At 42.4% G+C, this 124231-nt stretch overlaps 2 protein-coding genes across 4 annotated transcripts; both read right to left on the reverse strand.

The window, feature by feature from the left end:
• Positions 1-1950: 1950 nt before the first annotated feature.
• On the reverse strand, positions 1951-23453 carry CCDC34 (coiled-coil domain containing 34). The gene is made up of 6 exons (XM_027800992.2): positions 23111-23453; positions 19175-19307; positions 16527-16634; positions 5410-5568; positions 4020-4161; positions 1951-2415 (listed from the first exon to the last, which is right to left on the reverse strand). Exons 1-6 carry the CDS (start codon positions 23440-23442, stop codon positions 2168-2170), a joined length of 1122 nt encoding a protein of 373 aa, XP_027656793.2. The 5' UTR covers positions 23443-23453; the 3' UTR covers positions 1951-2167.
• Positions 23454-30279: 6826 nt separating this feature from the next.
• Positions 30280-112009, reverse strand: LGR4 (leucine rich repeat containing G protein-coupled receptor 4). Of its 3 annotated transcripts, none has more exons than XM_055722287.1 (18): positions 111391-112009; positions 76622-76693; positions 61425-61496; positions 59758-59829; positions 47902-48117; positions 47168-47239; positions 45221-45289; positions 44558-44629; positions 44400-44471; positions 43650-43718; positions 43149-43220; positions 41522-41587; positions 40386-40457; positions 39338-39409; positions 38887-39012; positions 37373-37494; positions 36615-36689; positions 30280-33548 (listed from the first exon to the last, which is right to left on the reverse strand). In XM_055722287.1, the coding sequence occupies exons 1-18, from the start codon at positions 111573-111575 to the stop codon at positions 32272-32274; spliced, it is 2853 nt and encodes a 950-aa protein (XP_055578262.1). In that variant the 5' UTR covers positions 111576-112009; the 3' UTR covers positions 30280-32271. The 3 variants fall into 3 exon arrangements, with proteins under 3 accessions (XP_055578262.1, XP_055578264.1, XP_055578263.1); XM_055722289.1 differs by lacking the exon at positions 111391-112009 and adding an exon at positions 108268-108317; XM_055722288.1 differs by lacking the exon at positions 111391-112009 and adding an exon at positions 99628-99868.
• Positions 112010-124231: the final 12222 nt, after the last annotated feature.

The raw sequence follows: 124231 nt of genomic DNA on the forward strand, positions 1-124231 counted from the left end.
CAATATGCATGAACATGTTTGGCACCTGATTTACACCCTGTTACAGAAGTAACAAGAACAGACCTGTCACTGACACTATGGAGCCTAGATAACTTAGTGACAGCATAAGTGAAATGCATCAGATCAGCCTGTGCACCCACCATATGTGAATATACTTGTACTAGCTGTTCTCTTTTTGGTCAGCTTAAACGATAGATCTTCAAATAGTAAAACAGGCTTCCGTTTGTATTTAAAACTGTAGTATACAGCAGTCCTGATTTCAGTTATTTTTAGCCACTATTATAATAAAATGACAGAACTGACTTGAAGAAGAAGAATAGATTGCTCTTCAAAGCATTTTTGCTTTCTTTTCATTCTGATGAATAGTTTTATGTTCATGACTTCACAATGTAAAATGAAAAATTAAACTCAATTGCATAATGTCCTTTGCACTGCTTTAATAGGTGAATGTGAAGTACTTTGTGAAAGTCTAAGTATGTGAGGCTTCACACTAATTCATATCATAAACTACTGACAAATATAAACCAAATAAACTATTAAGATTAACTACTGAGAGATGTTGCAGTCTTGTTAGCATTTGGTATTATCTAGAAAGAACAATCATAGGCATATTGTATAAACTGAATCACTCCGAGTAAGGGCACAAGGAATGTTTTAAGTATAAATTTGACACAAGGTAGTTCAGTATTTTTCACTATTTGCCGTGAAGAAATTAAAACCGATTAGGATTAGAAGCAGAATTGATATATTAGAAAACTTACATGCCAAAATGTGGCACGTGGCAGTGACCCCGCATTTCTCCCGATTTCCCTTTTGCAAATGATATGCCTACAGAAGACCTTCTTGTTGCTTTTCACATCCCCCACTGGTTTCAGATCTAGATAGGCTTTGGCTTTCCTGTTCCCATCCCAGCACACTTGGACAGCGTTCCTATATTCCATCAGGGTCACCTGTTCCTGCTGTCCCCTTCTGTATGCTTTCTTTTTGTATTTACATTTAGTCTGGAGTTCATTGTCCATCTACACAAGCTTTTTTGCCACTCTTCCTTGACCTTCTGTTCCTTGGGATAGACCATCCTCGAGCTTGGAGGAAGCAAACCTTGAAAATCACCAGCTTTCCTGGACTCTTCTTCTCTCCCTGACCATACTCTATGGGATTTTTGCAAGCAGGATCCTGAACAGAACAAAATCTGCTCTTCTCTCTCCAGTTCAGGGTTGTGATCCTGCTACTTGTTCCAAGATCCTGAATCCACCATCCAACGGTCATTATAGCAAGGCTGCCCCCAACCTTCACGTCCCGGGCCAGTTCTCCCATGTTTGTACATCATATCAAGCTCTGTGAAGAGCCTCCCCTTGTCAGCTCCTCTACCAGCTACGTCAGGAAGTTCAGGAAGGTACCAATGCTCTCCAGAAACTCCCTTTGACTGCTTGCGCCCTGCTGTGTTGCCTTTCCAGCAGATTTCAGGGTGGTTCAAGTCTCCCTGAAACTCTGGGATAGAAGCCTAAGGCTTTTTCCAACTGCCTGAATCATGTCACACACTTCTTCCTGATCAGGTGGTCTGTAGCAGATGCTCAGTCCAACATTGGTCTCCCTTTGTAATCTTAATTCATTAGGTTTCAGTTGGCTAATGATCGGTCCTCAGGCAACACTTCATGCGTTCTTCCTGGTCTCCCTCCTCCTCACTGTGCCAGCCTGTGCTTCCTCAAAGAGCCTGCAACCATCCATTGCAGCACTCCAGTGATGTAAGCTATCCCACTATATCCCTGCAATATGAATGACATTACAGCCCTGCAACTGCATGCAGGCCTTGAATCCCTTCCACATTAAGAATTGTTTTAAAGTCTGTTATAAGTTAGCATCTTTAAAATAACCAAGTAATACTTTGCCCAAAAGAATAATCACATACACAAAAAAACTCCTTCACCAACAAAAGAGGAGGAAAGGAAGAAATAATCTTGTGCGTTTTATTAGTATTGAGATACAGTCCCATTACGATTGGCTAAATATGCCTTTTTTTTTTTACTAAAATGCAACATATTAAAAAACCATATAAAAAAGCTGATCAGTCAGTTAGCTGTAAACACAAAACCTGTTCACAGAAATAATAAGAAGAAAGCAGCCTGTTTTGGACATATAATTGCATATAACTTCACATTTATGGCATAGTTCACTCAAGATCATAATAGTTTTGTTTGCTGTACTGTAACTGCTTTCTGCACAAGGATCCAACACAAGGGTTGCTCTTGTGCTTATAAATTACCATAGGCGAAGATGCATGTGACTGACATGATACAGGTCTCTTACTCTTCTTCACTGTAAGAACTCTGTCTTCCTTTGGAGAAGGCACATGTACAGGTTTCCAAGGAATGGGGTTACAATATGTTGGAGCTGGATATGAGTTTCCATCAGCACACCCTAAAACATTTAGAAATTACACATAATTAAAAAGGAATACTTACACTACAAGCTTCACAATGCAAGCAGTTATAATTATCTGGACTAACAAAGATACATCATCTTGAGAGGAAGACAGCATAGGCACATCACAATTTAAATGATTCAAAGTAATAAATCTTCCACTTTTTTTTTTTTTAAACCAACAACTCACATATTCTTCACCTCTATTTAAAACAAGCAGCAGGTTGAATGCTGTGTAACATACAGAATGCTCAGTCCTTTCTATACTTAAAAGCTGTAAATGTCTACAAATTGGCTAGTTAGCATTATTTCAAAGCATTTATTAATAAAATTTCCTGTCACTGCATAGTCAAAGCTCACATTTTTCCATCTTTGCTTAATCGTTATTCTTCATTTTATCAAGGAGAACAATACACCAATTATGCACATACATTAATAATCTGCAGTTAAAAACCTAGGGCCCATAAAGCAATATCAGAAAGCCTAAAATGCAACAGAAGGCACATGCTGCCCTATCAGTCATTTGTCTGTAGTGACATTTCAGTGAATACATTACATGGTTGAGTAAAACAAAGTCTGTAATATATTCCATTGCACTAACACAAATGAGTAAAGAAATATTTTTCAAAAATCACTTAAAGAAGTGATTGCAGCTGTGGGGAAGCAATGGAGGTCTAAAACAAAAGGCAAAGTGTATTACCGTCTATAAACAGCTGTAAGCAAAAGAGCAAAGGTTGTTCACCCGCTTTACGCATTTTTCCTTAAACATTCAGAGCCTGGAATTTAGGTCCCAAAATATTTTCTGTTGCTAATTCAAGTAACAATGATTTTAGTTTGATGAAAATATATATATTTATATATATTTGAAGAAAATTTAATTAAGCACTCAAATGTAAAATGCAATACTATTTCTTACTGCTCTCCTGATTTTGTACCATGGGGGATGACAAAAAGAAACCCCAAAATAAAGTGAGACTCACAAAAGACCACACTATCAACGGCATTCCCTTTAACACTTCCCTTTGAAACAAAAAAGGAATAGGATTACAGAAGCCAAGAAGGTGTGATGCAGGTGTATAGTTAAATAAAAAGGAAATCTCAGCTCAGAACACAGGTTGATTCCCACATCTCCTTTTTCAGACAGGACTTCTGTCAGCCTCTTCAAATCTCTGCATCTCAAAAACCCACCTCTTTTCTAAGGAGGATTCAGGTGCGGTAAGGTGGCACACACCTTCTGTAACACAAACACTAACTTTACAGGGATGCTAACGTAACTGATTTCCTTCACAGGAACCAGTAATTTGCCCTAGTCATTCCTATGCCCGAGAAGGAAAATGAGATCAAAATCAGTTATAATTTGGCATGCCACATTACTCTCTCAAATATAATTTTCGTCCCAAATAACACAAAGGCCTACAAAAAATGCACAAAGGGTCTGAGAGTAAAAGCTTCTCTTGACTTGTATCATACGAGATACTCATTCCAATGTGCCAAAATCAGACACTGGATGAAAACCTTAAACAGGCTTCATTTTACATTAAAAGATTAGAGGGAAGGAACCACAGACTGAGTCACTACATACGTGTAGTAGAAGTACAAACCTGCAGACTCCCCATATGGGAAGCCATAACCATTTAAAGCAGGGCGTGGTTTATTTCTAGCATTTTGTAGCCATTCCTTAAAGATCTTCTCTGATCTTGCTTTCTTCTCCTGTAGCTCAGCTTCCCTTTCTTTTTCTTTTTCCTAAGAATACAACAAAAATTAAAAATCTAAGACACTTACAGACAAATCTCTGTACAATATACACAAAATGCTAAATAAATCTTTTGTAGATTCCCAGACTACTGGATGTATTTAAAATATGTTTACAAAAGCAAATACATTTTCCTGCCAATAGAAAAGTTGCACATTTTTTCTTTAAGTCTAAAAAAAAAAGAAAATAATCAACCTCCACATTAATCCAGTGTTTCTCTGAGAAAAAAGCTCTCAGAAATCTTTTGGAAGGCTACACGTAGAAGATATTCTGAACGTAATGGGCAGGTGACCAGAACCCACCGTGCTGCAGTTTAGCCTAAAGAGGCTATTGCATCTGGGACAGCTGTCCACTCTTCTCATTTATCCATATTCATCCAGCCCTCTATCAGCCATGACTGGGTGGCCTCCAAGCCTGCCAGCAGGCTTGGGGAACCATTAATCAGAAGTAAACCAGTATGTTTAGGCATGGCATTTGGATTTCAACTAAGTTGAATCAATACTGTGAGCATAGCTTATAAGAACCTGCATAATGAAGATGTGACTAAAAGAATGCATGTGGTTAAAATCTGCCTGATAACTTTCATTTTCTTGGCTTCCAAAGTCCTCGTGCTGTGTTTTTTAGAGGCTCGGAGGACTTTCAGAGAAATTCTGGACAACTCCTGCAAGTGCTGCCTTGTTAGGCCATTTGTTCTAGTGAACTAGAGGACCTCAAAGCCCATACTTTTGGCAGCTTACAGTAAGAGGTCTTCTGAAGCTCACTATAAAAATACATAGGTGATTGATTAATATGAAATAACATTTATATTAGAACTCCCAGCATCAGATTGGTATAGCCAGAGATGAAGAAAAATGTGTTTAATTAGAAATATGTACAAGTTTAATAAGAATATAATGGTGGTGCTGGGAGAAAAAAGCACTTAACGCCACATGCTGTCTCTGTGTGTCACCCTGCCACGGACCGACTAATAAAGGTGCACCGTGTGGTTTGTGTTTCTCTTTCTCCGACCATATCACAATTGCAGTGGGTTTGCAAAGACTTACCAAAAATGCATTAATATCCATCTTGCTTTGCTGACCATACATCGATGTCTGCAATGCACTAACATTAAAAATTTTGAAATTTTTTGTCAAGTACAACACTGTCATTTGACAAATTCTAATTGATTTACCCAATATATTTAACATCAGTTGCAGATTAGGTAACCTCATCCAAATAAATGACTACTTGATCAATACCTTTTCTCTCTTCTTCTTTTCTGCCTCTTCAGCTCTCTTCTTTTTTAACCACTCTTTATATTTTACTTCAGCCTTTTCTTGTAACTGCATTTTTTCTAGTTCCCTTGTGGCTTTTTCTGCCATTTCTTTGCTCAGCTTTCGTTCCCTTTCCCTTCTTTCCTACATGAAACAGATCAAAAAGACAGAGTAGAAACGCTTCAGTGTATTTCAATGGGAAATTCTTTTGCAGAATACAGTTAATTTTGTCATGCAATTACAAATAAAGTTATCGTAACCCCGAAAAATAAAATCATATTGTAAGCTTTTTGAAGACAGAACTATTCATCGCCATCCAGAAAAAATAGTTTTAAACACATAAACCTGTCACAAAACATGATGAAAAAAATTACTTTCAGGACTCCGTATGCTATCGCGTTTGCTACTCCGTTTAATTTATTCAGATGCTTTTACACCACTTCAGACACTTCTCAATATTTCTTAGGACGAAATATATTTTGCATTTCTTGACAATGGTTTTAAAAGTTTAAATTTTCAGTGAATCCAGAGCAAACTACAGTTCCAAAGAGAGGTGAGGCCAACCACCCTCTTTTAAGTGTCATTGAGATGTGCAGATTGATCAGCACTTGAGCACAACTGATACAACAATAAGAAGTTCACATGAGAATCCAGTTCATATTTTGTGGTGTTCTCTACATTTTTTATATTTTTATTTTATTCACACATGGACTTCTATGAATCAATCTATGCATTTCTCCGAAAACACATTCTAAGGCAGACAAAAAGTGGTAACGGAATGCAAAGTGAAATTGCTGCCTGCATAATTTGGAAGATACAATACACAGAGGTGTTGTTCACTTCTACGTCTTTTCAGTGTGTGCGTATCTAAGAGTACAAACACTGTTTTGGGAACCATTCTTTAAGTGAGAAAGCACTACTGATGGCCTTTTCATGATCTGGAGAGGAGGTATTTTCATCTGAAGAATAACACTAGCTCTCACTTCTATTCCCTGTAACATTTATGAAATGTCTGGGATTCTACTGATTCAGTGCCACTTCTGCTTATTTTGCTTAGCTCTGAAGAACATGCATACACACGTAGAATCAAAAATCTTTGCCAGAAAAGCTGTGTGCATGACTTGGAGGACAAGCATTAGACTTGAGATTAGATTTCACTTTATAAAAAAACCACTGTTGAATAAAAACGTTGGTTTTCTTTTGATAAATCTTTTTCTTGTATGCTCCCTCGCATACTCCCCTTGAACAAAGATGTGTAGTTTAGCAGGAAATTATGCTGACTCAGAATCACTAGTTGGCTGTATGGGTGTCAAATGCCTAGAATTACAACTGCAAAGTACAATAAATAAATGGGAAAGAGGAAAAGCACATTTACAAGAACAGGAATATACTTGCCTTTCCATTTTACCTCTTATAAGCACAAAAAGGCAGAAAAATGGACCTATGCCCTGCTCCCCCCATGGGTCCCTCCTCTGCCTTTTCTCCAGATTTATTGCCCTTCTGGAAAATCCAATTATGCATAATGAAGCAGAAGGCATAATACTGGCGCTGACAACCAGCACAATCCTCTCAGCCTGGCCTAAATAGGGTATCTGCTAGTTCAGTCTTTGTCCCCCATAACTACACTTACCCATATACTAATAAAGTAGTACCATACAGAATAAAAACTTCAGCTTATATTGCCCTGCAAAACATTAACTCATTTCTGCCATTTATTGGATGAGATGAGGAGGTGCAAATACAGGGCCATTAAAGAGAAAATACAATGCTTTCACGTTAAAACATTTGGTAATTTTTTGCAAGAAATACTACGGGATAATAAATGCTTTCATGTCTGAATCCTTATCCACGCTACATGACATAGCGATAAAGAAGTCATTCTAAGCATAATCTTAGCTTATGCTTGGCATTCACCTTTTCTGAACATGTCATAATGCTAAACTGCAGACTTCTTATCAGAAGCCAGTTGACAGAACTGCTTGAGTTGGTGTGTCCCATTCTGTGTCAACACTGGAAGCGTTACTACAATTTTAACATCAGCAGCTAAATTATGCATTAATTGTAGCGTTTCCCCCCCCCCCCCCCTCCTTTTACAAGCTATGCCTTATTAACTGTATTTACCATAACCTCCGAGATAAACTTTCTTCATCTAAACCATGACGATACCTTCAGCACCACTGTTTTGGTATACTCTTGGCAAATAGTCTCATCTGATGACAAACAGCTATTTGCGTGCACACTGCACACCATTTCACAAAACAATTAGCTATTAAGTGTATTTTTTCATTGGTTTGGGGTGGGGGGGTGGGGGTGGTTGGTGTGCTTTCCCTTTTTTTTTACTTCTAATATATTCCAGCAAACATCAGCTGAATCTGTTCTGTAGGGAAAAAGGTCAGATATGAATACACTCCATTTCCAAGCATATTCTGGAATGTAAAACTCCACAGAAATACAAAATAATGGATGTCATAAACAATATCATTTCACAACACTGTAAGGCCTGTACAGTTGATACAATTACTATTTACAGTTAAAACCAATGAAAAAAAGAACTTCATTCCAGAAAAAAGAAGTTGAGATTCTGAAATATTTTTGTACTAGTGAAGAATGGAAACAAGATGTTTCCTTACATGAAACAAACCCTTCCATGCTTAAATACATTAAAAAGGAAAAATAATCTATTTTTGGCAAATTATGCAGATCTTAAGTATCACCTGCCTGAAAAACCAATAACCAATTGTCTAAGCTTCTCCTCCTCCTCAGTCTAAAATTCATCCTAATCTCTTCTTCAGAGCTGTTCCTCTGTCCCTTCATTACCAAATATCCCCCACGTGCATCTCTCAACAACTCCTGTTTCAAGACAGTGGTAGTCCGGGGCACATAAAAAGCATTAATTCAGATGAGAAAGAGATGCTAAAACAGTGAGTTAAAACCATTGGCAAAGGTGGCTTACAAAGATTCAGATCTTTTGCTGTTTGCTGGCTTATCTCTGTTGTACATGAAAGCAAGTTACAAAACTAAGGATCTTTCAAAGCTACAGTCCTTAGCTAAGGGTCTTATTACATAACAGGCATGAAAATAAGTATAGGAGAAAACAGGAAAAAATGGGCCCCTTCCATACCTAGGGGAATTGTTCAATAATGGACAACAATTATAAGCAGAAAATAGACTAAAAACCTTTCTAAAGACTGTAGTTAAAAGGCAGTTTCTGAAATTATGTATCTTTAATCACAATACTTCAGACGAGTTCAGCTACTATCTAGGCTGACCCAAAGTTAAATCAAGGTCCTATGTAAACAATAATATGCCATGCACACTACCATGAAAGCCACAACTATTGCTAAGTTTTACTTCCAACGAGACATCCTTGAGACGGAGAGACTCCCCGCAGAATTGCAGACTTTGCAGCTGCCTAGAAATTATTCTGCAGACAAATCAGAAATGCTTCCTCTTTCTCTCACGCACAGAACAGCACTTTCCTTCACAAAGTTAGTGTATACCACATTCCCAGCTGCTTTAATAACCTGTTTCATGTCAAGCTCCTGTCACCCTGGCCTTCCCAGCTTCCCCTCATCCTCATTACTTTCCCTTATGTAAGTCTATCAAAAATGCTAGGAATGTGCATATTAATGTCTATGTTCTTCAATCCTCCTTCCACATATATATGGGGGGAGGGAAATTACATAATTTATTTATGCTTGGTGTTGTCAGATTGGGTTTTAAAAATTCTCTTTGATCCTGTGTTCAAAATAGACATGACCTATTCACTAAACCACTTGCATACTTACATACTTAAAAAAATATGATTACAGGTATTACATAAATTAAGGTATTGATTGTAAAACATCCAATTACTACTCCTGGCAAGAAAGGCTTGCTCTCCCTCCACCCCACCCAAGCACATTATTAAGGAGAAAGGATACAAATCTACCCTGCGGGTTCACTGCTCTGGGATGTGATCCTATCAAGGCTCGGAACCTAATGAAGCCTGGGCTGGGTCAGTTCTTGGAAATCCCCCACCCAAAACATACCCAGCCGTCCCACAAAGCCGTGATGGTGACTCAGTAGGCTGCATGTGTCTCACTGAGTCAGTACCAAACCAATGTCTCATCAACAGGACTACTAACATTTCAAGAAAAATCAGACCTATGTACATGTGGAGAACTGTCAAAGGAATTTGAAATTTGAAGCATCCCACTCTTCCCACTAGAAGGTAGAAATATTAAATAACTGTCCAGACAGAAAAAAGCCCAACTGCCACTGAAACAGAGACACTATATCCAACTGGAAGAAAATTAATAAAATATGTATTTCTGTATTTTTATATCAATGATTAAATGAAAGGCTGGAAAGGGTATAGTGCAGAGCTGCTTTCTGTTCTGCATTTTCTATGTAGATTGTCACTGAATAGAAATATTATGGTTTATATAATAGAATATATGGTTTATGTTTTTAAGATACTTCTCACAGCAATCCTTCCCCTTTTTCTGGTTTGCAGAATGTGACAACATTTTCTTTTCAGAGATAACTGATGGTTCTATTTCACAGCTGTTTGCTTTAACATCTTAGCTACCATATTCCAGCATAATTTTTTGCTGACTGATAGCAAAATATAGGAAAAGTCCACACTGCCAACAGCAGAACATACGTCCAAATTTCCTCATTTATCCTCATAGTAATCCTGAACGTCCATCACATTTAGCTGCCTCAGAAATCTGGGTTGTTTGGCCAATTGTTGTTATCTTTTCAATTTAGCCCTATTTACACAGCTCAGTCACCAAGCCTAGCCCGCCCACAAAAATACTTCTTTAATCTCTCCAGAACCGACATGTAAAAGAACAAGAGCCTAGAAAGGAGGTCAGCGAAACAACATTGGACTGCAGCTGCCTACTGACAGGCAGGTTTATAACTACTGCTGAAGTTCACACAAAGTCAATGCAGACCCCATTGCAGTCTAGTAATTGGAGAATTTTAAGATGGTTGCATACGTGGATCTTTGTCCCTAATTGTGTTCCTTTCATGTGGGTACTCAACGTAAATGACAAGCAGAAAGTCTTCGTGTACTTGTCCCTGAACACTCTCGGGGTCTTCAAAAGCACACAGACTTCATGAACACTGCTGACTTACACCAGCACTCATATTTTAATCATCTGCCACCCTGAATTCCTCCTCCACAAGTCTATCTAAAACTCATTCTAACACTGAGAAATTAGTGCATTCTACTTACAGAAATCTAAGGGTAAGTCTGGAAACAATTAAGATTCAGATACAACCTAAAATTGTAACCATGGTATTGGCTGCGCATGACCTGACAGAAAAGTTTTGTGTAAAGATGTATCAACACTGTGCTAGGAAAAAAAAAAAAAAAGCCTCCTGGTCTAGATGCTGACAAAACCACAACAGACAGAAAAATCCCTTAAGAAATTAAGCCCAGAGTTACAGAAAAAGTTTACATATCTCAAGACAGACTTGGGCGTGTCAACGTAAAATTTGAATTCTGAAACGTAGGTTCTCAAGATTGGAAAGTCTTTATGCCAGATATTTAAGCTTCCCTCACAAATGCATTTCTTAAAAGGGTTCAGTCCTGAAAAAAGTGAACACCTCAGCACCTCTTTCAAGTCTAAACTGTCAGCAAAAACCACAGCACATCAGGCTTTACATAAAACCAGGCAGCAACCACTGCTTTGAGTCAGAACAATAGTTCAGCTGTTAGAACATTAACCTAGGACTGGGAAGATCCGGATTTCATTACCTCTCTGCCCGAGGGGATTCAAACTAACACATATCACTGCGGAGAGAAGACTCCGTCTACCATGCTGCAGGCTGGGATGACAGGATTCTCCACCCGTTCTGCTGAAGCTGTCCCACTCCTCACGAAATAATTAACAGTTCATTGGATGAAGGAAAATGAGCAAGAGCGAGCATAACTTTTTAACTTGAAAGCCATGCTCAAGCTGCTGAACAATTTGTGTCTTAACAGTGATGAGATAAAGTATGCATTGAACAGAAAGTCTTTGGAATAAGTTGGAATCTAGGCCTCTCTTCTGGGAGGAATCACGCCGCACACCAAGAAAGGCAAGTCTGCTCCAAGAACATTGTCTTTCACCATTTTATAGCATGTTGGTTCTAGGGCTTCATATTTCTTACTTTTTTGCTTCTTATAAAGAAAATCAGCCAATAGAAACATCATTGTAAGAACAAAGTTTTCAATTACAAAGCAAACCATAATTTTCCCATCCTGTACCCGTTTCTCTGTTAAAATTGTATTTTTTCAGTATGTAATGGGGACCTAATGAAAGAAAACATGAACAACAAAATAAAAAGTTGAACACCAAGGTTCTATGATTAATGCCTGCTTCGCTCATATTTACTTTTAAGAAAAAAAAAAAAATGCCTTAATATCTATTCAACAATGCAGAAAGTATTAGCAACACCACAGTCAAATTAGGACTGGTATTAGCATAATTCATTTTTCCAATGTAAAATGTGTAACTTTACTACTTGCACTCTTACAGCTTTGCTAGGTATCACATTAACGTAGCATTAAGTATTACATGCAAGTTAAAGACTAAAGGATGCTAAGTAGATGAGTTTCAGAATTACAATTATTTTGGGATGCAAGCATTCTGCTTTTGAGATTTCAGTTATTGTTGCAAATACACGTATTACATACATGTACTGAGTTTTGGCTGGGACGGAGTTCATTTTCTTCATAGCAGCTCCTGCGATGCTATGTTTTGGATCTGCAACCAAAACAGCATTGATAACACAACAGTGGTTTAGTTATTGTTCAGCAGCGCTTACACTGGGTTCAGACAACAGCTTACATATTTTTGAAAACAGAAGAGAAGCTTTTGTCTAGCATCTCCAGAAACTTCCATTAAGTAGAACACAGTAAATTATCAGGCAGTGGAACAAGCGCCTGGTCACACTCTGAAGGACCTTGAAACTGAACCATACTAGAAAAATTCTGAATAGTGGTGGTCTTCAAAGGAAGCACTACAAAACAAAGTATAAATGAACCATCGACTCTGAACATCTACGACCTCACCCATCACCTTTTTTTTCCTTTTTTCTTTTTCCCATAATTTATACCCAGCCAGAGTTTTATCATCACATATTAATCCATCAGAATTTAGATGAGAGAAAAATATCCTTGGCAGGTACCGGAAACGTGATACCCAAATATAGATCTTAAGCAGTACTTTTTCTCTTCCTCCTTAAACTGTAATTTACCCAAGTCTGTAAACAGTCTACATACCACCTACAGCCTGCTAAGCCAAAGAGTCACAAAACTTTTGTTTGTTAAGCAAGAATGCATTTGACAAGACACAAATCACAAAGATGCCACTATGGAGAGAAGACTTTTAAAATGTATCACGTATGTAGGTCCCTCAATTCCAATAACGACAAGACACAGTTTAGGGGGATAAGATGAGAGATCGGTTGGCTGTTCTTTGTTTCTTTAAACTTACTCGGTGGAGAACAATGACCAAAGTTAAGACCTGTTCAGTATCTACAGGGCATCACACAAACATGAAGTGATAGACCTTGAAGGTCTCTTTTTTTTTTTTTTATTTTTTTTATTTTTTTTTAAATGATAAATTCTAGCTATTCTTTACCTTTTGGTTTTATTTTCAATAAAATACTTCATTTCATTAAGAATGGATCCTTTCTTGGTCACACCCCAAAAAAAGAAAACACACACATAAAGTGCCAGAATGAGCAGACATGGAGAAAACCGGCCTTCACAAACAATTTTAACCTAAAGAAATGTGACAGTAGTTAGTTTTCAACACCTATTCAAAGTTTAGTTCTATGATGAGATGGGGATTGAAGACATCAATTCCTTTTCTTTTTAAGCTTCGCGATTCAGCTCTGAGTTATTGACACAGAGCTCCTTACCGAACTGGAGTTTACCAACTCCAACAACACCGGAGTTGAACTGCTTAAGTACAGCAATTAGAAATCAAGCACACATTTCAACATTCCAGAAAGATTAAGACAGATTCTAATGGCTTTGCTGATCTATATCCAGTTCTGCATTCCACTTAAATCAAGACTCATTTAATAATGAGAACAGAACACTAAACACCAGCTTTGCTTGCTCAGCATATATAATCATACCCACCTCATTTTTATCAATAAATTTAACAGTAACTCAGAAATAAAAGTTTTGGTTACATACAAAATCATGTTGTGTTCAAGCAAATTTTCTTCTGAAATCAAAAGCAGCTTTGAAGATATTTTAAAATACTTTGATTGATACTCCTGTGACTTGTTAAAAAATAGAGCTGTATTACACCTAAAACAAGTCAAACAGGCAATTTACTATTTGCCCACAAAATGACTCAACCTTAGGAGAAACTAAAAGCATTTTTCTCCAGCAGAGATCTGGTATGTTAGTGAAAATTGTAAAGGCAGGGGTAGCACCTCACAGTTGATTTTATTAAGCTTTTAATTCCCAGTGAGCTGCAAAATTTTGCCATATTTGGGTAAACCCATTTCACAGCTTAGAATGTTCTTTGACAGCTCATATTTCAAGGTATTACTTCTAGTTCATTTACAACCTTTAAAATCACAAAAGCTATTTATATAGAAGAATAATAAATCATTATGATTCCTTTACTTTGCAAAATAGTTTATGTAAAATGATTGGAAGCATAAACAACCTGCACAGCATATAGTTTTAAACATATATTAAACAACAAAAAAAACACAAACCTGCCAGTGAAGAAAAACAGTACTTGAGCTTTGCTCCCTAACCTGACCCTAAAGGACTGTACTTGAGAGTAAGAACATCACAACTGACACTGTCATGCAACGAAACGCAAGAAAGGTGGCTTGGCATACAAAAAAACAGCAGAATTCTTCTATGCACATACAAACATTCTACTTCTGACAGAAGTGTCTCTCATATTCATGGTATGAAGATTCTTCCAGCAGCGTCTGCTGGTGCTGGATGCTCAAGATGATGGAAAAAGTTTAACGTACACTCAACCATGCTTACGTCCTTCGTCAGTACAGTGTTCAGCAATGGGAAAGGATACAGACTTGTGGAGATCATAGAGTTAACATCCCTGAAAGTACTGCTTCTTGTCAAGTAAAGTATTTTCTGCAGTTTACACACAGGGGCTCAGAATCAGTAAATAGATATGAAAAAGGCGAGTGCTTCACGCACATTTCAGTGAAGAATACTCTGGGTTTTGCCTGAAGGAGCACCTTTTCATGCTTCTAGGAGGAAATGACGTGAGCTTTCCCATGTATGAGATGTATATACGCTCCCCAAGAAAATCACAGCAACAGTAAGTGCTCACGAATCTGACCTTAAACTTCATGTGAAACCTTCACACGATTTTAAACACCTTCTTAGTCACTGGATTGGCATACTTACCCTTCAGTCAGTGTCCAGATCCACAAATAAGCTTGTGGAAACTTGAAGTGGTAAGGTCTGTGCAGCACAAATGTTAATATCCTAAAGGCAGCTAAGCTTTCCAGTTCAGTTTGTTCCTGATTTGAGTGTGGTTTACAGAAAAGACTAGCCAATGAATCATCTGATTTAAATGAAAATCAGATTACTTTTGGTAAAAGCTTGGGACATGGCCTAAGGATGACCTTATCCTTCCAAAATATAATATGATAAAGTCCAGACACAAATATGTTTTCTCCTCTGTCCTCTGGGGTAATATGATTACTATAAAAAAAGACCTATTCCCACTGACAATAGAAAAGAAATTAATCATTAAATCCACAAAGGCAAAGGTCCAAGGAGGACCCAAATAAGTAGAATTTTACAGAAGCTGAAGGTGGGTGCGGGGGGTGTGTGTGTGTGTGTGCGTGTAGGACAGGGAGGGCACAGACCAGGAGTAGAGAGCATGAGAATTTCCACTGTTTTGAACTGTGAACAATTTTATCTGGCAGCCCAAACCCCTTCAAGGCAATGAATAGTTACAGACACCTATAATTTAATTTGTGTTTTAGAAGAGGAAAACTGCATTGTTTGTGCTGAATTAAGTCTTCCACTTTTTGCTGTGTACTTTACTAAGGAAAAATCCTTTCTACATCACAATAAATGCTTAGAGCAGGATTGGTTTTGGGGTGGGTTTATGGCAATCGTCCAGTCAGCACTGAAGCTAAGCATAATTAGGTTAGATCCAAACACAGATTATTCTAGTGCTTCCAGACTGAATCTGAAGGAGGAGTGAAATGGTAAAGACAGATGTGTTAGGTCTGGATATTTAGCCCAACTAGTGCCATTGTGATATTTTTAATCAATTTTAATTTGATTTTTTTCAAACCATAAGTACAGAACGGTAAGTAACTGGTATTGCTACAGACTGTAAGACAATGAACACATATGCCCACGAACTACCAGGGGCTGAACAAGCCCAAGCCTCCCAAACGTTCCCATTTCTGCTTCCCAGGACACATGCTTGTTCCGTGTGACACAGAGCTGTACAGTATGCCCTGCTGAGATCAGGATTCTGTCTGCTTTGGTCTCAAGCATCCCTCTCATGATAACTTAAACAATTTTTGGGTCCCACTCAGAAATGACATTTTGGATGAAGAAATGAATTCCCAGTTGCTAACTGTGGTCTACTGAGAATTTCCTGAATCTGGCCTCACACCTCAATTATCCCTCTAAACTCTACCATACTATTTGCCTGTCCACAATGGTACTTAAGTAAATCCTTCTTCTAGCTCTACTTGGTGTACAAGACACTGCATACAGTCAAGATGTACGCTTCACCCAAAATGCTTGGGCATTGATCCTAGGAAGTCAGAAAGAGTAGGGTATACTGAAGACCAGAACCCCAGCTATAATTGGCAGAAGGCTACTGCACAAGATGCAAGCCAATTGTCAGTTATCTGACTACTCAGAAAACAGAAGAAACCTCTTTATACCTTCGAGAGGGGAAAAAAAAAATATCAGTCTTGGAAAAACGTTTATATGTGTTGGCGTGGTTTTATAATTTTCAATTGAAACCGACATTCATTCAGGAAACTAAAAACACGGTTGTCCGAACAGTCTAAGTAAACTTTACATCGGTTTACTTAAGCGTGGAACGCACTAGAATATTTGTGGCCAAAGCAATATTTACCGCTTCTCTTTTTTTTTGGACCCATTCCTTGTGCTTCTCTTCAGCTATCCTTCTCCTCCTTTCATATTCTTGCTTTTCCTTCATCTTCTCAAGCTGCATACGTATTTCCTAATTGAAGAAAAAGTATACAACTTAAACCTGTGATGACCATCTACACCAATACACTCAATACTGGAAACAGTGCTGCAGTTAAAACAATGTAAGCATTAGATTTTGATATTTTTCCTTCATTAAGATTCTGGAAAAGACTGATGACAGTCAACACAGAAACATTATTTCATGCAATCAATGGAAATGTATCGTTTTTAGAATATGAACTGGAAGCATGTATTTTAATTAGGCTTTGGAAACAATTCAACACAACCAAACACTCCTCAGCTTATCTAAATGCCCTTTCAGTCAGTGCAAGCTTAAATTTGCAGCAGTACTTTTCTACAACACTTACACTTTACATGGTGTCCTGCTCTGCATTCAGGAAGGCATCAAAGGCTAAGTGTAGTATTACTCACTTGTGATTTTTAGTACCAAACTACTGGAACTTCAGGGCTTAACCCAAAGCTTATTAAAAGACAAAATTATTGCAGATTTTAGCAAATCTGGAAACTGGAAATTTATTTTGAAGATGAGAGAAGAAATTCCAACGTATCTTTATAGGACATCCAGTGTTTATGCAACCACTTATACCTCTCCAAGGAAATGAACCGATACAGAAGAAACACGACCAAGACAACAATTTGAGATGTCTGGCTTCTCTAACAGTATCATTAGCACAAAGTGCTGTTTTCCAATGAAAGTTCACGCCTTCAAACATAGATAGATGGAATTATTTCCATGAAACTGACTTTATGGTCCCGACACTGCAGTCAGTTTCAGAGAGAACCCTCTCTTCATATGACAATGAATTTAAATTTAGTAAGACATCAAGAAAAAGCAGGAGCCTACAGACAGCACAAAGAAAACACAATATAGACATAGTTTGAAAATACAGTTGTTGCTATACTGAGGCAAATTTACAGCATCTAACACCTCCTTTCAGTTCTGGGACATCTCTATTGCAGGGATCCTGGTTTCTGCATAAGGTGATGGCACTGTAAGTACCTTAGAACACCCCATCCGCTATCCACTCCAAGCATTTACCCACATTTCTGACATTCAGGGCAGACTTAGTGCTGCTGTGAGCAAAAGACAGTATCAGAGAATAATTTAGGTTAGAAAAGATTTTCAAAGATCTGGGACTTCACAGCTGTTTCTTAGGATATCAGTTTAGCGTACTTTTATATGCAAAGATAGTAATACATTTTAATACCACAATCACATACTTTGTTCTCTTCTGGCATCCTACAAAAAAGGTTGATTGTATTTTTCTCCCTGATATAAGCTATTTTTGTTGCCTACATTGCAGTTTAACGTCTAATATACTCAAAATCCTACGAATTAAAAATAAAACAATTACCTATTTCACTGATTTCTACATGGCTTTAAGTAATGCTTGTCCTTTGACTGCTTTTAATGTATCATTGAGATACAGTACTAAATATAATGTAGAAGTTATGAACACTATTGTGTGATACACAGAAGTAAATTGCTTTGGTTCCTCATCAAGACCACATGAGAAGTCCATATACAAACCACATTTTCTACACGACACCAGAAATTACTTTGGCTCATTTTTCTTATATTTAAGTATCAAAACAGACAGATGATTGCAGAATCAGAATCTAAAGGGGAAGTCATGAAACGTGTGGTGAATATTAACAGAACAAAACATATTCCTCAAGTTCAACAAACTATTTTGGTCTTATGCTGACCTCCAAAAGACTGTTCCAGAACCTTCCAGCAGTGGGTCTTTTATAAACAACATGAGATAGCCCACATAAAACAGCTGTATGTTATGTTCACTTTGCAGATAAAGTGAATCACAGAAAGATTAAGACACTGCTCAAGGTCAAATAGTAAATCGGTAACTAAAGTGAGAAATACTCTAACTTGGATGTGATTATTCTAACCACTACCCAATATTTCCAATTTGATTTTAAACAACAGCTTCATTTAATCAACTGCAACTACAAACACATTAATCAAGAAAACATATAGCGTTCTTACTTAATTCTGCCCAAGCCCCAGTATTCAAGAACTGTTCATTGGCAAGGGGGCAAAAGATAGGAGGGGAAAAAAAGCTGGGACAGGGAAACCTATCCTGGGAAAGGACACCTAACAGTTGCATAATTACACACTAAGAGGGTAACAACACTGTGCCTCATATCTAACCAAGTAGCTTGGCATACTTACGCCCAGCACACACCCTGTCGTGTTTTAATACCTACATGCAGGCCTATGTACCCATGATGAAAATCAAGGTACCAATTATATCAATATGTTTTAATCCTTTAAACTTGAAACATTACCTGACAGTTGGATAAGCAAAATATTATACAGCACCACTTCAATGAAACATAACATTCAGCAAAAGAGAATGCACATACCATGAATCACTTCAGCATGGTCAACCACACACTACGGAGGCCCAAGACACTAAAAGATAGTGGATGAAGCTACTGGTGTTCCCACAACCATTTAAGAAAAAAAAATAATTCCTGCCCTTGCTATCTTTGATTAGACTTAACATCAAGCCTATTAGATGCATTCACCTCTGCAGCTCTAGCTTGTAAGCGGGCACGCAGTTCCTTCTCCTTGCCAATGAACCATTCTTCCCATGGTGAAAGGTTGTCTTTCAAAGGTGACTCTTTTTTTCCCCCTGCTATTTCAGAGTCTTCAGCCTTCCTGAATTAAAAATGAGAAATGTAGATAAACATTTGATGTGATATATTTAATTGAAAAGTTAGGCAGTGCCACTGCCTTGAAAAATTACGTTTCTTTTATGGCAGATTGTGACAATAAGGACATACTTTTATTGCTTGCTTAGTTATCTCCAGAATGGATAAATGGCACTTATAGTGTACCTGTGACCATCCCCTTTACATTCTACTTATTAAATTCTAACTTGTTCATTTCCCCCCCCCCCCCCCCCGACTTCTAAACTGAGGAACAGATTCAAACACTACCTTTTATGAACTAAACAAAAAACATGAAACATCAGTGTCGCCTTCCTTCTCACATATGGAAACTGAGGGAAATCAGAGATTTAACATTAGCATCCTGTCCTTGGTCACAGAGCGGTTCCATGTATCAAGTGGCCTTTAGCATGAGCAAAGGATAATAGAGAATATTTTTTTTCTTCTTTCAAGTCCTACAGAATTGGATTCATGATAGCACGCAACCTCAGCATTAAGAATCCATTCACTCTAACAGGTAGTCTTCCACTCTAAAAAGCTTTCACAGGAAACCTACTTTAGAAATACAGCTTGCATACAGTACTTGCTGATATTATACAAGGTTCTGTTGGGCTTTTAATAGGATACTTGCATAACACACACGTAACTTCTTTACTCATGAATAATGCAGCAATCCTAGCCCCAGGCCAGAAATATCTTTTTAATATTCTATACGTGTACCATCTCAAACGTAAAGCAGTATATTAGGCTCGGCATCAACAAAAATTGAAAACATGCCAATAGATTTCTTTATAATATTTCCTCTCTCTTATAGACTTTTTTTTTTTTCTTAACAACAGGACAATGTAAAACAACAAATTAGACTTCACTTTAGTATTTTATATGGATGTATGGGCTCTGGAAATACCCACCTACTTTACGACAGTGAGTAATTCTATTTGCTGAATTCAAGCTACAGAAGAGGCATCCAACCAAGCCTATTATGTTAATGCTCCTGAAATAAATCTTTTCAGCATAAGATGTCTGGTTTTTATCAATATGGAAGTATTACACATTCACAAGGAAGAGCAACACCCTGTTGCAAAATGGTTTATGTCTCAGAAATCTTTAGAATAGATCTCCGTGATACAAAGCATTTGGGGACAATGTCAGTGCTAGGGAGCCCTACGCTCCTCCGTTGCTGTTACCCACATGTGTGTGCACTGATGTGAGCGTTTGCTGGTCAAGCCATGACACGTCCAAGGGAACAGATTCATGCTGAAACGAACCTGGAAAAGGGTTGGGGTTTTTTCCCCCCCCCACAGCTTCAGCCTGCAACCCTCTTTATACTGTGCTGCCACAGAGACGTAGCACAACAGAACTGACAGGACACCCTGACACACAGGCAATGCGTGGGCAGAAGCAGCACAGGCCAAGCACACCCAAGCCCAGCACTGTCCAACATGTTCTGTGGCACCCTAGGGCTTTTATGGTACAGTGTTAATAAAGACCAAAATGTAAGAGAGAGGTTTTAAACAGGTACATATAATAAGGGATGCAACCTGAGAATGCATAGTAACACATTTTGTTAGAAAACAACTCTCTTAAAGTTTATGAAAGATAAGGATAAAAGTATTACACATTCAAATTCGGGAAACCAACGCAACTTTGTCCAGACTTGACGTTTGGGGCAGAGATACTTCCTCAATACATTCTTTTGCTGTGCACAATTTGCATTATGGCACCTTGTACTAGAATAATGCTGACATATTAGACCAACCTGAGGATAAGTACTAGTAAAAGGAATGAATTAAGAAAAAAATTATTTACTATGTGTTTTCCTATATCAGTACTTGTAAAGTTCAAGCTGTTAACTTCTAAAAAAAATTAATGCACAGTAATAAATTAAAAACTTACTGTATACAAGTAAAAAGTAACAGAAAATTGAGTTTCAACGGAGGAAAACACAAGCTCAATATGAAGAACTGTTGGGAGAAACGTTTCTCCTTTTCTGTAGCAGTGTGCCTGAAGCTCTCAGGTTGCACCAGAGCACAGACTGGAACACAACCCTTCCTAGTGTGCATCCCAGCCACGAGCTGCATTCTCCCTGACACACTTATTACCTATCTTGAGCCACAGAGACCTTGAATTTCATGGGACCATTTTCTGAAATGCTAGCATGTTCACAGCTATGACCTTCCTCAGAATAATTAAAGTAACAGGCTTCTTGAAAGTACCGCATTCTGAAGCACACATTTGTTTTTAAACTAGTAAATCAGATACATCTGGCATTAGAACTGAAGCCTGATTAATAGAAAACAGCGATTATCATTCACCATATATTCACTTACGTCGTGCCATCAAATATAACACTGATCCATAATGAAAGTATGAAAATGCCTATGGCCATTACACAAGGCCTCGTTTTCAGCCTTTCTCTTTTGCAAATATTGCATTTCCCACATTAAATGTCTGCCTCCAGCTGATTTTTGTGCAGTTTTAAGAGGACAACAACAACAAAAAGACTCTTTGAGACAGCATGTGCACATGTGTGTGGGGGTAGTGGCTGTATAAGAAGGTTTTTTATTATTATACTACTGAGATCTTGGCAGTTATACACGGAAGCTGCTGTAAGAACATTTGGTAGACGCTTATTACAACACAGCAACAGCATTATTCAGATGCAATGTCTGCATGAGTGAAGTATGTATTGTGCCTGCAGAGCTTAATGAGATTGTTCCAACTCGGGCCCTAACAGAGGTCGTCTTCAGTTGCATTTTACCGCTGCCAGGGAATACCGCAGCAACAGGCCCAAAAACTGAGCGCTGTTTCAAGTCGCATCTCAAGCTGCAAAGACATGTAGTAGTCAGAAATGAGTGCTTCAAGAACTTCAATGTACACGAACAAAGTTGCTTACTGGGAAGCAGTAAAAGGAGAGATAACAGAAAACCTCAAACAGGAAGAACCATAAACCGGCTAATAGCCTTTTCACTCTGAAGCTTCTATTTCTGACTATATTTGAACACTTTCCCTGGACTTTCAGCACCTTCTTTGTGAAATGCTTCTAAGAAAAGTTCAGTGTGGTCCATATTCCTTCACTGCTCTCCATGGAAGTTTGGGAACCGCACTAGAACCCTGCACCCCTGCGAAGCTCAGCTGTCCCTCCCTTACCCCACTGGCACCTCTGGCTCACTTCAGTCTGGCTAGTTACACCCATCAGTTTCTGCACAGCTCCGTGAAGTTTCCACTGCAAAGGTTGTATTCCAGAATAAGGCAGATGCTGCCTGCTTTTCCCCCTTCCTTTTAAAGGAAGGAATAAGAATCACTTATTCTCCTGTCAGGCAGAGGAGAATCCAAAGGAAAGAAGACACATTAAATTGCATATAACGAAACAGGAATGACATTAAGCCACAGGAAGAAGAACTGTGCAATGCACAAAGGTAAGACTGACTCTGAGTATAGCTATATGCACTAGGCCAAACAGCCCTTTAGTCTCTAAGAACATTTTAGAGATGACAGGAATGGCTGTACCTTTTTAACTTGCAAAGACCTTGAGCCTCAGGTCAACAGCTGAGGTATTTTACGAACCCACAAAAATACCCAACTACCTGTAGAAAAGACTGCTGTAACCTGCAACGTCCCAAAGCATCACAAAAAGGGAACAAGGTGCCTAAAGTGCTTATCTACACAAATAAATCTATTTTTATGTGAAATAACCTCCTGTCCCCAGCAAAGGCCTCACGCGGAGAGAGACAAGGCCAGAGGCCAGCACCCCACACAGGGGCAGCCCCGAGCTCCTGCCCCAGGCGTTACCTATGGCCTCCCCGGCTTCGGGAGCACGCCGCCCCCTCCTCCTCCTCCTCGCCGCTCGGGGAGCTGGGGCGGGCCGCGGGGGACAGCGGGGAGCAGCCGGAAGAACTGAGGGGCTCCTCGCCCTCGGAGCTGGAGGAGGACGGCGGGGAGAGGCGGGCGGCCCTCCTCAACCTCCTCCTCCTGCCGCCGCTGCTCATGGCGGCGGGCGGCACCTGAGGGAGAGGCGGCGGGTAACGGCCGCTCACAGCTACGGCCCCCGGCTGGCGCCACCGGCACGGCGCGGCCCGCGCTCCCGGCGGCCCCCGCGCTCCCCCGGCCCCTCCCGCCGCCATGGCAACCTGGACGCCGCCCGCCCCGCCAGTGGCCGCGGCGCGCCCCGCCTCCCCTCCGCGGCGGCCACCGCCCTCCGCGCCTGCGCGCGCCTCGCCTCAGCTGCCGCCGGCCGAACGCGCGGCCTGCCCCGCGGGGCCCGGCCCGGGCCGCCCGCCCCACGGCCCGCCTGACCTGCCGCCACCGCTCCCCCGCCGTGTCCGCAGCCAGCCGCCTGGGGAGAGACACCGGGAAAGCACGGGGTCAGAACCGGCAGCCGTTGGCCTGTGGGCCGGCAAAGCCCCCCCAGCACATGCTGTCCCGGAGGCGGGGAGCAGCCCGGCCAAGGCAGGCGGCGGGCACTGCAGCTGGGCCCCGGGCAGCCCCATGGCCACCACGGACACTGTGTGTGCGCTGATTTGCATCACTCTTGGCAGTTTTTCTTTCTTTACAGTTTGGCACGTTTACTCATTCAGTAACCTGGAACCAGCAACCCCATCCACAGATGATGATTCCAGTACATCAGAGGGTGGCGTAGCATTTCCCATCAGCAGAGTCAAAGTCTGTAACCTACCGCATCCCATTTTGCAACATCCCACTTCAGTCCCCACAATCAGAAACTTGTTCCTGATTTAAAGTTCTAAAGACTAGGTTTTCATAAACCTCTGCTAGGCTAATGGTTTCCTTTCCTTTTCCTCCTATCAGGTATTTCCCTGTCCTCCCATCAGTTAATTCTCCACTGAGTCTACAACTATTTGTTCTAAGTAAAACATACATAAATATATTTAACATGTTCTTGTCCTTTCTTGCTTGCTAATAGATACTTTGTCAACATTTCTTCCTGGTTCCAAATCCCAAGAGTGCACTCCCCTCCTTCTTTCTTCACTGCCAACGCTAGGCCACCGGCCACTTTTTGAGCTGAATTTTTAAGCAGGATCAGCAATAATCATATGTGTATCACTGAAGCTTTTCATTGCCTTCAAATCTCATCGACCAAGAAGGTAACCACTGACTAGCAGTGGGTAGCTTTTTAGAACTTCATGGAGTTAGTTAGCTGTGACAGACTAAGCAGAAGCCTTGCTGATATTAACATGAGACATAGAAGTTTGAAAATGCTTATAAATTTGGTTGCTGTAATGATATAATTGTTATTGCCAAGATTCTCCAGGTAGGCAAGTTTAACAAGAAATATATTTTTAGTTGGACTGGCAAACTGAAAAATAAGCAACAGTAATAAAAATGCTTTGTCTAAAATGGGAAAGTAATTTGTGACTTTCGAGGCAATTATCTTGCTTATAGCAAATTGAATTTCACTGGCTCAATGATATAAAAAGGCCAAACCTATACAGCCATTAGGTGTGCCTAGACATCATCAAAAGTAAGTGCCATGAGGTGGGAAACATTTCAACAGCATCATTAACAACCCCAAAGAATGCCCAAACGATCATACTTGGGAATTTTAAAATGGGCTACTTGGTGCTTGGGCTGCACATTTATGGGCACTCCAGTCCATCATTTTTCTACCAAAAAAAGGGTCGCATCTCTCCTGACTCTCAGAAGCATGTTCTTCCCCCTCCCTCTTCTCACTGGACCCTTCACCGAGCCCCATTGCCTTACTGATGTAGAAGAAAACCATCCAACTCTTTGACCCCCCATCAGCTTGCGGTCTGAGCAAGTTAAAGCCTGACAAGCGCTGAGGCCCAAACAAGGCGAGTGCCAGGAGTGTGCGGCCACAAAGCGGAAGGAAGGGAGAGTCAGAGGTGAGGTGTGAGTGATTTCCCCCTTCCAGTGGTGGAGCTTCTTAGTTTGGCTTACCATCTCATGGGAACTGCAGTTTTGGCAGCTGGGAGAAATACCACTATGGTTCCTGTAAAGAAAAAACAAATGTTACCCTATTGCTGATAACCAGCTGATCATCTGGAACGGTTTTCCAGCAAGCTGAAAAATAAAAAAAATAAAATAAAAAAAAAAAGCCTGAATGCATCCCTGATCTAAGCAATCCTACAATATTGACTGCATCACTATGCAGCAAATTGATATTCATGATGTAAAAATAACTCTAGCCACTTGTGGTCAATTGTTGAGCTGATCATCATCAAATAAAGGTTCAAGTAGTCCTAGCTAGCGTTTAACAGACAACAAACCACACATGTTAAATTAATTGAAGCTGATGATTTGAGTATTGGAGACATCAGAGTATCACGAGAACCTAAATTTCATACCGACTAAAGTTAGACAAGAAAATTTCAAATCTGACTGAATTCTTAGGATACAAGGTACACAATGCAATGCCTCAGCTCTGCTAAACACAAACTGCCGGTGATTTTACATGAACATTTGCCTATGTGCTGCAAGCAGCTAAGAAGTGAAGTTGTTTACTGCTTGGCTAAACAAGCTCTGTGAGCAAAGCTCCACGTCATGGCCAGCATGAATACTTTTAAGTATTTCAACAGGCTGCAGACCAAAGTAATTTCAAAACATCTTAGGAAGGCTTGAACATCTCCCTCAACCTTAAAGCCCATCTCATGGTGAAGATCAGCAACAGTCTTGGATAGAAAAAAAATTAAAAAAAAAAAAAAAAAGAAACACACAACCCCATCCTGTCTCAGTGATTTGAGGAACTTGGGCGCTTGCTGCATTGGGCATCTCTCACTTCTGATGAAGCCCCACAGCTGCTCATCTGGGATGGCCAGAAACTACGAAATGGATATGTCAAGGCAAGGCAGCAGCCAGCTGTAATCTTGGCAACGACACAAACATTAAGAGTCTTTTCTTCCCTCCCTATATTGTTATACAGCATAAGATAATTCTTTGGGAATTCAAGAACAGGAATTTGTTAAATAGCTTATGTTAACAAACCTTAGTATTGTGAGAAGGTACCACATTTTATGCATCAAGACTTCCTACACAGAGGGAGGCAAAAGCCAGTTCACCTTTTGGGGAATTACGGCTTCGTTACTGGAATGGCAGAAGCATCCAACTTTGAAGGAAAGTGAAAGATAAAATAATACTATTGTTACTTCTCTTTTTACCCTCCTCTGCTAGCTTGTCAAGCCAACCCCACAGCCATTGTGCCCAAATTAATACAGGCAAGTTAAAAGAGCCCAGACAACATAATTTTGTAAAACACTAAGGACTGAAACAACAATCCTGCATGTTCAGGTACACAACTCTATGGCTACGGGCACGCTGACAAGCAGACAAATAGCACATTACAAGGACATGCTTCGTAGCAAAACCTTATTTCTGTGAACTTGGCGCTGTAATAGGAAAGACTGCCTCTAAAAAACACCTGCCCTCGCAGGAATTAAACAGCAGTGCTGCTGAAGTCTACGGGCAAAATGAACCTGACACAATGAAGTACAAAAGTTGCCACAAACCGAACTGAGCGTAGCAAATAAGTACATATATATGCACACCCCTACGGTTGTTACCCATTATGAAAAACCAGCCTAATTTCTCACCAAACAAGTGACAAAACCAAAACTCAGTCTTTCAGTGCAAACTGAACCAACACCATCACAAACTACGGAGCAAGTACTTGAAGCTACCTAGCAACAGGGAGATAATTCAGGGTAAACAGAGCGATATACTCGCAGACCTATACTTTGTCTGTTCAGTCAGCGTGTCTGAACATCCAAATGCTCCTGACAAATTGCTCACAAGTAATCCCTAATTGCCATGAACAGTATTTAAAAAAAACATTTTACATAGAAAATTATGTCAAGAAAGCAATTTCACAGGAAACATAGGAATGAATTAAATTTAGGCATAAATCAACCACCTTGAATCACTAACCACCCTGCCTTGACAATGCTATGAAATACTTGCATTTGCCAACTCTTCTTTATGAAATAGTTGAATTTTAGAAAATTAAACTGTAATCTGATCAGCTCGGTCTCCAAAAGCATATAAGCCATCAGAAGGAAACCTCTCAGTTCAACTTGATTAATACTAGCCAGATTTCATGAAAAGAATCAGGCAAGATTGCTTTCAGATGTAATGTCTAGCTCCACTTGCATTCAGAAACACACAAAAAGCATGAAAACAATCCAGCTGAAAAAACCCTTACTAAATTAAGGCACAAACTAAGGCTTAGGCAACATGCCTTAAGCTTGAAGAAAAGAACGTGTATCTTAATTTTACTTGCAACCTGGGGGAAAAAAAATACTATTTCAACCAAATACAGTAAAATTTAAGAAGTCTTCCCAAGTCTTCAGATTATCCAGCGTGGGGAAAAATGGTCCAGCAGCCACCGAAGCGAGGAAGAAAGCTACTCGGCTCACACTCTGTGTCAGAGCTGAATGAGCGCTGCCTATACTTGTCTACTAGCTATTTTTATGCCTGCATTTGTATTTCTTGATTAGAGGCTGTGAAATCTGAGAGGTCTTGGATTGCTTCAGTTTGCCTTCCCGGTACGGTGTATTCTCATCTTTGCCATACACTGTACCCACTGCTACTCCCCGTCCCGATTCTGCTGGCTGCAGATACGGAGCCATCTGCTTTCAGGGAGCGCAGCCCTGAGATGAGAATTTCTCTCTTGTTTAGGGAAATGTGCAAGAACTCTATGCAACACATTTATATAAAAATCCCATCTTTTTGAATCAATAGCAGGCTTCCGACTCAGTTGTTTTATTAGTTGGAGATCATAGCCACCCTGCTTTTTTAACAGCCTTTGCTTCTTTAGCTACTTTACACTTCTGCACTAAACTTTACTCTCTTTTACAGCGTCTGTTAGTAACCAATTTACCTGCTCAGTTTTGGGCTGAAATTTCCAAGATGCTTACAGGTTATGCTTTTGTTACTGGAAAGCAGCGAGACACCTCATGTTTTGTTACCCTTAAATCTAAATAATTTCCCTATAGCAAATGCCACAGTGACCATTAACTAGTATTTCTTAAGTAAAATCTAAACGGTATTTTACAGTAGTGTACTGCCACAAATACAACATCTGAAATGTGCCTATTTGCCCTCCAAGTTCTTACAGTATACAACAGTAAAGAAAACAGTAATTCGTGATGTATTATCCCCCTTCAGATTTCATTTCCTTACTTACTCAATCATCTTCAACTGAACTCTAGTGCTCAGAGTGGATCAGTCAGACTCTACGATATGTACACAGTAATATTACAAAAATCTCTTGCTAAAAATAAACTTATTATGCTAGCTGTAAAAGATCAAAAGCATCTATGTAATTAAAAATTATTAAATTGAGAGTACATATGAAACGAACTCTGCATTGTGCTTTTAATTAAAAATATTACCCTGTAAATTAAAACTGAAGGCTTAAAAACAGTAATTAAGCTGGAAAGAATTATTGGAGAAAAGGATCTTTGTATAACTTTGAAATCTCTGAGTAAATTTACGATTAAACACAGGAAATTCTACTGGAAAGAAATGAAAAAGGGCAAAAGGGGTCTAGACGAAAGAAGTTGCTAAGTAGACGCATTACTTTTGTAAGAGAATAAAAAGGCGCCATTTCAAATTAAGAGATCTCACCAGCACGCTGCCTCAGAGCAGGCTAATAGCTGTCTGTAAGAAATTACATTTAATAGGGGGGAAAGGCAGGGAATGCTTTAGTAACAACCTGGGCAATTTTGTTTGTGACTCTGTCGCCCTGCAGCAAGCTGCTTCTCATCAACAGAAGGAAAAAACCCAACAACGCTCCTGTTGCCCCAAATTTTCCTTTAAATCAAGTCAACATCGAGTTCTTTTCCTGCTAAATCCAGCATTGGAGCTCAGTACAACAGTTGTTCAGAAGGGTCTGGAAGCAAGGTACGTGACATTGTCACTGTAAGAACAGTTTCAGCTCGCTTTAGGCTCTAGAAAAATCAGAGGATGTATTTCCCATGGACACCCCAGAAGGGTGTAGCTGGTGAGGTTTCAGTCTCCCAACTGACCTTGGTGACCTTGGGAAGCTTTGCCTAGTTGAGAAGGAGACTGCCTGGGTGACAGCGCAGAAAGCCACTTGTATAGAGGTAACAGAAAAAATCACACACACACACCCTACTAACACAGCACAGCTTTAAGGCAATTCGGCCCCATCTATCTGACCCTGCTTTTGGAGTCGGGGGAGAGGGAGCGAGTTCCCAGGGGGGGCTTTCCCACTCAGCTGTGAACATCTGAACATCACGTTACACCCTGGTACCGAGATCAGCTTGCCCAGCAGACACAACAAAGGAGGCACTAAGTACCTGGTGGCTGGATTTCTCTGGGTTCTCCTTACTTCACCGTCCAGAGGTGTCAGGCACATGGCCATGCTGAGACAGGCAGGGTTTGCAGCACTGTTTCTTGACAAGTTGGTTTGAGTAGCTACTGCCTGTATTCTTCCACTCCACCAGCAGATAAAACCCGCACGTGTTGGAAGACACTGGGCTGACTGCATCGAAAGTTAACCGTTAGCATAACCATAAGTCCAAAAACATCATGATGTACAGTGAAATACTAGAACTCCAGATGGATCACATCTAACCATTTTAATAGCATTTCAGCAACGACTCATTTGTACAACAGAAGGAGAAATAAATCCATACTCGAGAACATTGTTTGAAAATACAACGGGCTTTCTGGAAGCTTGATGGCTGGATTTCCTTCCCTACAGATTATGGAAGAGTAGCTGACATGTACTGTCCTTTTTGAGAAGCGTTCTTGTTAGACATATTCTCGTTACCTGCGACTGGTGGGCCAACAGAAGGACTGTGGAATAGACTGGGACTGTTACAAAATTAAGGCTTAAAAAAAAAAACAACAACAAAACAACAAAAAAACCCAACCATAACTCTCAGCACAGCAATAGTATCAAAACCACAATAATAATCCATATGATTTTCCAAGCCATACTAAAAACATTTCAACTCAAACACAGTACATATAACGTCTTTATTAAAGAGATTGTTTTGTATGAGGGCAAACACTTCTCTGAAAGTTTTAACCTTTTGCATGCCAAGAGTCAGCATTAGTCCGAGATCATAAATCCACCTGTAAATTGGCAACTTCCTTATTCTCCGAGCAATTCTTTCCCAAAAATCTCACCTCGTGTAGCAGAGAGCAGATGACACATTATTCATGCTCAGTAATTTTAGATGTGTACTGTTCTCAGCCTCAACTTTTGAAAAACAGAGATAAATAACAATCAATAGTCACGTGCCCTTTATTTACTTTCAGTGTAACATTCCATGCTAATTGCAGATGTAATATTAATGAGTGTAAATATAAGAATTAACAACTCTGGGTTGGTTTTCTTCTCTTTTGTTTTTACATACGAGTATTTTGGCTTACAAAATTAACAGCATACAGTAAATAATCCTCCCATACTTTGTACAAACTACATGATTTTGATATACAAGGATTCTGTTTTTATTACAGTGACAATATACAACCATGTCTATTTACAATGCAAAAAAGTATATAAACCACATTTAAAACATTCTGCTACTGGCAGCCACTATTGTTTAGGAGGTAGCTTTAATTAACAAAATGAACTGAAGCCACATTTCCCATCATGTGTTCTATCAAATAATTTACAATACAAAGATAAAAATTCATTGTATGAACAGTATATACAGTTTAATTCTCAAAACAGCAATCTACCTTTAAATCCTACCGAGAATGTCTCCAGAGTAACTGGGATGGCAGTGGATTTGCTCTTGATTTAGCGTATTGTTCAAGAAACATACATAATTACTTAATCATGCATTCCTAACTTCGTATCGATCAGATTTCAAACTAAATATAGATAAGCAGATCACTGATTGTACTTAGAACATTTGGGTCTCAGGACTCGAATGGTTTAAAATCGTTACACTGATTTACATGAGAATCAGTGACTTTGCACAGTGTACTTCACTCTCAGTAAAATAATTGGAAAAACGCTTTTCTTTATTGCAAGATTGCTTTCTCTTTTCCCTCCATTTGCTAAAATGTCAGTCTATTCATAGCTGTTATTGGGGCGGTGTAACATTCAACAGGCTGCAGGGTATTAGCCAGTCTTTCTGCAAAGACACAAGCCCTACACACTGACAGCACTGCTCACACCCCCAACACATTGATATTCCTTCCGATAGTGTGACCAAACTGCGTAATACTGAAGAAAGTTGCTGTGGTTCACCTGAAGTAACACATCATCACTGGAAAAATGTGTTCAACCCTCTTATTCCTGACAGCTGTCAATATTATCATTTCATAAGTCTACAGGTATTGTGGATTACAAGTGCTTTACTGTAACAAAAACTTTAAAAAATTGAACGTTGGCTTGAAATACAAAACAAACATGATATTCCTATATTGCTGTCACAGTTACGTATGGGAGAATTAATCCCTTTTTTGGCCCTGCAGTAAAATTCATCCTGAGATTCAATGGTGAATACACTATACAAAGCTAGCAAGAGAGGGGTTTTTAGCTTAATTATAGAAAAGTCACATTTAAAAATAATTTCTTTAATATTAAACAGCTGTCCTTTATATTGTGCTTTGGCAGAAAAAGAAAAAAAAAAAGCCAAAAACCAACAGAACTTACCTCGCCAACAGCAGAAGCAAAGTACAACTGGAGTACAACACGGAAACACACCACTAGGTAAAAAACCAAAACTGTATAAAAGAAACCACTGTTGCGTGGAAAGAGTAAAAACATAGGGTAACAAATCTGGTTTACCAATTATTTACAGTCAGGGCAATCAATTTATTTATTTATTTTTAAAATGTATGGCTCAAGAAGTTACTGCCCGCTTCCCTTCTTTACAAACGACACTAAACGATGATTACAAAAGTGCTTCCTGCTCGAAAGGTCAACACAGGCACCAGCACACCAAGCCTTGTACCTCTATGCCAGAACAGCTGATGGCAAAATGCCTTTTTCAGTCTTTAATTCTTGGTATGTTGTAGGCGTAACGCACCAAAGGGAACCCTCGGCTTTGGTAGAAACAGGCACGGCCGCAGGCCTGCACTTGGTCTGAGCTGTCCGACACAAAGGAGTCGTCCTCATCCGCGTAGTCGGAGTGGGCAGACTGGGTGCCGCAGTCCAACCAGTAGCCATCCGGCCGTTGGCAAGGCACCACCGCCAGCGCCGGGCAGCTGTGTGACTTTATTAAATGTTTACAGGGCATGGGCTTGGATAAAAGGAGCGATTCACAACATTCGCACACGGTGATGTTACCCTGCAAGTGGGTGTAGACGCCACAGTCGTAGTAAAAATCCTGCGTCACGCAGCCCCCTTGAGCGTTGACAGCAATCGCTACCGCTCCGTTCTTCCTGGTCAGGTGGCGCCTGAGCAACTTCCAGTCTTCCTTGAACTTTGGGTTGAAGAATACGTACAGCACGGGATTCAGGCAAGCAGGTAATGGGAAAAATATCAAAGTAACAGACTTCATGATTTCAGGGCTGATAGAAATCGCAGTGATCAACGGTGCAAATGAGAAGAATGCAACGGGGCAGAAAAAGATGCAGTTCGTGAAGATTAACCAAGCGACATGCTTAATCATGCTGGACTGTGAGTTTTCAGAGAGGTCCTCTTTTTCCAAGTTGCAATACAGTTTCGTGTAGATAATAGCCATTAGCAAAAATGCTAATGAATTCAGGAGCACTAAAGTTACTGTGAAACCTAACGAAGGCGTTTCTCCAGTGGGGAAGGGCAAGCAAAGGGGTGACGCCGAGTACTCCGCTTTGTAAAAAAGTGGTAAGCATCCTGCTACCACAGCACACAGGAAAGCAAAAACTGCCGCAATCTGAAATTGTTTTTGGTGATTGCTTTTCCCCTTTTTCATGATCTCCTTCGCAGAGAAGCTCCGTTCAACAGCTGCCAACATCAGGAAAAAAATGGCACTTTCTGATGAAAAGACTGCAAGAAACCCAGCAACTCTGCAGCCACTGCCAGTCTCCCACCATATGCCAAATTCAGCAAATCTTCCCCAAGAGACAGCATCCAAGAAAGTTAAAATACCAGTATAGACTCCCATAAATAAGTTAGAGACAGATATCAGGCCTATGAACAGTTTGGCTGATGGCAATGGAGTACAGGATGCAAATATCGTTAACATCACAAGCAGGTTGAAGAACAAAGCAACCAAAAAAATAAACCAGACAGTAAGTCGAATCATCCAGCTCCCCAATAAATATTCACAAGGCTTAAAAGCACCTAGAAGAAAAAAAACAAACAAACAGAAAGACAACCAATTTAGGAAAAAATCATGCCTTAATAAGCAAGATTTTCAAAAGGTATTACAAGAGCACTCCTCATTAATTCATGAATAGAGTACACAGCTGAATTGCTGAATAGGTCAGCTAAAGTAAACGATTCTGCTGAAACTATTTACTAATTAATTATGCTTGAAATAGTAATTACTGCAATGAATGGTCACTTGAGAATACTTCGTATAAACAAACTAGCTAAACAAACTTAATTACCTTTCAGCTACTCAAAATAGCTTTTATTAGTGCCACCTGAATACTTTTTTATTTTCCTTAGATTTCATACTTCATTAAAAAAGCTGGTAACAAAATCAAAGCAAATGTTCACAACCAACTTGTAAGGGGAAAGAATTTTTTAGAAGTAACATATTCTCTCAAAAAAGTATTCACAAACGTGCCCTCTGGAGTAACTTTTGGACACAAGAAAACACCTGTAAACCAGCCCACAAGTTCAATTTAATCAGCTTTAACACGGACAGGAATTCAGTGCAACCCCTCTCCCACAGCCTCGTCACCGAAAGGCACCATGAGCTTGGAAAGTCGTATAGGGAAAACTATTCTTTTTCTTCTTTTGCCACTTAAAAATACTCAAATCATAAAAACAGTCCAACAAGCAAAATGATATCAGGTGAGATAAGGAAAAAAGGTCACTGCTACTGCTTACCCTTCTAATCCTTCTAATTGGTATTTATTCCATAGGGAAATCCTACCGATTTTAAGTAACAATTAGAAGAGTTTAACCTCTCCTACATCCCCATTAGGCATTGCTAATTGTCCGAAGCGCAGCAGCTGGGGATCCCTCCCTGTGACCAGGCACTCCGGGGGCCGAGGGCAGAGCAGCAGGACGCCAGGCTGGGCCCCCACCTCGGGCTGGAGCTTCCACACCGCATCCAGCCCCGCTCGTGCCCTCCCTTGAGGCAGGGGAACGGGCAGTACAAGCCAGCCCTAACGCGGGCTGCAACGGCAGCTGCGCACAACTGTTAAACGCCAGTGCAAGGATCTCCCAAGGCCTAAGGCAACTTCCAGAAATTACTGAACTGACAAGTCAAAAAAGAATCTTTTTGTTTCTTTAAAGAGAGCAAGCTTCGTTCCTGGGCAAGAACTAATGGTGTTAACTGGATTATCAAGCAGTCAATTCAGCAGGAAAATCACTTTTTTTTTTCTTTTTTTTTTCTTTTTTTTTTTTCCCCCCAGGTATTCCCAAGTACAACATCCTCACCAGAGTAATTATTTTTACAGTACATTCCTGTGATGCAACAATACCTACTAATCTCAATCTACATGAAATAGAAACAACTTCCTACTTCGGAAATTTTAAAATGTCTATGCTGCACATCCAAAACCAGCCTGTACTCTGTTTTCTAGTACCTATACAGCGTGATATCCTTCGACAGATAAAACCCACCACACTTTCCTGTCTTTCTCCCAAAGTCTACCTATCCTTCAAGTTAAAAGCTAATATTCCCAGCCCACCGGGGGAAATCCATGCTCAGAAGCGTGAATTTCACGGCTTTCAGTGCTATGCCACTGGAGTGCCACCGTTCAGCGATCCATTCCTGCCATTAGGCAAAGCAGAAAGTGGATCTACGAGATGAGCAATGATTCAGACCTTACACGGTGGGTGGAGTGTCCTACTTATGACCAGACGACAGCACGGCACAGAAAACAAGCTGTTAGTATGGGAGGGACTGGTGAAAAACAAGGCAAATGGTGAACTTGTAAAACAAGCTCTTCCTTGCTTTTAGAGCTGCAGCATCTCTGGCATGGGCAAAAAGAGAGTGCTAAAGGCTTTCAAGATTTAACCCATGTAACACACTACCCGAATTCTCAGTCTGTGATCAGGAGATCAAAAGTAAATAAGCAGCACCGGTCAAATTAATTCTCAGGTCACATACAGTTACATTAATAATATATTTGACTTTCTGACCACCATTTTTTTTTTTGGCCGTGATCAAGAAATCCTTGTGATGTTCTGTATACTAAGACTAGAGCTAGCCCAAAAGATGAAAAACAAACAGATTTCCATAATGGATATAAAATACCCCTTTAGGAGAAGGGAATGAAACAAGACTTGGAAAGCCTTTGCTCATCCAAAAGTAACTTCACTGGAAGCGTGCTGTTCCCCCCATCTACGTGTTCCTGTTTATGCAGACAGGAGGGTACGAGACATGTAGAAGGAATCCTCTGGAGAGCCCATGGCAAAGGCAAGGAAGTCAGAGGCACCACAGCAAGTGCTTTAGGAGCTGCGTGGATCTGTGTGTGGAAATTTTCAGTTTGAGGAAGAAAAGCAGAAGGGCAGCACCGAAGCTGCCTAGAATGCAAGTATTCGTTTGCAAGATCAAAGACTTTCAACACTCCTGGACTGTTCAAGCCTGAATTGGAGTAGTTCTGGTGTGCCAGTAAGACTACTCATCACACAAATATCTGCAGCAGTTTACGATGCTACCGCGTGTTCCAGCTACTTGTAACAGCCTTCTGCTGTCAGTTAATGCGGCTGTAGGAGGGCTGGGGAACACATCACGTGAGCGTTCCTCATCCTCTCTCCTGCAGAGACATCAAGCTTAGTTCAAACCACCAATGAGAGCAGTTTGAGTTAAGCTTTTAAACCACAGGCTGACTTCTCGCTGCAACAGATGAGCATTTGTACAGTCTGCTCCGCAGACATCGCTTTGGCAGGAGTAGCGCAGAATTAGGGGGCAGTACATTAAAGACAGCAGGATCTAAATACAAGCATTACAGTCTCGATTGTTCTGCTTACAGAAACAAACTTCTGTTTTTTTCCTAGCGTAGTTCTCCAATACAGGGCTACGTGTCTAAAGCAGAGCCAAATCTTTGTGACTGCTCATCCAAATCAACACTGAAATCAAATGAAGTTTCACCCAAGCATTGTAGAATTTAATCTTCTGTGTACAGAATGACTACGAGGAATGAAAGATGTAATTCTGCAGACAGCTATTTGCATAACACCATGCCTGAAGTTCACAGTGTGACTAAAGGACATTATAAAATTTACCTGTTGCTGGTGTACAGTGAATAATAGTCTGTCCCAGTTCCTCATTTTCCTCATTTCTCAGAGCATCTGCATCGGCTGTATCCAAGCAAAAATGAAAAACAGGTCAGTTGTAGGAAGGGGGAAAAAACAACCAGTGAAATGCAGTGAAGTGAAGCTGCCTAGGATCGAAGTAGCCCTGTGAAGGATCAAAGACCTAACACTTCACCAGCATTCAAGCCTTTAATGAGTGGAGCTGTCTGGTTTGCCACGTAAGGTTGAATGCCTTGTGCAGAAAAATTGCTGCAGCGGTTTGAGTTAGCGCTGCCTGTCCCAGCTACTCATGATGCTTTATAACAATGCAGCAACATCCTTCATCACCGGGGAAAGATCTATGGGCCCTGAAGCAGAGTGTGGAAGGACAAGCTCTTTCTGAACAGGAAAGTCGGAATACTGAGAACCATAAAATATTTTCTGCTCTGGCAGAAAAAATACCGGCAGTTTAGAACTTTTTAAAAAATGGATTATTTTTTTTTATTACTTTTATTTTTAAAAACAGGCACATCTGACACTGTCAGGATAAGTCCATTTCACCGATTTAGGAGGAACACGGCACTGCCAATCTGTAAGCAACTGTGCTAATCACTTTCAGAGACAGCTTTTGTATCCCAATGAAGATTTACATTTTCCCAGTTTCCTTATCCAAAACCAACATGCACCGTGTTATTTGGTCTAGTCTGGCCCTGAATAATACTGCCGGTTTACCACAACGAGGCACTTACCCTTCTCACGATCCATCGAGGCACCTTGATCTTGGTGACTGGAATCTTCAGCATTAGAGTTTAAATAGGAATCGCAACCCCAAAACGCACAGCACTGGTAAGCATATGGTACTGAGAGTGACCTGCAATACAGGCAGAACAAAGAGTGCTACCCACTGTAAGCAACGTTAAGACTACCGTCTATTATAAATATTTAAGTGGTGCATTCCAGTGCTAAAACTGAACCTTGTTTTTGTCACAGTCGCTAACAAAAGCCTATTTCAAATTGGATCAGTTGTAACCATTTCTGATGAACTTTTGCAGTGAGATAAAGGATAGATGATGCACCCAATTCTTGTCTGCTGCAAGGAGTACAATGAAAATTCTGTGATGTTTAGCTCTCTTTCCTACTCTTTCTACTCCATACACAAACCAAATTCTGATCTGTGGTGTACTACAAATTAAACTGAAAACTACTAAGGCAAATTAAAGAGTAACTGTTTTGTAAGAAAGTTAATCCCCAGATAACCAGAGTGTTAAAAATTACTTCTTTCCTCCTCAATCTTCATTTTGTGGCCCCAAAATAAGATGTTTTGGTTTGGGTTTGGGGTGGTGGTTTTTTTGCTATTTTTTTGTGTGTGTTCGACAGAAATGGTACACACTGTTAATCCTGGTAGAGAAGTATTACAGCTGCATACAGAGTTTTAAGAAGTCCACATAAACAATGAGATAATAGCAGACCAGAAGCTAATTTTTTCTGACTCAAGACTACAGTATCAACTATCTGCAGTATTGTTCCCGAATTCTGTTCTTGTAAATATTGAGAAGGATCGTCAGTCTAAAGGATCCTACAACGGATTAGTTCTGAAGCACAGATCAAAACCTAAAAACCAGGCTGCTGTTTCCACAGGACTGCTGAGGCATGATTCTAAAAGCAACATGGATTCCTTTGCTGGCCTTGGGCAAATTAACAGTATCTTCATCTCCATTTTTTCCGTCGCATAGTACAGGAAATAATTTTTAACTGCTTCTTTTTAATGTGCAGCAAGATCTTTGAAAACGCAAAGCAGTTCATCACTGTCTGATCCACCTCCCACTGAAATCAGTACCAGGTTTCCATTTGAATGATTACTGTCGCTCTTATCATTTGTCTCCAAGAATCAACAGCGTACGTATAAAGCGAGGCGATTACGGAATCAGACACCTGTGCATCTGCTCCCATTTTCCACACTGAAAGACAGATGTGCTCAGTTCAATAACAAATGGAATCCAACCAAACCACTATCGCGAAGTCAGATGGTATCTGCCTGAAAAGTGGTGGAGGGAGAATATAAAAGGTTCCCAGAAAATTATCTGCAAATAGCTTCTGAACCACAAGCGTCAGATGCTCTTTCATATATGCCAACATTAGGGCACTACAGCACTCGGCAAAGGGCCAGATCACAAGTGTTGTGGAAACTGGCTTCATTTAGTGTCACATCCCTCGTTACTATCAAAATAAGCGATGTGCTCTGTGGTGTTATTTACCAACGTACCGGAGCTTTGCAAAGTTCTTCGCTGCCAAAGCTTCTTTCAGCTCAGAATTGCCCGCAAGTTTAAGCTGGTTCAGTCCACTCAACCCATCCGTTGGAACTGAAGTGAGTTCATTGAAACTGAGGTCTCTGAAATGTGAATATTAAAACAGCTTTACAACAAAGTAAGTTTGAAGACCCTAAAGCATACATTTCATTGAAGTAGGAAGGCTTTGCAAAGTCTCACACCGAGGCTGTGGTTTGGCAAACACCTGTCCGTGCAGCAGTATTTTTTTAAATTTAAACTTTAAAGCAGCGTGCCCTGCACCTGTTCAGCTAGCGAGAGGTTTCGAGATTCACAGAGATGAAATGCACGATAGGCACATATCAATTTTAAGCTGACAATATTATTAAATACCTCAGCAGTTGCATGACAGAGAGAGGAGGTCACTGCACAGAATAGCCTACCACTTACAGGTTAACGATAGCTCCAACAGTGGTGAAGGCTTCCTTGTGGATCTGATGGATCCGATTTCTGCTGAGATCGCTGCAATGAAGGCCAAAGGAGATTATTATTTTTGCAGTTTCAGAAACTGCATACCAGCCACTGTACTAAAGAAAAAAGCTAAGGTGACAAATACATTATGCCTCTGTTGGAAAAGCTAAATGACCGACCCTTCCATCTCCCCTGTCCTCAGCCAGCCAGGTGCAGTAGCAGCCAAATCCCTTGATAAGGCAGCTGTATCCCACTTCACCTCGCCCCCACAGCAGAATCCACCTCGCATTCCTGCTCCATTCCCCCCGTCCTTCTTGGCACCAGCAGCCCAGCCTGCGCTGCCAGCAGAGCACCCATTCCCGCGCCGAAGGTGCCAGGACAATCCCTCTGCTGACAGCCGCACCTGCGGCAGGGCTGGGGGAAGATGAGAGAATAACAAGCAGAAGGGCATCTGCTTTGCTGGATTTCAAAATCCAGCTCCCGCTCCTGCTGCGCCACCATGACTTATGATATAAACATTTCAAAATTAAGATTAATAATAATAAATCAAAATGTAAACCACTTGTCAATTGGTGGATTATTTTCTTCCTGATAATTTCAGTGTTCCTAGATCACCTTCATATAGCTAGAGATGTAAGGGGGGGGATAATTCTGCTTACTGGTCTGCTCCTCCTGAGGAAAACAGATAGGATCTGTCCAAAAAATATTATATAACAGAATAATATGGCATAATATAATGCAAAATAGTGGACTACTGAAAAATAATCTCCCTGTTTACCTCCTCATGTATACACACACACATATATATACATGAAAATATCTTTATAGGCTAGAAAAACAGAAATGGAGACTAGAAAAGGATGGGACTGAAACTGGCTGCTGCTAACGTATCTTGTACATGCTCCACCTTAGGATGCAGCATAGCTGGCCTTTTGCATCAATCAGATTTATAACACCACACCCTGACATCAGTTTACACGGGAAACAAAAACATCGTTTTACTCAGTATGCAGCTACGTACACTTACAGGATACGAAGGGAGGACAGTCCTTGGAAGGTATCCTCTGTGATTTCATGGATTTGATTATGCTGTAAAGAACTGCAAAGTGAAGAAGCAGAAACAGAGCTTTATGGGCTGGCTGAGCTGATTTCCAACCAAGGGGTAGCTTGGTGCCTGCTAACACATAGACATAGTTTACCAATGGCTAGATTTTTCTCTTTTCCCCTTGTGAAATGCTTGAACAGTTTGCCTGCATTAGCCACGTTAATATAACCAGAAGCTCTTTCCCAGCACCTCTGCCCAATGCCAGCTCACAACTCAATTTAGAGGACACTTAAGGGTGGACTGAATTATTTCCAAGCTGAAAGTAACACCTTGTGAACTTTGAAGAGTCACACAGATTTAAAACAAACCTGCTCCATTCTGCAGGGAACCTTTAGGCACATTCTAACCCTGGGAACACTTTCATTTCTCTAAATACAGATTTAGGAAAGGAAAATGTTGAGAAACATTTCAGAAGCTAATGGGTAGATTACACTTCCAGTTGACTAGCTCCCTCTACAATGAGCCCTAAGATGCCAATAGTGTAACAGTAAAGGCCTGTGAGAGTCTATTTGCCCCACTCCGTTTAAGGGGAAAGAAGCTTGAATGCAGCAGAGGTAGAAGGAGAAGGAAGAACATTTGCAGGTGGAAAAATTGTGTAGGGTCAGGAAATTAAGCTTAAGAAGCTTTGAAGCAATGAAGTAAGGAAAAGCGAAGGTGGGTTTTTAATGTGTCTTACAGGGGCTAGAGGAAAATACATTTTACACAAGCGTGGGCTGATGGTTAGAGGAAACTGGAGAACAGCAGAAGAGGTAAGAGGCGGGAAGGAAAAGACATAAATGCTCATTCCATTTGCATGTATAGCAGTAATACCATGAAACTCAAGATGATGTCATCTTCCATTCTTTTTTGTGCCATAGGAACATCTAAACCTTAGCTAATTAAGGAAAACACAAGCGGTTGAATTCTCTGTCCAGCACATTCCTCACATGTGATGGTCACGTTATCTCTCTCTGTCCTTAACCTTAGAAACTTATGATCAAACACAAGGCAAAAAAGTTTCTAGAGACTTGGACTCAGCATACTAAGGAGGTAATAAAACAACAGGTACTTCTACTTACATTTCTTCCAAGGAGTGGCAACCCTTAAAACTTGGGAGGTCCTTAATATTGTTATAAGACAAGTCCCTTCAAAAAAGAAAACAGAAGAAAGGTGCTTAGTTGAACTCTTCTACTTGAAACATCTCATCACTTGTAACCACTAAATGGAGTGGCAGAAAAATCTTCCTGTTAGTAACATTCTGCAGAAAAACTAAGGCCATTTTAGAGAAAATCATGAAGGGAATTGCAAGTGCAATCTCTCCACAGTCATCCTAACTAGCCCCGCTATGCACTTTGATTATACATATATACACCCAAAGATGCAGAAAGACTAACTCCTATGTCAAGCTTGCAACAGCCAGCAAATAGCAGAAATAAAGTTGTCTACGTAACTCTGCAAAATGTTGATTCGTTGCCTTACATTCACCATATTCATGTAACCTTTTCAAAAACTGCATTTCTCCCCCCCCCCCCCGTTTTGCCTCTGAGTTCAGTGAACAATTTATTTTTTCACTTCCCAAAATATTCAGCCAGTGATGTAAAGCGAGCATTACAAAAACTTCATCCCAAAACTCTATCTGACAAGCTTTAACAACTGAAACTAGTACTCTGTAATTGAAAAGTAATGGAGGAATAGGGCATGCCTTTGTACTGATTTCCACAGCTCATGAGATCCCCCCCAGCCAGACTTTTGATTCTTTATTCTATTTCTATATTACTGCTTTCAGCCCTGCATCTGGATAAACACATATCCCCAAAACACTCTGTACAAATTCCCTGAAATCCGAGAGTTGTCACCTGAAAATGTTTAATGATAATCCACTTTTTTAGAATACACGGGATGGATGGCATGCAATGCAGAAATTCGGTGAAAGTTTTGTTATAGTGTGCTGGTCCCTCCCTAAACAGAGGTAGGAAAGTTCAGAACTTTCTGTGAAACTGTGCAGCAAAGAAGGGAACTAGGAACTTGAAAACCATCTTCAAATTTCTGTTCAAAAAATAAACTGACATTTGAAAATAAATCCTGCCTCACCGTTCTTTTTTCCCAGTTTTTCTTCTGTAAAATCTTCCTGCGTGTATCCTTTGTAAACAGGGCTTTGCTTCTCCCCTCCCAATGGTTTCATTTACCTGCTTAGGGCTTTCCTGCATTTATTTTAACATATCCTTACTGGTTTTCCTATCTCGCCTTTGCATTACTAACCCCTTCCTAATCCTCACCTCCATTTCTCTTGGACCCTGATGCTCTCTCCTACATTCCCAAACACAAAAAGTCAAAGCACTGTACCTGAACTGTTCCTCAACCTCCGAACATAGATGACTACTGTTGTGTTAAGAATGAATGGTGGCGGAGGGAATCTGAAGGTGCAAAGACCGTTCTGCAGCACCACCTTTCACGTCTTTTATAACACATGAAAGAAATACAGCATATCCCTATAAAGGGGGGCCTGTTTCAGGAATATAAGGCATTATAATTACATCAACTCTGCCATGAGTCTTGAAGAATCAAGAAACCAGAATCACATTTCCAACTTCCAGAGAACTACTTGGATGAGAAACTCCAAGCAATACTGTTGCTTGAAGGTAGATTTACATTGCTTTCGAAACATTTTGATTCGGATGAAAATAGAAGTATAATGTGTATACTTACAAAGTTCGTAGCACCTTTTGCTCTTGGCATAAATTCACAGGAATACTGTTTATCTTGGTCCCTGTTAGAGTTCTGCAGGGAAAAAAAAAAAAAACCAAAAAACCACCATCTATAAATGTTTGCATTGTTGATGGTACATGGCATAACAAGCATATGTAAGAGCAGAATAAGGATGGTGTCTCAGCTATCGGGATGATAGATTCACCCAGCAACACTAGTTTTGGTTTGGCTTTTTGGAAAAGGCCAACCTTTCTGGTTTTGAGTTCTGTGAGGGGTGAGTTTAGTATCAATAGCCTTATCATAGTCTGTTGTCAGCCTACCCTGTTAAAAGAAAAAAGTAAGAGGCACCCAGGTATCACAGAAAGTAGAGCTACATAATTACATTTATTGGCAGAAAGAGAGCATATATCCACTTGCTGGATCCACTAATCATGCTTCGATCACTTCCCAAGAGGCAAAACCAGAAAATTAGTGGAAATTACTTCTGTATAAGATACTTACAAGCTCTCCAGATTAACAGTTCCCGTCAAATTAGGAAACCACTGCACCATGCTGGCACCCCGAATGACCCTAAAAAAATCCCCATGAAAATCAGCTGTAAGCTATTACACAAATGAATTGTGACATCCAATCCTGCTATCATAGATATTTTCACTAAGAAGACTTGCTAACGTTCTTACTGCTTTTGTTGAAATTTTACACTTGAATAGTGTGTAGGAGAATTTTTTTCACTGCTTCTTATACTAGTAATTTGCTTAATAAATTACCCCTCCATTAGCAAACAACTGGAATTCATCAAGCTGGAAAGAGTCCTATCAATGCACATATAAAAAGGGCATAAACTCATAGGTAGTTTGTAGTTCAAAGTTTGAAGTCTCACTCTGTTTCCCTTACTCGTCACCCCCAGATCTGATAACTTTTGAGAGCATGCATGCACCAACCTGCAAAACATTCTCACAATGTACATCCCTGTTCAAAAACCACCGAGGACATATTGCAGTTTAAGTAAGAACCTGAGCATTTGGCCTGAGGTTATGTGTCTTATGCAAGGTAATGAAGATTTTTTTTAAAAAAAGAAGTTGCTAGAGCTTCTTAAGAAACTAGATATTCCCAACACAAACCAATGTTTCTTAAAGCTTACTACAAGAAAACTGTAAGGTAAAAGTCAGTCACAAAATTTAGTTACTCCGAGTTCTTTGCCACAACATTTCACATCCATTTGTTGTACTAAATAGTTGAGAGGATACTTACAGGGAATGCAGATCTGACAGATTCTGAAATGCTGAGTTCCCCACAAAAGACAAAGGATTATCATACAAATGTCTGCAGAATGAAAAACATGTTTCAGTCGTCGTTTTTACAGTCACTGTCTGCTAAAAGCTAAAAATAGATGCATGAAAATTACTTACATCGTTCTTAGAAGGGGGTTTCCTGCAAATGCACCATCAGGAATTATGGAAATGTAGTTACTGTGAAATCCCCTAAAGATATTAGCAAAGAAGAAAACCAACATTCAAAAACGTACTGGCAGTAGATTCAACCAATAGACATTTTCTTCACACCTACTCAATTCCCAATCCTGCCAAAACCAGGATTGTAGTTAAATAGGAGTAAGTCAAACTGTAGGAATAACTTCGAAGGTACAATCTGTCTACTGCACATCAACTAAACCGAAAATACTTCATTAGAAGGAAGCTATTCTGTCCAAAACATGATCTTGTGCTTTCTTCTCCTCTTCATCCTCTCTTAAGGAGGGGACAAGGAAAACATGTGTGATCAGTGAATACTTAATTCTGCTACTGGAGGCCAAAACAAGCTCGTGATTAAGATCTATGCTAATGATTCTCCTGAATAAATTGCGTGCTTATATAACTCCAAAATAATTTTCAATAGGTTCCCTCTCTAGCTGATTATTATATTTTCCTTTAATTATAGCCTCACTTAGCATAACTTAATCTGATTTAAGTTGCTGCATAATGAGACAAGCATTCTTAAACTCAGGAATTTCTTCTCTTTTTATTTATGGAAAGGAAAAAGAGAACTGCTAAAAAGGGAGAACAAGGAATACTCACAACTCCTTTAGACTTGGGAGTGCTTTTATGGCTTCAGGGAACTCCACCATGTTATTATAATTCAAATCCCTGGAAGAAATAAAGCAGGAAAATTATAAAATTCTTAGTAGTGTTCAGCAATTGTCAAAATAGTTTTTGTTTAAGACAATTCCATGATAGTAAAAAGTTCTCAGAACTTCTTTAACTAGACCATAGAATAACTTTTAACTTAGATTCAGTCTTCTGATGTTCTACATGCTTTATAACCAGCTAATAGCTTAGGTAAGATATTAAATATTATGCAGATTATTCATATTAAGTTAAATGGCATTTCCTTACAGCAAAGTTCAGTATTTTTCAACACCTCATAGATCTTTCTTCAACAGAATTTACATGGAAATGAACTAAGATTTCAAAGCTTTTTTTTTAAAAAAAAAAAAAAAAAAAAAAGTAGACACAAATGACTACTCTTTATGAGCTTACAAAGAAAACATTTCTTTCAGGTTTTATGAAATCACTAAGTAATAGCAGACCTTATAGCAAAACCGGTTAAAAATACTGAACAGAAAGAAGCAGAGGGAAATATCACACTGATTCAATCCACATCGGTGATGGGGGATCTGCTGAAATCTTGGTTAACCTGTCACCATTCTAGCCGTAATGCCAGGACCGGCCACAGTCTTTTTTCTGCAAAAGGGACTCCTTATGAGCAGCAAAAACATTTTGAGAGTCTTACATCAGCTGTGTGTATTTACATAGCAACTCGTTATTACTTAATTGAGGTTCTAAGAGAATGACAAGGTAGTCAGAGTAAGCAGCATTCCTGGACTCATCCTCGTGTTAACAGAGGCTGTCACTGGCTTGCCCCTGCCTTCCTTCATTTGCATTATTTATTTAGCATTCTCCTAAGTGTAACAAAGTGTGCCACTGAAGGAGATACCACCTATTAGACATGCACTGAGTGAGCCGAAGGGAAATGGGGAACATAACCCAAGCGGCTGGAAGCCATTCCTCTCCAAGGAGGCACTCTGGATGTTGAGGAGCACCATGGAGCCGCAATGCAGCCACCACGGACACCCAGTTCTGCAAAGAGTTCAAGTTGTCAGTGGGGACCACAGACATGGGGAGAGGGGAAGGTGAAGCTTCTCACCCCCATCCCCTGTTTTCTGTCCAAAGGAACATAAGGCTCACCGTTTCACAGAGTCATGGAGTGGTTTGGGTTGGAAGGGACCTTAAAAATCATTCTGTTCCAAGCCCCCTGCCATGGGCAGGGACACCTTCCACTGGTTTCAGATCAACCAGTTCATCATCTTAGTATGTGTCAGTATTTGGAGTAAGGTCAGGTGAATCTCTTGTATGAGAGGCTGGGAACAAGGAGCTGGGCTGTTTTCTACCAGCTTGCAGAGAACGGGGTCAGGAGGTGTGGGGACACATGAGCGACATTCTCCTTGGCAGGCACTGGAGCACATCCAGGAATGGAGGAACAGCGAAGAAACAGCCCACTGGGACCCTTGGAGAAACCTCCGACTGTCACACTGCAGTTTTAGCTGTCTATCTTAGCATATGCTGAATCCTACAGTAAATCTGAGAAACAAGTATTGGACCCTTATCACTCACAGGACCACTCAAACACTTCTGATACATCCACCTGACTGAGTGGAGTGCTATGTGAAGACACACCAGCTACACCAGGGCTAGGAACATCAGAGCCACTTCATCCAGCCTGACATTTCACCCAGGCTATTACCTACCTGCTTCTCAACATCATTCATTAGTTTTGGTGGAGCACTGCACTGGTACTAGCCTTCAGTTCCAAAACCTGAGATGGACCTAAGTGTTGGTAGTATGTATTGTGTGGTGCACACGTGCATTATTTGCAAAACCTTTACCATACCAGTCAGGTAACCTTAATTAAACTGGGAATGACACAAACACCGAACAACGAACTACTTCAAGAAGCATACTTACAAAGTTTCAAGGTTGTCTAATCCATCAAAACAGTGTTTTCCTATAGTTTTTATTTTATTATTATGAAGATGTCTAAAAAGCAAAAGAGGTACGAAAACAAGTGAATGACTTCATGTAAGTTAACTAAGTAGCAGATATTTCTATGAAATCAAGACAGTTAAATGGTTTAGAAAAAACATTGCATGGGGTGAATTTTGCAGAAGAATGTCTTTCACTTCCAGACAGAAATATTTCATCCTCGCATGGGAACAGCACAGACTGCCTGCAGTCAAGACAAACTATTTTAAACCTTTACTCGCTGTCCAGAAGTGTGATAAAGATATGACTTAAACATATAAATCAAACTAGTTCTTCATATTCAAGCATGGAGATATTTACGACTACACAAGAACAGGTCTGTAACAGATAATATTTTCTTCTTTTAATATCTCTGAAAGCTTTCTCTGACAACGATTGGTTTGATATATTCATCACTAAAACAAGATGTCAGGAAAATATATGCCAATATCACTACCCACAGCCTGTTTAACTTTCCATTTAGGAGTGAGTCTTTAGCAATCCTTCAGCGGGTTGCCCAGTGTACACGGTATCATCTCATGTCGGCAGTGTAGGCTCTCACCAGACAACTGAGCCAAAACACAGCAACGTGCCATTTGCAAAGCCATCCCAAATTAACCACAACGGTAACCAAGGAGAGAATCAGCGACCTACGAAACGCAGTGATGAGTACTCACAGAACAACAAGACTTGAAAGGTTTGTAAATGCATAGTCAGGAATGTGCGTTATTTTGTTGAGCGCCAGCGTCAACGCCTGCAGAGAGGGGAGGTTGCTGAGCGGGTAGATGGGAACTTCTGTCAGACTGTTGTCATCCAACCAAAGGTGACGCAACTGCACCAGACCCTCAAAACTGTCTTCTGGTATGGCGGTAATATGGTTAGCATCTAAACGCCTATATTAAAACAGAAAGAATTCAACAGTCAACTCACAAATTACAGGTAAGTAAAAGTATCAACTGAAGTCCTCTTACTCCTGAGTATTTTTTTAAAGCTTAAATATGCTTTACTGATATAATTTAATTTTGGAAAGGCTGCATGTTTACTCAATGTTGTATGAGCACTTTTTCAAGGAAGAGCCCGTACAAGAAAGCTTCGTAAAAAAATTCTGGTCAGACATTTTTAATAAAATATTTTAACAAATTCATATGCTTATAATCAACTTAAACGGAATTGATAAGTCTACAGACATTGCCCCAGCCAACCCCCAGCTGCTAACAGCGGAACAAGTCTTTAAATTGGCAGTTTGATGGTGTATGCAAGATTGCAGAGGCATTTGAACTGACCATCCCTACAGCTACCTTATGTGTATATATATATACACACACACACACACACACACACAGAGCACATATACTGTTACGTGCTACGTGGTACTGCTATACACCCTAGGTGACTACTTTGGAGAACAAGATTATTAAAAGCAGTTCTTGAACAAAGTCAGAGTTATGAATTATCCTGACAAATAAAATTGTATCAGCAACCGAGAAATTTCTTTCACTCTTGTACCTGATCTTTTCTTACACACTCCACAACAAAACGCAAAATGACATGTTAGCATTGCTGACTACTGTACGTGATTGGATTTGCCATCACACTTTTCCACTGAATGACCTCCTATCGCAAACATTAGTGGTAGTAACACACGTGGAAAGCGATTATACTGTCTTTCATATGGGAAGTCAAACCATGTGCAACAATTAGTTCTGCTACAGTCACTGGCTCACCTACACTGTGGGGTTTCACCACTTCATGTTTCAAAGCAATAAAAAAAACAAAAAAACCCCACACAACCAAAAAAACCCCACTCCACACCTGGAAACCTAAGAGGCTGAAATGCACACCCTCAGCTCCGGCTCCAGATGTGAAGCCCTCACAACAGGAGGTGCAGGTGTTACTGTCAGAGTCTCGCCCAGAATCCTGATCCACGACAGCTGACAAACCTGATACTGCAACTCCTTCTCTGATGGCTTTGGCAGCCACAACAGAAACTCTCAGGCAAAATGACACATGCTTTTTCTTCATGCAATACGCTCTGAACCGATTTGTTTTTTTCATCTTCCTCCACTAGCAGCGCAGTTATTTGACCAGCATCGCTGGCCACCAGGGCAGGCAAAAGACAGACACGGGGACCAGTTCAGGTCTGTCAACACTGCACCACGTAACCAGATGTGTTAGGGACAAAATGGAAGCCCCAGGAATGGGCAGCAGCAAAGGATGACCAGGATTACGCAAAACAGTAACAAAGTGCTGTTCTTCACACGGGGATGAGAGGGCAGGTCAGCAGTGATAGCCAATGAGATGGAAAAAAAATGGATTTTAACTGATGCAAGCCAGCACAGGGCTAAGAGCAACAGGCAGTGTTTGACCATCCTCCGACCTAGAGGCTGTCTTCTCTAGCTCAGTGCACAACTGAACCACGGTGACTTGGCTGCAAACATGGAAGAAAACACCTTGCATAACCGCTTTGAAATGCCTGGTCTACCAGCCACGGTACGTATGCTGCTGTCCAGGCAGCCAAAATACATACACCCTCCTCCATCAGCATCGATGCTCATTACGATACTAATCAGCACAGGTTTTGAGTTACATTAAGCATTCACTGTGCTTCTAAAGCCATGATCAGACATGCTCTTGAAAGTCTAGCTGGGTTACTTTAAGAAGTCATTGCCTCTGGCCATTCGCCCCATCCCTCCCTGGGCTGGCAGAGCCGACCAAGTGACTGTGCTGCATTTGTCCCGGGGAACAGTCAAACAGCTTCATCGGTCATGGAAGTGCTTCTGGACCCCAATACTTGGAAGACATTCTGAATTTAAAGGGAAAAAACAGGCTTGATCAATAATTAATGCACTTAATCTACCTCCATCAAAGTGTTTTGTTGTGATTTACATGGTTTACGTATTTCAAATTATTAGGAAAAAAAGTCAGCAGCCGAATTTCCATGTAATAAAAAGTGAAGAAATCCATCACATTAGGCAGCAAATACACCAATACAAGTGAAAAGTTACAAAACTATCTGCAGTCAGAGGCTCTCTCATAAGATGAGTGAATGCCATGAGCTGCAAATCTATACATCAAAGACCTAATTCCTATGGCTCACATACAGGCATCCCCTTATCATTTGCCCCATGGTCTGACAGGTGTGTACACCATTCTGTTTGAACACTTTTAGGCTGCACTGAGACTGGAACAATTCAGAGAAATTAAACACCTGATAATAGAGGGGGAAAAAAAAAAAGGGGGGGGGGTGTGCGGCGGCGAGGAAAAAAGCCTGCAGCTCTGCTTCAGAAAAAAAAAAAACCAAAACAAAACTAGAAATTACCTGTCTTTCTTCTCTCTCCTAAATTCACACACCTCCCAGAAGATCAAAAGAATTGTTTTCTAGTGGAATAAACATATCCGAGTTTTCTGCAACTCATTTCTCCCTGCTCCCCCCATTTTTATTTTTTTTGTCTTTTTGGCGGGGGGAGGTGGTAGTGGTGGGGGTTTTTTGGTAAAAGCAAGCAGCAGCATACTCCAGAGGCAGGCCTCAGTCCTTGTGACTACTTGCCTATACCTATGTTTGTACTTTCACTGCGCTCCTTGCTCAATCCCATTCTCTCTGGCCGACTCCGTGAAGCAAAACCACAGTGAAGCCTCACGCCCTGCTCCTCCTCTCCCACCCTTAAAGTCGACCATGACCAGGGGAAGAATGGATGCATGCAATGAGGGAGTCAAACTCCCAGCCAGGGAGAACAAAGAAGGTCACGGAGAAGGTGATGGACCCTCCATCCCCAGCTTGCTTTGCCAAGACCTCCATCCCCCAGCGCAGGCGGATTGAGTACCCAAGTAACTCCGCATGTTGAAGCGATGGCTCTCCGCAGCCGTCCAGCCTTGTTGTGTTCATCATCTCCTGCCCACGGCAGCAAAACTGAGGCAGGGGAAGGAGAACACCACCCACCAACTGTCACTGAGCTCGGAGGGCGAAAGAGGGTGCTTTTCTGGCTCTCGTCACTTCTTTGCAAACTTTTGGCATCATCTTAAGAAAGGCTATGTCTGAATAGAGCTGAAAGTAATTTCCAATGCCAAATCATAAAGCTGAAGTCCAGCAGAGAGGACATCATGCTGTGATTACTTGTGTGTCTCCCATTCTGTGTTTACATAGCGACTTCCTGATCTCTGCGGCTGAAGATCTCTGTGCCAGCCCAAGATTTCCCCAGAGGCCAACGAATATATCAATAAAAAAGCTGAAAATAGACGGTTTGCCCAGAGTTTTCATTGACCTGCATTTATAGTTTTAAAGGGAAAACCTGTGATTTACAAATGCTATAGCAACAAGCACAGCATCAACAGAACCAAAGTAACTGTTACTATGATTGCACAAAAATATTTATTGGTGCTGGATTTCTGTTATTAGTTGTCATACCTCAAGACTTATTTCGAACTCATTTGGCCAGTTCCATCTCATCCACATTTTCTTGTGTCCCTCTACACCTCTTGGTGCAAGCCTGCAGGTTGGTAAAGATCAGCTGAATCCTCTATGAGTAATTTGCAGCAAACTTTGTATGATCTCTGACTGGTACCATCTTAAACATCAAAACAGCATCTTCTTGTGTCCCTCTACACCTCTTGGTGCAAGCCTGCAGGTTGGTAAAGATCAGCTGAATCCTCTATGAGTAATTTGCAGCAAACTTTGTATGATCTCTGACTGGTACCATCTTAAACAGCAAAAAGTTACTTTTTCTTACCTCTTCCAAACAGTCACAGGTTATCACAGCTGAAATGCTTCTGTTTAGTGTGAAGCACACAGAGTACTTTGTGAAACAACTGAAATGCAAACCTAAAATATTTAACTACTTCCACGAATTATTATACCTCAGGACCACACCTTGTCTTTGAGATAGGATAAGGGAGTATTCACTAGCTCAAATAACTAGCAAAGTATAAGCAATACTCTTCACTTGGACCGAACTTTTACAAAGACCGTCCTTTTCCATTAAAGTGTTAAAGATAAGACTCTGCTCTTTAGAGCTTGCAGCGCGTACTTAAATTCCTTAATCCTTCAGAAGCTACTCCAATTCCAGCTTCCCTATAGGCATTGGCTTGTGAGAGACCTTTACAATTTAGTCTATAAATTACAGTTCACTTGCAGAGCTGTCATCTTCACTTTTAGTACCTGTCAGGTTCCCTCCTCACATGAACTCCAGCTCCACAAGAAGAAAGAGCATGAGGATGACAGAAACCTATACATTCAACAGCCCTTGTATCAGTATTTGACATCGTTAAAACAAGTAAAGAACACAGCAACTTAAAGGTCTTCAGACAATCAACTCTGCTCAAAGGAAATTGTAAAACCAATATGAACTCCTACCTCAATCCGAGTGAATAAAAGTTCCAAAGTCTAAACACATGCATGTATTGTTGATTTTTAATATTTATTTATATGGTAATAGAAATGCACACAAAAATATCATTCTGACTCCAGCACATTTCAAGTTTTCATAAAGCTTTTCGCTACAAATCCTGGGCTGTGCCTGCCATGCGTAGGCTGGTGTACGGAGAGCAGACAGCTGGCACTGCACAGACCTGGCTCTTGAAATGCATTGCACTGGGGATGGGCAGGGAGAGTCAGGAAAACACATTGCTACGTTTATTCATTTCTGGAGCACTGGGAGCTTAAGAGAAGTGTCAGCGCATCTCCTATGTTTCCCCAGGACCTCCCCGGAGGCAGCCAAGCCCCTCCTGCACCGCACCAAAGCGCAGCAGCAGCCCTGCTCGCCAATGGAGCGGGCACGGCAGCGCCGGTACGGGGTACAGTGCCCACTTATGGGGTTAAGCAAGGCTCAACGGCCAGGTGACCACCCAGGAAAAGATAGTGGTGGCCCCTTTTGGGCTGCCCAGCAGCATGGCTGAGGACAGGTGCCCTACAGCCTGTGTCCCCAGCAGGTAGCACCGGGGAGGCCTCCGGGACCACACTGACACATCTCCTCCAGCTGCCCTGGGCAGCACCGGAGGAACATCTGGTTTATTCTTTCCCCATCCTCCCGAAGGGCCACACAGGCAGGGTCACTGTGCAGCCAGGCTGCCAGATCTGCAGCTCTGTGTGACCCCCGCTGGCCCAGAGGGCTCAGGAAGGCAAGGGGCAGAGCCGGGCACTAAGCTTGTAAGGGGAGAACCAAAAAAAGGTCTTTTGCTCTCATCCTGCCGTCCCTCCAGGCTCTCCTGGGACAAGCCACCATCGCTGTAGAGGCTCCCCAAGGAGCCAGCCATGCACCTCGCCGCAAAACACACCTGGGTGTTGTGGATGCAAGATACATCTCGTAAACGTCACCTTCGTAATAATATTCGTAATGAACGTACTGCCACACACTGTGTTAATGCTCTGTGCCTGGGAAGAGGAGACCGTCGCAGATTTGTTCTCAGCTCCTATGCCAGCCTCACTAGCTCTCACCTGCGACCACGCGCAGCCTTCCAGGCTTCAGCCACTAGGAAATTTTAACAGCCTTGTACTTAGTAGCAGGAGTTTAACATTGGCGTTCATGAAAAGAAAATCACTCCCAACTCATGTTAAACCACTTCGGCTCAATGGCAATCGTTAAACAACTTTGCTCTTTTTAAGTGCTTCTTCAAAAACCACAAAGAAATCACTCAAATAACAGTGGAGTAGATTTTTAGGTTTTGAAGTTGAGTACTGATAAGCCTGGTACCTAGGAAATTCTGCTACAATGCGAGGCAATAAACCCACGGTGTTAACAGAGGTACTTTAAAATACTCGGCACGTTTGCTTGCTTTATCAAGCGGCAGCTCTCTGTACGTTAGGTGTTGAGAACATCAATACAAGGATTTGCTTTATTCAAAGACAAATTTACAGCAGCTCTCAGACACAAATGATACATGCCAGAGCTACTGCAGCCACCGGTACTGACGTGCCAGCCCATTTATTTCTCCAATTTAAATGTTTAAGATGGTACCAGTCAGAGATCATACAAAGTTTGCTGCAAATTACTCATAGAGGATTCAGCTGATCTTTACCAACCTGCTGTGTAACTTGCACTGATTATTCTGTTCCTAAATAATTTCCTGATTTTTATTTAAACATTAGCAATTCCTGAAGCAAGCCCAGACAACTGGAGAGTGCGTGGGGAGAGGGAGCTACAAAAATCCCAGAGATTCCTGATGCTCACAAGAAATGCCCCTACCTCACTTTCAAGAAACCAGAACAGCTTCTAAAAGTGAACATGGCGCAGAAAAATGAGGCTCTTGTCATTCAGCAAGTTCATAAAGTTCATGAAGCAGTATACTTAAAGTGCTGCATATTTAAAGATTTTTCAGCACAATCAATTATGCTTAGGAGAGCTCTTATACATACTTTACTTGAAAATAAAAAATGCAAGGGAGAACAGCATATTCAGCATATTTAAGTTTGCCTTGGTTCTGCAGGTGAAAAGAAAATGTGTGTGAACTTCTTCCTTTCCCATTCTGGTGCCAATAGTTTAATCCTGTAGCTTAAGGCAGACTCACTTGAGGGCTGGTCCGCTTTAACCTTTTAATAACAGCAAAGCACAGAACTAAAAAATCCTCTGAAGACAACCCATTAAAAGTTGGGTTAGTTGAAAAACCACCTGCCACTGTTAAAGCTGCACACTACATGCAAGACCATATAACACTTCTTAACTTCATTTAGCCACTGCTGTTAATTAACATCTGCCACATCTCCCTGACAAGACCATCCTCCCAGATACCCCTGTCTTTCAAAACTCTATAATCCAGAATCACAAAAAAAGTCACAAAACACTCTTAAAAAATTAGCAGAATTGGAAAAGGACTGTGTATTTTTCTGATACAAGACAGCATTTGCACAGTCCTCTTCAAATTCAGGGATCTTCCCTTCTGACACCTTTCAACGTACTTATGGTTTATGCTACTAAAATTGTCACCAAAGTTAATTACCGCCTAGAGCCGTGCAGTTTCATTACGGTACTAGCAGAGTGTTTCTAAATTAGATTTGGGTTTGGGTTTTTTGTTAATAAAAACACATGTAACTTGATCAGTGTAAGAAATCCTTCCTGAAATTAGGAAAAGCTAGAAATGCAAGGCTGTAGCACATATGTGCTACAGCACATATTTTAAATGTCCTGACTGACTGCAATAACCTCCATCCTCTGTCCCCACCCTTCTACTGTACATCTTTACCCTGCAAAGCAAGGTCTTGCTCTCGCTTCTTTCGATCCCACAGCAGGACCACAGTCTTTCCTGCCTGGGCCAAGCCAATTGCCTCTCCCAGAAAATATAATCACATCCCAGTTTAGCATGTTCGTGTCTCCTGCCTCATCCTGCCTCCAGCCTGCTCCAGCCTTCTGAGATAGGAAGGCAGACTGCAAAACTGGTTATGATGCCGCAGCGGCGGCAAGCAGACCAGGCTCGGGAGCCAGAACTGCTACCGGGCACCGCAGAAAATGACTGCTGACCACATGCATGAAGACACTTACCCTGCAGCTCAGGTGAACACCCACACGAAGAGAAAGGCTGGAGCTATCGCTGTTGAGTACCACACTGGCAGCATCCCAATACCCGCAGTTTGGGAATCTGGCATAACAGCGTAGCTGCAGCGCTTTGAACTGCTGCTGCAGAATGCCTTCATATTGTCTGTGTGCGGGCATGTGCGCACATGTGCAGGGACAGTAACTCGGTGATTCCTGAATACAATTAGCATAAATCATCTTCAATAGCTCCGATAGCAGCTATTGACAAGCTTTCAAAAACGACTCCTGGATTTGATGGCAAATGCTTGCTAAAATTAGTGGCAATTAGGGTTTTTTTTTGAATTTAAATGGAATACAACACTCCTTTCCAAAGCATGTAGAAGTCTTTAAGTAACATAGTTCTAGTATTAGTCACACACTGAGGACTGCGCTAGAATATTCTGTGCTACGACTCAGAATTCATAGCTGGGTTTCTGGGTGAATTAGAGCAACCCTAGAAGTTACTGTAGTTTACAGAACCATTTTACAAATCCCCGCATTCTGGGTCAAAGCTCAGAAAGAACAAGCAGCGTTAACGAAGTCAGTCACCACCAGTCAAATACGCTAAGGCACTTAAAGCCGTGACCCTCTGAAAAGGCTTCCTGGTCCTTTCAGGCTCTGCCCAGGCTGCTGGAGCAGCACACCGCTTCCCTACCTCCGGCTCTCCCTGTGACCCTTGGGTCGCCAATAAACTTCACCGACACCACTTCCAAATCTAAAGTACAAAGTACGCCACTTCGTTACCTTGCGATAGCAAAACCTCACCTTCGATGCTTTGCAGGAATTGAAATGCATCAAAGACTACTGTTTATAGTTGCGAAGCTCCTTATTTGTCAGGTTTTGCTGCTACCCAAAGCCAGGGGCACAAGCCAGGCAACCAGTGCCTTCTGCCTCAGTCATGCAGTCCCACAGCCCCAGGTATCACGGCGCCTCACAACGTGAGAATACATCCCATCAGATAAATTTTTCTGGGGTGCTAGACAGTGAGCTTCCACTCCGTAAAACTCATTTTGCTAGATTTCACCTCAATAAAAAAAACCACCTCTATTCCAACTCTCCTTCGGAGGCCAAAGCTGGGAAAATATCCCATGTAAACAGAAAAATAAAGAGCTATCATTTAGTATTCTGAACCAGAGTGGCTACTCGCCAGCTATCATGTAAACATCACAGATCATGAAGCTCCTGTAACCATCTTCTTAATTTCCACCCAGCTATGTTTACGGGGCTTGTTAATACATACAGTGTGGCAACCGTCTTCCTACGCAGCTAGGAATTGGAGCACATTAAGAGAGAAATTGCAGAGTTCTACAGGGGCTGCAAACCAAATGATTATCAATATACTATGAAGTTCTATGAGCAAGTAATTTGTGCCTTCACCAAGAAAAAAAAAAATCCCCCTAAAGATGCTTCAGAGCAAACTGGGAAACTGCCAAGACAGAGTTTGTTAAGTGATGTTTAAACTTGCAGGTTTTGGAAGGAGATTATCTATTAAAAAGGTAGAAGCAGGTTTTCTAACATATATTCTGCAGAGTTGTTGGGTTTAGAAGAAGGTCACAGGAGCTCAGTAGCTTGAAATTCATTTTTGACACAAATTCCTTTGGAGGAAAATAACTAACTCACTGTTTCCTCCTCTTTTTTTTTTTTTTTCTCTCCTTCTTTTGAAATTAATAAAGCAGCATGCTGACACTTAGGTTACCATGCTCACACACAAAATTCAGAGGACCAGCCTGACTTTCCTTTGCCAGAAGGCGCTCCTGACATTAGCAGGGGATATGCATAATTACACTGTAAGTTTATGAGCAAGGCAATAAACTGAGAGTTTTCCTGAATTTTCTTAAAATGACAGAAGTGCATTCTGGTGAAAATTGCATGGGAATTCAAACAAATTGCATGGGAAAAAAGCTTTACCTTTCTCATTATACTTGTCTCAAAACACCAATTTATTCTCAAATTGCTGCCAATTTGAACAAGTTATGGGGATCTTGCAATACAGACAGATATCCTTCTCAGGAACAGAGAGAGGCAAAACGCAAAGCCTGATCCACAGCAGTGGGAGGAGGAAAAAAAAAAAATCTTCCAGAGCTTCCGACACTGATGACTTCCAGTTTGATTTACCCACCGTATTTATAACACCTATTCTGAAATCTCAATTTCGTTTTCCTCAGAGTTGATACAGTTTATCATTTGCCTATGAAAAATGAAGCTCCCAGAAAGGGAAACCTCACCAAGCTTTAAATTGTTACCATTATATTTAAATTACAATAATGTTCTGTCAAGTGCTTATACTGGTTACATTATACAGTATTACACAATCATTCCGTTAATTTTTCCAACAACTGTCTGCTTTTTTTTTTAAATGGCTCTAACATCACCTTCTTTCCAATCATTAAAAAACAAAAAAAAGAACGTAAAAGAGAGTGGTGCTGGTTTAATTTATATACTCATTATTTTTCCCTTATTTTTGTCCCTTCCGCACATAAAATTATCAGCAAACCAGCAACTGGAGATTTACTGTTTTAAACTTTAATTAGGGAACAAACATTACTGTACATAAGTAGAGAAAAGGCAAGTTCATTGAAAACGAAATGGATGATTTGTAGACAACAAAAGTATTTTTTAAAGTAGCTTGTTTTTCTTTTTTTTTGGCATCACATAAGTGCTGGAAGCCAGGAAGGAGTTTTGTTTTTTTAAATAATTACAAAAGGGTTATTTCACATCAAGTAATTTGAAGGATTTTTATTACAATGCACTAGTATTTGCACTAAGCAGACCGCAGTCCTCAAGACCAAGCTACTCCCTCTGCTACACAACGCACTACAGCAAGAGGGAAACGTGGACATTAAATTTGAATGTGGCTGCAAATGGAAACCTGTATCTATCCTACTCTTGAATCGAAAAACCTGGACAAGTCCATGCCAGCTGGTGGCATCCAACCTCACCACTCTCTCCTGCTGCGAGCCGTGACGTGTGGGAGGTCCTGGCTGGTAAGCAGCCCAGCAGAAGTGGGGCCGCGGCTGCGCTGGGGGGTGGCACGTCCCTGCACTGCGCAGGCTCCCGGGATAACCTGCGGCCAATCCTAGCCTGCCGCGTGCTCTGCTTACCCTGCTTTCTTTAGATGGAAAAGGCGGGAATACCTGAGCAACTATGAGAAGAGGCGGCCAACATCCAACTTCAGAGAAGGCAGAAAGCACCTTTACAAAAGCTGTGCAACAGTCTGTGAAGTTATTTTGCAAAACTTTTTTTTTTTTTTCCCCAAAACTATTCCATAATCTGATGCAACACTGAAAGCAACAGGATCTTAGGCCAGGAACCTGAATTTTGGCACCGAGAGAACAGATAATCTGCCCTCTCTCTCTGTAGGCAAGCAGAAAGGAGGAAAAATTTTGAAGCCCTTCCCCGCTCCGCCTCTTCATCACAGTGATAAGCATCTACCACCTAGACAGCTGTAACTAACTATTAAGGTCTGATTAAGATGCTTTATAAAACATAATAAGCCATAAGATAGTATAAGCACATATGAAATATCTTATGAGCAACTAGCAATAATGGCTGAGGTATTCATAACTGTCTGTCTGATTTCAACACCTTCCCATAAAACCAATACTATGCGTGTCTCAAGCAATACTCCTTCCCAGAAACCCCTTTTCCCCGTCCAGATACAAAAGACTTGGGCACGATTCACTTTTGCACAACATTTTAAAATTGCTTAAACACCTCAGGACATGCAAGAAGGATGATAAATGTTTAACTCCACCGCCAGTGCATTTATACAGCAATCTTGTACCTTTGCGTTTGGGTTTTGAAAGAGTTTGGATTTGGGTCACCCCACCAAAGGTGACTAATAAAATTCTTCATGGACTTCAGTTGGGTAAGTTTGCTCCAGTTGAAAGTGCAGTATCAGAAAGTCCAGGTATGGCATTACACATACATGGTTACACTTCAAAACTCTACAGAATGAAGCAAACGGGTACAAAGGGTCTGAAAGTGGAACCTGGAGAAGAATACAAGAACAAAAGCAAAGTAAAAAAAACTTACAGGGACTGTAAACCACTTAATCCTCTGATGGCCTCATTCGGTACAGTCTTCAGCTGGTTGTTCTGTAGTGTTCTGCAAAAAGCCACTGTGTCAGTAAAGCAGAATTTGACAATAATCTTTATCAACAGTAAAGGTGACAGAAGAGCCCATGGTCCTGTTAAGGTTTCACAGACTTCTAGCATACTCAAAAGCACGCAGAATTATCCAGACCAGATACCCAAAGGCAACGATGAAACAAAAAAATGGCCTATTTCAGTTTTATTTACAACTCATTAATTAACAGCATTAATTTGCAGAGAACAAGCCTCTGACATAACACACTGAAATTCCCCTGGGAACTCACTGAAGAGGTTGAACAACTTAACACTAGTACAAATTTGCTACAATGAATGATATTTTATTATTTTCTTGTGAAATCACCCTATACATGCTACAAAATACACAAACCTCTAATTTTTCTTCAAGCCGCATCAATACACAGTGCATTAACAATTAATTTACAAAGTGTGTTCACAACAAAGCACCTCTGGGCACAACATTAAAAAGACACAGAATGAAACTAGAGCCAAGCTGAATTACGTTAGGCTGGGGTTTTGTCTTTTAAGAACTTCTCTTATGGGACAACATATTACTGCATGATGAACTCTTTTTTTATAAAGAGAATGTAAATGACTGAGATCTCGCACATTATAAATCTTACTAGATTTTGGGGCATACTGGTGTAAAATGCAAATGGACAAGTTAACAATTAATATCCAAGTCCCAAATTTTTCAAGAGCTGCTAGAATTTCGGGCATTTCTAGTGCCGAGCATCCTGACGGATGTACCTTCAAGAGCCTTGACATTCTGCATTCAATTTACAAATCATCATAAGTAATATTGCAGATGGGCAGTTTCCTCATCCATACCCCACTTATGCTGTCTCTTTGTGCTTCTTCTGTTACAACTTCTGGGTCCTTTTACACTTTTTTTTTTAACTATCTGTTTAATTAACTATCTGTTACCCTACTAGCAACTGAAAATATTTACATCAGCATAAATGCTACCATTTCTGGAGAAAGGTTTTCAAAATCCCCAACAACAGAAAGCTCTTTTTATCCTTAGCTATGGAAAAACAGTTGAAATTAATATCCTTATCTCAGAAAGGAAAACAAGATATGGGAAACAGGGCACACAATTCTAATCTTTTTTTTTTTTTTTTTTTTTTCCTAATAGTCATTTTCACCTACAGAAGCATCAAATGATAGGACTTATTTCTTATCAGTGGTATGGGATGGTTTAAAGGTCAAACAGTGTTTTAAATCTCTGTAAATACTAGTACTACCTGTTAATGTCTGGGCACCTGTAAGTGTAAGTCATAGTAAGATGAGGGGGTGGAGGAGAAAAAGCTTTACATACACCTTTTAGGATTCTTCTGCTACAAAATATACTTCAGAAGCAAGTAACTGTTCTAATTAAACACAATAACTACAGTTTAGTCAAGTTCACCACTGCTCATCATCACCACTTACAGCAGGCTTTGTAACAACAACAACAACAAAAAAGTAGTGCTGTAATTTGGCGGGGGGAGCCAAGAAAAATTTTCCTCCAGCCTACCAGTAAAGAGGTTGGCTGTGCACTAAGCAAGCATACAGCTAGCTACGAAGCTCTAAAACCCGATTACTTACAGAACTTTGAGTTCTTTCAACCCAGACAAGGCCTTTGGATGGATAAAAGAAAGGTCATTGCCAGCCAGTCGCCTGGAAAAAAATTGCAATAATAATTTCAGTCACAAAATACAGTACTTCTACAACCATCTAACAAGGAAAATCACCAATATATCAAATCTTGCAAGCAACTAGCATTTTGCATTCAGTTATGCCATATTCATGATCTTCCAAGTTTGCAACAGTTATTTTAGCCACTGCACATTTTTCATGACAAGAATGCATTACTCTGCCTCAGGGATACACTTTTGCAAACATCCTAGGAAAAAAAACACAACCCAGAATGATTAAAAAAAAAAAAATCTTCTTATGGTACTAGGTTTTCAAAGTGCATTTACCAACTATTAACGTGATCCTCCGGCTCTGAGCATTGCTCTGCTGAAACACATGCTCTGGTACCCATGTGTTTTTAATTTATAGTTTTTAATCTATAGCAGTTTCTAAAGCAACTATGCAGTTCAGTACAAATGGCTAGATGCTAGCACAAGGCAGGGGAAAGTTTCTATGAGAATCACAAATGTGAAGATGATATTCACATGCAGGCAGTACGTTCACAGTGCTGACAATTGACAGGATGCCTGCTGACAATACCAAGACGTAATCTTGGTAATATTTCATCTTTTTGGTCAGCTATTTGGACAAAGTTTTTCAAGAAAGAAAACTGTTTTGGGGGAGGGAGAAAGGGAACAGGATCCTCAGCCGTGCTCTCTCACGCTCTCTCTCAGGATGTGGCCTGTTTCTAACTTAGACTGCTCAACACAAACACAAAGTAAATTGCGAAAACCCCCACGATATTGAAAGTAATAAATACAGGAGACACTGCAGAACACAAAGCAGAGAGCAGCTAGAACAGCTGCTTTCAGACAACTCATTCCCCCTTCCCCCGCTCTTTTTTTTCCTTCAATCTTTTTACCCTTTCCCTGACCGGCAGACCTTGTGTGGTCCAGCCTTTGTTGAGCGGCTAATAGTTGTGACACAAGGTATTTTTTTAAGGGTAAAAGACAATAATGCAGAACACCTGGCAATCCATAGCTGCCAAAAGATGCCATCGCTTCAGCCAAAGTATCTGCTTTCAGACTTGGTTCCATATCCCAGCTAAGCAAGAGCAATGGTGGAGAAGGTCGTGCAATGAAATCATCTCGTGGAAATGCTCCGTACAATGCAGGAAGTGTTAATAATTAAAAACCAGTCGATGTGCAAAGGTTACAGAATATCAAACCCCACCTCTGCTGCTACAGGGTGCTGTGAAGCAAGCCAGCCACACTAAGGGGAAAATACTATTTCAAAGAGGCAAGTGAAAGAACTAATAAGAGCATCATCTCAAGTACCAGCGTGCCAGAACATAGGAACATTATTACGTTTTTATTTTAGTCCCTATTTCTAACTACCTAAGAGGTTACCCAAAGTATCTGATGCCTACATAAAGGTGCTTGCAACACAGCAAATGACTTAATAACATGCTGCCTGATACAAAGGATGCTAGTTATGTTGATCAAATCTATTTGTCAAAGGTAGATTGCTTTATTTATAAGCCAAGGGAGCAGAGGATGGCTTCTTGTGAACGGGAAGGTGACCACAGCAGCAGATACTATTCCACTTTAGAAAACTGTGTTACTGTTATTTGTTAAAGTAGACCTTGCTAATTAGCCTTTGTATTCTTACGCCCACTCCAATCACTACAGCTATGGCTCCAACATTCCAAGCTTAAATCTCAGCGTCCTCTCCTAAAAAAAAAAAAAAAAGAAAAAAAAAAAAAAAAAGACACCTCCTGACTGCTGAGAAAAAGGTTGTCTGCATGGCTTGTGTATAACCAAACAGCTCTGAAGCCAGAAGAAAAATTAAAAGAATCAATTTATACTTATTCTTGAAATCTCCTGTCTGCAAACAACCTCAGGATTTCAGGGCTGTAACATTTTTCAAATACTTCGAATTTTTAACAGGACAGAAAAATTCTGGATGGCAACTCAACACTCCCCTAAAACCCATTTTGTTGTCAGTAGCTGCCAAAATCAACTGTATTAACTTTATTGGGAGGGATGTGGAGGGAAGTTTGCAGCATTTAATGGCTTTCTTTCCCAAGAAGTTCACTGTAAACAGAAATACTAGTGGCACATGCTGGGTCCCTACACCAGAGCACCACTAATCTAAAAATAAACACTTGTTTTGCAGAAGTGTTCAAAAACATCAAAATAGAAATCCTTAAATCAAGCAAAATTTAACAGAGGGTATAGCACCAAATTATTTTGGCACTCAGACACTACTAGTTGATGTTGATTACCTACCACAGGATTCCAGAAGCAGCAGCTCTGGTAAAGGCTTCAGGCAGCTCTGGCTGCAGCTCTGCCGAGACTCCCCGTTAACTGGGCCGGCGGGTGGCTCGGCAGGCATCTGCTGGAACTTCTCCCTCCCCCCGAAGAGGTGGGGGATTACAATTTGTTTTAAAAGAGCTAAACTAAATCCAGTTGAATGGCCTCCCCCAACCTCACGGAGTGTCACTAACACGAGCTACAGAGCACTGGAAACAAATTACAGCTGAGCCACAGCAAGGCTTGCTTGACTTCAAATGGCAAGACTTTGCCTACCTCAAGGCAACTCCTGTTTATTCAGCCTTTTTGCAACCAACCAACAGAAAAAAAACCCCAACACACAAAACCAACCAACCCTTGCAATCCATTACATTTCCGTTCCTCCTCCATCTGGCAACCTTCCAGGAAACAGGATACAACTAGCCAAGTGTGCAAAGGCTTTACTAATCAGTTTGCCAAATATACATTTATCATTCAGGCCCTAGCCTTGGGGAGCGTGGCTGCTTGTTCCACTGCAGCTCTCCAGCAGGCGAAGCCCAACGCATCACGCGCCGCTCTCAGCGCGCTTCCCTCTGCCGCGGCATGCAGCACCCGAGAGGATGGAAAGATCTCTTTACCTAACCAGGTTTGTTTTACAAGAGAGAAATGAAAAAATATGAGCATGCAATATAGCACACATACAACATGCAAATTAAGACATCACTGAAATCGTCCAGTCAGGTTTTCCACATTACCCCCTTTCAGCATGCCTCAAAAATAGTTGCATTCAGATTTTCAAATATCATGTATAAACCAAGTGTTTTAAAAGGCCCCCTGTTTCTCTCTCTCTCACACACACACACACAGAGTAAACAGGCTAAGGATAATCACAGCTTCACCAAGCCCCAAAGGCCAGCACAACAGAAAAGCAGCAACTTTCCTCGCTGCAAGACTCACTAACCTGCTCAGGACCAGCTCTGGAAACTTCTTCTCTGTGGTGGGACAACTTCATACCACAACGAAGCAGCACCCGAAGGCAGCCCTACATTCATGCAGCAAAAGCGATGTAACCATCCCTCTCTTCATCCCGAGTGGAAACAGGTTCAGAGACCTGGTCCAAAAGTCCATGTACTGTTATTGAGTCCAGGCACATCCCCATTAGTTAGAGCTCCTTCTCCAGAAGGGAGAGGACTGGAAAACAGGTTCACCCACAGAGACACTACAGGCAGCACAGACCACTGTCAAGAGCCCTGCTACGCTACAAAAACTTCATTTGCTGTCTCTTCTCCAGGCATCACCTGAAGTGGGGTGTAAATGGGTATCTCACTGGACAGGAGCTTTCCTGCTACCTCAATCCTGACTCCCCTCATTTGGAAACTCTGCCCAGGAGCACAGGTATCCTGAATTAGTGGATCTGAGTTACACCCTGGAGGTTTCTGCAGCGGAATCACAGCTGTAACCTACAACTACATTCCGTACCTTCCTTCTAGGTCAGCAATCTCCTTGTAAAAGCCTAGTATTGAACACCGTAGTCCTCTACTTTAAAAAACTGAGTGTTCCAATGGGACAAAATTTCTGTGAGTTTGGACAAATTCAAATAGACAGAATCTCTTTCAACACAGCAGGACAACAGAGTAGGACATACAGGGGACAAAATACTTCCGCTATCCCATCATATACAGGTGAGCAATAGCCTCTACTCATTATTTTAAGTGACACGGCCAGTGGTCTCCAGCTGCAGAGGTCACTGTTGTTACTACACAAATCATGATACAGTCTGGCTGGGGCATTATTTTCCACGGTATCTCATTCCCAGAATACGGAGCAAACATAACGTTTTGCACTGAAAGTCTTCTGAAAGCAGCAAAGACTGCCTTCTCTCTTCTGGGAACTTAAAACTTCTGCAACTACGAATCTGGCAACCCGGCTGCATGTTAACCAAGCCAAGTTGATCACTGATGTCACGCCAAAATCAGGGAGGATGTCCCAGGGATACATTTTTGTCTCTAACAATTAAAACCATCACTCTCGTTTTGATAGGATGAAATACAAGCTACCTGGAAACCTCTCTTCTTGTCTTGCATGCCAGATGGCGGTGAACGTCAGGTTACTTGAACAAAGAATTAGGTCTCCTTCTGTCCTTCCGGGTATCTCATGCACATACACAAAGTGGTTTTGCTGTGTTGTTTTTTGGGGTTTTTTTTGGGGGGTTGGGGGTTTTTTTTTTCCCCTCCTGGTGGTATTCTGGGATCCTCCTAACCTTATCTGTCCATCTTGTCTCTGGTAATAATACACTGTCTACTTTTTCCATGGATCAACTGTAATCGTACTTCAATGAAAACTCGTATTAAGGACAGAGATTGCAATCCTGGCGTGTCATAGTAAGTCACCTGATTTATTATTTTTATTTGTACATCAGCTGCTTTCTGGTAAGACCTAAGACTCCTAATTCAAGATCAAGTCAAGGCTGAGCTTTCCACATCCCTTACAGACCATGCACCACTGCCCCTCTGCCCACTCAGGATCTTTTTAGCTCTCCAACTTTTACCTACCTATTTTCATCCCACTGGAAAGTATTTCATTGCTTCTCCACTTGCACTTTTGCGATTTCTCTAGGGTTTTGCTGACTTCAAGCTATTCTGCCATCCTCACATGCCTGTCCCTAACATCACCATTTTCAGGGTTCTTTGTGCTTCCGACACCAACTTGAATTTTACTTCATGCTCTCCTGAAACAAAAGTAACCTTTGAAAATGCCTCAGACACACCGGCTGGGGATCATGGATTCAATTTTCTCAAACTTAAGGAAAGAGCTTCAGGTTCCACCTATTCCAGAAAAGCAGCCACTGCGGAACAGATTTTGGTTTCCTTAAGAGGTGATGCACAGTTAGTTACGTGCCACCATTTATTCATCAAAGATTGAAGCTTTACGTGAGAGGTACGGTCATCTGCAGGAGAAGAGCAGGGGCTCACCGCATCCCCCGAGCCGAGACCCCCTTCCCGGCCAGGGCGCATGCCTGCGCTGACGGCTCCCACCCAAGCTGGGCAGCTGTGCAAGGGGCCGGGCTGGTCAGTGGAAGCCGTTATCATCGGACTAAACTTCGTTTTGCTTATCTGCGATTAGCAAACAGCCCCTTTGGGACTTTTGTCAGCTGCAGCCTGCTACACTGCTGTGAAGCCATCAATAACCTACAGACTACTACTCCCAATTTTTCCACGCCAGTTTAACTAAATGGATACTTTATTCTGCTGCTGCTAATGGAAAATGCATTTGTATCCTTCTCCTTTGCTTGCAGTACTTTCAGTATTATACAACCTCACCCACTATTTATAAAATCATGAGTACAGAAGCCAAGACGCATCAGGACCGAAAAAGAAAGCGATTAACTACAACCAGCACTGAAACTGCACCAACTCCATCCAGCTGAGTAGGCACTTCTCCTCCTGAGCTTTTCCTTTCCAGCATTTACAGCCCTCTCACAGTTATACTGGACTTCAGGGTAATAACTTGTTTTCAAAATGCATTCCTTGTCTAAAAAATTTAAAATGTCTAAGTAAACCGAACTGATAGATTAAAAGCAGTCTAAAGCTTGTCCATAAATTCTACTGTTAAACTGTCAGCAAGTCGCCGGCACCCACTGCAAGACAAAAACATGGCTCTATGATATTGCTTTTCAGGGATTATCAAAGAATATTTATAATTATATTATTTTCTTGTCAACAGGGACATAAATTATGATGGATTTTGAAGAAAGCAAGCATTCCCATCCATGCAAAACATGCTCTATTTTTGAATTTGCAAGTGGTATCTGCATTTGGGCAAGACCTCCTTGAAGCAGAGCCCCCAGGCTACACCACATATGTGCTGAAGGAAATACATATAACCTAAAACAATTATACAATCAGAGCTGTTGAAGCAAGCTGCCTTTGTGGTCCCAGCTAGTATTCTCCAGCAAAAAACCCACATGTTTGTACAAATTTTCTAACAAGGACATGTCTTAAACAATCAACAACACCATGTCTTGAAAATTGGAAGCAACTCATCTACAGCAGTAATGACAAGTTGTTCCAGCAAGCAACTTCGATTTTTCTCACCTCCAAAGCAGAAAGCAAACTACTTTTTTTTTTTTTTATAAAATGTGCCACCATCTCCCTAATTGCCTTTGCACATGTTGCCCTGTGGTAGCCCTTTCCCTCCATAGCTACCTCAAGGCGCTCGGGTGAGCCTCCATATGCTGATGATACAGGTTCTGCCGCTCTGGATTTCCATCTCCCTCTAATTTCTCACTGCACAATCATCAATCATTACAGACATCACCGTGTTTACTCGAGAAAGAGCTAACTGAGACAAACATTCCATGTTTCTCACCATGACGCCCAAACTTAAGCACTTCAGTGGCAGAGTAGGGGGGAGGCGGCTGGTTTTCAGGATTTTATTTCTTCTTCCCATCCCCTCAAAAAGCCATATCCAATATTAAAATTTCTGCTTTTCAGGGTGGATGCTGAGAGATCAGGGGCACTTCACAGTGCTGTAAGAGCAACCTCCACAGCAGTGCGCTGCTGCGAAAGCAGAGGGGAATCTGTAGTGGACAGGTCCAGTTCAGAGGAGTCCGGCACTCAGAGATCTGTGGATTCGACACCAGCCTCATCACGAGCAGCACAGAGGGCAGCACATGAGGGAGACGGGCTCTCTGCTGCCCGTACGGACCAGCAGATGGGCTGCTACACTGCACTGACAGGAGCTCTTCCAGCATCAACACGCTCCTTCCAAATGATAAATAACATTTCACTTACCTAGTCTGTACAGCAGAGACACAGAGATGAAAGCAACCAAGCTCGGTCTTGATCAACTAGGAAAAAAACTGAATCAACTACAGATTTGTGCTTTTAGCAGAGAGTGCTATTTAGATGTTCAGAAGATTTCCAAGATCACGAAATAAGCTGATCGTTAGACACGAGAGTGTGAGAAAATGACCGCTGAGATAGTAAATCCGCAAAGTTGCTCCAATCTTTCCGTACCATCTCTTGCCTTGGTATTTATTGGCTTTCCAGGCATGGGATCTTTTGCACAGCTATGCATCTAGCAAGTGACACTGCAAAATGTGGAAGCGGCTTAAATCTACGTGTATTTGGCAATTAATCCTCTGTTACCAGTTTTCTAACCACTTCAGATACATACTGGGTAAATACAAGCCCCAGGTTTTGTTGACAGCTTCACAATGAATGACCATAAAGAAATGGGAGTAATTTTCAGTATGATTCTTTGTTTCAGACTTAAGTCAATTGTTAACCTTCTCTCAGCTGGGGGGAAAAAAATTAATATCAGAATCATCTAGAATTTTAATATAGAAGGCCAAGAAAAGAACTTTACGTGAGTACTGTTACCACTTCCATGCCAGGACAAGATCTGCCAATGCTAATTAGGCAAGAGTACCTCAGTACTCACAAAAAACTTAACAAAATATAACCACCCAAGAGGAGGGGAGGAAAGAAGGTAAAAACAATTACTTTATTCCTTATCATGCCTTCTTACGGTGACGTACAGTGTTGCACCATGACACTATGATGACAGAATGCACCCAATTACTTTCTCAGAGCACAGGGGCAATGCATTTACCTCCAACATACAGGATTTTTTTTTTCCCCTGCTTTTCCATCTATCTAAGGTTTTTGCGGAGCTACATGTGACTCTTTTTGAGGCCTGAGCCTGGAACCGGCCACCTGCTTGCCTGCACACGTACATCTTTTGTCCCACACTCAAATTCCTGCACCCAAAAGGTGGAGGTAGACTGCATGGGACGAGCACTCTTTGGGGGACCCTACCTGGACAGACGCAGCATGAGAGCTTCTGAGGCTACTGCTCAGCCTCCAGAAGTTTCTTATCTGGTTTATACGTTCTGACAGCCCCAACCTGGCAGCTCAGGCAGCATAATAAATTCAGGCTCGTAAGACAGGTCTTGAAGCATAACACCACCACAAAACTCAGCCTCCAGGCCATTTAGCCAAGCCAGCTCCTGTGTGCATGCGCATGTGCAAATAACGCTGAACACTGAAACTCGAAGACGACAGATAAGGAAAAAGTTTCGATTCCCTCTAAAAGTACTACCAGCGTTGGGAACCTTACACACAACCATGCCAACATTTGAAATTAACATGTAGAAACAGAAACTGGAAAGAAACTTCCTCATCTTCTAAAACCAATGGAATTTACTCAACCTACTAGCATCTGTCCCCACAAACAGGAAAAATATGCAACTGTTAGACACAGTAAGAACCTTCCAAGCTACAGAAATAACATTCTTGTATCAGAAAGATTGAAACTCATCCAGAATCAAACTGATTTAGGACTTGCACGGTAAGAAAACACTAATTAAACACAGGTTGCCCAACATGTTTTTAAACATCATTTAGCATCTAGTGCAGACCAAGTAGGTGAAGTTTAAAAATATCTTAGCTGACTGTGGTTAATTCTACTTGGGAGTCTTTGCCTAAAGGTTTGTCTTGACTAGAATTCGAAGGTGCAAGTTACAACACGCACTTTCTGAAGCTCCGGTGCACACAAGGCAGCAAACATCTCTAATGTATGCTAGCTGGTCAAGTCAAAGCTTAAGCTTTAAACTTGCTACCACACGTGAAACCTACACCTTGCATTTTCTTCATTAAAACGTTACCTCTCGGAATTCAAGCTGAAGTAACTGAGGAAATTACCTCCTCCAGCTGTTCAAATATTCGGAGCTGGCAGATGGATGAAGAGCACTCATCGGCTTCCAACCCAACGTCACCCGGCTATTTTTGAAATATCAACAGAGGACGTCTACGCTGGCTGCCTTTGTAACACAGCAGCTGAAGAGAGCTCTCGTCTCGTTCCTCAGTCTCTGCTAGTGGGGCTGAATAGCCAGATATGCGGTGGTAACGTCTCCAATTGTACCAACTAGTTTCACAGGAGAGTGTTTAACCACAGCCTCAGTTCCCACACATCAGCTAGCTAACACAAGGATCAGGACAACTTTCCTCATGAAGATCCATCATTACCTTTTCTACTCAAAACAAGCCCTTCGTCTCCATTCAGCTTCCAGCGACAAATCCTGAATGACTCGTGTTTATGATAGGGAGAGAAACTGCACCATCTCATCAACATTCACATGCCACCTTCAAGACACTATGCTGAAGGACAGAAAAAAGCCTCCTTCCACCAGACGTTCCAGAGCCGGGTGAGGAAAGACACTGCATCCCAAACTAACAGCTCAGCCTTGGTGGCCTTGGCTTAACTCCAAAACACGTCTTATTCATAAAACCAAAGTAATAAAAAATGACAGACACTCCCCCTCCCTCCCCAAGGATAATACAAGTTGGTGCCGATGCAGGTATTAGAAGGAAGGGGACCATCTAAATTACACACTGAAACAGATACTACAAAAGCAAGCAGCTGTGACATTTCAGCCAGGTGGTCATCTTCAGCTGCAGAGAAGAGGAAAAATAACTCTAGACATTTCCCTTGCAGATATTCCCTGATTACAACCTTATGGCAAAAACACCTCATTTTCACTGCCAGTATGCATTTTAATTAATCCTTAGGTTCTTAAAACATGCTTTGTCAATTAAAAGCTGTGATCAGAGACTCTCGCTGAGGGTGGTGGTGGTGAGGGGGGAAGGTAAGATGTTTAAGCAGGACCTCTTAGTGCTGTAATCAGCATGGATATAATTAAATAGTCAAGCAAATGCTCAATTGCACTATTTCTTTCCCTGAAAAGTCACAGTTGCATGCGTGCGGTCTCTCACTTGCCATTTATTCACCTCTCCAAAAGCAGATTAGCATTGTCTTTCAGAAAAGCGAAAACTTTCTTCCTTTTATCACTTGATTTCCCTAACCATTCTCACCAACCATTAAATAAAGATCTCCATGAAGTTCTTCCCTTGACTGGAAAAAAAAAAAAAAAAAAAAAATGTATCTCTGAAGGTAGCGTCACAGAAGCGAAACTATGAACAAAACCCAGAAACGCAGCAGACCCTGGCATCAGCACACATCTCGAAGGTAACTGAGCACTGCTGCCTCTTGATGCTTTTCAGGAGGGATTATTTTCCTCGCAGTATTACTGGGCACAATACGGTCTTCAAGACCACAACAGTCAGAGAGCATCCTCCCTAACCCTTGCTGGAGAAGGTCACAGCGCTGGCCCAGGACTGACCGGTTGCGGGGTGACCAGGGCTCCCCTTTGGACAACCACGTGCTTCTGTCACGGACACCCCACTGACAGAGAGCAGGACAGCTTGCTGCCCTCTGCCTCCCCACCGCCTCGCACGTGGACCAACAGCCAGACAAGCCAAACCCTCATCATCTAAACCTTCCCCGCCAGCGCATAGCAAGTAATACAACAATATTTTTAAAGGGTTAAGAGTGGAAATCATAACAAGGGTAAAAAGTCATTAACTCAGGGAGACTTTCGCCTTATTCAAGTGGTTCGACTGTCTGAAGCTAGACTGGAAAACTGGCCAAAAATAAAAATAATTTTGATTTGCGTTCCTTGATGGGAGAGTGTCTTTTTAGGGATTATCATAGAGTTCAAATCCTTCGGATTACTTTAGAAAACAATATTAGAAGGAACTGCAACCATTTAGAAGAGCATCAAAACATAACACAGCCTGGCTCTCCTAGTTAAAAATTCACACTGGAAACTGGTTTCTGCTCTCAAAAAAAACCCCATTATCTAACTATATTTCCCTCTTCTAGCTTTCTATAAATACTTTAAGGTGTGGTTAGAAAACTGTGGCCAAGTTCTTCAAGGATTTTTAGTTTCCATATCAAGTTCAGGGCTGCAGCATATTTATGTTAGCATTTTCTGGAGAATACACTTCATTAACTGCTGTGGCAAAACTGTTGGTGGTCTGCTCCTTGCTGACTCTGACCATTGCTGTTTCAATCACTTGCAAATTACTTCCAGATGGGTATCAGTTACACAGAGATGGAGAATTTTTATAACATTTATAAATAGTGCAAGGATCCTACAGACATATGATAAGCGTGCTACACGGTGACACGCACGGCGAGGCTGAGAGCAAGTAGGGCACTTTCTCAAAGGTACAAGAAGTGAGATTATACTGCAAATTTGGTATTTCTCAGGGGAGTCAGTTCCCTAAACATGGCTATTTAGCTCCATTTCAGTTGTCCTCTTCCACCTGGCCCCCAGATTAACCCAGCACATCTAAAAACAGGACAGGATGCGTAAGTCAAAGCGCCCAGGTCGCTCCCCCTTTGGTGACATAGAAGGCACCTTTTAATTGAGCAGCCAGCTTTTACAAGTCTGGTACGCTGCTTCTTTCCTTTTATTTGCTAGTGTTCACTTTAGGATTTGGAAAAGCATCCTCTGAAGTCTCTTCAGACTACCAAATAATTCATTGCATTAAGGAAATGACAAACCCCTTTTTAAATGGCTCCTACTATGATTTTTTAATCCCATCCTCTTTATATGTGCTCTGTGTAAGACTCAGTTGCCTACATAATACATCTAATTGCCTCCCATTTACATTCAATTAAATTCTGCGATACTATTTTGCAATATTAATTAACTAACTCTGCCAGGGACTAACCTCCCGCAGCATTTGACAAACGGCAAGGCTAAAGCACGGAATAAAGGGAAAGGTATCCGGGGCTGTCTTCTGGACAAATCGCTTCTCCAGTCCATAGTGGTGTGGGTACTTAACTGCATTCCCATTAGTTCGTGGGATTTTCATTTGCTTTAGACATGCAATTCTGGGGAAAAGCTCTAGATGGAAAAGTCACTTCTAGCACAGATTTCAACACCACTTTGCGTTAACTATGTCTCTTTTTCTTTGGTGTGGAGACTCACACCCAGGTTTCTGTGCTGAAAAAGCAACTTTTCCTAGTGCCTGGCAGTCAGAATCTGGATCAGTTCAACTATAAATAAAAGCCAGGAAAAAAGTTTGCAATCATCTTTAGAGTGGAGAGGGAAAACTGTGCTTGTACCGTAAGAAGTACGACAGTTTGGGGTTTTCTGTCCACAACCAGCAAAAATAAAGACCCTGAAACTTCCGTGCCCTGTCCCACAGAGAAAAAAAAAATGGGCAGAATATAGCAAAAATGTGTCCGGTACTGGTGAAGGGAAGCTGCTTTTGTTTCAATCTACTTTGTAATATTCCCTCTAGGAAGAACATTAATTGAAGCAAGGGAACCTGCAGTTTACTTGTGCATGGATGACCATAACCAGGTCTTTAAAGAAAAGGAAGAAACCTTCCTCATTTCACTCTTGATGGGCATGGCCAGAGCCTCTGCAAAGAGGCTTCTCATTTAACGCAGGCTGCTGCTGCAAAACGTCACTAACAGCTCACAAGTCTCGGTTACCGGCTTTCAATTGAAAAGTACCACACACAGATACTGGCTACTCACAGCTCTGCTCTCATGGTCACTTTCCTGTCTTTCTGCATCTGTGAGAGCTGTTGAATTGGAGAGTTTTTCTTTTTAATCTTCCTGGAGATTCTCCTACCTCTGCAGCTGCAGCAGCTAACTCGAACATAAAATGAAAACTATATTTTTTTCTTATTGTACTAAGGAATGATCATCAACTCAAGTAAGTCTAAACATTTGGCAAGTATTATTTTTACTGTAGAGTGGTTGGGGTTTTGTTTTAGTTGCTTTAACGTATCAAGTAAGCGTGCTAGAAATGATTTAAAACTTCTGGGTGTTCACAGATAATTCTGAGCTTAATGCTAGCCTGTTTTTTTCACAAACCAAAATACCAGAATTTAGGGGGACAATGAGGTACACGTAGCAAATGGCGCTTAGGCAACAAGCACAATAGGCGATGGCTGAAGGCTCTGCCATTTCTATTTACCTCCTGACACACCCCAGGGTTTATGGAAGTTACACAACATGCACGCTCACCAGTTAGGTTTTATTGCTTAATTACTTATAGGGAAGAAATGAAATCTCCCAGTCATCTGGAGTTGGGAAAACGGAATTCTTTGGGTTTTTCAACTTTCAGTGTAAGCCTAACTATGAAGAACTTGGAAAAAAACTGGACTACAAATGCAGTCTAACAAAACATACAGACATACGGCAGCTTTATAAAGCACGTAGGGAATGCTGGCTAGTGTATATTCTGAGCCAAGCAAGCCTTCCCAGGCTTCCATTTCTTTTTTTTTTTTTTTTTTTTTTCTCAAATTAAGTATTCAAGCCATAGAGCCTTTCTTAAAATTGTGTCCTTTACATACATGCAGCATCTGAAATCCTAGATCTACTTTCTTTCATGAGATATTTTCAACTATATCTCAAGTTTAAATAATACCCAAGACCAGAGGGAATAAACCAGAACCTGTTAAGCATGAAATAAGGTATCACAGACAATTCATCTGACATAAATAAGCTCAACTGCACTTCACAATTGTACTGACCCAAGTCTAAACTACTTAAGAGCCAGGGAAAACACAGTTATTTAAATGAATTAGTAATGGTAGTTGCTACATTATCAGGATACGAGACACCAAAATTGTGAAGGAGAGGTAGCACACCCTACTAGACTAACTAGCATAGCTGGAGTGCAAGGAAGAAAAACAGAGCAGCTTTCAGGAACGCAAGCCTTTCTTCAGGAGCAAGTGATCCATCTCTTACCAATTTCTCAGTATCTTTGTTCCAATGAGGTGCAGTGGTTGTACTGGTTACAGCAAATAATCAGAGTCAAAAGGCTTTATTTGCCATTTTGCTATGGGGTTAATTTATCCTGTTGCCCTCTACAAATGGCTTAATTTCTTTGCTTGAGTTTCCTCACCTGTCAAGTTGGAAGAATGCTTCCCTACTTCCTAAGGGTTTGTCTCTTTAGGGACACGAGCTGTTCCTTCCCTAAGGTGCTTTTATTGAAAGATCTCTCAACACAGCATTCATAGCTCCAGTGTAGCCAAACTCACAAATAAAGACAGCTTTACTTTATATTTTAAATGCCCTTTGATATGAAAAATGCCGACACTGAAAATTCAAGAGAAGCAGAGCAAACTGCAATGGTGATGGCTTATGTCCTGCTTATTACTGGAAGTTCTCAACACTCTCTGGCAAAGGTTGAACCATTACCCTCTCCTCATAGATAAGGAAACTAACGCACACAGAAGTCACTTGTCACATAGTAGTACTTACTGAAGTAATTAAAAGTCAAAGCCTTCTCCCTGTTCACTGACTCTGAAACCCATCTAATTCAGGGCGATGCTCTGAAAGGGTGCTTCACCTCTGCAAAGGCATCTCAGTTACCACTTCAGCAGAACACCAGGCATGTGAGCCTCAGTGCAGCTCAAGGATTCACAAGTCCAAGTATCACCTAAGTAAGATCTTAAAAAAAACCTAAAAACAGAGCAGGACAAGAGGGAGATGGGAACTGGAGAAATAATTTCTGCCAGAGAAGCTGAAAACAAGCAGCCCTGTACCAACAGAGCTTCAATTTCTGACATCGGTCAGGATGGGCTCGCAAGCACTGCAGCTGCAGCCTACGGGGGCAAGGAAAGCAAGCTGTTCAGTAAATGATTGTTTTCTCAGTAAATGTTCAGTAAATTTTATGGAACTTATGCAACAGCTATACTGTAGCTCCTTCGGAAACAATGGTAATTACACACCTCTTGTGTTATCTTTGGATAACACCGTAATTACTATGTGTCATCGCTCTAGCCATGATTAAAATAATTACCGTAAAAAGTCCCTTGTAAGTAGCATTTACTGTTCCGGTTTCCAAACATGTACAGGATTTTCTTTTTTTTTTTTCAAGTATATAATTGCTTTTCTCTGTTCACAGCTCAACTCAACACTATTTCCCCACCCACCTTCCACTTCACGCAGCCATCTGATGTTGCAGCAAAACTCTAACATGTGTGAAATACTTACAGCTCTTCCAAGTAGGGAAAGTTCTTGAAGGCATCCTCTGGTAGCCTTGTGATGTTGTTCATGCTGATATCTCTGGAGAAGAAGAAACATAAATTTATCAAAAAACAGTAAGGGAATTTTACACTCTAGGAAAAGAAGGAGAGAAAAAGAAATCCCAAGCAGAAGGTATAATAGAAAAAAAAATATTCTAGCATCACATGGTAATCTCTCTTTCTAGAAATACGCATGCTCAACTTTCAGAGCACAGTAATTTGAGAATCCAGACGCAACAAAAGACCTACATAATGGGAAGCTGATATAAAAGTTTGCTGACACCTTTAAGCAAAGTAATTCACTGTGAAACTACAGGGTATGCATGTTTGGAAGAGGATCTACAGTACAGTTATCCCCAGCATTATTTTTTACCAACTTACACATGCATACAATTTTAACACAGATTATTAAGACCGCTCTAAAACCACAGCATATGAAAAAATTAAAAAAAGAAAAAAAAAGATTGTGACCACCCACAACACAAATTTCCATCCCACAATGTCTTTAAAAAAAATAACAATAATGCATGCATTGGGTCTTAATAAAGAGCTTCTGGCAACATGGCTTTTGGAGCAACTGACAAGAATAGCAGAAACATGTCCTAGCTCTACCACAGTCATCTTTTTTCTACAAAACCTACAGAAGTCCTCGAGGTAATAGTTTTAAGCAGATTTCACTCAGTCCATGAGCAGAGACAGGCCAGCAGCAAGTGCTTACATGATAGGTATGCAGACCTGTTCAGCCTTTTTTCTTTCCAAAGGAGCAGTAAGTGGCAAAACTTGGTGCCATCACCTCAGCTCACACCTACATAACCATCACAGATAATCTAGTCCTCAAGCAAGTTATTACTCAACGTGAGTAAAAGTAGCAAGAAAACAATTCAGTTTGATAATTAAACTCATAACTGCCTAACAATTCATGACATAACCCAAGTTCTTTCTACTTGGTTACTGGTTTGTTGTTTTTTTTTTTAACATGTTGTTTAACGAGCAATTCAGTGAGACTCCTTAGTACAGCCCTGTGATTCCTTCTGCTTGTCATCTTCCACACATTGTTCTCTAGCATCCACATGCCACCTCCCCACATATTTTGGGTCAAAAGCAAACAAACCAAACCAAACCACCCCTTCCATCTCACTGACTGTCAACCAGTACCACTGAAGAACCTGCATGAACACTTGGAGGGCTGGTGACTGCATGCAGGACAGCAGATTTTGTTTGCCACCTAAAAAGCTCGGCCAGCCCTCATCTACTGCTGGGGCATATGTTCTTCACTCATCCATAGCCACCGCTAGTTTTCAAACATCTGCCTCAACTGGAATTACCACTTCTGATGAGGCAGAGAAAGGTTAATTTAAACTCTTCTCGCTATACCAGAAGGGCACAAATCCTTGAAGAATTCTGTAGCAGCAAGAACAACCCCCCTTGACAAATTAAGGAGTTCACATTCAGGGTACCTTCCACGGCCCCCATCCGTGACAGGACTCGGCACCGACCCTCAGTCAGGCCCTGAAGGGGAGCAAGGAGCACTGGGGTGGTAGGGGTGGTGCTGCTGCTTCTGAGGAGATGGTGTCACAGGACATTTGTGCCTTCTTTCATGCTGTGACAAACCAAATGCCACGTCAGTACCACAGAACCTACCAAAACTGTTGCAGCAGCTGATTAAACCACTTTTTGCAAGGAGTGCCCAGGTTGTTCCTCCAGTTGCCAGACCATAATGTCTAACACAGCTCATTAAAATAGGTTTCCTTATTTACACTAACAACACAAGGCACTGTATTTAAAAAAACCAACATAGTTACTGGGGAAGAAAAAAATAAAAAAAAAATTCCCCCACAGCAGTTCACAATGTCAATGAGGCCAGTGAGTTTGTGTTGAGATTAACCGTAACTAGTAACTGGTCTGCTGCCCCCAGCACAGCAGCACAGGACCCCAGCACCACTGACACGAACGCTGCACTTCTACATTAAACCTAGATGCAGTTGTTTCTTTAAACTTAATGTTTGTTGAAGAGCAGGCCAAAACTTCATTCCTCATACCGCAGTGTAAACCAAGGGAGCCATTCCTCAGCAGCTGTAAAGAGTATACTAGCGTACCGCAAGAGCGGTGGAGATCAAAATAAGGCTGGCTCGGCACATCCAAAACAAACCCACTTGTGAGAGAATACCAAGAAAATCCAGGATGGCACAACAGACAACTTCTCTAAGCTTCAGAAGGACCTGAACTGGAGATGATTTATTACTGAACTCCACAGCCCGCCTGCTTTAAGCGGTGCTTTGTGTCTCAGCAGCAGCTTGGGTACCATGAGATGCTGCAGTTGCTGGGGGGACAGGACATTTTTCTTGTGCAGGAAAGTAAATAAAGGTATCAGATACATGAATCGTCAGCTGTCTGCTCCACGGGAGACTGCAACTTTTATCCTCCCTACCCCTCAACATACATTTTTCAAATTGTCACAAAGATATGCATTTCACACATTCAGGGTAGTCGGCTCCTCTCCGGAGGACCACACATCCTCTTCCCAGTACTAACTGGGAAGAGCTGATGAATAGGGCAGAAGGGTAAGGAGGGAGCAGAGACCCTACGTGAATCCTAAGAAACAGCAACTTGTGCAAGAAAATCACAACTCTCTCAAAAGACTGTCCAGGGGATATAAAACCCTATCATCGTATATATGTATTAAATGGTGGTAGTAAAAATAAGTCAGTGGTATGTGTCATCAGAAAGCACTTTATGAATGGCTGTACATCACTTTGTCAAGGATTTTACTGCAACCACATCTGTTACAGTATGTGATGGCTCTTTAGGACAGAAGAGGAAATCACATCCGTCTGAAACCAATGGTCTTTAAGTTTTTAGAGCTATAAACACCTGATTTTCCAAGCGTCATGTGCAATCCTAAACAAAACGAATGGAAACGATGTAGGTACGCAGCATGGCCGACATCCAAATTCTACGTAATTTCAGCTTTCTCTGGGATCTGAAATTAGCAAAGAATCTTTTTTGCCTGTAGCTCCAAGTGTCAGCATCTACCATTTTAGTATGGTGAATAGACTCTTCAGATATAAGCACGTAACAGAAGACCTTAACAATGAAGATCTGAGAGGCATCATCGATATCCACAGATTCTATTGACATCTATTTTCAGTGAAACTGCGTTTATTACAAGAACAGGCACAAAGACGCTTTGCAATTCTGTCTTTAGCATTATTGTGTGAATCTGCAGGGACTGCTTATCATGATTTCTTGCTAAAAAGCTGCAACTACTACACAGTTTCTGTATTTGCCTTCATTACATGTGATAGTAACTCCTACTCAGTAAATAAGTCAATCTTCATAGCAACAGTTCCCAGACTCGGGGGAACATCCAGCCACCAACTATCAAAGTTTCTTAATGATTGCCATACAAGTTTTAGAATAATTTTTTTGTTTAATTAAAAACATTACGTAAAAGCAGTTTTGCTGCAGAAATGACAAACTGATTGCCAGTGCTTCACCAATCAACAGACTTGGGTAGATCATGCTTTGAAAAACTGCCAAAAAGAACCATTTTAACGTAGTAGAAGATTAGTGTGTTTTCACCTTCTCATATCTCAAGCGCACTTTCAGCAAAAGAAGCAACAGATATAGAAGGGGAAAACCACAAGGAATTGTAGAAGCTGAAATCAGACATTTGGGGTTTTACACAATATCTGCTTGGGGGTTTTTCACACACAAGTTTATTTTCTTTTCATTTCACTCTACAAAATATCCTCAGTCAAAGAATGAGTTCATGGGCACTATTTGCTGGTTATGAAATATTAAGTAGTTCATAAGCTTCAGTGGAAGAATTTACAAACAATATTAGCAAACACCCATGTTACTAAAATTAGATGAATTAACAACTCTCTAAAAAGTTTACTCAGTTAATGTCAAAGATACTTTTAACAAGGCATAATGTATACAATTACAACAAAAATGGACTAGCACCATATATTAAGACAAAATAATGGCAAACGTTCCCCCCAAAACCACTGTCCAAAAAAAATAGTTCTTGCCAATTTTCTACTGCTTTCAGTTTAGAAAATATTTACTATTCCTAAAATTTGAAACAAATCAGTTTATGCAGAATCAAGAAGGCTGTCCATGTAACAAAGATAAAATCTTGGTATAGATCTTGGATATGTCCAAGAAATCTCCACTGAGAAGCTGCCCTACCTACTCCACTGTACCAGAAAGGCTTATGAGCCCAGAGCTCAATTAAGGTCCTAATACATAAAATGAAGATCTATGAATGAACAAAACAAACAGCAAACAGTAGTTTCCCAGCCTCTAGCAGTGTCCACAGGAATAATGCTATCACCCAACCGAGGGATCACATCAGCAGTCGCCTAACGCCCCATTTCAGCAGGACTAAGCTGAAGGAGCCATTCTGGATTGGCTTGTTAAATCCAGGCATAAGTTCCCTAAAAACAGCCCAACACCCACAAGCCTTTTAAATTGCTAACAACAAAACCCCCTAAAAACAACAAATAAAACAAAACACGAGAAAACCCCACATACATCCTAAATTTTAACGGTACGCTGAAGTTCAGACGCAGTATCTGAAAGGCTTATCTTAAATTTCTTTTTCTTTCATCACTTGCAAGCATGATCTGTCAGCCCCAGCAACCTACAGCTCTGTCTTGAAATTAAACTCAGCCCCATGCTTATATTTGGGGCATTTTCCCTGAAAAGCACAGAAATGACACAACAGCTCTAACAGGGAAAAGAAGGCGGCAGCGATGCCATCGTTTTACACCATAGATCTGTCAGGAAAACGAAGGGGAAGCTGGGGTAGACCTGCACCTCCCAGCAGTTAGCCATGAACCAGCCTTATCCGTACTCAGCAGCCAGGCTTCAGCCAAGGCAGAGAGGTGGTAGATGCCCCATCCCTGGAAACATTCAAGGGCATGATCGGGCAACGAGCTGGCATCGGAACTAAAACGATGAGCAGCCAAAGGTGGTAACCTCTTTAGCAAGAAGAGGCTGCATCTTGGGGATCACATGAATCACAGCCTTACGGTTACGCCATTTCAGGCAGAAGAGATGTAACACCAGAATATAGACGCAACCAAGCTCCCTCCCGCAGCACTGTTGCTGCTGTCGCTGCAGTTCTGAATCATAAATAAGGCTCTTGCAGTCAGTCAGAAGTTTTGTCCTTCCAGGAAGGTACTACCAAAAAAAAGAAAAGGCAAAAAAACCCCACAACCAACCACCAAACCCCAACTAAAACAAGTAGCTTGAACAAACCTACTGAAGATGTTATTCAGCATCCCAGGTGACACCATCACCATCTGCAGAGACTGATTTTTACAGGCCAAAGGTGAAACATCAAGCCACAGTACTCCAGCAGTCACTTGCTGTTTTCAGCCTGCTTCAGTAGATTCCTTCAGGTTATTCTGACAACTACTTCAGTCTTTATTTCCAGCTTAGTTTAGCGAGGTCCCCTGCTTCCACCTAACACAGAAACACTTCTAAGTCTTTAAAACTACTTGTATGTATACTAACCAGTAAGGACGCTAAAATCTAGAAGAAACTCTGTCTGTTGAAAATGGGCATCAAATGAGATAAATCAGTTGGGGAGAGGAAAGCACCTTTGGTGGACACAGTAAAAACACTTAGCACCACATCTCCTCTCTGAATAAAGCAGATTTGAACCATCTCTTAAAGCAACCAGCAGCAGAGACTTCAGAAACCTGAACCAGGCAATAGAACGTACTTAAACTTTGTTATTTTACTCCTCCTGTGCAAGAATTCCAGTTCCTGATGGAAAGTTTTGGTTGGGTTATTGGGTTGGGTTTTTTTAAGGATTCTTTATTCTACCACTAACCGAAGTCAAGCTTTCCTAGGCTTCAGGATGAGCAGAAATACTTTGTATCTTGAATGGCAAGTTACTAATTCTCTCACTTTTTAAAATTAGAAACTCTTATTTATCTTTAGAAAGTGGCCTCAGTCACAGCTTTTATCAGTGGTACCACGCAAAAGAAAATTAGATAAAATGCACAGCGTGTCACAGCATCTCCAGCAGGGCACAGATAGCTTTCTGTCTCATTTTATAGTACTGCCTCTACCATAAAGCAGCCTGACCCTTGCTGGATTTATCCTACATGTCTTTCTTACCGATTACCAGAGCAGCATTCTAGCTAGAAAGGACAGTTGACTGGAGATGATGGAAACAGAGGAGGGGGACAATAATTCTTGCACGAGAAGAAAAGCTGCAACAACAAAAAGGGACCACAAAATGGGAAACACAGGCTTCCTGTAGAGGGGTACAGAAAGGACAGGCAAAAATGATAAACAAATTAGCTCAAGATATAGGCAGAGAATGGAAGCTAACGACCCACAGTAACCAATGGGCACTGAAAGGAAAGCGATGCCCGTCTCTTTGGACTGAGGGCCATTTAGCTGCAACAGGGTTTTTTTGGTTTGTTCCCACCCCACCCCCCACCCCAACAATACCTACTGCATCTCCCCAGCCAAAAGGTGTGCACATTTTAGGCACAGAAACCTTCCTCACTACCCAGCTCTGGTGTGCTGGCACATCTACAACTCACAAGAAACGCTGGTGATATGCTTTCTATCCTGCGTTGCAGCCCCAGCTGTTAATGCCTGGATCTGCACTGAACTGGGGGCACACGGACCTTCCCACCGCATTTGTACATGGCATCCTAGTACAGAAGGCACGCTAATGACTTAAAATACTCCACTTTGTAAAAAAGCTGGAAAAACATGAAGTATCTAGTAAAGAGAAGGAAAATTACATCTCAGCCAAACCCAACCGAGATTGGCCATTTCAAAAATAAAATCCAAACACTCCCCTGTGCTTCCCTGCACTTCATTAATAGCTAACTTCTTTCTGGCTCTCCACCTAACCTCTATCTTTTGTGAAATTTAGAAGGGGAGAAGGAGAGGGGGGAGTGTTTGTTGAAGAAAAGAAGATCATGTTTCAACAAGGCACCTTTAAAATCCTATAAAATACTCCCTCTGAGCAAGCTTAACCTGTTTGCTGATAGATAATAGCATGTAATACTGTAGGCTCCATTCAGTCTTTTCCAAGGTCTGGGCCCTCTGCCACCGAGTTATTTAATTATAACACTTACAAAATGATTTAGGCAGAGCTATCTGTATTTGAATAAAGCCCTCCTACCTACTTGTACAAAACCATTAGGTAAAAGGTCTTAATCTCATGTAAAATTCCCCAGGTAGTATAACCCTGATCCAGCTTCAGTAGTACGAAGAAAAGCTGGAGCTGTTAATATTTTTAGAAACTACATTAGATAAGCCAGGTTATTGCAAATGCAAGTCAATGTGACACCAGAAAATGCTGAGGAACAACTAGCCACCCATTACCACTGGGACCATTGATACATAAATCATGTCCTGATTATGTTAGCATCAGTGAAGGTCAACAAGACAAAACAACAGACATTTTCCTTAGTATGCCAGACCAGTAAGTCTTTGCTGCTTATCCAAAATAAAATAAAATTTAAAAAAAGAAAAAAGGGACAGAATTATATGTAGCTCTATGGTAATGCTCAGTGCTTTGAATTTGGTCCAGGTCACCTCTGCCAGGTGTTGTGGCAGCAGGGAGAGGCAGAGTTCCTGAAGAGTGGGCAGCGCGGAGAGGATAAATCAGGGAAGCTCGAGGTTAGACCGATCTAAGATGTACTGCGGTGCTACGGTCTTGAAGAAACACATTCAGTGCAGAACTCCTTGTAGGAACACGCTCACATGTTGAAAAGCAATGTAATTTTCAACCAAATCACACACCTCAGCAGCCAGTCCCAGGGGAGACCACGAGCTGAATTACATCCCTGGGTCAGACCTACTTTCCTATTGAGCCAGTTCCTTCAGGTTGAACATAAAACCACTGAAGGGACGGAGTAAATGAGTTTGCGTTAATACTGTCCTACTTCTTCATCTTACTCTATATGTAATGAAAGCACAGAAAGCCTAGAGGATCAGCAAGGAAATTCTAATTAAACTCATTCAACCAAAAAGAAAAAAAAAAAGCTTGGTTTCTTGTTTGCGTTTTATTTTACTCTATCTTCCTTATAACAAGAAGCAAAGGATTCTTCTCCCAGAAGCACCACCTCACAACTGCTGCTTCGAAGGGTAATCGCCTGCACCGTGAATCCAATGAACACAGCTGAAATCCCAGGAAAACCCAAACAGCAGGCAAACGAGTATCAGGCTAAGGAAAGATGATGTTTAGAGAGGAGCCTACACTCGGAAAGTATTTGAGCTATAAAAGAGTTAGAAGTAATACGCTGAGTAATTAATTTCATACCTTTTATGGACTACCGCCATCTATTACTGCAAGGTTTGGCTACCTCAGCCCATACTATTAGCTAACGTGTATATATTAATAGGACACCGATGCCCCAATTAGCTAGACTGGTGTTGTATTTAAAATTTATGCTCTCCCCGTTGGCGACAAGGCCTGCACAAGTACAGTTGCCCACTTCCCAGAGGGAAGGTCCCAGCCTGAGGGCCCCTCTGGGTATGCCAGTAGCTGGGACTCCGCAGGATTAACCATCCCGTATCTCCAATCCTTACTGCCACGGCCCAACGCATCTCTCCTCTTATTCATCTGCTGTTCCTTTGAACACCGACAACGTTGTTAATGATAAAACAAAATGGAAGATTTAAACCCATTTTTGCATTAATGTGGATTTTTCTCCTTGGAATTCCTTCTCTCCCCAACTATCTGAAGTGTGGTCCTACTACCTCTGACACAGTCACACAGACCTGCAACACTTTAAAATCACAGAAACCTGTTCTGTATTCACAGCCATTTCGCAGTCACGAAAAGCCTTTTTTTCATTTATGAGCATGTTTCCTTGTCCACATCTTCCAGGAAACATTCTTGTAAGAAAGGAAACGTCCAAATACTTAAAGCCTTAGTCAACATGGGCTGTGACTAGCTAAGACACAGGTCAAATTCCCACCCAGCAAATACATTACCATTTCCTAAGTACTCCTGCTATCTCTCTAAGGAGCACAGGTCTTATCATCTCCTGTTTGTATTGCAACAAGAAGCTAAGGGCCCTAGTTCAACATGTCAGCATGATTGGCCTGTACAAATACAGTTGGAGACACTCCTCACCTAGAGGAGTTTGCTGCTTAAAGGGCCAAGACAAACAGCCCAGGAGGGAAAGCAAGCAGGCAGCGGTGCAGTAACCTGCCCAACATCACCAGCAGAGCCTGGAGCCCCCTCCAGCTGCCCCACGTTGGTCCCATTTTCTATGCCCACCTACCAGTCACGTTCTTTTCAAATCAAATTTACAACCTTTATTTCTCCTTTTTGTTAGCAGAAAAACAGGACAGGAGACTGTTCTGACAGTTCCCTGTTCACTAGATATGTAGCTTCGCGCCATTTGGTAGCCAGGAGCTCCAGAAAGGAATGGCGCTCCAAGAGCTCCGCAAGCAGCTGGCATGCAACATCTGAAGCAACTTTTCTGTGGCTCAAACTAACGTTTGTGTGACCGCTCGCTTGGGGATGAAGCACTCAACCTACTTTTTCATGGAAGCAATCAAACTTCAGGCTACCCACCAACCCTGGCTATTAGAGGGGATCGAGATATTCAGAGGTTTTAGGAAATAAGGGTATACAGAGCCCTTTTTCAGTGCAAATGCCAAAAAAAAGCATATAAACCCTGACGATTCCAGTAAGCTTTCAGCATTTTGCTGAAGCAGGACCTACGACATTTTCACTGACAGCCACAGAAAGGCTGAAAAATTTCAGACAGGTCTGTTCCTGCAAGAGAAGTAACATCCCCCTCTTTCTCCCACCATATTTATAAGTTATTTCTCCTGCCTCCTCCTTCCCATGTCACATCAACCTGTTGTGTTTTTTTTCCCTTCCAACATGATGTCTTAGCTTTCTTTCAGACACAGTAACTAGCTCTAATGTACCCTATTCATGTGCCAATCAAGCCATCATCAAGATCTTAGAGAGAACAATACTTGTATGCAAAGACCTATTTTGAACTGGTATTTGAGTCACTGCAGGCCAGCCATTAAGCAATCACACATACTGTTAATGGCCTATGTTGACACATGGTGGGGAATTAACCCAGAACAAAAAATTCCACTGCATTATTATGAAAGAGATTGTATCCCGGAATAGGAATATAGCAGCACAAGTTAACGTGCTCTTCAGTTAATTTTTAAGAGCCACATGTTTGGTGCACATTACAGGCTGAAGGAAGGGCTCGCTGTAAACTGGAGGAAGAAACAAGATGTCTTTCAATGCAAGAGTATTTTTCTTACATAGCTAGAGATTATTTGCAGCAGATATAAAACTATGAATAATGCATAATTTTCCTAATTATTTACTCCCTGGCATACAGTAACACCAGGGAATTGAGTACAAAAATCAGGCTGTGTGACAGGCACGTTACATGGACAATAGCACACTCCAACATCCCCTTTCCCCCTCCCACACCCCAAAGCAGTCCGAGGGCAAGCCTGTACCAAGACACCCGTCCTACACCTGTGAGTATCCATCACAAAAGTGAATAACCAACCTGTGCAAGACCATGAAGAAGTCCACAGACAAAACCGAGTGGGAACTTGGATTATCCACCTCCCTAACCTGTACCCAACCTCACATGTCCTGCTACCATCCAACATCCTGGTAGGGAAGCTCTCGGCATAGTTCCGTCACAACCACCCTCTGCCTTGGAAGTTTTTTAAAATCCTTTATAAGTAGTAACATAGTTATCCAAGACTCCAAGAGTAACTACAAATTAAAATGATAGAGAAGTCATGAAGTATTTGGCAACAATCCCCTCCGATTCATAGCCACTGGAGGTGACACAGACTACAGGGGGACTTCAGGAGAGCAGCAGAGCAGTTAATACCTGTTAAAGGACCAACGTTTTTCGAAGGACCACTGCAAAGCATCTTCGCCTGGCAGACTCATCATGCCCTGCAGTGCTGATGGCATCTTCTGCACTTCTTCCAGCTTGCCTCCTGCCTCCGGACAGCACGGCTCGGGCTAAAGGCAAAGCCATGGCAGTCAAGCCTTTAGGTTGCAAGTGTTCAAAATGCTGTCCTCCTGTTAGGTGATACTCTTGTATTTCACCAACATGCCTTCCAGGTATGGGAAACTGTGAGGAATACTTTCATGTCTTCATGCCATTTAACAGTAGTCCCAGTAAACTGGCCAGAATAACAGCTCTCGAGGTAAGGGGCTTGAACCTGAGATCATCTTCGCCAAAAACATGTGTGTCTAAGCCACCGTTTTTGGTGAGACTGGGGATTATTTGTAAAAACCAGTAAAGGTAAGTAGAAGAGGTTTTTTTGTTGTTTGTTTTTTTTTTTTTTTATAATACATAGGTCTCCACACATAAAGGGGAAAGGAGAAGGCAGCAACAGGTTACATACGTAAGGCTCCAACCTACTACACCCTCCAGGTTGTAGTGGCACCAGGTTTTTTCTTTCTGACAAAGGAAATTGGCTTGTATTTCCATCACTTTCCACCTCCACGGTGGAACAGTTTACAGGCAGCATTCTGTAATCAGATCACTGTAATAACCTGGATTTAAACAAAACCACTTCTGGGTTGTGGCCTGGTTTAAATCAGATGGGGTTAGCAGTCTTCTATACAGCATGGCCTCGGCGAGCGCTGTATCAGCACAGCTCTGGAGCAGCACACTTCCCACGGCAGTAGGAAAGAGGAAAGGTACCGAAGGAGACAATGGGAACTTCACGCTAAAAGAAGACTTAATATGTAGCTACGCCTGCAACGAAACCAACAGCAGATTCCCTCAAGGAGTTTTACAGAAAGTTATTTGTTATGTTTTAAGTAAATGAAATGTAACATTATGTTTGCCACCAAGTTAAAATAGGGCAGCACTGCCAGCTGCAGCAATTGTCCTTACCATCGCAGAGCCATACCGAACCATCAACCACCACTGCGTCAGTTTTAGATGACTCTAACCTGGATTTTTCTTTAATGAGGTAAGTCAGCCCCAGGTCAGACATATCTGGGTTTTAATTTAAAGCACATATTGCTAAACCTGACACAGGCACTTCATGTATAGCCAAGCCAAGGTTTTGTTCGTTACTGCTGAGGAAGTTCTCAAGCATTTTTTCGTTATCGAAAGCTTCTGTGAACAACCATTGCTGAAACGCTAGGAACATCACCCAACTATGTAATCCAACCAGTTTAATGAGATCTGGGTGTCGTCCCCCCTCCAGTCTCAGGTCCCTGCTATGTCACCATGAGCACCTACAAGGCACGTTTCGTTCCATTTAATGGCTTCAAGGGCAATTCCATAAAACTTAAACTGCCTCAGCAGGAGTGCAAAGCGCCATGCTCACCCTTTGGACTCCAGGGACACCACATCTCCCTCCACCTAGCAACACAGTGTTTACTACAACAAACGTTTCACAACGAAAGCTCCCCGTTACAACTCTGGACACAGACCCGACGAAGTTCAGTTCCTTGCCCCCGCAGAGATTCATTTTGTGAGTTTGAACAGGTTGCTGCCCCTTTCCAAACTCCAGGTTCAAAGGAGAATAATCTTTTCTGCATCTTCGCCAGGAAGCGGGAGGATAAAGCTACTAATGTTCCTGAGCTGTCCAGACACAGCCCGGCACTTAAATCTGTTTACACCAATAGAAAAGCATATAAAAGATAGAAATGTGCTACCATTACACACATATATTAAAAAAAATATCTTCTGTTGCATTTCCAGTCTTGTTTTTGCTCTGTTGCAAAAAGAGAACTCCAAGAGCTACAAAACCAATTTCATAAAAATTCCAACTTTAGTAACTCTAAGTACTTTGAATTTTATTTATTTTCTTCTGGTTTATTTTGGTCTCCTGTCCCACCCAATGTTTAGAAAGCAACCTGAGCCTCAAAAGTCCCAGTAAGCCCTACATTTTTAGAAGGCTAAAAGCAAGAAAGCAAAACAAAACTCAGGTATGAACAAAGTCACTGATACAATAAAGCCTGAAGACAAAATGTAAACATCTCAGTCAGCCCAATCCTATACACAACAGCTTTAGCATTTAAGAACCTTTTTTCACGTACATGTAACACGTAACTTGGATGTAACCAAAAATTATTTCTGGCAACAAGAAAAATTTTTTCTGCACTGTGCACTATAATTATCCATACACTGTGGGAAAACTAAGGCCACAGTACAGCTTTCTGGTGTCAAAATAGATTTCATGGCAGCACCTGGAATGACCTTTACAGAACCAAACACGCTTTTACACAGGAATTTTCAAGGCACCTTGAAGTAGCTGAGGAAGCACAAATAGTTTTGATAACATGTAAAACTTCGGTTTTGGGAATTCCTGATGATCAATTATTGCACGGTACTCAAACAGAAGAGTGATTCCCACTTTATGACATTTGAAGGATTAAAGTCTGCCCGAAGTCTTCTGAAATGGCAGCATTCACGTGTGCTAACATACAGCCCTTGCCTTTCACTCGGGAAACGGTACATTCAACAAATGGTAAAGCGAGGCTTGCTGCCTATTGACAAGATGTATAGCTAAACACAAAAATTCAGACAGCTTCACTAGCTTTGTATGAGCTTCCCAATGTTTAGTTATATTCCAGTTTCAGCTACATTCCTCTTTTTGATTTATTGGAGATGGATGGCCAAGTCCCTTACACACACAACGACTTGGGTTGAGCATCCACCTTCCATACCAGTGAACTTACAACAGAAATCAAAATTAGAGCTGCCCAAAGTGTCTGCCAGGACACTTTTAGAGAAGAGCCACAGGTTCAACTTCTACTTCAACGGTACAGAACTGAGTACAGGGTAACAAGGAAGTATTCGCAATCAATTTTATTTCTTCTTGTATAATGAGAGCATCAGGAATTATCTCATTCTTATCTGACTTATCAGAGAGCTAATTATTTCATTTCAAGAAGCAAAATTTCCAGTACGCCTTGCCTTGTGAAAACACACAACTCCTTCCTAGGTGGGCAAAGTTCTGTGGCTTTCATTGCCCGCCCCCCATAACCTGCATTTGTGGTCATGTTAAAGCAACATAATATGCATCAAAGTTCAGGACCTACACTGACAGCAACACCTGTGGTACGCATACACATAATGGTGGGGGTTTTCCCCCAAAACTAACTAGTGTTACAAGCATTTGAGGGAGGAAAAAAAGAGAAAACCCACCAAACCAACCAACCAACCCCAGAAGACAAGTCATTACTCCATTGCTTTCCAAATCTGGCCACCAACTGGTCCTCTCCCCCAGAAGACAGACAGACTAGCTCTACTGCTGCAAGCACCCCTCAGACAAAGCCTTCTCCCCCAGGCTCCCACCAGACCGAGCAGGGTCTCACACCTAGACACCTCTCTTCGGAACATCATACTGTGGGACATGGCTTCCCCAAGAGCTGGGCTGCTCGCTCCCTCCCTCTCAGCAGGGAGCCAGGCCCCTGTGCCCAGGAGACAGTCGCCCTTGTCCCTGACGACGTGCCTGCATGCGCAGCCATCGCTGCCAGCCTTGTGTGGGCAACTTCACAGCATCGCACACACACATATGCATCTCTGCTGTCCTCGGGAACTTGGCAGAGGTAGGGCTCTACCACTGACACCAGTCAACAGATGCCAAGTGCCCACCAAGCTGCCTCCTCTGACGTTTCAAGAGCCTCAAGCCAGGCTGCCTGCAGCATGCCAAGCTCACAGTGAGCACGAGCAACATCAGTCACATGTGTGCAAACTGGCAGGAGCAGTCACAGCTGCAGGTAACAAGTCACCTAGTAAAAAGCAGTCCATAAAGGAAAATAAAAAAATCAGGATGGACAAGGAGAGAACAACAGCACAATAACTCCTCTTTATGTCCCAAGACGCAAAGAAGAACTGCCTCATAGCACTTCCACCTCCAGAGGTCGGAGGATAGCAGGTGGATTCTCTTTTCACCTCCAACAAAAAGCCAAGTAAGATGAGGAATATCGCCTCTCCCCCCCCTTTTTTTATACTACTGTTATAAACTATGCCTAAACATAGGTTTTAGATGGCTATGAAGGAGGCCACCACAAGCAACCTACCACAAGCACTGACAGGCCTCCTGAGCAGCTGACACGCCACCAAGTCTTTTGGCATAACAAGCTATGATGGATCAACTCTGACTGAGACATGGGTTATTACTCAAAATTTGCCCCAAGCGGAGGAAACTTCTCCAGAATCAGAACAGTCAGTGAGTCTTCATGCATTTAAAACTACAACTAGAGGCTCAAACAAAGGAAAACTGGGGAGAAAAGAATAAATTTTGTATTATACAAGCATGAGTTATGGAAAAAGATTTTATGATATACTGGACCCAGCGAGAGAGATGGGGGAGAAGGGGCAGCAAGTTTCAGGCAGAGAGATACTTTCTGAGGTCCCTAATGGCATGCAGACACGAATTTTGCCACTGCAGGACTCACTGCTAACCTGCAGAGGCTGTCCCTCCATCCCTACGGCACACAAAGCAGCCAGCACAGCCTAGGCTAGCAGCCATAAGAGGGTTAATACACACAGCACACCAGTGAGAAAAGCCCTATAGTTAAAATCAACTGTGATTGCAAAGAAAAAAAAAATAGAGGAAAAAAGAAACCCAAAAAACCTCACTCTCTCACACACCCAGAGAAAAAGCTGAGTACACTTAGCATGGGGAATCCAGCCCTTTACACATTCCCATTCCACGCCAGCATATTCACAGTAGTTTTCAACAAACATCTACACAAGTCACTGGAGTGGGAAAAAAAAAATAATGAAAAATCCGTTTTCTTTCATACAATTCCACAAAAATAACTGTCATCACAACCATCCCTGTGGCAGAAAAGTCCATATTTGCCTGCAGTGAAATCCGTCTGCAGCTGCCCTGTGGAAAAGACAGCCAATAATTGGCTTCTTTCACCTCTGTTAACCACGAACAAAAGTGTCATTCAGCTCCCAAATGGACAGAAGGCACCAATGGATGGTCAGCTCGCTGAGCCAATGGGCTGGAATAACAATAACCCTGTAGCATTTTCTTTTTCCTTTTGTTTAGTCTTTCAAAGCCCTTAATTAAGACCCTCACAAAGCACCCCTACAGGCTTCTTTCAATGAGGCATTACACGCCTGTTTTCTTGTATTTAAGGAAGAAAAGTAACAGGGATTTCTGAAACACATTAAGCAGTACACACAATTTCCATGTATTCACTACTGAAATACTGTTACATTTCAGCTTTAAAAAATTATCGTCAATAAAAAGAAGTTCAGGCTTACTGTGCCCGCTCTTTGTCATACATCCTTTGCTATGCCAAGAAAAAAAAAAATTAAGTACGGGCAGTCATAAATCTGGTGTAACTGCAACAGCTCGCCCAAATGCACCGCCAGGCAGCAGCTCCCAAAAGGAAGGCAAGTGGAACAAGGCATGTTGCTGAAACATCCCTGGGCATCCTGGAGCAGACAGCTGAGAAAGGACCGGGCAATGCAGGGAACTAATTTGTTGAGACTGCACATGACGCACTGGCATTGTCTGAACATCAGAGCTCGTGATGGCCAAGGTATATACCCCGCTGGGTTCAGCGGCCTCGCGTAGAATTCAATATCTGCTTGCATTTAAAATACGTGAAGATAATCTGTCCTCCATTATTTACTACCAAACTGATATAATACCAATGGCTGTACATTGAACAGGATGCTTGAGGACTGTCTCTGCTTTTCAGCAGCACCGGCAGCCTCTGCTTAGCAGAAATGCTATAGAAACTTGAAGTATTTGAGCAAACAGCAGCTCTGCTTCCCTGAAGAACCCCTCCCTCGGGAGAGCAGGAATAGGAAACAAAACAGTTGTAAGAAAACACCATTGGAGTATCATCCACGTAGGTGCAGGCTAGTTGGAGGGAACTTAAAGCCCCCGGTCTCACCGCAGCCCAGCCCGAGCAGCAGGCCAGCATGGCTGCTGGGTTCACGGGCCCCCAGTGCACGGGGCGAAGGGTACAGTGCTGGGGGGGGGGGGGGGGGGGGGGGGGGGGGGGGCGGGGAGGAGCACCAGGTACAACCAGCACCTAACAAAGCTGTCACTGGTGGCGAGGGTCTGAGCCCCCGAGCCTGCCCTGCCGCTGGCTCCCTCCATTGTCTTGCAAATGCCCTCACCCTGTGAAAGGTGGCATATGGGCGGCTATATGCAGGCTGCCTGGCAGCAGACCGACCCACCAATGGAAGGTGCAGCCAAAACCTACCAAAATCATTAGCAGGGGGTATTTTTCTCATCAAAACACCATAGACTGAGGGCTCTGGTAATCTCCAAGACACTCGCTCCCCTGCAAGAAAAGGGGAATAGCCTTTTTCTGACTGACAGAAAGCCCACACAACACGAAGAGAGACCAGAACAAAGAAGTTTTTATTACTAACACCAATCTGAGTGAACACAAAAAGCCATGGTTTCAAATCCTCCTGTCTACACTACCTACCTATATGGAGCAAGCACCACTCACTATGAAGACTGCATGGGTCCTGGCAAAAGGCAACTGCGTATAGAGCAGCTGAGACATTTTTTACGGATTTTTTTTTTAATAAATCGAAGAATTAGCTCTGTATCTGTATCCACACAGTCAAGGAAGTCCCTGCCTTTCAGGAACAGCAATCTAGCAGCAGTACTCAGGGATTTTGCTTTTCAAAACACAGCCTGCCTATTTAGGTATTACACACCAAAATCTCTTCTAGTCTTACCTTCCACCACTGAGTTAAGGCCCTAACAAATAACACGTAGCTGTCATCTGCCCTAAATATGGTGTTCCTGTTTCCTACTACTACCAAAAAATATGATTTATGTGTATTTAAAGATAGGAGGAAAAAAAAGAGACAATGCCTGCATGACCTGGTTTTGGAGGCCTAACTCCAAGCACACGTTTTTTGGGAAGCCTGTTCACAAGCCTCCATCAGAATCTGTTGTATCACCGACCTTGACAGAGCTTCGACATCGATCAAGCAGGAGTTTGCTCTCAAGTTCTGTTGTATTATTGACAATTTCTGTGATCATTTACCACAGCAGGTCAGGAGGGACTGCTCTCCAGCAGCAAAGAGCAAGGAAAGTAACAAACTCTGAAGAGGAGCATGAAATGTCATCTAAGGGCATCCAATGCGTCAGCTACAATTCAAATTCATATTGTGCTGATAAAAATCGCACAAAAGTATCTGATAAAACTACAGTATGTGAAAATATGCCACTGCAAAATACTGTAAAAAACCCAAACAAACAAGACCCAGCCCCCCCCATTCCCCCCAGCCTCAACTCCCAGTAGCACACACAGAGGGTAAGGCTTGTCTCGCACTAGTTGCGTGGCTCAGCATCCAGGACAGGGGGGTCTCAGTACCTAAACTGCTATGGTGTTAAAAAAAAACAAAAAACAAACAAACAAAAAAAACCCACACCACCAAAAAGCAAGCAAAAAAACCCCACGGTCCAAAAAAACACCATTACTGCCCCAAAAAAAACCATCCAGACAGCAGAGGCACTCACCAGTACGACCTTGTTGGTTAGGAATGATATCCCAAACTAGACAGTCGTGCTAACCAAATTTATTAGTACGGTTCTGGCCTTATGGATTCTGCCCTAACATGAATAAAAATAATAATACTTACCACTGCTGACTCAAGAATATACAGCAATTAAAAAACTAGTATTTTTTCTAATTTTTAAGGAAAAACATATATGAGCAAAGGAAATCTTTCACAGAAACCCTCAGCCAAAAAAAAAAACCCCGACAGCCATCACTTGCCATTATAAAAGAGGTCACAGAAGCACTTATTACTAGCAATTTTCTTGAAAAGGTTAAGTTCTCTCTTCACTTTAACTCTGTTCTCAGTATTTCTCTGACTACACCTATTTAAAACTAAGTAGATTTTAATCACTAAACTGTCAAGAAAAAACACCAGCATACTTAATGCAAACAGAACATTACAAGTATTTACATGAAAAACAAAGACCTACCACATTAACTATCAAGCCCACACTCTTAGCAACAGAGATTAAGCCTTGTCAAGTTTAATCATGTACACAGGATCAATTTTTTATATAAACACTTCTGATGCGCGTGTGATGTAAAAGTAAGCAACCCACAAAAGGCAATCAAGGAATCCACCTAGATTTCTAGCCTGCTTGTAGACAGAAACAGCACATGCATTGTCTGGCAACATGCACTTTACAGATGAACTCCAAGAAGAAAATTAGACTTGTGAACCCTCGCCTCCCTGGCTATCTCCACACAACAAATTTGGGTGTATTTTTACTTCATCACAGCCACCCTACAGCCAAGGAAATACAGTCTAGCTCTTCCCTGAAGGCCACCAGTCAATGTAAATTCCTTTTTGACACATAAATCTATGTTGCGGTGAAGACTACTATAATGGATGCAAGGGGACAAAGAATACCCCTCCCAAGCTCCGTTAATAAAAAGATCTGTTTTTTCTTGTTCGTTGCAAAGAAGCCTGGTTTCTTCTGCCTTGAAAGACTATGGGTTTTGCTGAAACAGTAAACTGGGGCCAGTAAAACTCACCACACAGCTTGAAACCTACCTCTAATAAAGACACCTTAGTGCTACTGACACCCTGTTTTCCCCATTACCAACTTCTTCATTTACTACCATCAACACATCAATTTTTCCAATCTATCAGCAGCAAAATTGTGAAGATATTATTAAAAAAAACAAAGAAAAACCCTGGAAGTTGAGAGGGGGCAAAGGTTTTTATTGAAACTGACAAACCATAACACCTTTTCATTTTTAATAACAATACATCTACTAACACCAATATTTAAGCTACCAGAAATGAAGTAGTGCTCTGAAGTTTTACTGTCATATCCCACAATAAATACCAATACATCTTATACTCACTATTAAATCTGGCAAGTATAAAGCAGATATAGTAATTTATTTTAACTTTTTGTTGACAGGACAAGTAATCCCTTAACAGATCAGAGATTAAACCTTTAAGAGACAAGCTTAAAATAAAAGATGAGAAAACATTTGAAACACTATCACTTTTTGTCTGTGTTTAAACAAACATCAGGATATAACAAAGAAGGCAGTGTAGTTTAAAAACATACATAGCTTTGTCATTTTCAAAAGAAATTTTTTTCCACGTACATAAAAACTGTCAATTTTACAAATATATTTACTTACCAAGTAATTAACAGTAGAGTTAATATTCCATCTCAATAAGAGCACTAAATATTCAGAGGTCCAAAATGGAACCTTTTGCTACTTTTCATTATATTTACCACAAAATAGTTATAATAACGTAAGGACTATATACAGTAAATGTGACAGAGAAGGAAGCATCCTCATCCCTTTGACACATCAGATTAATCTGTATGCTACACAAAATCAATGTAAACTGCAGAAGACAATTTTCAGACCTAATTCTGTACCACCCATTCCAAGAAATGATCAGTCATACCTCCTCTAACTACCATCGACTAAAAAGGAAAAAGATTTTTAATGAAGAACTTACACATTCTATTCCTGTTGGTCTTTACTATTCATCTTTTCTTTTCTTTCCTCCATGCTATGTTTTAGGAAGGACAGCACAAGGAGCAATCATAAGGATATAATCCTGAGAAATTTCTACAAGATTAAATATGCATTTCTTTGCTATCACAGCAGCAATCAGTCTGGCAGCATTGCATCACATTCGTCTCATAAGGAGTCATTCTCTTCTGACATTTAAATAGTGTATGACTAAACAGCAGCTGCTAGTAGAAAGAAATGGTTGAATCAAGGGATGTTATTTGCTAACTTAAACATCCTTTCCTTTTTACCCGTATCACCCTACTAGAGTGTCCAAGCGCAGGGTAAACTGGTGATTTTCTGCTTAACTCATACCACCTCTAGTTACAGGAGAAACGTTTAGAGCTTGCTAATTCAGTACATCTAGTAGCCAAGTTTCAGCAAACTGAAGTTTAACATGCTATGTAAAAGGTATAAATTATGTTTCCAAGACAGCTCCAGGCACTGCCTTGTTTGGAGTTGCTTACCAAGCGACTATTTTCTCCAAACAAACTAATGTGCAGAAGGGTAAAGGGCAGTGAAGGTAATTATTGGAAGGAAATCTCTCCCTAGGTCAGAAAAGAATAATTAAGCTTGTGCATGTTAAATCACATAGGGGAAGTGAACACTGAAGCAACAGAGTGTGAGTGATGGCAAGGCCTATCTACAATCTTCCTGAAAGGAAATTAAGGCAGGGGGTAATCTAAAGCAGGATTGTTTAGGCAACACGAAGGCAGTATCCCCAAACTTCATTCACAGTTCTTTGTATAGATGTACATGTTCTCCCTACACTTACACGCACATAACCCCCCCCTCAGAGGAGAAAACATTCAGTAACCCAGTAATTAAATGAGTGTGCTGAAACCTAAAGCAGTTAAACAGCATTCTGCAAGCCTGGATCCAGCATAGTTTACTTATTGCTCATTAATCTCTCCACAGATAGTATCTTTCAACAGATAAAAAAGCTTAAAATATGACAAATATTTTCACCGTTTAAGGTGTCTCTTGTGCTTCGACTGCCACAGTGTTTTGGAAATTGCCTTGTCTAAACGAATGCACCATGGGAACAGTGTGATGAGTTTCTACTCCTTCCTCAAAAGCCTTGGGCTATTCTGTGAAAACTTAATGCAAGTAATTTGCACAACCCTGAAAAGCCAGTGAAGAAAACCTGCAACAGAATGTTCCCCTTCCGAGTTGCATATCGGGGGGAAAAGAACCTTTCTGAGTCACCAGCAACGCACTGTTGCTGCTGGGAAGATGGCAGCAGAGGAGGGGTTGTCTGCATTTTTAATTGCACACACTCTTGGATGTTACCTGCTGAAGCTTGGTTGATCTGCACATATCCTCTGGTGATATACTATGTGCTAACTGCTTTAAAATATAAAGCAACTACCAAGCAATACTCCATGTTTCTAACATCCTATGCCCTTCAGGGAGATCTAAACCAAAAAGAGCCTATTTTGTTACAACAGGTTAAGGAGCAATCCCACTTAAGGCCATGCTTGTGCATTTGAGTTCCTAAAGCAGAGAAGCAACATGTATAACATAGACAGGCCTTAAGGCTTTCCCAATAATTTTGCAGATATGAATTGTTAAAGAGATCTGCTATCAGCCTCAAAGGAAGCATTCACTAGCACTGCTCTGCTTCAAGAACCCTTCTGCCTCCTTTATCAAATCTTAAAACTTTGTAACTTGTCTCTTAACCCTTTTAGCAAAGCCCTTAGATTAACTTTCAAAGCTGGATATCTCTACATACCAAGAGATTTCCATCGATGTACAACAGAGCTAAGCAGGTGGTGTTTGGGCAGGAAACCGCACCGCTAACATACACAAGGTTTGCACTGCAATGTAAGCACAGTCAGGGCTCAAACCGTGCAGCAGGGTGCTGCTACTCAATGTTTCTTCTCCCTTTAAATCAGAGATGCAAAGGACTTCCGTAACACTGGAAACGGTCATACACAAAAATACCTCTGCATTTTCACTGTTGATTCACATTGTGATTCATCTGTTCTCCTAAAATCAGAATTTTTTTTTTTTTTTTAAGAATTTAAGAAGGGCACCAACAATTAAAAGCTACTTAGCACATGGGATGAGTGACTGCACCACTATCTACTTCTCTTCCTTTTTCTCTGTAACAGCATAATGCAACTAGTGTTACCACCTTTTCAAAGCAGCAGGTTTTTTCCAAAAACATACATGCGTCAGAAACACACTGTGGAACTCTCAGCTTCCCCAGTACCTCTGAGGTGTGAAAAACCACCCAGGGACTGGTTGAGCAGGAGTCATCAGTGAAACTCCTATGTTCAACTAGTGCCTGTTGAAGAGAAGTACTCTGGAACAGGAATAACGCCTCAGCGGTGCCATCAGTCCTGAATGCTGTGACACACGAACAGGGCAGTAAAATAGGCGCGAGGTGTCACTTTAAAAAAGCCAGCTAAAATTCAGAACAGTACCTGTTCCTTGTTCAGCCATTCCACAGATCCAGCTCCATGCAGGTGACTCTATACCCATTTTTGCCATGACTAATATTTACTACTCCAAGACTGTAGAAAAAAAGATCAAAGTCCAGCTGTACTCTCAACAAATGCGGGGTACTCCAGTGAGTGTAACATGATTTTATCAGACATAGTAAAACAGACACCCCCACAACTTTGCACAGTGTTGTATAGAACAGCCCCAAACCAGAAGGGCAAGAGGAACCTCTGGCAGTATGTGTATTCTGGCCAAGCAGGCTGCTGGACTGTACAGGCACGACATCCAAGTCCCAAGCGGTCAAGCACACATCTCACAGTCACTAGGCAACAAAGCACGTGAACTAAACCCTGCCCTTCCGTGCCCTGGGACATTTATAACTACATATTCTCCACCAGCATAACTGAAGTTCATAGAAGATTTCATATTGCCATGGTATGGCATAAATTCTCAACTTGGTGATTACTTGCACATTACATGCCTTATGGTTTGAAGCATTTGTTTCTATTTATTACAGTAACAATGGCCAAAAAAATTATTAGCCTGGCATGGACATTAAGACAGCAAACAAGATCAGTCCAAGATCAAACTGCACAAAGCTCCCCAGCCATCCCAAATACCTTACACAGAAAAGCCCAAAGGGCCTCAGCGGCTCCATACAAACAAGCCCTGAGCCGTGTCTCCTGCCAGGCACTGGCAGGACAGACATGAAACTGTCCCTGTCTGCTCCGCCAAAGGACAAACTGGTAGGCAGAGCAATTTGCACAGCAAAGGATTCTACAAGATCAATCTGACCCTTTTATAGTAGAATAAATCAGACCGGACACCAAATCCACTGAAAAATGGTACTAAGGAGGAATATTTTTTATGTTTATTCCATTATTCTCTGTTCCTGACAGCACTGAATCAACTGAGACCAGGTGATGCATTTTGCTTGAAGGGGGAATATATTTGGCAAGATAAATATCCAGGGTATCTAGAAATATGCATCAATCTGATGCGTGTTACAGAATTTCTCCTACTGACATAGTTACTTATTAGGGGGAAAAAATATCACCTTATGTGAGTGAAGAGACAATGACAGTGGAAACACTCCTACTCCTAAGCAGGATTTATGATATATTGTCATGTAAACAATAGCCTTCGCTTTTGAACATGTTGTAGATTTGACTGGTATAATTACTGAGGACAGTTGAAAGATTGGGTTTTTTATGGAGGAAAAACTGGCATTGCTGCACAATTGCAGAGGCTTCTGCTGAAATAATAAACAACTGCCATTTATTATGTTCAAAATAGATCAAAACACTGCTTAAAACTCCTAAACACCAAGATAATGATTGGTTTTGGTCTTTGCAAGAAACAGGTTAAAAAAAGCTCACACATGTAAACAAGCTAGTTGAAATTTTTGAAAACTAGATGTCAAGCAAGAGCAAGTCAATTCTAAAAAATGATTGACCTGAATATTGAAGAGATTTAATGCCTCCACTAAATACTTAGCACAGAGCCAGCAGATTTGCCCTTGAATTTGCTACACCTAGCAAGACTCACACTAGTTCTGTAAAATATTAACAGTTTGGTCAATATTAGCACATACATTTATTTATTTAAAAAAAAAACACGCACACACACAGAAAAAACAAGTGTTAAAACCAACAGCAGTAAAAAGCATACCAAAAGGTAGAAGCCTGTCCAGGTCCAATCCACCAGCAACTATGTTCTCAGGGCAGGGCCCCTTACACAGGACCATATCCTTGTCTCTGCTCAGCTCAGCTTTCTCCCCTCTAATTCCATGAAGGCCACCAAGACCCCAAGGAAACACAGCAGGGTAAGCATTTAGCGCTTCAGGAGGGCAGCCGCTTGAGTGAAACTGCAACTGAGAGATGAAGGAGTTGTTCGTAGATTGCTGCTGGTGACAGCTTTGCAGAATTTCCCTTACAGAATGTGTAGGTCTGGGCCTAAATGCATCCATCTTCCAAGCCACACGGGGCTCCCTTCAGTAGGTTCAAGGGCTCCCAACCTGCAGCAGCAGCTCAGAGAACTGCTGAGAGTGCTACAAGCATATTTCCCAGTCTGGGAAACCTTGCCCAGACCCACCAGTTCCACCTAGCAAAGAACACCAGGCAGGTTTCTGCACAGAAAAACACTCTGCCCCAAAGAAGAGGCCTGTGCACCAAAGTCACAGGTTTCATTGTCCCTTCGCTTTCCCAGATAAACCAACTACATCCACTACTGACCAGGATCAGCATTTAGAAAAACAGCAAGGAGGCTTCTGAAGTAAGAGTTATTTTTAAAAAACATTAAGAAATGGAATTCTTAAAAGGATAGCCAGGACATCCCTTACATGACATTTTAGTTAACAAAGAAATGTCTGAAGCTAGGCACCACCAAGTCCTTTTAACAGACATGGAGCAGCAAGCTTCCCCAAATGTCCTCTCCCAACTCCCACCATCTCCTTCAAGGCGGTGCTGCAATGGGAGCAAACCATCCCTGCTTTCCTGCCACAACCACAAAGCCCTGCGTGCAGGGAAAAACTCTCACTTCCCAAGCTAACACACCGTGGTGTCCTGTTTGGATGATGGGGAACAATTTGCTCCCATTTTGTGCTCTGAAAGGGGAAGTAAGGGGCATAGGAGGAGACAGACCTCAAGGCACATTCCAGCGGGACCCTTGCCCCTGCGCTCACATCTTCCGCACCTACTGAACACCAAATACCAACCCACCACAGCGCCCAAACTGTTCAGAAAACGAAACACTTAACATTACATATCGGAAAGAACGAAAGGCAACCATGGTGAACTCTACTGCATGGCCACATTGTTAATACTGCAGCGCCAAAATGGCTTTGCTCTACAGCTGGGGTTCCAGTCCCATGGCAAAACACAGCACCATGCAAAGTACACCACCTTCAGCAAGAGCATTTTAATGGCTCACAGCAAACCTTGTGGCTAGTTTATGGATCTACCATGAAGTCTGAAGCCCCCAGCCCTCCGCACTTACAGCCCCCTACACCACTTGCAAAGACGGGAATGAAATATTCCATATGTTTCCTTTGTCAGTGACATGCCTATTGAAAGCACAGCCACGCCGCTCTCCCCGCTGGGGCGCTGGGTCAGGCTATTCATCTGTAACCATGCAGATGTCAAGAAGGTAATGGGAAAACTTGCAAACAAAAACACATTTTCACAGAACAAGGTTATAAAATACACAACTACATTTGCAGCATTATTAAGCTAAATTAAACAGGTTTAGGCCTCCCCTGCATACCTCTGAAATTGCACATCCATTATGATTCACTGCTAATTGTGTACCATTTAAAAGTCCAAACACATTTGTTCAAGAACTTTAGGGTGAAAAAAAGTCCTTGCAAGACCTAGCATTCCTCCAGGATTGGTTGGGGAGAGACAAGGAGGAGGGGTACTCCGCTTAAAAAAAAAAAAAAAAAAAAAAAAAGTCTTTATATTTTAGGAAGAAAACACGCAGCTGAGAGCTGCAAGAACAGCTGTTTACTTTCTGAGGGCCTGACTTCTCAGGGTGCTCTGCAGAGTGCTCTCAACTTCACCTGACTTGGGATTCTTCTCCATCTTCTCCTCAAGCGAAAAGTAAAATCTCTTTTTTTTTTCGGCCCCAAAGACAACACCTTCTGCATAATTTGTATCCCTTCTTCCAGACCACACTGATGGTTTGAGGCTCCTCCTGCATTTTTAGCATAAAGTTTAAAGGAATTAGATACTGTATTCTTAAAAAAGTGATTAAGAGCTCTTCAGAGGTAGGAAAACTATTGCAAAACTTAAGAAAACAATTAACTTCAGTATTTTCTTAACTTCAGCTCAAAAAATGCACAAGAAAGTTTCAGACTCAAAACTTGCTTCAGTTATATCTTCACCATGCTAAAATCTCAAGGCTGAGTTGTCAAAAAATCACCAACCTTTGTCTGAACTACCTACAGGTAACTAAAACAAGACATTTAATTACACCTGTATTTATCAACTAGATTTGAACAACGTCAACAACAAAAATACCCAACACTGATGCACACTGGGCATCACATTTCAGCAACAGACTTTACATGTCTTAATCTCATGTTATATCAACAAACATCTGGCTACATTTAAAACTGCTATCACTTAGGACACAAGAGAAACCTTTTTCAATAGTGAAACAAGTGTCGCTCTTATCTTCTGCACGCTCATTATTTTACATGTTTCCTTACTGAATTGTATGTCAAACCAAAATGCAAAAAGCACACAAGGAAAGCCTAAGGAGTTTATTTTTCTTTCTGTCATGCTGTGAAGACCACTCTTCCCTTGAGAGGACATCAAATTAAACAAGGTCTATTGAATAATATGCTTGCTTTTTAATAATAGGTTTAAAAAAATTAATGTCCAAAGCTTAGCCAACAGAGTTTCACTAACTCCAAAACACATTGTATGAAACACCACCTAAGAAAAATACAACTTGCCTGTAACTCAGTAAGTATAAACAGCGGATATAAAAGCACACCAGGAAAACGAGGCTAACAAAAATTCATGAAGCGATATTCTCACTTCCCAAAAACAAACACATCCCTCACAGATGTCAGACCCCAGTCCACCTGAGAATATTTATCGATATCACCTGTTCATAATTCGCTATCTGTTTTTAAAACGTGTTACCATACTCACTGACATGATGTATAATGCCATCAGTTAGCTGTAATATCTTCCAAAACAACAATAGTTTCAGAGACCTATTTTAAACTGTTATTTTTGAGAGTGCTACGGTCCTCTCTGTTGTTTTGTAAAAGATGTATATCATTTAATAATGTAAGTTGACTGGCTGTATGCAGAATGTGCTTTCAAATTCAGAGTGAAGCTGAAATACAGATTTCCCCTAATCTTTCGGCAACAGTAATATGTTTCTGGGAAGTGGAAAGTTCTGACCTTGTCACAATCCTGTAACAGTTAAATCATTCAACAACAAAATAAAACTGATTCTGCTATTTCAACTATGTATTTTAAAATAAATGACATACTATTTGAGAATACTGGGAACTTTCAACTTCGGTGAAACTCACTGACAGCTGCAGTAACTCAGCACTTTAAAAAAAAAAAAAAAAAAAAGCAGCAAAAAGGTCAACCTTTTTGCCAGGTAGATCACATGCCATTTCTGCGTGATTTAATTACACTTTCCAGGCACCCATACATCTAATGCTAGATGTTTCCGATTTGGACGTACCAGCTTTATTTGGAACACAAAATTGAATACATCTGGGCTCGATCCTCAAACAAAGGCTTTCAAACACGTTTATAGGGAGGACAGTATCTATATAGTAACACCAAGATACTCCTCTCCTCTGCGTGAGCTATTGCGACGCCCATCGCTGCATGCAATCCTACATCAACTGAGCTCGTTGCCAGTCTTTCAGCAAAGGAAATACCAACAGCCACCTCCACATTTCCAGAAGGGTTGTGCTGGGCAAGCTGGCAGTGGGAGAGCATCAAGAACCAACATCACGTGACCAGAAAACTCTTTTCAAACTGAAGTTTGAGAACATCTTATCAGAGAACTGCAGCAGGACCTGAAAGGGAGGTCTGGAAAAAAAAAAAACCACGGACAAATATTTCCCTGTAACAAAATCCTAGGTCACCGCTGCAGCAGATGGTGAGTCTACCAGGTGGGGAGGATGTCCAGGGACCTCTAACCCATGAAAAGCTGTTGACTCCTCTTTTAGCAAAGGTCTCATAACATTTAAATATCTGCTGCCCTTATTTACAGGTTTCTTCCAATAGGGATGTCTTCTCTTATCCTCTCTTATGTATTCTCTCCCACCTTTGTCTCCTATTTCTAGGATCATACAGATCTCTCTTAACTCTTCCTCGAGCTATTTTTGACTTTCTGCTTCTTCCGTAAAGAACCCCAAAACCACAACTTGGCAGCACAGAGCTGCTGCCTGACACACATTCATCCCTTAATAGAATAACTGCTGGCCATGAAGTCCCATGCGGCCACACTGAAACTAACCAGCCCCATCCATTTCACTCCCTTGTTTGCAAAACAAGGAGGCAAGCAAACCTGAGTTGCTGGCAAATCCTCCAAAACGTAAACACATCAACTCCTGCCCATTCCCAACAAGAGGACCATCTTTAGGAACAAGCTTCTAGGAGAAGTGTGAGAGTGACCGAGAGGAGGGTCTCTGACACTCAAAGGCGCTCCTGGAGCCCCGCAGCTCCCATGCTCTCTAAAATGAGGTATGGGTGCTCAGCCCTTCTGAAATCTAGGCCAGTAATTTTCTCTGGGTAAATAAGAGCTTGTGTTCTGCAAAAATTGCTAGCTTAGATGTAGAATACAAAACAAATAAAGATCCTTGCGGAGGAGGTTACTTTGGGGTTTGTTTTGTTTTTCAGTCATTATATTACAGTTTCCATATTTTCCATCTCAAGCAGATAGTTACTAGTAAATTCCTCTCAAGAACTGAAAAGGTAATTATTTACTAGCATAAACTTGCTTACACCGAAGTCCAACTTCTCTCCATGCTGCAGGCTTTACCTTAGTATTTACTCCCCCAAGTCACACTTAGGAGCCTCTGCCAGTAAGCATCAAATCAGAAATGACATATTGCTGATACAAGCAAGCTCAACGTACAAAATAAATGCCAAATACCTGACAAGTTACATGCTATGGCAGGGCACTGGGATTTTTGGGGGGGAGGAGTAAAAGGTAAAGAGGCTAACACCAAATCTGCTGCCAACAAACAACATGAAAAGGGTAAAAAATACTTAAACTTTGAAACAACAACAACTTTACTTTCCTGCACACTGCCTAAGAGCATCTACTTTTTTTAGAAGACCTACATGCAAATCATCCAGTTTAATCATGAAGGCTCTGGAGAATCCTCAGGTGAAATCTGCTGGACAGACTTGCCACTGGAGCCACCAGGCTCTGGTCCAGTCACCAGGTGCTGGATGCTGCACCAAACTCAAATCCCCCTCTTGGTGCATGGGATTTCACAGGCCTGGACAAATTTATAGCCATTTCTGCCAACTAGTAGAAATATTCATATTGAAGTGACATGACCATGCCTTTCTAAAAGAAGTATGGAAAGCATGCTTTTAGAAAGACAGAATAAGCCTTCTAATACTTGCCATCACTTCACCAGCATGTGGCATAGACAAGTGAGAAACTGAACCGTGTAACTGTAAAACCTTCAAACCCCTAATTAGATAAGGCTTTTCTATCTCAGGAGGACTGCAATTACGCTACATTTTCCAGACTCAGGGTCATGTCTGGACATCTTTACTTTTCACCATAATAACTCTGCTAGACAGCATTCATAAAACCTCAGCCAGGTCCTTACTGTGCTTATCTGACCGTAGTCGGATGCTAAATATCTACGTGTTCATACTGGACGTATTAGAAGAAGACATCTCAGATCTACCTACTGTGTTTCATCACCACTCTAGAGAAAATAAAAATACCAGATGAAAAGACAAAAAAAATGTGCAAGCTCTGCTGAATCCAAACAGAACCGTATCATTTTGCTGTTTTCACACAAATGAAGCAAGACATCAACTCAAACGTGAGACAGCATAGGTACACTTCCAGATAGGACGCATACTGAAAAAAAGATCGTCGGCTCTCTGCAATTGCTACAGCAACCTGTGGTGGTATGAAACAAGTAAAAAAAGAATCCTTCTCAACCGCCACATCTTGATCTTATAAAGCTAGTGCATAACACAGCATACCGAAAGGCAGCCAGTATTAGGTTAAAGGCATAATAAAAACCAAAAGACCAAGGTGACCATTTCATCCTGATGGCCTATCCTCTAGGGCAGCTGGGCCTCACAAGCCCTCCTTTCACAAGGAAAGCAAAATTAAAGCAAGGGACTGTTACCATTCCCTCAAAATACAAGCAAGAAGCACTAGAAGGAAAATTATCTGTACTGTTTGTGTATTTCAAGTGCCCAAAATATAACAGCAGGCACTGAGAAGAGATTACATTCCTCATGGTTGTCAGGCAAGCCCCTCAACCAGCTAGGCCCACGTAAGATGCCTGCAAAGTCATTATGTAGAATTATCTGCTTTTCGTCTCCTGCACAAGACTAACAGAAGTATTAAACACCCGAAACCAGAATCTGAGTTCAAAAGCTGACATCCATGAGAAACAGAAGTACAAGCATGCCCTACCACAACATTCTTCCAGTAACATGGATGTTTTCTAGCATACAGCACATGAAATATCATAGCAGAGATCAGGAGCATACTTCATTGATTAAAAAACCCAAACAAACACCACTTTCAAATTCTTGCATAGGCACCTCAACTTGCTAGACAACAGTTATTTTGCAACAAAGCAAAATCACAACCTTCATAAACAGAAAAACAGGCAGCTGGTAATTAAGAGTTACATAAACACCTACCTAAATTATACAGAACAAATGGCCGCCTACAGTAAAAGCATAAAGTAATTATCCCTGGTCATGTCCTCCTGACTCCCTCCGAGTTCCTTCCCATCCATCCCATCCCCTCCCCTCCAGCCCCTCAGAGTCTGGATCTAGTGCTGCCACCCCTCTCTTTTCTGAGCACGTGTAGATCTCCCAAAAATCTCTTCACCAGCATGACTGCGGTTGGGACAACGTACTCACCTTTCTTTATTCAAATTCCATCTCTCAAAGCACACTGATGACTCAAAAGTAATGAGCAGATACTCTGCCTTTCCAAGCTGCTCGGTCTGATGCAACTACGCTCACGTGACCACAATGTACTTAGGTAACCACATAACCCCCTTGCTATGACCCCTGTCCTTCTCCCCCTGCACCCCAACACCATGGTTATAACGCATTTAGCCAGGTATGAATGCAGCGGAGTGTCCATTCAATGCATGTTCCATGCAAACAATCTGTTGTGTTTGGAGGAGCTTTATAACCTCCACAATAAGCGAGGAATGAGCAGCAGATCAGCCAACAGCTGAAGAAAGGGAAGTAAGAAAAAAGAGGAATCTGAAAGGATATGCTTTTGAGGCTCCACAGAAATCACTGCCTGACCATTCATGACAGCCCAAGAAACATGGCTGTATTTTAAAAGTACAGTACACCTTGGAAGCCATGTTAAATTATTAACATTTATACAAAGAAATCAAGACTGCAGGAAAAGAGAAGCAGTAAAAATTAAATACCAACCCCCTGCTGTGGCCCTCCACTGCCTTGAAACTCATGCACTGCCAACTTGGGTTAATTGTGAGCAACTTTTCTTCAGTTGCTCTCTCCTGGCCACTTGTTCTCTTTCACTCTTTCAGCCATGTCTACACTATGGACTCTCTGCTGCTACAGCTATAATCAAAAAAAGCCCTGTAGCAATGCTAAAAGAGATTTCCCGGCATCATTATGCTGCCTGATCCAAAACATAGAAAAGCTTTCTTCTCTTCGCGTAGCTAAGATGTTTTGCCATGACATAACTGTGTCAGCTGGGGGGGTGTGTGTGTGTGTATGTGTGTATGTATGTATGTATGTATGTATGTGTGTGATCTTATTTGCTTTTTTTTTTTTTTTTCCCCTTCCACACAAGCCAGCTCAGCTTCTCTGGCAAAAGTATACATTGACCAGCCCAAGCAGGTCAGAAATTAGGTTTTTATTGCCTGGAAAACTTTTCTACATACCCTAAACTTCTGGTGGCCACACTACAACCGAAGCTATTCAAGCACAAGTGCCAAGAAATCACCTGTTTTTTCACTTCTTCGAAAAAGGAAACAGGAACAAAACACAAATGGGGACCAGGAGTAACCTTCAGTGCCACAGAACAAGACCGCCAGGAAGTTTCTGCTCAAGTTTAAAGAACATAAACCCAACAGTGACACAAACTCATCCCAAAACATGCCAAAATGTGCGCAGATCTCCTCTCACTTTTGCTGTAAGCATTAAGTCGGCTTTGAGCAATTTACCTGAACAATAAGAAGGAACTTACAAACTGAAACTCTTTGGCAACCTTATCTCTAATGGGTGTTGGCTAGGACGACTTGTACCCATTAGACCAGTGCCATGTTGCAGACACGCAGGGATGTACCGAGCCCATTTTACAAGACAGCCAGACAACATAAGCAACCATAAAACCTTGCACTTAAATGCAGCTTTTGCCAGATAGGCTTCAAGTACTTTATGAAACTGGGTAACTTTGTAACTTCCCTGTTTTATCTGTGGAGGAAAGAGAAGACAGTTTACCAGCGAGTCCAAAGCTTCAGGGCGGCAGCTCCTGCCTCCTTACCCCACTCAAAAAACACTGTTTCTGCCACAGAAAAACCACCACGCCATATGAGCGCAAAAAGGAACAAAACATTTAAGCGCAGGTAACAACTGAGACCTGTAACTTTTGCCATTCATGAAGCACTACACAAGCAAAAGGCCCAGTAACCTTTCTCCACCCAGCCTGAACAATTAAAAGAAAAAAAACAGTCCGAACAGGTAGGAGAAATTGGAAACCTGCTCAGTAAACAAAACCTTCAGTAACTAAGAATCAGACTCCCTTTGCATATTAAGTAAGGAGAGGCAAACAAAGAGGGGAGGAGAAAAAAAAAAAAAGTGACATTTTCGAAGGCACAGAACACTACAGTATTTTGACAACGCAGCAGTTCAGTACCGATTTGACACCACGCGCCCTAATTTGCTGTAGCGCGCTCTGCATTATATGTTGTAAACGCAGTGAAGCTTTAGTAATAGCAGACCTGACCACTGGCCCATACAAGACCTCGCTCCAGCCTGTGAAATCTTTGCTGAGAAGCGGGGCAAGACTGACAGGTTTTATTGTGAAACTTAACAGGTTTGTGGATTAGCAAAGCTACCATATTGAAAGCTGCAAATCCCTCTTCGGTCATGTCTCTACAGAACAGAGTGTTCATTCCTCAATTAAAATTTTATTATTAAAGTTGCCAAAACTCAACGCAAGATCCACCAGTTTGTGCCTGCTTTACAATATCATCGCAGGACACCGGAGAAAGTGTTTTACGAGTTTGTATTTTCCTCCATTCACAAGCAAAACTTGACAAAACTCCCGAGGCTTGTTTATGCTGGTGGTTGGGGTTTTTTTTTTCCCCCCAAGGCTCAGCTGTGCATACTGAGAGATTTTCTAGAAGCGAAGGCATCCTTACTGAGCTGGATTTAGGCATGCTGCGGACTGGAAACGCGTTCATTTTGGGAGAGGCTGGGCTGCCCTGGGCAGCGGTTAGCGCAGGGGAAGGCGCTGCAGGGGAGCACAGCGGGCACGGCGCACACACGTGCGGGCAGCGCTGCCCCCCCCCGCCGCGGGACCGGCCCGCACCCACCCGGCTTCCCCCCCGCAGGACCCGCCGCTCCCCCGGCTCGCTCTCCCGGCCTGTTCAATCTCCGAGCCAGACCGCGCCGGGGCCTCGCCGGGGTCCGCCCGACCCGCTCACCTCCGCACAGCCCCCCACCTCCCCCCCAGGAGCTCCCGGGCCGGGCCGCCTCGCGGGGCTACGAGGAGCGGGCCGGCGGCCAGGGCCCCCGCCGCCCTCACCTGCCCCCGCGGGGCCGGGCCCTGCTTGCGGCCCGCCGGGCCCCGCCGCGGCTCACAGGCCGCCCCCCGCGGGCCAGCCCGGCGGGGAGCCCGGCGGCCCCGGGGGGCGGCCGCGTTCCGCCCGCAGCAGCGACAACCACACAACCGCGCAATTACGGGGGTGGGGGGGGGTCTTAAATAAAAAGGGGACAAAGCACCCGGCCCCGCCGCGGCTACCTGCCCGCCCCGGCCCCGGCCCGACTCACAAGGCGTGCGTGAAGGCGCTGAGTCCCGGGGGCACGGCGGCCAGCCCCCGCCCGGAGCAGTCCACGCCGCGGTCGCCGTCGCAGCTGCAGGAGGCCGGGCAGGGCGGAGGGGACGCTCCGCCGCTGGGCCCGGCCCAGCTCCCCAGGCCCCAGGCGACGAGGCCGAGCAGAGCGAGGCACCGCATCGCCGGCCCCCGCCGACCGCCGGCCAGCCTCCCCCGGCTCGGCCTGCCGCTCTCCGCCGGCGCCCTCCGCGCACCGAGCCCCCCCCTCCGCCTCCACCAGCTGGCAGAAAAAAATATATAAAAAAGCGGTAATAACAACAAAAAATAAAATCGCGCCTCCGGCCGGCGCGGCGCGGCCCTGGGGCTGCCTCAGCGGCGCGCCCGGGAAGCGAGCCCTCCGCCGCCCGCACGCCCCATCCAACGCCCGCAGCGCCCGTTGCCGCCGCTCATCTCAGCCCAGCAGGTACCGCGCGGGGGCGGCCATGGCCGGCTCGCCGCGCCGCTGCCGGCGGGTGGCGGTGCCCCGGGAGGCGCCGTGCGCCCCGGCCCCTGCGGCTGCCTGCGGCGGGGCTGCCCTGGGCGCCCGCCCGCCCCTCCCGGCTCTCGGTCGCTGCGAGCCGCGGCAGCGGCTGCTCTGCGCCCAGCGCAGAGGTGCATATGCTAATGAGGCGGCCGCGGCCGCACCCCTATTGGCGCAGAGCGCGCGCGGGGCTGGTAAACATGCAAAGCAGAGCGCGGCCGCAGCCAATGGGCGCGGGGGGCGGGGCTGCCCGCCGGCGAGGACCGCCCGCTGCCCCCGCTCCCCCGCCGGCGCTGCCCCCGGCCCCCTGGACCCCCCCGGGCCTCCAACGGGCGCCCGTCAGGGGGCTCGTCGTTACCGAAACGGGACCGAACGGGCAGGTGCGCCGCGGGGCCGGGCCGGGCCGGGCCGTGAGGGCAGCGCCGGGCCCCGCCGCCCCAGGATCCCCTTTTCCAGCCCGACCTCCCCCGCGGCGGGGGCCACAGCCGCCAAACCGCCGTGCGCACCGCTCCCGGGACTCGCAGAGAGGGGACAAAGCCAGCAGCCGGCCCCTGTGCCCGGTGCGAGTCCAGTGCAAGCGGACCCCGGCCGGCACCGCACGTCTATCTTCACGGTGCCACAGCATCCCTCTTCCCCATGGACCCTGCACGCCTCACGCCCGTTGCCGAGGCAGTGACTGCACCACGGAACCGTTTCAAAACCGTTTTACTATTAAAGAACCGATTCCCTGTCGTGCAAAACACCACCGGTGGCATCTGCCTTTTACCAGACCTATACATCACAACCAAACTTGTGCCAGCAGCCAGCCTGTGTCCTCTTTTCCTTACTGCCTTAACAAAACAAAACAAAACAAAAAAACCCCACACAAACCAACCACCCTGGTTATGACTCTCCATCACTGTCCGCACCGCTTTTCTTTTTTTTTTTTATGCTTTCTTTTGGATGCTGCTGACCTGCTGCCACCACCACGAATGAGCCTGCTACATGTTCAGCTCAGCTCACACACACCTCAGGCTCCATGCAACCACCATCTTACTGGGGATGGCACAGCAGCACTGGGGTAACACCATTTGGGACCTCTCACTGTTGACTCCCTCCGGTCCAGACCCGTAACGTGCTCTGAGCCAACAGACCTGGCTGAAACAAGCATTGTGAAGGCACCAGAGCCTGCCCCCACGGCAAACACTCACACCACCTACTTTGCATGTCTCATTTGGATGCTCTGAACCTGCCTGGGGAGCTGCCTGCCCGGCTCTGCCACCGGCACGGCCCCCAGCTACAGCCTGAATGCCACTCGGGCAGGTAGCTGTGCAGCCCAACCTAAACAGTGCAGATGCCCATGGAGCCCACTGGAAACTGGCGCTTTCCTAAGCCCTTCTGCTACTACATGGATAGGTATCATTCTGTTCATTTTGTAGGCAGATGATGGAGGAGCACAGAAACTGACAACCTGCATCCACTGTAGCGGGGAAATGGGACGAACCACAGCACCATGTGCTTCCCTGAAGCCAGGAGCAGATTTGCAATGGTGATTGAATCTCCAATCCAATGCAAGAGCAACCGTGCAAGGGTTTCACATGTCACAGCAGCACTTACTTCAAATTACTGTGATTGCATCCAAAAAATCCCAAATACCTGCACAAGCACAGCAGGTAAAACGTGTTGGGGATGAGGCATGCGTGCTGCCAGCAGACACGCAGTGAAGAGGCAGCGTTCACAGGAACCCTGGCCCGGTACCATGGCTCTGATGTACGTGCAGAAAGGGCAGGAGTTGAGGGGCCCATACATTATACTTCATCTTACCAAGGACTGCTCTTCATGACACAGGCATCACACTCTACACCAGACTGAGGTCTGGGCTAATCATGCCTTCCTTGTGCTGATGAAGGGGGGGGAAAGAAGAGAAGGGTTGACTCAGAAGTGGTCATTTGGCGACATTTAAAAATTAGGCATGTAAATAGTGGAGACCTGAAAATTTAAACTAATCTGTGCTCAAGAAGGTAGAGTACACACTAAGGACCACAGAAATACATCAGCCATGACCTTTACCTCCTATGTTTCTCCTCATCATTTTTTCAACTGTCAATTCCCTTTTAAAATGTTAACACTACTTTACCTAGTTACTAAAAATATCATTCTCTTCCATACTGGAAATGCTGTTCCTGATGCACTGATTCCGTATGAATGTCATCATGCATCACTGAAAAAATAAGGTCATTTTAATAACTCACTATGTGCTTGTCCTATACCTTGTAAGCAGAACAAAGTTGTCACCAAAGCTGAGTTTACCGACGTATGAGAAAGCTTTGCCATACTTATATAGACATATATGGTTATCTCTCATCCTTCTCCCTTGTTGATCTTGGCAGGGGAAATGCGTCAAGTCAAAACCATGTTGTTGTAACAACTGTCAGGGCCAAAGACAATGCACGTTCATGTCACTGTCTCTATGCTTGTGCTCAGGGACAGCGATGGAGGAGTAGCAACCAGAATAGCAGCAGGGAAAACAACCTAAACAGCATTATCTTCTAGACATACTTCTCCAAAACATACCCAAACCAATCCAGCTAAGAAAAAGTGACCTTTTTTGCCCCAGCTGGCAAAGAAAAACAGCAACACGCTTATATTCACTCTGCAGTCTCACTTCACTAACCAAAGATAATGGGAGCAGAAACAGCCCCTGGTGCCTGCATGGCTTTTGGAAGATGAATACTAGCACGGAGCATACTTTGTACTGCAATAGCAGTGACCTGCAACGCCCACAGAACTTCTCTTCTGGAAGAAAAGGACAAAAGTTTTCCAGTAAAAGCAGAACAACAAAGCACTTTTTTTCATCCATTGAAACACTGGAATAGTTTAGCTTTTCCTCTCAAGCCTTGCCTGGTTTCAGTCTTTCAATTTCTTTTCCAAGCATTGCTTGAGGTGTTTGATTTTGGGTTTTTTTTTCATTAGTGGAGCTATCTCAAGTCTCCATCTTCCAAACTCCTGTCCTAGGAGCAATCCACTTGCCCTTTCCATTCAGATGATACTGCTTTGCTGCTTCCAGTTAGCCCGTAACTTGTTCTGGCAAATTAACTTCAATACTTTCTTTATTGTTTTTAACCTCTGCCTCTCCCTTGCTAGCACCATTGGAGCACTGCTCTCTCCTCACCAACAGCCCACATTTCTCTTCTTTCTTATGCAGCCACCTGTTTGCAGGCATGTATTGGTTTTATTTTCCATTATAAGGAAAACCCTAATGTTTACTGCAAAGATGGTTTATTTACGTAATGAAGATCTACAAGCCAATGTATTTTTAAGCTGAAAAAAACTAACGGGTACATTTTATTAAGTGACCTATTTCACTAAAAATTGTACCCATGGACTTTGAAATTATTGCAGTTTAAAAATCTCATCTGACACAATCCTCAATGCCACAAATTCCAAGAAGCATCCTCCAAAATAAGGCAGCAATCAGCTTGTTTAATTAAAAAAGAAAATGCAAAGGAGAGAAAAATCCCGAGGTGTGCTTTGAACCAGGTAAAGGAGATGAAGATCTAACAACCAAGTCAAATAAATAAATAAATAAATGAAATACTACTGTGGTTGAGCTGTGGAGAAACCATGCTCTGTTCTTCTTCAGGGAAACTGAAAAGCACCGTAAACAAGTCTACCACTGCATAAGATCTTCAGGATTTAGAACCCAATAATATGGCACGCATTTATGAAACTTTGGTCAGGCATTTGCTGAAAAGGCATTAAGAAAGCTTAAAAGACATATGGAAAACTTACAAAAAATCTGGACATTAGGGATTTCTTTCTGCTATTGCCACAAAACTATCTAGCAACATAACGGCCTCTGACAAAAGTCTGAGAAAAATCCCACTTCAAAGACACTAATTCACATTTGGATTTGATGGGAGTTTGATGTGAAAGAGCATGCAGCTGAAGACCTGAAGCACGGACACAAAAAGAAATACGATTTAAAGTTTGGCTGGAGCAGCAGAACTCCTCAAGGCTGGAGCTGTGCCACAGGAGGATGGCAGGTGGATGAGCACGTAAAGCTCACAGTCATGATAAAAACTTTGTTCTGCTTTAAGAAATGATTAGACTTTCTAAAACAGGCAGCACACCAGTGCTGGACCAGCAACATCATCGTCAGATTTTTCTTTTACAGCATTGCTTGTGCCAATTGATGCCATGAAAGCAGCACTGATTTAATTAGCCAGAATTATGCAAGTGATTAATGCTAATATTGGTCTGAATGGGGTCAGAGGTCTGGCAGAGGGAGGTAAGGACTGACCCTGATCCTTGGGATAAATGATCCTGTCCATTACTTGACACAGGCAAAACAAGTGCCAGCTCTCACCTTCAACATTGATGCTGACACTCAAAGCTAACCTGAAAAGCTAACCAACAGGATTTGCGCAGAAGTTTCCATTTATACATTAGGGTAAAATGCTGTCGGTGTGTCAGTCCTGCATGGTGACTTGCTCTGTCCCCAGCATCACCGCTGGTTTCACACAGGCCAAACTATTCTCGCTGAGAAAGGCTAACGTGGAGAGACGGGCTCAGAGGGCAGTTTCCCCCCCTAAGGCTTGCCCAGGGCCCAACGCAGCATACATACATGAACAACAAATATATGCCATTTTGAACAGCTTATAAATTTTAATTTATCTCTGTCTAGTGATAAAAATAAGGTTTACACTCCAATAGGCTAGAGATGGATCTGAAGGATTTATCCAAAGCTTACTGTACCAAAGCATCATCAGAAAAAGCTGCTACTGGTGCTATTTGAGCCCTATACTGCTGGGAAATTCAATCAAAACTTTGATTCCCATTCCAAGGAAATCAATGGTATGCCAGAGAAAATCATATAGAGCTGCTGCGAACAGAAAAAGAAAAAAAAAAATTGGACTATCTGCATTGACAAAGAAAGTTCTGTTAAAACTTGAAGTATACTGCTTCCCAGAAAATGGGCTGAAACTTTTACTCAATTGAACTAGAATGGGAAATAACTTCAGGAAACAAGTATCAAATTAAAGAGAGAGGCTAAACCAAGTTCAGAGTTTTGTTAAGAAAATGAAGGCAAAGATCCAGACCTTGGTATAGCAGAAACACAGAAACAATTTAAGACTTCAGAGAAATGACTGGGTTGAAAAAAATCAAGAGTTATCTTGGTAGGGCCGGAAGTTGCCCAGAAAATTACTTTGTCAATATCTACTTTACACCTCTGTAACACAAGAAACACTGATGAAGACAAGCAAGACCACTAAGATCCATAGTTTAAAAACAGCACATGGAGAGTAAAGAATTTCACAACTTAAATAAATATTGACTAAAAACAGGCGAGAAAATGAATTTTTAAAATGCTCATAATTAAATGTTACCTTTATATATAAACAATACTTAAACTTCCAATTGTATAGTGCCTTTAATATGATTTCTGTATATCGATCGCCTAGATAGTCTGATGTATTTTGCAGTCCAGCCTGGTGAATCTATCCTCGCTCAGTTATTCTGAAAGCTGCCTCTGGAACACAGTGAGCTGGGCTGTGATTAGAAAAGGGACATTACACCATACACAGCAACGAATAACGCTGAGCAGTTTACTCCAACCCCTTCAGTAAATTGGACAGAACAAAGCCAAAAGAGAGGACACCCCATAGAAGAGGTGTGGGGGCATATGTGTTGCTAGTTTTTTGTTTGGTTTGGTTGGTTGGGGTTTTTCTTAGCCTAAAAGTGTCAGCTCCTCTACTGTCTAGAATTACGTCTGGAGATTCTCCAGTACTATGTATTGCCCTTGAAAGAAAAGGGTTCCCACTATAATGTAATAGCATTGCAATACACAGAAAATTACTTTTATCTTAGCACTCTAACCCAACGATCAGCTGAAAACAGGTAACTATACAGGAGTGAAAAAGCAATTTAGGGCAATATAACTAGGAAGTGAGGTTAGAGTTTAGTCCAACAGTCACGTCAATCTGTGTTCCATCTAGAAAGTTCTTGCAATAAAAGATGCTACACCAGGCTTTAATTCATATAGCACATCCTCTTCCAAAGGCAGCACGCCGTTCCACCATAAGCCGGGAGTACTGCACAGAGCACCTCGCGGTTCCACAGTGGGCATCAAGCAGCAGGCACAGGGTACCCGTCCCTCAAGCATGACCCCTCCTGCTCGCTGCCAGCAGCAGGCTCTGGCAGGGATCCTAGCACCTCGTGCCCTGTGACACAGCCCCGAGGGCAGGCCCTACAGGCCCCAGGGCAGGCCCCACAGGATGCAGGTCAGGCTCCAGGCAGGCTACAAGCAGGCCTGGCAGGCCCCAGGGGAGGCTCCGGGCAGGCCCCAGGGGAGGCTCCGGGCAGGCCCCAGGGGAGGCTCCGGGCAGGCCCCAGGGGAGGCTCCGGGCAGGCCCCAGGGGAGGCTCCGGGCAGGCCCCAGGGGAGGCTCCGGGCAGGCCCCAGGGGAGGCTCCGGGCAGGCCCCAGGGGAGGCTCCGGGCAGGCCCCAGGGGAGGCTCCGGGCAGGCCCCAGGGGAGGCTCCGGGCAGGCCCCAGGGGAGGCTCCGGGCAGGCCCCAGGGGAGGCTCCGGGCAGGCCCCAGGGGAGGCTCCGGGCAGGCCCCAGGGGAGGCTCCGGGCAGGCCCCAGGGGAGGCTCCGGGCAGGCCCCAGGGGAGGCTCCGGGCAGGCCCCAGGGGAGGCTCCGGGCAGGCCCCAGGGGAGGCTCCGGGCAGGCCCCAGGGGAGGCTCCGGGCAGGCCCCAGGGGAGGCTCCGGGCAGGCCCCAGGGGAGGCTCCGGGCAGGCCCCAGGGGAGGCTCCGGGCAGGCCCCAGGGGAGGCTCCGGGCAGGCCCCAGGGGAGGCTCCGGGCAGGCCCCAGGGGAGGCTCCGGGCAGGCCCCAGGGGAGGCTCCGGGCAGGCCCCAGGGGAGGCTCCGGGCAGGCCCCAGGGGAGGCTCCGGGCAGGCCCCAGGGGAGGCTCCGGGCAGGCCCCAGGGGAGGCTCCGGGCAGGCCCCAGGGGAGGCTCCGGGCAGGCCCCAGGGGAGGCTCCGGGCAGGCCCCAGGGGAGGCTCCGGGCAGGCCCCAGGGGAGGCTCCGGGCAGGCCCTGCAGGCCTCACAAGCCCCAAGCAGGCCCCGCAGGCTCCAGGGCAGGTCCCACAGGCCCCCCAGCCAGGCGCCGAGGCAGCCTCCCGCCTTTCCCCGCGACGAGGGTGACACGTGCCAAGCCGCAAGCGCTTCTATTTTTAAAGGTTAATTTTCTTCCATAAAACATTCATTACGAGCGTGGCCCGATCCATGCTTTCTACAACCGCTCCAGCATGCAGTGCTGCAAAGGCACAGCAGGCCATACGCTGGCGGGCTCCCAAGGGTGCCCGCAAGGCGGCGCCTCGCCCCCCGCCGGGCGGGGACACAGCGAGGCCGCTCCGCGCCGGGGCTGGCCGCTCACGCCGCTCCGCGCCGGGGCCGCCCGCACCCGCACCCGCTTTTTCAGCCGTTTCGGCCTGTGCCAGGGGCCGCGGGCGGCAGCGGCGGGACAGGGCGGCGGGTGGCAGCTCTCCTGCGCCCCCTGGCGGGCCGCTCCCCCCTTTCCCCGCGCTCCCCCGCACGAAACAAGAAATACACCCCGAAGCTAACTGCTCTTCTCTTCGTAAGCCCGCGAAGCGGTGACCAGCATAATATTTAAGGCAAGACGTTATACCAGTTATTAAAAACCCCTAAACAATGCAGCACTCTAAGGGTGAAATCTGCCCGCATAGAGGGCCAGCTTAAGGATCACGTAGCCGTAAATCCTACTTAAACCCCAGTTTGAAGAATTATAGTGGAGCCTGAATAATGTAAAGGAGTAAACTGAACTTCGCTGACTAATTATTCACAGAGCGTGCCCGTGATCCTAAGCTGTTTAGCAAAATATTAGTCAAGGTCCTGTGTTAGAGTGAATAACATCCTTTTGTTCAAGTTCTTTATCACGGACAACACGATGTGATACGTTACCTGTCATCAGCACCGAGTAACCCAAACAGTCTGGGGAAAAAAACAAGCCGAACACAATGAGAAATACATGGGATCTTACAAGTGAACGATTAATCAACCGAATCATTTGGTAACGAAGGATTTTCAGTGCAGTACTTAAGAAGAAATCATTTCTAAGCCACAGATGTGAGAATATCCCTGACCAAAACCGTGGGGGCATGCCCCCCATAGGTTCCCAGTTGGATTTTCTATTGGTATGAATTAACCCAGTAACAGCTGGGGATGTGACATGTTGAACCAAGTCACACCCCAGACACCTCATTTTGGCACATTCTCAAGCCCAGTTCCATCCCGTACACAGAGCCTGGAAGGAACAGCAGCGCTGGCACAAGTTCACTAGAGCATGCCATCCTCATTGCTGTCCACCCCCTGCTCTGCACTGTTCTTTGTCCCTGAAACGCTGCAGTGGAACGAAAAAATTATTTTTATACATATTTTGAAGCAGTATAAACATTACTAATCCATGGGCGCCTTGGTTTCTGTAGGATCGACTTTAGATTGCTCTTTTGAAGAGCTCATACAGTTCCAAGGCAACTGACTGAACCGGCTTCAGCAGAGCCCACGTTACCGGAGCAGCTGAGGAATCCCAGCCTTATTTTAACTGGTTTGTATCTTGGAGGAAGGAAGGGAACTGCTAATTAATTAAGATTGGTCATCAAGTTGAGCTGTCAGATAATAAGCTATCTTCAAAATTCAGGGCATAAGCGTACACTAGTCATTTTAGTTCAAGTTTTGTTCTGTAGGGTGAGGTTAATGCAAAAATGGCTGCACCTGCAAAACAAACCTCAAGTGCCAGAGCACTGCTGTTCACCCAGAGAATGGTCCCACTGCTAACTCGCGGAACATGCATTCTTAGCGGTCTTCTGCCAGCTGGCACCCCTTGCCTGGCCAGGCCTAACCCAAACTTGTCTTCAGTATTTGCAGAGGAGCATACATTGCAGAACAAAATCCAGACAAATAAATAAAAAAGCCACGAGTGTTTCTCCACCTTGGGTATCAGCTTGTTTGGAGGCAGGCAACTCATTTGTGGAAATATTTTTAAGATATCTTCTCCGTCATCAGGTACCGAGAAGACTACCTAAAAGCTGAAAAAAAAATTTCAAGTTTTGAAATCACGGCCAAGGCTAAAGGTCACAGTACATATTTCCGCTGTGGACAGGCTTGTGCCGACCCAGAGCTGCCACACACTCACACTGGTGCTCTCCAAAGACACTTTTGGTGGCGGGCAGCAAATGTACCAGCCCCTGATGAATCACTGTTTGGGACATATATCCACCGGCCGTCATTCCAAATGTGGCATTAATGCCTAGCATGCCAGACAGAACATGGAAATTAATGTGAAAAATTTGGGGGATACCTAGGACAAAGCAACAAACCTATTTGGCCACATTTAATAGATTACAATCTTCAAAGGCACAACCAACACTAAGTAATCCTTTATCATCATATTTTTTTTTTTAACTTGCCTAGTAGCATTCTGCTTATCTAATTAAGAGTTACTCTTGCTATATCATTTGAGTATGTCCTCACATTTACCTAAACCTGTTGCTGTACATGATTAAATTGCAGCGTGACCCACGTCTAACACCAGCAGCAGCTCAGACATTTACACATTACACACATTTAATACTTCCATGAAACAGCAACACGAATACAAATTCTTCGGGACTCCACATTTATCATGGAGATGACCCATGACTACTGCCAGCTCTCAGCTTCAGTAAGATTACAGTCAGGAGCCTCCCAAAAAAAGCAGCAAGCTTTAATACATATACCGGAGTAGGTATTTGCATCTCAAGCTGTCTGCTCATACTGAGGAGCAGGCTGTTTTGTACTTCTTGGAGGTAAAAAAAAAAAAAAAAGCCAAACACATTTGCCCTGAATAAAGTCACAGAGAAAACTGCAAAAAGTCTTTTTTCTACTGGTTTGTTTTTTTGTTTGTTTGCTTTTTTTCCTTCCACTTCTCTGAAACACCTTACAATACCAGCCACAAAACAATTTCTTAGCAAGAGACTGAGGCTCTCCGGAGCCAAACTGTTTGTTCTGTGTCCATACGCTGCGAAACACGACAGGATCCCCATTCAAACCCAGGACTTCCAGTCGCTACTGCAATCAATGCCAGTAACACAATAAATCACTAACTTCTGCCTTTTAACTACAGACACTTGAGGTAGGTAGAAGGCCCAACGACTGACTTCCCTGCTGTCAGCCACCCAGTTGGCAACACAGGTTTTTATTATATATTTTTTATATATTATTTATCTATTATAGTTTTTACTCACACAATGCTACTGTTCTGTTTACACACAATGCTCTGCTCAGGCAGAGAATCGGAGCTGCAATTAAGTAAGAACCAGGTATAGGTGGTTCTACTGACCTTTGGTAGTACACAACTCAAAGTCTTGCACTGTTTGGGAAGATGACTTTTTGGTGGTGGTGGGGCATTCTGGGGTTTGGGTTTGTTTTTTCCCCCTCTCTACAGATCTCTTTTCTAGACAGCCAAGGAGAAATCAGAAAGAAACATGAAGGAAAGTATGTCTTGAGTGCCTAAAACTGACGATGTAACAGGAAAAAAAGCCAGTAACTTCAGACAAAAACCTGTGTAACTCTTTAGATAGCATAGAAAGCAAACATGGCTATCACAATCAGAGCAACCAGCCAGGAAAATAAATTATTTTTTTTTAAAATGTGAAAAGACGGGGGAAATCAAAGGGAGAAAACAACTGCTTAAGTATCACCATTTCTCACCAGGACACACCATTTCAGTGTAAAGTTTTTTTAAGACTGAATACCCAGCAATACTGCAATATATCCACCTTACTCCAGTTTTTATATTAACAGAAACCTTTCTGTAGATAGAGACAAGATTAATCAATACATCAAACTATACAACTAAACAGCTACAAAGTTCATACAGGTACCTGAAGATTGTTTAGTTTGGAATTAATAGATCCAATTTCCCACTTGTCCTGCAACCCGCGACAAGGCTCCTTTGTTTTTCTTCGAGGAGCAGGGAAGTAACCATAGCGTGAATCTGAGTGGAAGACTTTAAACCTTCTAAGCCTTTGTTAACAACAAAATACCAAATTTACTTAACACACAAACCAACCCCAATAAACCAAAGGTGAGGGATGTGAAGCTTGTTTTACTTTTCATGACTTTGCCACTCTAGAACCAAGATGGATCTCTAAAACAACAAGGAATAGTAGTACATCAAAACTCCAAATTCAATGCTAACTTAATTTTAAAAGGCTTCCCTGGAACTTTTCTTGCAGCTTTCTTGGTTTGCTTTTTTGCCATAAGAACTAGCTACCAATTTTATCCTGAGGCACACTTCTGAATTTCAGATGCCTTTGTCAGGTGTGCTGTCTCAGCCTCAGGCCCTCCTGGCAAAGGAAAACCTCCCTCTAAAAGCAAGCATTGCAACCCAGGCTTTCTCCAAATCCAGCTTCTAATCAGGATTTTACAAGACACAGAATCAAAGAAACCTGGACTGCTCCATACCTCGGGCCTCCCTGGAATTCCAGCCACTTTGTCTACCTGCCATGGGCTCACCCCTTCCTTGCACCAAAGCAAGTCTTTTGACCATGCACTTTGCTTTTTGAGTTCACCTACGTCAGTGGAAACAGACTGAAAAAACCCAACGACACAATGACTGGGTTCCTGCTCGCTTACCGAACTGAAACAGCTCCATACGTGGTCAAAAACCAGCAAATGCCAGCAGAAGCAAGTATTCGTAATTGAGGAGAAGAGGGTGGCACTTCCAGCTTGCTTGGATATTGACTGCTAGATCACACTGAAATCAGAAGTCAGAAATAAAGTATTTTCCACCAAGATTTTTCGTTGTTTTTAAATCAATTAGGCCTGTAATTGCAATGAAACAATGAGATAATGCAACTTAAAAAGCAGTAGTTGATCTAACTGCAGTCCATCTTTGGTGTAATGTTACAAGCCTTATGTTGAAATTCACAGTTTATATATCTGAACCATATTTAGCAGAACAAGAGATTGCCACCCTGTAAGCCAGAACATGGAAATTACTTTAAAATAGAATTGAAAATGTGCTTCTATTTCCAGCTCATGTGTTATCAATCCTCTACAACAAGTATTCACATAAATATTTGTGCGTGTATTTTCAGTCCGCAGTCCAGCCTACCTAGGTTAGAGTCTCTACGTTCAGAACTGAAGCATTTTCTACCTTTATCTCAGTTCATAACTCCAGGCACATTTTTCCAAGAAGCTGACAATCTTACAAGGTCTTTAAACAAGGAATAACAGAAATTCCAACATCTCCCTTACTTCAGAT

This window comes from Falco cherrug, chromosome 10, assembly GCF_023634085.1.
Source record: "Falco cherrug isolate bFalChe1 chromosome 10, bFalChe1.pri, whole genome shotgun sequence".
Taxonomy (NCBI): domain Eukaryota; kingdom Metazoa; phylum Chordata; class Aves; order Falconiformes; family Falconidae; genus Falco; species Falco cherrug.

Coding starts and splice junctions, on each gene's coding strand:
- CCDC34 (XM_027800992.2), bottom strand. CDS start 23,442: ATGGCGGCGGGAGGGGCCGGGGGAGCGCGGGGGCCGCCGGGAGCGCGG. Junction 5,569..16,526: donor TCCAAAAAAAAAGAGAAGCG/GTAAATATTGCT, acceptor TGTTTCATGTAG/GAAAGAAGGGAAAGGGAACG. Junction 4,162..5,409: donor AAAAGAAGAAGAGAGAAAAG/GTATTGATCAAG, acceptor TTGTATTCTTAG/GAAAAAGAAAAAGAAAGGGA.
- LGR4 (XM_055722287.1), bottom strand. CDS start 111,575: ATGCGGTGCCTCGCTCTGCTCGGCCTCGTCGCCTGGGGCCTGGGGAGC. Junction 76,694..111,390: donor AGCGCCTTCACGCACGCCTT/GTGAGTCGGGCC, acceptor CTTCTTCTCCAG/AGATATCAGCATGAACAACA. Junction 44,630..45,220: donor CTCCCAAGTCTAAAGGAGTT/GTGAGTATTCCT, acceptor TAATATCTTTAG/GGGATTTCACAGTAACTACA.